At 41.3% G+C, this 118327-nt stretch overlaps 1 protein-coding gene across 4 annotated transcripts; it reads right to left on the bottom strand.

Annotated features, from left to right (window-relative positions):
* Positions 1-33565: 33565 nt before the first annotated feature.
* On the bottom strand, positions 33566-118001 carry htr1aa (5-hydroxytryptamine (serotonin) receptor 1A a). Of its 4 annotated transcripts, XM_072570940.1 has the most exons (4): positions 117881-118001; positions 58449-58793; positions 35731-35875; positions 33566-35225 (listed from the first exon to the last, which is right to left on the bottom strand). In XM_072570940.1, the coding sequence occupies exon 4, from the start codon at positions 35154-35156 to the stop codon at positions 34047-34049; it is 1110 nt and encodes a 369-aa protein (XP_072427041.1). In that variant the 5' UTR covers positions 35157-35225; positions 35731-35875; positions 58449-58793; positions 117881-118001; the 3' UTR covers positions 33566-34046. The 4 variants fall into 4 exon arrangements, with proteins under 4 accessions (XP_072427041.1, XP_072427011.1, XP_072427022.1 ...); XM_072570910.1 differs by having other exon boundaries at positions 33566-35875; XM_072570921.1 differs by lacking the exons at positions 58449-58793; positions 117881-118001 and adding exons at positions 36172-36370; positions 37560-37729 and having other exon boundaries at positions 33566-35875.
* Positions 118002-118327: the final 326 nt, after the last annotated feature.

Genomic DNA, 118327 nt, shown 5'->3' with positions numbered 1-118327 from the left:
GTTCCTGTATTTCTTTTCCATCATATTCCATAAATACAGGCGTATTCAGATCCTGTCATTTACTAGAGAGAGATCAAACTAATTCCAGTCAATAATGTCACTAACTCAGTGAATGGCAGATTATAAAGGGTTTACAAGATCCTTAGACATATTTATCTATGTCAATGCACACGTGTAATCAATTATCTATGTTTACTTTCACCACGTTACAAAAGATTGGTTTTATCATTGGTTTTGTTTTTTTTAGCATTTTAACCTGTATTGTATTCATGTAAGTTTGCAAAGTTCTCAAATAAAAAGCACAAATCACAGAAATATTTAAAGCAAAGTTTGCGTTTTTTTGTCAGAAATGTAGAACATAGCTGTATCCCCAATTAGAATTACCATTCTCACTTTCTGTGTTCTCACTGGGTTAACCAGACAGGCAAAATTATGGTAAATCTTTTGCATTTTGCTTCTGTACTACATGCTACTATGGAAACATGAGTTGAAGGGATTGAGGTGGTGAGTGAAAAGCTGCAGATCTCCATGTCAGCTTAGTACTAGATTGAAACTGATTTGGTCTGGATTTTTAAAAAATTTATTTTCTACTTAGGCATGTCTTGAGATAAAGATTGCATCCATAACCTATGTACATTATATTGGTGACAATATTTCAGCAGAATAGTTCCTTCTATATCTATGGTTTGAATTCTCAAATCTGTTAAACTGGAAGTGTTATTAACATATTTATTTCAGCAACATATTCGAATTCCCCTTTCTCAAATAATCTTTTTTAACTTTTTATCTTTTGCAATAGTTTTACTTTCAAACATGCAATTACTGTGATGATTTTCTACTTTCTATTGAAGAGCAAAAAAAACTCACTTCTCTTTGATGGTATAATTAATAAGTCTATCCATAGGAGCATTTTCAAAAAAACATCTGCATCGAAACCAGTCATGTGAATGAAACATAAAATGAAAATTGGCGCTGTATGTATTTGTGCTATTTATCAATCTTGACTGTGGGAAGTGTGCATCTGGAGATAGTTAGGCCATGTAAATACATTTACAAGCTGGTTAAAATATCACTTTACTTGCAATTTTTCAGAATAGACCATTATTTTTCCAGATTTCAGTATCTATTATTAACTGTTCTTTCAAATAATTACCCTTTAGTGAAGGATAGAATCAATCTAATTTAGAAGCCAATGAGGAGAAGACTATTCATTGCAAACAGAGAGCACTTCTACTTCACCATCAATGAAATATGTTCATTGACTGATCAAAAACCCTTGGGTTTGCTGAGAAGAATTTCGACTGATAAAACTTGCACTTCTAAGCTCAACTTACATTCTCAACCAGCAACAAGACTTAGTTGATGTCAACAGGTGAGTTTTAGCAATCCTTGAGCCACTATATACCAAACTTGTCAAAAGAGAATGTTCAATGCCATGTTAAAAGTAAATCTTTCAACAAGTCATGGAATATGACTGAGGACAAGTGGAAATATGGTCAGGATTGTATTTTCACAGGATGGGAGCATCACTGGCTATAACAACAAGCATCGTCTGTTCCTAATTATCCTGAGAAGCCAGTGGAAAGCCAGATCCTGAAGTGCGTGCAGAGGATATGATGTACACACGTGTGACTGCTGTTAAGAAGGGAGTTCCAGGATTTTGGGCTAGTGAAGTAACAGCGATACAGCTCCAACTTAGGATGGTTCGTGGCTTGGAGGGGAACTTCCAGCTGGTGGTGTTTCCATGCATTTGCAGTCCTCATTTATCTAGGTGATAGAGGTTTTTGTCTGGAAAGTGCTGCAGAAAGAGACTTGGTGAGTTGCTGCATTATATTTTATATGAAGTATACAGTGGTCTCTCTGTGTGAAGGTAGTGGAGCGAGTGAATGTAATGAGTGATAGATAATGTAACAATGAATTGGTGAATGGTGTCAAGATTCTAGTGTGTTATTGAAGCTGCATTCATCCAAGCAAATGGAGGCTATTCCATCACACCCCCGATTTGCACCTTCTGCGTAAGTTGTAATGAGTTGGGAGTTGCGTTATTCAGCTATGTTGGTCCAAGTTAAGCAATACTTCAATCTAAAATAATTGTTTTCAGGTTGCTTGGAAACATTGTGGGCTTTTGGTTGGCTATCTGACATAAACAAGAATAAGATTTGCTAGTCTGTACTTAAGTAGAAGTAAGGGTAAAATAAAAGCAAGGGTTCATATTCTTTGCGTTAAGCTCAGGTCTGTGATTTGCACATCCTGCAATATGTGGGAAAGCCTAAACATTCCTGGTGGTCTGGGTGACAGGTGTGCAGGAAGAGCCTGCAACTGGGTTAACAGGGGGATTGGAGAGTAGTTCAGAGAGAAACTATGTTGGAAATAGAAATGAAAATGCCAGTAAATATGGAAGACAAAGAAAGCATAAATAGATAAAAAAGAAGTAAATTTAACAAGGCTAATTTGAATATGTTTTAATGCAAGTAGCATGAGGAGATACAATAGATGAGCTAAGGACACAGATATTGGAGTATGGTATCGTAGTTAGGATTGAAAGATGAGGAGGATTGAAAGCTCAACAATCTTGGTATTAGAGAATATTCAGATGAGAACAAAATGGGGATAGAAAAAGAGGGAACATGCAAGATTGATTAAGAAATCAATTATGGGAATGAAGAGGTGGTGAGAGAACCTAATATTTCAGATAAATGCGAGGTGCTGCATTTTGGGAAAGCAAACCTTACCAGGACTTATACACTTAGTGGTAAGGTCCGAGGGAGTGTTGCTGAACAAAGAGACCTTGGAGTGCAGGCTCACAGCTCCTTGAAAGTGGAGTCACAGGTAGATAGGATAGTGAAGAAGGCATTTGGTATGCTTTCTTTTATTGGTCAGAGTATTGAGTACAGGAGTTGGGAGGTCATGTTGCAGCTGTACAGGACATTGATTAGGCCATTGATGGAATATTGCGTGCAATTCTGGTCTCCTTCCTATTGGAAAGATGTTGTGAAACTTGAAAGGGGTCAGAAAAGATTTACAAGGATGTTGCCAGGATTGGAGGATTTGAGCAATAGGGAGAGGCTGAACAGACTGGGGTGGTTTTCCCTGGAGTGTCAGAGGCTGAAGGGTGACCTTATAGAGGTTTACAAAATTATGAGGGGCATAGATAGGATAAATAGACAAAGTCTTTTCCCTGGGGTCAGGGAGTCCATAACCACAGGGCATAGGTTTAGGGTGAGAGGGGAAAGATATAAAAGAGACCTAAGGGGCAACTTTTTCACACAGAGAGTGGTACATATATGGAATGAGCTGCCAGAGGAAGTGGTGGATGCTGGTACAATTGCTACATTTAAGAGGCATTTGGATGTGTATATGAATAGGAAAGGTTTGGAGGGATATGGGCCGGGTGCTGGCAGGTGGCAATGGATTGGGTAGAGATATCTGGTCAGCACGGACAGGTTGAACCGAAGGGTCTGTTTCCATGCTGTACATCTCTATGACTCTATTTGAAAATAAGCCCATGGGTGGGAAAGAAGGAGCGGGTGTACTTTGGAAATAGATTCCATCATAGAATCCCTATGGGGTGGAAGCAGGCTATTCTATCCATCAAGTTCACACTGATTCACTGAAGAGCCTCCCAGACCCACCCCATCCCTATAACCCTGCATTTCCCAAGGCTGATCCACCTAGCCTGCACATTCCTGCTCACTATGGGCAATTTAGTATGGCCAATCCACCTAACTTCACATCTCTGGACTGTTTGAGGAAACCAGAGCACCCAGAGGAAGCTCACATAGACACAGGAACATGCAGACTCCATACAGGCAACCACTCGAGGTTGGAATTGAACCCAGGTCCCTGGCACTGCGCTCACCATTGAACTACTGCGCTACCCATCATAACGCAGTTAAAGTTAAGATTATTATGGAAAAAGAGAAGAATGGGCGAGAAGTAAATGTTCTAAACTGGGGAAAGACTGACTTTTACTAAAATAAGATACAAATTGGTACAAGTGAACTGGGTGCAGCCACTTGTAGATGAAACCCTGTCATGCAGATGGAGGCATTCAAAGATGCAATGTTGAGAGTACAAGAAAAAAAAGTTTCTGTTAAGACAAAGGATGGAACCAAGACTGGAGAAGCCTGGATGGGGCCTACAAATTAAAATGAAAACAACAAAAAAAATGTTAATGGCAGATACTGGGATTCAGTATGTCAGAACATCAAAGTGAGTACAAAATGTACTAGGGCAGGGTGTTGTGAGCAGGGGATCTTATAGAAAGGAAACTAGGAAAGCTAAGTCAGTGAATAAGAAAGCATTGGTTGGTAGAATAAAGCTGAAAATGTGTTGCTGGAAAAGCGTGCAGTCCTCACTTTCTCCTGGTAGAATAAAGGAAAACCAAAAGATTCTTTTTAGAAACCATATTTCTATGTAACATGAGAGTAACTATAGGGAAGGAATAGTACCCATTAGGAACTGTAGAGATAATTAGTGTGTGGACCTGATCAATGTAGGCACAGTCTTTAATGAATACTTTGCATCTGTATTCACAATTTTAAAAGATGACATATGTATAAACATTAGGGTGGAGAACTGTTGAATATTAAAAGAAATTAATATGAATAGAGATGAGTATTCTTAAATCTGTGGGCCCAGATGAAAAGTATCCCAGCTTGCTGAGAGAGGCAAAGGGAAAGATATCAGGGGCCCTTGCAATAATTTTCAAATCCTCTCAAGCTACAAATGAGCAGTCAGAGGAATAGATATTGTCCCAATAGTTAAAAAAGGGAGCAAGAGATAAAACAGGAAAATATGTCCAGTCAGTCTAACTTCAGCAGTGGGGAAGTTATTGAAAAACTTTTATTCTGAGAAATAAAATATTTCTGCACTTGGATTAATTAGGGATGGTCAGAGTGGATTTGTTAAGGGGAAAATTGTGTTTGACAAAATAAGACAATAAATTGTAGGAGCAGAAGTAGGCCATTCAGTCCATCAAGTCAGCTTTGTTATTCGATCATTGCTGATCTGATCATTCTAAACTCCACTTTCCTGCATTTTCTCCTTACTGATTATTGTTTCCTTTACTGATTACAATCTATTTACCTCAGCCTTGAATAAACATAACAACCTAATCTCTAAAGCCCTCTGCAGTAAAGAATTACACCGATTCACAACTCTCTGAGAGAAGAAATTTCTCCTCATCTCTGTCTTAAATGGGCAACCCATTATTCTAATCTTTCCAAATCTAACCTGTGAAGTCTCCTAAGAGTCTTTAGATTAGATTACAGTGTGGAAACAGGCCCTTCGGCCCAACAAGTCCACACCGACCCACCGAAGCGAAACCCACCCATATCCCTACATTTACCCCTTACATAACACTACAGGCAATTTAGCATGACCACTTCACCTGACCTGCACATCTTTGGACTGTGGGAGGAAACCAGAGCACCCGGAGGAAACCCACGCAGACACGGGGAGAACGTGCAAACTCCACACAGTTGTGTGAGGCGGGAATTGAACCTGGGTCTCCCGCGCTGCGAGGCAGTAGTGCTAACCACCATGCCGCAAATAGTGTATGTTTCAGTAAGGTCACATTTCATTCTTCTAACTCTAATGAGTGTAGACCCAACCTAGTCAGTTCCTCCTCATAAGGCAGTCCTTCTATACTCAGTATCAATCTAGTAAACCTTCTTTGGACTGTCTCCAATGCCAATATATGTTTTCATGGATAATGGGTCCCAAATTGTTCATAGTATTCTACTGTGGTCTGACTGGTGCCATGTACAGTTTTAGCAAAATCTTCCTACTTTTATATCTGATTCCTTTTGAAATAAGGACCAACATTCCATTCTCCTTCCCTATTATCCATTCAATTGGTTGTTAGCATTTTAGGATTTGTGACTGCAGACTCCCAAATCCCTCTGGTCTGTAGCTTTTTGTAATCTTTCTCAAGTTAATTAATATTCTTCCTGCCAAAATGCATAACATTACTTTTTCTCTCACATTACATAGGGTTTGTCACTCGAATAACCTGTCTATAGTTTTCTCAAATTCTTTGTATCATCTTCACCACTTGCTTTTCCATATAGTTTTGTGTCATTTGCAAACTTGGCTATAGTATATCCACTTTCCTTATTCAAGTCGTTAATATATCATAAATAATTATAGCCAAAGTATTGATCCATGTGGCACTCCAGTACCTACCAATTGCCATCCTGAAAATGGTCTCCTTATCGCAACTCTCAATCTTCTATTACTTAGCCAATCCTCTATTCATGTGCGTATGCTACCTCCAACATCATGGCTCTTACCTTATTAAGTAGCATAATGTGTGATACCTTATCAAATGCCTTCTGAAAATCTAAACATATCACATCTATTGGTTCCCCTTTACCTTACCTACTTGCAACCTCCTTAACAAGTTCTAATAAATTTTTCATGATTTGGAGATGCCGGTGTTGGACTGGGGTGTACAAAGTTAAAAATCACACAACACCAGGTTTTGGTCCCACAGGTTTAAATGGAAGCACTAGCTTTCGGAGCGACGCTCCTTCATCAAATTTTTCAGTCATGATATCCCCTTCATAAAGGCATGTTGTCTCTGCTTGATCATATTAAGCATTTCTATACATTATGCATTATATACAATAGACTTTAATTGTCTCTATTTTCCCACAACAGATATTAAGCTAACTGCCCTATAGTAACCTTTTGTTTTATTTTGTTCCTTCCTTTTCTAAATAAAGGTGTTACATTGGCAGTTTTCCAGTACTCTGGGACTTTTCCAGAATCTACGGTTTCTTGAAAGATTAGTAATAGGGCACACACCATCTCTGCAGCTACTTATTTTAATATCACAAGGTGTATCCCATCTGGTCAATGGAATTTATGAAACTATTGCCCCGTAGATTTCCATAACACTTTTCTCTTGTGTATGTTATTCCTTTCCACTTTATTCTCTAGATTATTTAGTCATTTTGGAATGCTATTTGTGTCTGCTACTGTAGAGATTAATAGAAGTTATTTATTAAACTCATCTACCATTTACTAATCCCCGTTATTATTTTCCCCAGTGTTGTCTCTAAGGGGCGTATGTTCACTTTGGCCTCTCTCCTCCATATTTAAGAAGCTCTTGCTGTCGATCTTGATAAATGTTGCTACCCTCAAAGTTTACTTTCTCCCCATTGTTATTTTGTTGGTTTTTAAAACCTTTCCAATTATCTTACTAATCTTTACCATATTGTATGTTTTCCCTTCAATTTGCTGCTATTGTTAACTACCTTGGTTAACCATGGCTGCCAGACCTCTTTCCTAGTATCCCTCTTTCCTACTAGGCTAAGGTTTTGCTGTGCTGAAAATACGTTGCTGGAAAAGCGCAGCAGGTCAGACAGCATCCAAGGAACAGGTGAATCGATGTTTCGGGCATCAGCCCTTCTTCAGGAATGAGGAAAGTGTGTCCAGCAGGCTAAGATAAAAGGTAGGGAGGAGGGACTTGGGGGAGAACTCAGCACCGCCTTCCTAACCTGCAATCTTCTTCCTGACCTCTCCGCCCCCACCCCACTCCAACCTATCACCCTCACCTTGACCTCCCTCCACCTATCGCATTCCCAACACCCCTCCCCCAAGTCCCTCCTCCCTACCTTTTATCTTAGCCTGCTGTACACACTTTCCTCATTCCTGAAGAAGGGCTAATGCCCAAAATGTCGATTCTCCTGTTCCTTGGATGCTGCCTGACCTGCTGCGCTTTTCCAGCAACACATTTTCAGCTTTGATCTCCAGCATCTGCAGTCCTCACTTTCTCCTCTAAGGTTTTGCTGTGATTGGGTTGTTTTTGAGCAGGTAATATATTTGAGGAGTACTGATGGGAGTAATGCATTTGATGTGTTCCACCTGGATTTTAGCAAGGTTTTTGATATGGTCCCTGCTGGCTGACTATTCAAGAAAGGAAAAGCCTTTGGATCCAAGGCAAAGTGGTAGGTTGAATCCAAAATTAGATTACAGGCAGGAGAGAGACGCTCTTGCTGTTCGTGATACGTTTTAATGGTTTGGATGTAAAGGTCAGAGTATGATCAAGACATTTGTAGAAGACACAAAATTGTATTGGCAAAAACTGAGGGGGGTTACTGTGAATTACAAAAGGATATCAATGGACTGCTCACCTGTGAATAGAAAATGGAATTCCATCTGGAAAAGTGTGAAGTGATGTGCTTGGGGTAGGCTAACAAGGGAAGTGATTAGACTATGAATGGTAGAACCCTGGAAAGCACTGAAGATTAGAAGGATGTTGGAATGCATATCCACAGATCCCTGAAGGTAGCTGACAGATAGATAAAATGGTGAAGAAGACAGATGGAATATTTACTCTTATTAGCTGAGGCATAGAATACAAAAGCAAAGAGGTTAGGCTTGAACTGTATAAAATGCTGATTAGGCCACAGCTAGAGTATGATATACAGTTCTGGGTCATCACATTATAAGAAGGATAAAATTGCACTAGAGACAGTGTAAGGGAGATTTACCAGAGCGTTGCCTTGGGCTGGAGGGTCTGAGTTATGAGTAAGATTAGATAGACTAGGATTGCTTTCCTTGGAGTAGTGAAGGTTGAAAGGAGACATGATAGAAGTGTATAAGATTATTAGGGGCATAGATAGGGTGGATAGGAAGGTGCTTTTTCCATTATTGAAGGAATCAATAATCATTGGGCACATATTTAAGGTAAGAGGTAGAAGGTTAACACAAGCATTGAGATGCTTTTTTTTTACTTAGATAAGGTGGGAACCTGGTACTCACTACTTGAAAGGATGGCTATGTCAAAAACTCTCATAACATTTCAGCAGTATTTGGATATTCACTTGCATTTCCATTCCTCCAAGGCTTTGAGCCAAGGAAAACTGCATTAGTGTCATCAAATAATTGACTCACAAGGACACAATGGGCCTGCTTCTGTATTGTTAGGTTCATTAGTCAGGGGTAAGTATAGGGTAGGGGAATGGGTCTGGGTGGGTTACTCTTCAGAGGATTGGTATGGACTTGTTGGGCCGAAGGGCCTGTTTCCATGGGGCAGCACGGTGACTCACAGCACCAGGGTCCTAGGTTCGATTCCAGCCTTGGGCGACTGTCTGTGTGGAGTTTGCACATTCTCCCCGTTGTCTGCATGGGATTTCTCCGGTTTCCTCCCAAATTCCAAAGATGTGCAGGTCAGGTGAATGGGCCATGCTAAATTGTCCATAGTTGTAGGTGCATTAGTCAGAGGGAGGTGGGTTACTCTTCAGAGGGTCAGTGTGGACTTGTTGGGCCGAAGGGCCTGTTTCCATACTATAGGTAATCTAATCTAATCTAATCTGTTAACCATCCGAATTTATGGTCTATGAAGTTCCTCTATGGCTTTTCTCATCTCTAATCTTTACAATTTCCTCAGTTTCACAATCCTCATATTCCTGAACTCACCTCAGTAATATTCCTGATTATAAAAGCTCCCCTTTTGTTGACCTGCCTTCAGTTGTCTAAGCTCTGGAATTCCTTCCTTCAATGTCTCCATCTTTAAACCTCTATTTCCAAATTTCAAACACTCCTCAAAACCTGTCTCCCTACAAAGCTGTTGGCCTCTGCCCTATTATACCTTAATTGAGTATTTTTGTCCAATTTTGATTTGGTTTGACTTATTTGTTGTCACGCTTATTTTGTTACAAAACACAGTGAAAACTTTTGTATAGTGTCGTCACTCTCCAACACACTCTTAAAAGAAAAGATAACCTAAACCACAGAATATAAAAGTAGAAACATGAAGAAATAAAGAAAATGTGCTCAATTTTACAATCCTCTTGTTAAGTGTTCTGGCATGAGCCATGGGCCTGTAGGCCAGGCATGAGTCCCCTTCACTTCGCTGCTGCTGCTGGTATGAAGTCACCACGCATCAGTGCCATCTCTCCTCCACTAATGCCCTCACCACTATGAGTCCTTGATAGACCTCGCCAATGCAGATGCTACCGATGCTGTTGGTTACCAAATGAGCTTAAACTTGATTCCGCCGCTGCCATGAGTCTACTTCATGTCCACTTCACCAATATAGCTGCTGGTGATGCCACTGGGTCTTGTACTAGGTCAAAACCTGCCTCTGCCACCACCACCATAGGTCAGCGCTGCTGGGCTCACTCGAGTCCATACTGCAGGACCCACTTGAGTGCATGCTGCTGGACCTACTCAAGTCCACGCTGCTGGGCCTGCACAAATCCGTGTTTCTGGGCCCTCATGAGTCCATGCTTCTGGGCCCTCATGAGTCCATGCTTCTGGGCCCTCATGAGTCCATGCTTCTGGGCCCACTCGGGTCCATGCTGCTGGGCCCAATTGAATCTATGCTGCAGTGCCCACTCAAGTCCATGCTGCAGTGCCCACCTGAGTGCATGCTGCTGGGCCCACTCAAGTCCGTGCTGCAGGGCCCACTCTAATCCACGCTGCAGGGCCACTTCAGTGTATGATGCTGGACCTAATCAGGTCCATGCTGCTGGGACCACAGGAGTCTGTGCTGCTGGGTCCACTCTAGTACATACTGCTGGACCCATTCAGGTCTGTGCTGCTGTGCCTACTCAAATTCATGCTGCTGGGTCCATTCAAGTCCACGCTGCTAGGCCCACTCAAGTCACCGCTTCTGGAGCCACTTGAGTCCATACTGCTGGGCCCACCCAAGTTCACGCTGCTGGGCCCACTCTAGTCCGTGCTCCTGGACCTATTTGCCACCACCAGTGCTGTCACCATGACTGAACTCTTCAGCAAGAGTTAAGTAAAATAAAAGAAAAAAACAAGAAAACAAAGAAAAAAGAAAATAAACAAGCCCTAGTCTCAGAAGCCCTACTCCATCATTTTGGTTCATAAAATCCCTCTGGAATGCCTTTTAAAATTTTATTACAGTGAAAGCACTATGTAAATGCATGTAGCCTTTGTTGCTGTAATTTATTGCAAGCCCAAAAGGTACTTACACCAGAAGAGACACATCCTAATTTTTTCTGAAAAGTTTATAGTGAGCCTGTCATGAAAGTGCAGCAGGATCATGCCTTTCAGTGTTTCAGTGCCATCTCTCTCAGCAAGATACCAATATAACAAAGCTTGTGGAGCAGAAGTGTAAATTGGACAGCACCTTCCCGAGTTTCTCATTTGACTGTGCAGGTGTAGATTTGGGAAGTTGTTGTCTAATTGCTCACTCCTTCCAGTGGCAAAGCTGTAAGGTCTTCTGAATTCATACTGCTAATAATGCAAGGCAGATTCAGACCACCTACAGCAATGTTGAAAAAATTGAGTTATGTAGCACTATGCTATGGAGTTATTTCACAGCAGTTTGTATCAGCCCATTTCTGACTTTCCCCTGATGTCCACTGTCCAGCAACATAAGAAGTTGCATTGTCATCCTGCACAGTAACTAAGAACTTAGGTTGCCCTTAATCAGCCTCAATCTTTATCATTGTGACTCAGAATCATTGAAGTTTGCCTGTGGAGTAAATGCCACAAAATAGTTCATAAATTTGTATGAGGAACATAGCTGTTTGCCATAATTTAGATAACAAATGAATCCCTTGCTTTGTGCTAATGATGTTAAATTTCAAGAAATTGCCCAACTTACTGTAATTTGACAATCTGAGTGCTTCACCCTCGAAGTGCAAAGTAAAAGTTTACCCTGACTTGAATACCACACGAATATTTTCTCTTGCTGGAAAATAATCTCCTGTGTCACATCAAGAGCAGCCATGTTGTGAGTAATTAGCCTGTGATTCTAATAGCTAATAGATTACTAAATTGGGTCAAACACAATTCCCTCTTCCTCTCTGTAAATTCAAGCAGCAGTGGTTTGAGAATATCTGCATTTTTCTTCCTCCTCACATACATGAAAGGTAGCAAGGGCAGCACAATTACTTAAAGAATTCAGCATGCTGCTGCTCCTTTCAAATTGCTGCACTTTGTATTTTCTTACATTTTTCAGCTTTCATTTCAAACTGGTATCAAATAAAACGTGATGTTTGATGGTTGGTGACAAATGGTTAGATAAAATAGCTTAACAATCTGCTTTAATATAGCATGTTTGCCAATTGTCTGCAAGGGCCTTGCAGAGATGAAATAATGAAAATTCCCTGAATATGAGGGCTGCCTTTTAACAATTAAGAATGCAATTCTGGTTTGGTCACAGTTGTCAGTCCATCATCAAAGCTGTGATCTATTACAAAAAATGTTGTAACAAGATTACAGAAACATAAATAGATATTAGCCCTACATACTGGAGGCACACTTAATAGAGAGGCCTAAGATATTACAGCAAACTGTTCACAATCCAGAAGTGTCATGACATTGAATGCCCTTGAACTGACTCATTTATAAATGCAAGGCATTAGAAATGATGGGGAGCCTACTTGCTTGGCTTCACTCTCTTGGCAACTTTGCTCCATTTTGAGAGGACTCAAGGTATGATAATTAAACTGCAGTTATATGATTTACACTCAGTGTTGCCATGTTAGTAACTTGGCACAATTATATATGCACCAATATTTCCATATCGGTTGCCACAAAAGAATTGTGAAAGAAGAGATATTTTCCATATGCACTTTCAGACCTTATGGGAGGGGCCATGATAAAAGTTGGGGTATCATGTGGTGCTGTTGGTCCTACCCACTACCCAGAAAGTCCAGGCAAGTGAGATGAGAGTCTGCCTTCACCAGCTCTGGAAGTCACAGTTGAATTTTACATGGTTCAAGGATGAACTTCTGAGTTCCAACAAACTCTTCGCTGAAGGCACAGATGTTCCATGTCAAGACATTTTGAGGACCAGAGTGAATGTAAATGATGTGGGTTCACCGGGGTCAGTTAGGCAAGATACTTCTAGAGGGGAGGTAGTATCAAAGTTCAGGGAGGGATTGACTAGAGGAGTTGCCCTTGCCGCTAGTACCCTCCATGCATACAGAGTGCTGGAAGGGGAGGGACACAACATCCCCCAACCTAACTTACAGGGCTGCCAGGATGTAGTTCGTGGTCTCACTACACCAAGTGGTACCCTTCCCACTGATAAAATGACAGTAGCAACAGGAAAAGGCACTTAAGTGTGATTAACTGCCCACTTAATGGCTGCAAGTAGACCATGGGCAGATGGAGTACCACCATGGAAAACGCTTTATCCCTTCATTTCTATCCATTGTATACCCTCCACTACACACTCCTGGGTGACAAGTCAAATTTTGGTCAGTGTTACAAAATACCAGATATCCCATTACACCAGTGCCCAGTTTGCTGTTTTAGATTAGATTAGATTCCCTACAGTATGGAAACAGGCCCTTCGGCCCAACAAGTTCACACCGACCCTCTGAAGAGAAACCCACCCAGAACCATTTTCCTCTGACTAAAGCACCTAACACTATGGGCAATTTAGCATGGCCGATTCACCTGACCTGCACATCTTTGGACTGTGGGTGGAAACTGGAGCACCCGGAGGAAATCCACGCAGACACGGGGAGAATGTGTAAACTCCACACAGGCAGTCACCCAACGCTGCAATCAAACCTGGGACCCTGGTGATGTGAGGCAGCAGTGCTAACCACTGAGCCACTGTGCCACCCACTATTATTATTACTATTATTAATATTATTATTATTATTATTCAATACCAGAGGCGTCCAAATGCTACTTCACTCTTTATGATTTGATAATATATTATGAATTAACTTTGAAATAACAGCCTTTAAGCCAGTCAAGCAATCGCCTGACATAGTCATACTCACCAAATCATACCTTTCTGAATCATGCTGCCATTACATATCTGGTTGTGGGATGTTACACAGGAGGGACAGAGGTGAAGGCATTGTGGTACACAATCAAGAAGGAGTTGCTCTGGGTCTTCTCAATAATAGCTCCAAACCCCATGTAGTATCATGGCATCAGGTCAAACATGCAGAAGGAAACCTCCTGCTGATGACCATTGAATACAATCCCGCACTATCCCCTTGACTGATGAACCAGTGCTCCTCCATATTGAACACTACTTGGAAGAAGCACTGAAAGTGGCTCGTACTCAAACAATGTAATCTTTGAGGTACCTCAATGTCAACCATCAAGGGTGGCTTAGGATATAACTGCTAGACATGGATCTGCAGCAGATGCTGAAGAAACTAAAAAGAGAGAGAAAAACCGACTTTAACTTATTTTCATCAATTTAACTATTGCCAATCCAACTGTCCGATTTTAATGGTAGAGTGAGCTTGTGCTGGGTCCATGACAGTATCTGTAGGACAGGTCATGCACAGCCCTTGTGGTGACAGTCCCATCTTCACATTGGGAACATCCTCCATTATGTTGCGCGAGATGGGATAGATTTTGAACATTTGCAGTAATTCAAATTTGGGTATCCATTCAACTATGTCAACAATCAGCAGGAGTAGATTGTATTTTACTACAACCTGTAATCTCAGCACAACCCCACGCTATCACTAAAGTCATACTGTGGGATTAACCCTGGTCAATAAAGGGAGCGACAGGACCTGCCAGGTCCAACACCAGGCATATATAAAAATGAGGTGCCAACGTGGTGAAGACACTATACCTTGCATGCCATACACCAGAAGCAGCAATTGACAGATGGTGCTAACTGATCCCACAACTGATAGATCAGATCTAAGACTTGAAGTCCTGTCACATTAAAGCACAAGTGCTGGTGGAGAATTGAATGACAGACAGGTATCCACAAAATATCTGCATTCTCAGTAATGGGGGAGCATGGTACAGTTCTGCAAAAGATAAGTCTGAATCAATTGTGAAATGGATGATCCATTTTGGATACTCTGGAACATCACAGATGCTTGCCTTCAACCAATTTGGTTAACTCCACGGGAAAGTAAGAAATAACTGAAATTACCGGATACAGTTGGGGTGACATGGCAGCTCAGTGGTTGGCACTGCTGTCTCACAGCACCAGGGAGCCACATTCAATCCCAACCTTCAGCAACTATCTGTCTGGAGTTTGTATATTCTTTCCATGTCTGCATGGGCTTCCTCTGAGTGCTCTGGTTTCCACCCACAGTCCAAAGATGTGCAGGTTAGGTGGATTGACCATGCTAAATTGCTCATTGCATCCAGGAATGTGCAGGGTAGGTGAATTAGCCATAGGGTTTCAGCGATAGAAACTGGCTCAAAAGTGGTGGTGGAGGGTTGTTTTTCAGACTGGAGGCCTGTGACCAGTGGAGTGCCACAAGGATTGGTGCTGGGTCCTCTACTTTTTGTCATTTACATAAATGATTTGGATGCGAGCATAAGAGGTATAGTTAGTAAGTTTGCAGATGACACCAAAATTGGAGGTGTAGTGGACATCGAAGAGGGTTACCTCAGATTACAACAGGATCTTGACCAGTTGGGCTAATGGACTGAGAAGGGGCAGATGGCGTTTAATTCAGATAAGTGCGAGGTGCTGCATTTTGGGAAAGCAAATCTTAGCAGGACTTATACACTTAATGGTGAACAAAGAGACCTTGGAGTGCAGGTTCATTTTTCCTTGAAAGTGGAGTCGCAGGTAGATAGGATAGTGAAGAAGGCATTGAGTATGCTTTCTTTTATTGGTCAGAATATTGAGTACAGGAGTTGGGAGGTCATGTTGTAGCTGTACAGGACATTGGTTAGGCCACTGTTGAAATATTGCATGCAATTTTGGTCTCCTTCCTATTGGAAAGATGTTGTGAAACTCAAAAGGGTTCAGAAAAGATTTACAAGGATGTTGCCAGGATTGGAGAATTTGAGCTATCGGGAGAGAGTGAACAGGCTGGGGCTGTTTTCCCTGGAGCATCGGAGGCTGAGGGGTGACCTTATAGAGGTTTACAAAATTATAGGATAAATAGACAAAGTCTTTTCCCTGAGGTTGGGGAGTCCAGAACTAGAGGGCGTAGGCTTAGGGTGAGAGGGGAAAGATATAAACGAGACCTAAGGGGCAGCTTTTTCACACAGAGGGTGATACGTGTATGGAATGAGCTGCTAGAGGAAGTGGTGGAGGTTGGTAAAATTGCAACATTTAAAAGGCATTTGGATGGCTATATGAATAGGAAGGGTTTGGGGGGAAATGGGCCGGGTGCTTGCAGGTGGGACTAGATTGGGTTGGGATATCTGGTCGGCATGGACAGGTTGGACCGAAGGGTCTGTTTCCATGCTATATATCTCTATGACTCTATGACTCTATGATAGGGTAGGGGAATGCATCTGGATTCGATGCTGTTCAAATGGTTAGTTCATTTGATGCTGTTCAAATGAACTTGATGGGCCGAATGGCCTGCTTCCACACTGTAGTGATTTTATGATCTCTACTGCAAAGGCAATGGGCTCTGGCAATAATCCTACCATGCTACTGAAGACTTTTGTTTTAGAACTTGGTGTGACCCTAGTCAAGCTGTTCCAACACAACATGGACAATTTCTCAGATGCTGCCTGACCTGCTGTGCTTTTCCAGCACCACACTTTCAACTCTGATCTCCAGCATCTGCAGAACTCACTGTCTCCTAATTTCTCAAGTATGTCATGTCAACACAAATCAGAATAAATTCAACCTGTTGCCTCACCAGTCTACTCTCAATCATCAGCTGAGTGGTGGAAGGTGCTCAAGTGGCACATCTTAACAATAGCCTGCACATTGATGTACGTTTTGTACTCAACCACTTATGAAGGAGATGTTGATTATGTTGGGCCTGTAATCGCTGGAAATTAGAAGAATGAGAGGTGACTGTATTGAAACATTTAAGATTCTTAGAGGAGTTGACAGTGTTGATGGGAAATGGTTCTGTTCCCTTATGGGAGACACTGGCACCAGAGGGCATAATTTCAGAATGAAGGGTTGCTCATTTAAGGCAGAAATGAGGAGAAATTTCTTCTCTCAGAGGGGAATGAATCAAAGGAACTCTTTAGCACAGAGAGCTGTTGAGGCTGGGATATTAAATATTGTCAAGGTTGAAATAGACAAATTTTTAAAGGAATTAAAGCTTATGCTGAATAGCAAGAAAGGAGAATTGGGGATATCAAACCAGGCATGATTCTCTGAATGGTGGTGCAGACTCAAGGGGCTGATTGGCTTACTTCTGCTCCTACATCTATGGCCTTATGATCTAATATGCTTTGATGCCAACATTGTCTGTGACTTGGAGGGGAACGTGCCAGTAGTGGTGTTCTATGCACCAGCTGCTTTTGCTATTTTTGGTAGAAAACTTGATGAGTCTGCAATGTGATCTTATTAGAGCCTTGGCAACTTTCTGCATTACATTTTCTGGATGATGTGCCTTGCATCCACATCCTAGTGGTGTGGGAGTGGATATTGAAGGTATTGGATGGAGTGCCAATCAAGTGTGCTGCTTTGCCCTAGATGGGGTTGAATGTTGTTGAGCTGCACTCATCCAGGCAAGTGAAGAGTATCAATGTGTGTCTCGTAAATAGTCAAATGGCTTTGGGGAGTAAGGACATGAGTTATTTGTTCTTTGTCTTATTGCTTAGAGTTAAGGAGAAGAAGTGAATAACTGATACTCTGTTAAATTAAATTCACTCCTTAAAGGGATTACAGATTACATTAAAAAGTCATGAATGTGTTGTGCACAACATACCTCATGTCTAGTTTGTCAAAGTATACTTGGATAATAGGCTGTAAGAGGTTATTTTGTGGAGTTTATGCCTGACACTGTTAAAGCATAACTAAACTTCAGGTCTAGTTTAATTGGCCATTTAATCAGTACTTAAGTTGTATGTGCAATGTTGGCAAAGAACAAACTGCAAATTTCATTCCAATGTCAAGTGTAAAAGAGCACTTTGTTGCTGGTGAGTGGATCTCAGCTTATTATTGCAAGTGTATACGTATACATCTCTCTTGTCCAGAGCTAGAAATTATGAGAGACCTCGCAAAATAATTCAGATCTGCTGATCCCATATCTCTATATCCATACGCCAATGGGTTCATAGCCTTTTTCAGAGACTGTCAGCATTTTTTCAGAACAGCTGCATTAAATGTTTTTACTACTGGAACAATCATTCACACAAAAAACTCTTAGTCTATCAGAAACAGAAATCATCCCATTTGTAGCATGGTATTTCCATAAGCTTGAGCTATGGATCTGGAATATTTTCTTTTTATATAAAGTGAAATGAATTTTAATGAACTGATTAAGATAAATGGCACATAATGACAATAACAAGACCATTGGCAACTGAAATATAATGACACTTTTAAAAGGGAGAGGTACAGGCAAAGGCAGCACATGGTCTGTGCAGGAGAGAGAGAGAGAAACCCACACTGCTCCCTGACACAGCAGTGACCCTGCACAGTTACTGCCTTTGCTGTTGAATTTATATATCATTGGACAGAGGTCACAGCACAGAGACAGATAAGTGAATAGTTTTAAGTGTGGCCTTGGGGCCTTGCTGTAAGCCTGTAGTAGTGAGTAGAGTGGTTCTTTGCTGATTAAATGTTTTATTGAGATATGTCTCTTGATTAAACTTTAAAAATATAGGCCATATGTATTAAGTTAGCCTGGAGCAGTGTTTTATTTTGTAGAGGGATATGAAGGTGCTATTTTCTGGGTCTGTAGACTAGAAAAAGCAAAAATGGCCTTTGGTAGAGTAATACGCTCTTGTTGTCAGATGTGGGAGTTTAGGGAGAGTTTACGGGTTACTGAGGATTATATCTGTAGTAAACGCCGTTGGTTGTGAATCCTATCACATTGAATGGATCAGTTGGAGTGACAGTTAGAGGCAATGAGGAATTTACAAGAGTGAGAGATGATAGTTATAGGAAGGGAGAAAAGTCGCAGATACAATCACTTAGATGGGTTAACTCCAGGAAAGACAAGAGAGGTAGGCAGCTAGTGCAGGTGTCTTCTGTGGCTATCCTCATTTCAAACAGGTATGCTGTTTTGGAAAATGTAGGGGGTGATGGCTTCTCAGGGGAATGTAACATGAACAGCCAAGTTTCTGGTATCGAGATTGGCTCTAATGTAATGAGGGGTACGTCAGGTTCTAAGAGATCAATTGTGTTAGGGCACTGTCTAGACAAAGGCACAGACAGATGTTTCTGTCATCGGCAGTGAAAAATCAGAATGGTGTTGTTTCCCTGGTGCCAGGATCAAGGATGTCTCAGAGAGGGTGCAGAATGTTCTCAAGGGGGAGAGGGCCCAGCAGGAAGTCATTGTATACATTGGAACCAACGACATAGGAAGGGAAAAGGTTGAGATTCTGAAGTAAAACTACATAGAGTTAGGCACGAACTTAAAAAGGAGGTCCTCGAGCATAGTAATATCTGGATTACTACCAGGGCCAAGAGCTAGTGAGGGTAGGGAATAGGAGGATAGAGCACATGAATGCTGAGGAGCTGGTATATAGGAGAAGGATTCACATTTTTGGATTCTTGAAAACTCCTCTGGGGTAGAAGTGACCTGTACAAGAAGGACAGATTGCACCTGAATTGGAAGGGGACTAATATACAGGCAGGGAAATTTGCTTGAGCTGCTCAGGAGGATTTAAACTAGTAAAGTGAGGGTGGGTGTGACCCAGGGAGACAGTGAGGAAAGAGATCAATCTGAGACTGGTATAGTTGGGGAAAGAAGCAAGTCAAACAGTCAGGACAGGCAGGGACAAAGCAGAGAACAAGGTAGGACTGATAAATTAAACTGCATTTATTTCAATGCAGGAGGCCTAATAGGAAAGGCAGATGAACTCAGAGCATGGTTAGGAACATGGGACTGGGATATCATAACAATTACGGAAACATGGCTCAGGTAGATACAGGACTGGCAGCTTAATGTTCCAGGATACAAATGCTACAGGAAGAACAGAAAGGGAGGCTAGAGTGGAAGAGGAATGGCGTTTTGATAAGGGATAACATTATAGCTGTACTGATGGAGGATATTCCCAGAAATACAGCCAGGAAGTTATTTGGGTGGAACTGAGAAATAAGAAAGAGATGATCACCTTATTGGGATTGTATTAGAGACCCCATAATTGTCATAGGGAAATTGAGAAACAGATTTGTAAGGAGGTGTCAGTTATCTATAAGAATAATAGGGTGATTATGGTTAGGGATTTTGACTTTCCAAACATAAACTGGGACTGCCATAGTGTTAAGGGTTTAGATGGAGAGGAATTTGTTAAGCATGTACAAGAAAATTTTCTGATTCAGTATGTGGGTGTGCAGACTAGAGAAGGTGCAAAACTTGACCTACTCTTGGGAAGTAAGGCAGGGCAGGTGACTGAGGTGTCAGTGGGGGAGCACTTTGGGGCCAGCGACCATATTTCTATTAGTTTTAAAATAGTGATGGAAAAGGATAGACCAGATCTAAAAGCTGAAGTTCTAAATTGGAGAAAGGCTAATTTTGACAGTGTTAGGTAAGAACTTTCAAAAGCTGATTGGGCGCAGATGTTTCCGGATAAAGGGACGGCTGGAAAATGGAAAGCATTCAGAAATGAGATAACAAGAATCCAGAGAAAGTATATTCCTTTCAGGGTGAGAAGAAAGGCTGGTAAGTATAGGGAATGCTGGATGACTAAAGAAATTGAGGGCTTGGTTAAGAAAAAGAAGGAAGCATATGTAAGGTATAGACAGGAAAGATCAAGTGAATCCTTAGAAGAGTATAAAGGCAGTAAGGAGTGTACATAAGAAGAAAATCAGGAGGGCAGAAAGGGGATATGAGATAGCTTTGGCAAACAGAGTTAAGGAAAATCCAAAGACTTTTTATAAATACATTAAGAACAAAAGGCTAACTAGAAAGAGAATAGGGCCCTTCAAATATCAGCAAGGCGGCCTTTGTGTGGAGCCGCAGGAGATGGGAGACATACTAAACAAGTATTTTGCATTAATGTTTACTGTGGAAAAGAACATGGAAGGTATAGAATGTAGGGAAATAGATGGTGGAATCTTGAAAAATGTCCATTTACAGACGAGGAAGTGTTGGATGTCTTGAAACGCATAAAAGTGATAAATCTCCAGGACCTGATCAGGTGTACCTTAGAACTCTGTGGGAAACTAGGGAAGTGATTGCTGGGCCTTTTGCTGAAATATTTGTATCATGAATAGTCACAGGTGAGGTGCCGGAAGACTGGAGTTTGGCAAACATGGTGCCACTGTTTAAGAAGGGTGGTAAGGACAAGCCAGGGAACTATAGACCGATGAACCTTACCGTCGGTGGTGGGCAAATTGTTGGACGGAATCCTGAGGGACAGGACGTACATGTATTTGGAAAAGCAACATAATGTTGCTTGACTTTGTCAACATGACTTTGTGTGTGGGAAATCATGTCTTACAAACTTGACTTAATTTTTTGAAGAAGTAACAAAGAGGATTGATGAGGGCAGAGGGGTGGACGTGATCTTAATGGCATTCAGTAAGGTGTTCAACAAGTTTCCCCATGGGAGACTGGTTAGCAAGGTTAGATCTCATGGAATACAGGGAGAATTAGCCATTTGGATACAGAACTGGCTCAAAGATAGAAGACAGAGGGTGTTGAAGGAAGGTTGTTTTTCAGACTGGAGGCCTGTGACCAGTGGAGTGCCACAAGGATCGGCGCTGGGTCCTCTACTTTTTGTCATTTATATAAATGATTTGGATGTGAGCATAAGAGGTGTAGTTAATAAGTTTGCAGATGACACCAAAATTGGAGGCGTAGTGGACAGCGAAGAAGGTTACCTCAGATTACAATGGGATCTTGATCAGATGGGTCAATGGGCTGAGAAGTGGCAGATGGAGTTTAATTTAGATAAATGCAAGGTGCTGCATTTTGGGAAAGCAAATCTTCGCAGGACTTATACACTTAATGGTAAAGTCCTAGGGAGTGCTGCTGAACAAAGAGACCTTGATGTGCAGGTTCATTGCTCATTGAAAGTAGAGACATAGGGAGATAAGGTAGTGATACAAGCGTTTGGTACGGTTTCCTTTATTGATCAGAGTATTGAATACAGGAGTTGGGAGGTCATGTTGTCGTTGTACAGGACATTGGTTAGGCTACAGTTGGAATACTGCGTGCAATTTTTGGTCTCCTTCCTGTCGGAAGGATGTTGTGAAGCTTGAAAGGGTTCAGAAAAGATTTACAAGGATGATGCCAGAGTTGGAGGATTTGAGCTATAGGGAGAGACTGAATAGGCTAGGACTGTTTTCCCTGGAGCATTGAACGCTGAGGGATTACCTTATAGAAGTTTACAAAATCATGAGGGGAATGGATAGGGTAAATAGACAAGATCTTTTCCCTAGGGTAGGGGAGTCCAGAACTAGAGGGCATAGGTTTAGGGTGAGAAGGGAAAGATATAAAAGAAATCTATGGGAGAACTTTTTCACGCAGAGGGTGTTGCCTGTGTGGAATGGACTACCAGAGGAAGTGGCGGTGGCTGGTACAATTGCAACATTTAAAATGCATCTGGATGGGTATATGAATAGGAAGGTTTTGGAGGGATATTGGCTGGATGCTGGCAGGTGGGTCTAGATTGGGTTGGATATCTGATCAGCGAGGACGAGTTGGACCAAAGGATCTGTTTCTGTGCTGTACATCTCTATGACTCTATGACAAAATGCTGCAAATATACATCAAGCTAATATCATGTGTAATAGAAAGCCAGTTTAACATTTCAGTTATGACTCTTCATCATAGCTGATGCAATTACTGGCATGTAAAGGAAAATATAGGGGTTATAAAGTTTTATACACTCCATTGCAGCTTATTGGTGAGAATGTATTTGTCAGAACACGGAGGTATCTGAAGCTGAATGCCATCTTCCTGTCATCTCCCCAGAACATCAAGCCCTTCTCTGTTCCACCAAATTCTCCCATTTCTATTTTAAAACTGATGCAGCTGTGACTACTCCATCTGTTAAATGTTTGTTTTTCCTCTTTTCTTTCATGCTTTTTCCTGTTATAAGGACCATCTTGGCTGTCTAGCCAGCTCCTAGTTCTCTTTCGAACAGAAAAGGGTGGAATCCTACGACATTAGTGTCAACAGCAACAGTGGCACCATTTTCTCAAAGCCAGTTTTGATCAATGGGCCTTCCTATTGCTTTTCTCTTGAGTAACAGCTAACAGCTAACCAACTGACAGCTGACCCCTGAAACCAATTTGGGAGGGTTAGTGGAATGATATGACTATGCTATGAAAGGAAGAATTACTGCTTAAAGGGATCACACCAGGTTTCACAAAAAAGGATTTCTGAGGCAGTAGCACTTGCAGGAAATGAGAGAAAGGTAGCTGCAGGAGTCTTACACCTTTACTTTGAGGTCTAGCTGAGCAAACTAAGGGCTACAGTAAGTGGAGTTCTCCCAAGGAAGGGAGGAAGAGTTGAACCACTTCAACTAAGCAGACGTGGATGGAAATGATCAAGGAAGCCAACAGCAGGAGTATGGTTCCTTCCTGGAGGTACAGTACCAAGACATTGTGCCTTTCCATCCTTTTCACATGGACCAGTGGCTACACTCAGACCTTTCTCACTGGGCAGGGCAACAGAGCAAGCAATTTGGAGAGATGCTGAATTACTGTGTGAAGAGAGGTATGGATGGGGGATGGGGAGGGTTGCTGTTGGTCTCCAATGGCAGGCACATTGTTGACCATTGTCGATTCATGCTCTTCTGATCCACTGGAGGGGATTTCTGTTCCAGGAGGCCATCAGTGGCTTGCTGTGAAAGCTTCAGCCTCAGCCTCCACCTCCGTCTCCTGAGGCACTAGCGTTCAGACATGTAAAAAAGATTGGTCCTGTTCTTGTCGGCACTGTTCTGGGGTTTAGTCTCTGTTCACTGATCTTGGTGTCCCTTCCACCCACCCAATCGAGGAGCATGGAGCTCAGGACAGGCAACAGGTACTGCTCCTGCTACATTGTAAGGCAAAGGCCATCCTACCTTTGTGTCTCACCAAGATTGAAAAATTGAATCATAGAGCTGTTCTTGTGCTGCTCAGAAGACCTGCAAGAGAGATGTGCAGTGGAAGGTGGCTGAAGCATCTTCAAGGGGAGGTGCTGGTCTTGTGGTACTATCTCTGGCCTATTATTCCTGTGACCTGGGAAATGACCTGGGTTCAAATCCCACAATGGCTTTGGTGGAATTTGAATTTAATAAAATTCTGGAATTAAGAATCTAATAAAGGTCATGAAACCATTATTGGTTGTTGGAAAACCCCATCTGGGTTCATTAATGTCCTTTAGGAAAGATAACTGCCATCCTTACTTGGTCTGGCCTGGATGTGACTCCAGACCCACAGCCAATGTGGTTGACTCTTAAATTGCCTTCTGGGCAATTAGGAGTGGACAATGAATGATGGCCGAGTCAGTGTCATCCTGTGAATGAATGAAAAAAAGCTTTCTCTGAGAAATAATTTGAATGACAGCCTCTTACCAGTCATCTGGCCATGGTTGTAGCTCCTCAGTGTAACTGACCAGAGGATTCATTGCCTGTTGATTTCACTGAAAAAGCTCTCCTCATGATGCATTCACTTTGGTAACTCTGAGTTTTAATAATTCGATTTATCTTCACATACATTTCTCACAAAATGGTGTGGCACATGGAAGGATGTTGTCGGCTGGTTAATGAGCTACTTTAAGCCATGTGAGTGCTCCTTCCTTGAACAAGATCCTGAACTTCAGAACCAGAGGCAGGAGTGTGACATACTGAACCACACAAGAGCAAGTAATCCTAGTGATTTGTTACCAGATCAGGAAACAGCCTTAAAGACAGGGAAATCCAAGATTCAGCGCTGAATAACTTCTTAAGTGTCTTTTCAATTACATCTAAATTATATCGTCACCGTACACGGGTTCCTATTCCCCTTCAATCATCCAGCTTCTCTCCACTCCTCTCTTGTGGAAAGCTGACAGAGGATGGAATAACATTGGGATCCCATTCTGATGTCACTTTCTTGAACTTCATCACCCTACCACTGTTAACGGGGACTGAAAATAATCTTTTTTTTCAAACTGGTGTTTAGTTGGAGGAAATGTCTTCTTAGCCAGTACTGAATGTTGAACAACCAATCTGACCATTCAGAATAGTGGAGGTGTCAAGAGCAATGCTACAGCAGTATAACTGAAGCTGATAGTGTACACATGGAGCCATTCTGTTTTCAGGTTATATCATTGTGGAACAGTAAATAGAAGACAAACAGACAAGGTCAAGCATATATTCTTGGGGGATTACATATATTATGATGGTGAGTGGAAAGAAAAGCCATTACCTGGCAATGACTAAATGGATAAAAAATGAACCTAGTGAGAGTAGTCTGACACAAGTAGATACAGGGTGAGGGGGCTAGAGGCAGATGTCAAAGGCTGTAGCCAGGTTGCAATGAGGAAGGATAGTTTTTTGTGGCCATAGTCACACAGGGTTCAATTTGTGATAATGATAAGGACAGTTTTAGTACTGCAGTGCAATCAGAATCCTAATTGCTGGGTTTTTAACTTGCTTTGAGGAAAGAGAAGTTTTGAGATTGAACCTTATTGAATTCTTTGAGGATGTGACAAAACACATTGATGAAGGGAGAACATTGGATGTGGTGTACATGGATTTCAGCAAGACATTTGATAGGGTTCCCCATGGTAGGCTCATTCAGAAAGTAAGGAGGTATGGGATACAGGGAAATTTGGCTGTCTGGATACAGAATTGGCTGGCCCATAGAAGACAAAGGGTGGTAGTAGATGGAAAGCATTTAAACTGGAGCTCGGTGACCAGTGGTGTTCCACAGGGATCTCTTCTGGGATCTTTGCACTTTGTCATTTTTATAAATGACTTGGATGAGGAAGTGGAAGGTTGGGTCAGCAAGTTTGCTGATGACATGAAGATTGGTGGAGTAGTGGATGGTGTGGAGGGTTGTTGGAGGTTGCTATAGGATATTGACAGGATGCAGAACTGGGCTGATAAGTAGCAGATGGAGTTCAACCTGGGAAAGTATTAAGTGATTCACTTTGGACAGTCAAATTTGAATGTAGGATACATGGTTAAAGGCAGGATTCTTGGCAGTTTGGAGGAACAGAGGGATCCTAACGTCCATTTACATAGATCCCTCAAAGTTGCCATCCAAGTTGATAGGGCTGTTAAGAAGACAAATGGTATATTGGCTTTCATTAGCAGGGGGATTGAGTTTAAGAACCACAAAGGTATACTGCAGCTCCATAGAGTCCTGGTTAGACCACATTTAGAATATTGTGTTCAGTTCTGGTCACCTCTTTATAGGAAAGGTGTGAAAGCTTTAGTGAGAATGCAGAGGAGATTTATCAGGATGTTGCCTGGACTGGAGGGCATGTCTTATGAAGAAACGTTGAGGGAGATAGGGCTTTTCTCATTGGAGTGAAGAAGGATAAGAGGTGACTTGGTAATGGTGTATAAGATGTTCCAAACTTCCAGCTCAGCACTGTCCCCATGACTTGTCCGGACTTGTCCTACCTGCCTATCTCCTTTTCCACCTATCCACTCCACCCTCTCCTCCCTGACCTATCACCTTCATCCCCTCCCCCACTCACCCATTGTACTCTATGCTACTTTCTCCCCACCCCCACCCTCTAGCTTATCTCTCCACGCTTCAGGCTCACTGCCTTTATTCCTGATGAAGGGCTTTTGCCCGAAACGTCGATTTCGAAGCTCCTTGGATGCTGCCTGAACTGCTGTGCTCTTCCAGCACCACTAATCCAGAAAGTGGTGTATAAGATGATGAGGCATAGATAGAGTGGATAGCCAGAGACATTTTCCCAGGGCAGAAATGGCTATCATGAGGGGCCATAATTTTAAGGGGACATGTCAGAGGGAGGTTCTTTACACAGAGTGTGCATAGAACATAGAACATAGAAAGGTACAGCACAGAACAGGTCCTTCGACCCACGATGTTTTGCCGAGGATTATTCCTAATCTAAAATAAAGTAACCTTACCTACACACCCCTCAATTCACTGCAGTCGCTTAAATGTCCCCAATGACTCTGCTTCCACCACCACTGCTGGCAATGCGTCCCATGCATTCACAACTCTCTGCGTAAAGAACCTTCCTCTGATGTCTCCTCTATACCTTCCTCCTAATTAAATAAAACTATGACCCCTCGTGCCAGTCAATCCTGCCCTGGGGAAAAGTCTCGGGCTATTGACTCTATCCATGCCTCTCATTACCTTGTATACCTTAATCAGGTCACCTCTCTTCCTCCTTTTTTTCCAGAGAGAGAAGTCCAAGCTTAGTCAATCTCTCTTTGTAAGACAAGCCCTCCAGTCCAGGCAGCATCCTGGTAAACCTTCTTTGCACCCTCTCCAAAGCCTCTGTATCTTTTGTATAATAGGGTGACCAGAACTAGACACAATATGCCAAGTGTGGTCTCACCAGGGACTTGTAGAGCTGCAGCAAAACCTTGTGGCTCTTAAACTCAATCCCCCTGTTAATGAAAGCCAGAACACCATATGCTTTCTTAACAACCCTATCCACTTGGGTGGCAACTTTGATGGATCTATGCACTTAAACACCAAGGTCTCTTTGTTCCTCCAAAATGCCAAGACTCCTGTCTTTAATCCTATATTCAGCATTCAAGTTCGATCTTCCAAAATGCATCGTTTTGCATTTATCCAGGTTGAACTCCATCTGCATTTCTCAGCCTAGCTCTGAATCCTGTCTATGTCGCGCTGCAGCCTGCAATGGGGAACCTTATCAAATGCCTTGTTGAAGTCCATATGCACCACATCGACTGCTCGCTCTTCGTCAACCTGTCTCATCACCTCCTCAAAGAACTCAATAAGATTTGTGAGTCATGACCTGCCCCTCACAAAGCCATGCTGATTGCCTTTAATCACATTATGCTTTTCTAAATACTCATAAATCCTATCCTTCAGAATTCTTTACAAAACCTTGCTGACCATAGGCGTAAGACTGACTGGTCAGGAATTGACAGGGATTTCCCTATTACCCTTCTTGAAAAAAGGAACAACATTTGCCTCTCCCCAGTCCTCTGGTACAAATCCTGTGGAGAGTGAGGAAGTAACTTAGCAACCTCCTTTCTCACTTCCCGGAGCAGCCCAGGATAAATCTGGTCTAGCCCTGGGGACTTATCAATCTCAATGTTTGCCAAAATTCCCAGCACATCAACGTCATCAATCTTGGTCTGTTCAAGCCTGTATCCCAGCTCCTCAATGTTCTCATTCACAACAAGGTCCCTTTCCTTAGTAAGAACTGAAGCAAAAAACTCACTTAGGGCTTCCCCTATCTGCTCAGACTTCACACACAAGGTCCCTATGCTATCCCTGACCGGCCCTACCTTCTCTCTGATCATTCTCTTATTCCTCACGTATGAGTAAAATGCCTTTGGGTTCTCCCTAATCCTTCCTGCCAAGCCCTTTTCATGCCGCTTCCTGGCTCTCCTCAGTCCATTTCTGAGCTCCTTTCTAGCAGGCCTGTAATCCTCTAAGGCTGTGCTAGATCCTTGCTTCCTCCACCTTACGTAAGCTGCCTTTTTCCTTTTGACAAGAAACTCCTCTGTTCTTGTCATCCAAGGCTCCTTAATCTTACCCCTTTTTCCTTGTCAGAGGAGCAAATTTGTGCATTACTTGTAACAACTGCTCCTTAAACAGTCTCCACATATCTGTTCTGCCCTTTCTGTGGAACAATTGCTCCCATTCTGTACTTCCCAACTCCTGTCTGATAGCGTCATAGCTTCCTTTTTCCCAGCTAAGTATCTTCCCTTGGTAACTGCTCCTTTCCCTCTCTAAGGCTATGGTAAATGTGAGGCAGTTGAGGTCACTGTTACCAAAATGTTCTCCCACCGCAAGATCTGACACCTGTCCTGGCTCATTGCCGAGCACCAAATCCAAAATGGCCTCTCCCCTCATTGGTCTGTCTACATACTGAGTAAGGAAACCCTCCTGAACACATCTGATAAAAAAACAGTTCCATCAAAACCATCTGCACTAAGGAGGCTCCAGTCAATATTGGGAAAATTGAAGTCATCCATAACAACAACCCTGCTACATCTGCATTTTGCCAAAATCTGCCAGCCTATGAGTTCTTCAATCTCCCTACTGCTATTAGGGGGTCTGTACAACACCCCCAATGAGTTGGCTGCTCTCTTGCTGTTCCTAACTTCCACCCATACTGACTCAGTAGACAAACCTTCCTCAACAACCTTTGTTTCTGTAACTGTGATGTACTCTCTGATTAGCAATGCTACATCCCCTCTTCTTTTTCCACCCTCCCTGTTCTTTTTAAACGTTCTAAACACTGGAACACCAAGCAACCATTCCTGCCCCTGTGAAACCCACGTCTCCGTTATGGCTACATCGTAGTCCCAAGTACTGATCCATGCTCTCAGTTCATCATTCTTATTTCTGACACTCCTTGTGCTAAAGTAGACACACTTTAACAGATCCATTTGTTTCATCATGTGAAAGACCTTCCTGATAGATTCACACATCCTGTCACTGCCCCATCTACAGCTACCCCCCCTCTCAGATATATGGCTCTGGTCCCCACTCCCTTGCCAAACTAGTTTAAACCCTCCCGAACCACATGAACAAAACTCCCACCGAGGACATCTGTGTCCCTCCAGTTCAGGTGCAACCCATCCTTCATGTACCGGTCCCACCTTCCCCAGAAGGCATCACAATGGTCTAAGTATTTGAAGTCCTCCCTCCTGCCCCAGCCTTGCAGCCATGTGTTAAGCTGCACTCACCGACTGTTCCTCACCGCACTGTCTCATGGCACCGGTAACAAACCTGAGACTCTACTCGTCCTGCTCTTCAGCTTCCAACCTAGCTCTCTATAGTCACTTTTCCGATCCTCAATTCCTTTCCTGGCTATATCATTTCCTGGCCAATATGTACCACGATTTCTGGCATGGAATGTACTGCCAGCGTTGGTAGTGCAGTCAGATACATTAGAGACATTTAAGTGACTCTTGGATAAGCCTATGGATAAAAGTACAATGAAGGGTATATAGGTTAATTTGATCTTAGATTAGGATAAAAAGATCGGCACAACATTGAGTGCCGACAGGCCTGTCCCGTGCTGTATTGTTTTATGTTCTATGTTCTATGAGATGGCTGGTAATTTATAAAGAGTCTGGAGTTAATGTGGTTCAAGACAAGTTTATGTACCAAGAGAATTAATAGAGAGTGTAAAGTGTTCCCATATGAAAAAGCTGAGGAGGAAAATTTTGCATTCTTTTAAACAAAAAAAAGCAGATGAAGTTCCACATCTATGAGAAGAGCAGAGTTATTGAATTGAATTGTATTTGTATTATTTGTATTATTCCAGCAAAAAACTAGAACTGGCAGCATGGACCAAAGTGCCTTCATCTGTGCTGCAAAAGTTTCTTTGAAATCAAGGCATACTACCAACAAAGGTCTAATCATCATTTTCAATTACACCTTCCCCTTCTTGGGTTAAATGGTATTCTTCAGCACTAGTGACAGTTGTGGGTTAAAAGACAACAAATTTGTTTTTCTTCATTAATATTTTACTGTGAGCAATGATACTAGATTAAGAATTTTATCACATTTTAACTATTGACAGATTTATAAATCTAATAATTGGTTGGATAGGTTAATCAATAGTCATAGTCAGTGCATGCATTGGATTTCTTATTTGACTATCAAAATAGAGAATGCTATGGGACGAGATCACTTGATTCTGATTGAACTAATCAGGAAGTCATGCAAAATGTTCCATTTCCTTCAAAACAGTTATTTTAACGTATGCCATGGCTTCTAAACTACATATATTCAAAACTGCAAAGTATAAATATGATTGTTTTTATTGTACTGTTCATCATATTATTCTAGACGTGTTTGTCCCTTAGAACTTGAAATTGATGCCCTTGAAATATAAACACAAATTGAAATTGGAAGAGCACTTCAGTATGTCTGGAATAAACAGGAAAGGAAATCATGGAGAGTTAATATGTTTGTCAGAGATTTTGAGCTCCTTCCAAAAGCTATTTCAAGGATATGTGCTCCTAAAGCTGGCACTTGGTTGTTTTATATATTTGTATATACACACATCATATGTATATTTCCAGTTAAGTACATTTTCGCTGAATCAATCATGAATGACATTCACTTCACAAGTGTCATTCAATGACCATTTCCAATGAAAGATGATCTAATCATTGTCCCCTTGACATGCAATGGGCATTGCCATCACTGAAACCCCACTATCAACATCCTAAAGGGTTACCATTGACCAAAAACTGAACTGGATTTGCCGTATAAATACAGTGGTTACAACTCATCTCCTGATTCCCCAGATTCTGTCCACCATCTACAAGGCACAAGCCAGGAATGTAATTGTACACTTGCCTGGATGGATGAAACTTGAATAACATACAAGAAGCTTGGCATCATCCTGGACAAAGTAGCCCATTTGAGTGACAAGCTAACCATAACTTTCAACATCAATTCCCTTCATCATTGATGTACAGTAGCAGCAGTGTGTACCAAGACAAACTGCAAAAACTCACCAAACCTGCTTTGGCAGCACTTTCCAAAGGCATGACTTCTAATACTGAGAACAAGGGCATTGGATGCATGGAAACACCACAAGCAGACATTCCTCCTCCAAGTCACTCCCCATCCTGTTATCACCCTCACTATTGTGAGTCAAAATGCTGGAACTGCATCCCTATAAGCACAGTGAGTGAGCCTGCAGTGGTTCCAAAATGCAGTTCAATTAGAGCCTGCCAATAAATGCCCATATCTTGGGAACAAAGCAACAAAACATATCATAGAATCCCTGCAGTGTGGAACAGGCCCTTTGGCCCAACAAATGCACACTGACCTTCCAAAGAGTAACCCACCCAGACTCATTCCCCTACTACTTTACATTTACCCCTGATTAATGCACCTAACCTACACAACCCTGAACACCATGGACAATTTAGCCTGGCCAAATCACCCTGAGCTGCACTTCTTTGTGATTGTGGGAGGAAACCCACTCAGACAAAGGGAGAATGTGCAAACTCCGCACAGGCAGGAATTGAACCCAGGTCCCTAGCGTTGGGAGCCACCTTCCACCCCAAAATATCAATGTTTTCCTGGGAAACACAAAACCGATGTTCCCTGAACAGTATTAATGTCAATGTTTTCCCAGTGCCCTGGCCCCGGAATCAGTCTACCTGTGTGATACCCACCACCCCGGTGGGGATGAAGAATAACAGAAATTATTTGAGGTACCACCATTTGCCAGCAATATGGGGTCCCTGATCCTCTGTGACTTCTCCATGCTCATTCCTGCGGGTGGTTATCTGATGCCAACATATGAATAGCTTCTCTATGTCACGATAGTCTCTGGGTTGAACCAATTTATCATTCCAAACTACACAACCACTTGCACGGACCCAGTTTGCTGTCGGTTTCCCCGCGCTATTTCTGTAGCATGGCTCCAAGGAAAACAACAGCAGGTTTACAGTAAAAGAACTGCGGGTGCTGGAAATCAGAAACAAATTGCTGGAAAAGCTCAGCAAGTCTGGCAACATCTGAGGAGAGACATCAGAATTAAAGGTTTTGGGTCCAGCGACCCTCCGAAAGGTTTTTCAATCCCTCCTGCCAACATGTGTCAGACGGACCTATACGGGCACTGACTTGGGAGCCAGAAGAATCGCAGTCTGGAGGGGTGGGCAACTTGGTGAAATCGGTGCAATCCGAATCTCCGGCTACATCCGCTCCATTACTGGAGCGATTTTCAAATCCCAAAGGGCATCTCTCCCGCAAAGGAAAGGTGCCAATGAGGAACCAGCTGGAACCAGCTTCCAGCCTCTGGGCATCTCCGGTATCCCCTCGCGGGGTAACGGGGGGGGGGGGGGGGGGGTGTAGGAGAAACTCTGGTCGCCCCGATGAACAGTGAACTGGAAAGGACGTGAGGAAGCGAATACACAAAGTTCCTGCGACTTCCTGACAAAACTTCACTCTCAGCTACCAATCCCCTGGAATAAAGCTAGGGAAAAAAAAGCTGGAGAAACTCAGCAGGTCTGGCATCATCTGTGGAGTGAAAAATAGAGTTTCCAGTCTGATATGACTGTACTTCAAGCTGAGTTTCTCCAGCGTTGTCCGCTTTAATTTCAGATTTCCAGCCTCAAACGTTTTGCTTGTACTATCAATATCCTTGAATCGGTCACTTTGTTTTTAAAGCATCAAAATATTACAGGATCGTTTTCTGTGTGGCCTGTTAAGTTGCTGACCCATGTATTGTATTTTAATGTATCATTCATAAAGATATTAACTTCAGTTCTTAGAATTACAATGAGACGAATTAGAGCCAACAAAAATGCATGTTTTGATTACAGTGTGACCCTTTTTCACTGTCGACTATCTCATATTGCATTGGGAGTTACAGGTAAAACAGCGTTGTATCTCACTGGGACACTAACACAAGCAGTTTCTGCTGCCAGAAATTCCTTCATTAGCTCAGTGGAATACATTTATTTTCTGCAAACACCAGTTTAGCATTTTATGGAAATGCAAATATGTTTCAAAGCAAAGTTGGCGGGAGACCCAGATGAACCTGTACAAAGCATCGTCCAGTTGTACCTGAACCGTGGGCCAATTCAATAAATACAAGCAGGCTTTAGTTCTTTATCAGACAACTTTTATTTTTATCTAAAATGATAGTAACTTCACCGATTGCGAACCATCACAGGGCCAAATCTGCAATTTTGCAAATTACCAAAGTAAAGACAAGCAGAAAACCTCAACACACAGTGTAGAACTGCTATATGGGTTGTGAGACTAAGCACATCTAGTGAAGCCAACACTTAGTTTCCTTGGGTAAGTGGTGCAATTATCCTCTGACGCACTGGACTTCTCTACAATGTCCAGTTTTTTTTATTAAACCGCAGAACAACGCAGTCACTTTTGAACTACAATCAGAGACAATACGGTTAGTGAAGTAAGTTAACACTGAATCGGGGTAGATTTTCTTTCCTAATGGAAAATGTTGTTCAAAGCTGCCTACAGAAAGCCTTTCTGTTACAGGATGAATCCACTTGCCCTCATGTCACAATTGCAAATTAAAGTGAATATTGAAAGTCAACACATGCTAACATTTTTTTTCACGTTAAATGTATCGCAATAATGAATTACGATAGTCAAAATAATAATTGGATCATTGTCTGCAGAACTTGCATTTGATAATTTTCTTGAAAGCAGTTTGGAAATCCTTATTGAAATAAGCATATATGATGGGGTTGAGGAGTGAATTGGAGTAGCCTTGCCAATTAATGACAGAATGGAGCCAGGTTGGCATATAGCATTGGTGTCCACAAAATGGCAACACAAGGGCTACAATGAAAAATGGCAACCAGCAGAAGATAAAAGTGCCCATAATGATACCCAGCGTTTTCACCGTCTTCCTCTCCCGGGCGAGAGCCACCTTTCTCTTCGCTTCAATGTTCTTATCATTCCGAGCTTCAAAGCAGGATGGGGATTGGCTGTTGGTGTTGTTGGGCAGTTGGAGGTGACTTTTGGAGTTCTGCTGAACTTCGATCACTTCCAGAGCCGAGCCCTGCTCTCCATGTCGGATTGCCCCGTTGGCACAGGAGGGTTTGGGCTCCACGCTCCTCTTCCAATTCTTGCTGTTCTCGCCGTTGCTTTTCTTTTGGAAAGGGGCGGGAGAGACATTCAGGCAAGTGTCTGCGACTTTTTGCTTCTCGGTTTTCTTCACGGTCTTGCGGATGCGGAACCTGGCGGCTTTGAATATTCGCCCGTACAGAACTAACATCAATATCAGGGGGATGTAAAAAGCGCCGAAGGTGGAGTAAATGGTATAGCCGGGGTCCTGGCTAATCCTACAGGCATCGGGGTCAGCTCTATCTTCGGGGGTTCTCCAGCCCAACATGGGCGGGATTGAAATTAAAAAGCCGATCAACCACGTTAGGCTGATCAGAACAGCCGCTCGTCTGGGAGTCCTCTTGTTGACATAGTCTATTGGGTCTGTAATAGCCCAGTACCTGTCCAGAGCAATAGCGCAAAGGTGCAGGATAGAGGATGTACAACACAACACATCTAAAGAGATAAAAATATCACAGGTTACCTGTCCCAGGGTCCACTTATTCAGAACTTGGTGCAAAGCGGCCATGGGCAGTACTAACACCGAGACCATCAGGTCTGTAACAGCCAGTGAGCCTATCAAATAGTTGGCCACATTTTGGAGAGAGCGCTCCAGCGCTATAGCTGCGATCACACAAGTATTTCCAATGATGGAGCACAGGATCATAGTCCCAATGAAGAATGAAGTTACCACCTGATAAGTCAGCGTCACCTCTGAGAAGTTTGTCTGGTTTTCCTGGGAGTAGGAAAAATTGCTGTTGTTAAACCTTTCCATTCCGAGAGCACGGAGGAGCGGGTTTGAGGGAGTAGGAGAGAAGTTGTGTCAATCCAATAGACTCCAAATTCCAGCAACGTTACATTATTGAGAGGAAAAATGTAGCCCTGTCGCTACATTCCTTCGTTCTGTAAATCGTTGGCTTTTCTTTCAACGCATGGTGTTTGAATGAATGAATATATACTGCCGCCGTCCAGGATACGTCAGATAGCTAATAGTTGTCTGTAAGTGTGTCTTCCCATGCTGATGATCAAGCTGATGTCTGTGTATGCAGCAACAGCTAGGACAACAGCTACACTTGCATTCTTCGCTCCCTTTTTATTTTGCTTCTTCTACTTTGAGAGACAGGTTTTCTGATTTCTCCCAGCCAAGGTGGATATGCACCCCCCCCCGCCCCACCCCCACCGCTGTGCTTGGAGCAGTTCTGACTCTCGGATCAATAACGCAGGCGGAACTGGGGCATTACCTTACGTCTCTGACCGTTTTCCCTGCGTGTCTTGCCCAACGTGATGACACTGAAAAGGAAATGTGCCCATTACTTTGTCCCAGAGGGAATGCCGAGAGTCCATTCGGTCTCCACCGTGTGGGGGCGTTCGCTTTTGCGGTATGTTCTGTACCAGAGGAAAAGACACACACAAAAAAAACACGAGAAATGAAATACTGGCTGCAAAAAGTTTAAAGCAGTTAAACAAATCTTCATGGTACAGGTGGATAAACATTTGAACAATTGTATGGTGATAAACATTGGATAGATATTTATTCAACTTAATCACCCCTAAACTATTTTCCATAACTTTTTAAAAGAGCGTTCTCCCTCAAACTGCTGCGACAGCAAAGAGGAAAAGGATGCATTGTAAAAGGAGATTGGCACAATGTCTTTCTGTGGGACAACTTTAATAATACTCACCAGGAGGCAGGATTTGGCTGTCGGAATCCAATATATAATATCATTGAAATTATTAATCCATTGCAATGCTGCTTCTCAAGGCGTTGGATTTGTGCAAGGGATTTACTTCCATTCTTGCTGAAAACAATAAGCTCTGAAAGATCACTTCAAACGCTGGATGAGTAACTCTTTTGCTTAAATGCCGAAATGGAAAAAAAACCTACAATTTTAATTTATAAGTTTTTTTTGTAATAATGATACAAATGAGAATGACATTCCCAATTGATCCTTCCCTCTCCCCCCCACCCCTCAACACACACAATCGTTTCAGCACCATGGATGGCTCCTCGTGCAAAGGAGATCTACTGCCACCTAGAGAGCACTAACTCGAACTTCCCCCATTAAACAGGACAATCAAATCAGTCCAAATGATACACAAGCAGTTTTCTCTCAAATTAAATTAGTGAATATTGTCCATTTGTTCAATGTTACTGAGGTCCGATGTGATTTTCTTAATTCAACGAATCTTGAAGTTCACTGAAACTGATCTGTAAAATGCCATTCATTTCTTCCGTTAGATTATAACAACTTTTCGGACATTATTTTCGTAATTTAAATAATCAGAAGGTACATATAATATTCTTTAGGTTGTTTCTGGTTTAATGAAATGGAATTGAGGATATTTCAACGGTTGTGAATTTTCGTTTCCACAGTTGACCTGCATGCTGTCAGCACGTCTATGGGAGTGAGCGGATTGAGTTTATTTATTTACAGTTTAGAGTTATTTTATTCAAATAATCTATTATTCAACAAAAAAACTATACATTGGAGTCGATCAATCTACGTCCATTAAATTAGTGTTTAGTAAAATATGTCCGAATATTTTGTTGCCTTGTCGAGATAGCCCGAATTGATTTTTTTCCATCAGAAACGTTTTGATAAAGCTTGATCACAAACTTCTTAATGTATCTGCTTGATAGGAAATGTATTTGCATTATTTACTTGGTTCACACCCATCCTTAGATGCTATAATTGAGTGTCATAGCTGGACACTGCCTGGTGTGTGTTTCAATTTAGTGAAAAATCAAACAAAAGAAATATTCGAATCTCCAGGCGCTTCGCCCGGAATCTCGCAGCAGAAGCGCCGATTGATTCTGGGGTAAACCCCATCCACCAGCCGGAAAGGTATTGGGGGATGGTGGGAGCTGGGAGGAGAGAGAGACGTAATGAGGTAGAAAGATAGGCTCGGGCAACAAAGGAACTAAAATCACCTCGTAATAGCTGTCATATTTTAAAAAGCTGACGAGCTCGTCTAACCACGGAGATTGTGACTGCCCTTCCACCAAAGCCGAGGATCATAACTCGAAAGAAGCAAGGAAAAAGAAGATTGCTTTTTCTGCCAACTTTACCTTATTTCCGAGCTGCAATCTCCTTTCTTCGTTTGTGGAAGTTCCTGATGCAGAACCAACCACATCCTGCTCCAGGTGTATTGTTGTGATATCCCTGCTCTTATATCCAAGGGAATGATGTTTAATGGGCAGTGCTCTTAACGTCCGGGTACTGTATATTTTATGCAGAAAGTACTTTTATACACTAAACTCAGAAATTATCACAGTTAAAGTATAATTGTCTCTGAATGTCATTATGAATTAAAACCAATTAGAAAATAAAAGTTTGCCCAGATCAAACCAGTAATCTTTCAATATGAATGCTTTATGTTCTCATTGAACACTCTCTTTAGCATCCTTAACCTGTATTTTGTCCAATTTTTGTCCCATATTCTTTCATTTCCACACCACTATCCTTTGCATTTCTGATGTCTGGTTGATTGTGTTCCTACCCACACTCCTCCCTCCGCTGTTAATTTGAATTACCTTTTATTATAAAGACCGCATCAATATCAAGCCAGGTGTCATTACGAAAGAATTACAGCAACAGAAGTGGTACGGTTTTGATCCTCTGAAAGGCTTCTTCGTGTGGCGAAAGATGAAGTGTGTGTATGGGATGGGGCAGGAACAAATGAAGATGCTCACTGGAGGACATATCAGTCCACTTTCTATTGAAATTATTCTATCGATTCTATCCTCGCTTATTCTATCTATAGATACTATTCAACTTATTTTTTTTTTCTTATTTTTCTGTCAGAACCTCGCACATTGTAAATAGCTAGTATCTCTCCAGCTGTATCTGTCTTTTTTTTATCATACAGTGTGTATTATTCACTCCCATTCATATTTACAGAAGTATATATCAATCATGCCATTGTGCTATCAAAGGGAAGAACGGGAGCTAGCTACACAGCTCAAACGTTTATTTGCAAAGAATGGAATTGCTCCGCTAGGTTTGGTAGTGTTCCTGAGTGTATTTTACTGGGTTTGACACATTATAGTAATCACCATCGTTAGTTGCACATGAATTATACAACGTAGGCAGGTGGTAGATATTAACAGACTTGGATCTCTATAAATGTGCTGATTCCTATTTGTTCTTCAAAACCTTTTTTAATTATTTAAAATTAGATTTGAAGTATGGTTTTACAATCAATCATTCCAAATGAAATATAGACACAAAATTTGACAGCAAAATTTCTGAGAACATATTGATGACAGTCCTTGCATTGTAAACAATTCAAAGTATGGCAATCTTTAGAGTTGTTGACCATGCAGATGAAATATAGCATCAAGCTATTCTTAAATATTGAACTTGCATATCTTAATTCAACTAATTATTTTGAGTTCTGTAGTTGATAGCTGTTATGAGATATGTCAAGGAGTATTGAATTTAGGAGATTATGAATAACCTTACAAAAGAATAGCAGAGTTGATTGTCCCTGTTCTCAACTGTGTCCAGACTGGAATCATGCAAGTCATCTAAATAACTGACAATTTGGTACAAGACAATTTAGCAAGCCTTTTTCCAAAAAACTTTCAACAGCTTTATATTTTTGTGATTGCACTCAACCCCACAAGTGCCTACATTCCAAATTGGTAAATAAACATAGTGAGAATGGTTATTAAATGGCTTGAGACAGAATGGTATTTCAGCTTCCAAAGTATGTCCAGATGGCTGTTAACTTTTTAACAACAAAATTGATGTGTACATCTCATTTTAGGTTCTGCCTGAATAAATACACTAAGCAGTTTGTCAGTTTAACAATGATGAATTGCAACATATTTTGAGGACAGATTTCAAGTGGCTAGTTTGTTTTGAGTGAAGATGGTTTGAAAAATTTTGCACCTTTTGGGCCTTTAGCAGCATTCAGTTCCCAGAACACCAGTTCTGAAGTTGTTCAAGAACAGTTGACCCCCAGTACAGGCTGTTACACTTTTCAATGACTGTCAGGTCATCCAACTTAATTAAATTGGTGAATGCTAGTGTTAAATTCTTTTGCAGTCAGCAGTGCTGATCACAGAAAGGAACATAATTTGTCCTATCTCCATTCTCTGGGAATCTCCACCACCTATCTATGCCCACTCAAGCACTTTATCAGTGAACTCGATGTATTCTTCACAATTTGAAGTTACTTATTCAAGAAAGTAAAAATGAATTGACTCTCATTTTCAGGAGATTTGAGATGGTGATCATGTAATCAAATGCTTTAGAGAAGTCCTTAAGCATGATCAAAGATATTGATCTTGTCAGATCAGTGTGCTCATGGAGCAAATGCAGCATATTAATCTGTGAATTGGGATTTGGTAATGTGAAGTTGATGCATTTCACTTTTTGTAAGCTGTTTAGGGTTAAGATTGTATTGTTTAACCTGCAATATTTGTCATCTTATAAGGTGTTTGTGAGTTTTGTTAGGTTTTATAACCAAGGAGGCTGTGCTAAGAGATGGCTGGTATTTTAAAAATCATAATTATTCGAGCATATTGAAAGTTGCATTTTCCTGGAGCAGAAACTACAGAAACAGACACCCGGAGCCAAGGAGTTCTGAATTAAGGGAAAACTGCTTGTCAACAAGGTTCCTAACCAGGTAATCTTGGCTGATGTGAGTCCGGTGCAGCAGAGAACTGCAAAGAGAAAGGATTAAAAAAATCTGTGTCTTTCTCTTGTGAGAAGGTGTGAGAATCTGTCCATCAACAGCGAACTCTCTTCCACTCACTTTACACTGCACATCCTCTGCTGAAGGAGGAATATAATGACTTCAGAGGATGAAAGAGCATCAATTTCCAATAAAACTTGTTTCAACAACAAAGAACCAAAATAAATTGAAAGGAAAAGAAGGAAGCAATTTATCAAAACCTGTGATCCAGATTGGTGCAATTGAATTTTATTTCTTTTTGCCACCCTTAGTATCCATATCTTGTCAATCTTCGTGTATCTGCTTGTGAAGAGGGAGGTTACGACAAGATAGACTTAAGTTGTAGCTTTAACAGTTAGCAATTCCCCTTATTTACCCTAACTGGTATTGATAAAAGATCATTTGTTTGAAAGAACCAGTTACTTTCTTGTTACATGCAAGAACCTAGTGAGGTTTTCTTTTCACCTGAGTTTGTCAATAAAACTAATTCATTCATTCATTCATCAAATTCGGGACTTTGGATAGTTTGATTAAATCTTTTCACATTTATGATGACTCCAGTAATAGCAAGGCTTGATTTACAACATACATTGGAATGTGACAACGCCAAAACTTCTGTGTTGTGCTGCAACTCACTGTTGCACATAGGATGCATTGATTACATCCATCAAATGTTCAGCAAATTCATTAGAGAACTAGTGATTGAGTCTGGTGGAGATGTTGTCAGGAAATTCTTTATGAAATTTGACTTTCAGAATCTCAATAGAGGTTCCAAGACTCAATATCGGAAGGAATGATATGACACTGGGAATAAACATAATGTCAGTTCTTGTCAATCAATAACAGATGCAAAACAGGAAAATATATTTTTTTAAATAATTCTCAGGATGTGGCTGTTGCTGGCTATTATTGCTCATCTCTAATTGCCCCCGAGAAAATGGTGTTGAAATGTTCTATAGGTACATCCTCTATGCTGACAGTGAGGGATATTCATGATTTGATCCAGTGATTCACTCAATCTCTGCTGTCTATACCGGACACATACTTCTTTTTCTTAACCAAAACCTCAATTTCTCTAGTCATTCAGTGTTCCTTACACCTACCAGTTTTTTCGTTCACCTTAACAGGAACATACTATCTCTGGAACTCTCGTTATCTCATTTTTGAAGGCTTCCCATTTTCCAGCTGTCCCTTTAACTGCAAAAAGCAATTAAAGCAGAACTTATACATTTATTGCTGGGCTCTTGGAGAGTGTTGCTGAACAAAAAGACCTTGGAGTGCAGGTTCATAGCTCCTTGAAAGTAGAGTTGCAGGAAGATAGGATATTGAAGAAGATGTTTGGTATGCTTTCCTTTATTGGTCAGAGTATTGAGTACAGGAGTTGGGAGGTCATATTGTGGCTGTATAGGACATTGGTTAGGCCGCTGTTGGAATACTGCGTGCAATTCTGGTCTCCTTCCTATCGGAAGGATATTGTGAAACTTAAAGAGTTCAGAAAAGATTTACAAGGATGTTGCCAGAGTTGGAGGATTTGAGCTATAGGGAGAGGCTGAATAGACTGGGGGCTGTTTTCCCTGGAGTGTCAGAGGCTGAGGGGTGACCTTATAGTTATTTATAAAATCATGAGGGCATAGATAGGATAAATAGACAAGATATTTTTCCCTGGAATAGGGGAGTCCAGAGATATAGGGCATAGTTTTAGGGTGAGAGGGGAAATATATACATGGAATGGATGGAAAAGGCAACCTTTTTGTGCAGAAGGTGGTGTGTGCATAGAATGAGCTGCCCGAGAAAGTAGTGGAGGCTTGTACAATTACAACATTTAAATGGCATCTGGAGGGGTACATGAATAGGAAAGGTTTAGAGTGATACAAGCTGTGTTCTGGCAAATGGGTCTAGATAAGGGCAGCATGGATGCGTTGGACCAAAGGGTCTGTTTCTGTGCTGTTCATCTCTATGACTCTCTGATAGTGAAGGAACAGCGATATATTTCCAAGTTAGGATGGGGTGTGGCTTGAAGTAGCAATTGTAGATGGTTATATTCCCATGATATATTAATTAGAATTAAAAGTAGGCTATTTAACCCTTTGTGCCTTCTCTGCAATTCAATAAGATAATGATTGATCTGTTTGTGTTCTGAATTTCACATTCTCATCTACCCAAACTAATTCTGATTCCTTTGTCTAAAAGAATATACCTACCACATCCATAAAAATATTCAATGACCTTGCTCTACCTCCTTCTGAGGCAGAGAGTTTCAAAGATGCACAACCCTCTGAGAAAAAGAACATTCTCCTCATCCAAATCCTAAAAGTGTGACTTCGAATTTTTAAACAAATCCCCTATATCTGGTTCTGGAGGACTAGTAGATAGATTGGTGTTTCACAATTAGCTTTGTTTACATATAATCACCCAATCAAAGTGTATTCATCGATGAATTGTAACAATTGTAGATTTTAGTACTTTTGTATCAAGAGATTCTACTTAGCTTAATTTGATGAAGAAATAAACCACAGCATTTTGAACAGAATAAAAGTAGCAGCACACAACTGAATTAGTATTGATGGGTTAGCCAGATTGCACAAACACTCAACCTTCGAGATCGATCAAGCTCATCCTCCCAATTCACTGAATTCTGATAAGAAAGCTCTGAATTATCAATAAAGGAAGGCAAGAAGGAGTTTTACTCTGGGAAGTAGTTAAAAAAGGAATTGTGAATAGCTGAGTTCCACATTAGCTTTGTGTTGATTCAATGCTTTGGAGGAGAAACAATTACATTAGACTAAACTAATGTTTGTATTAGTGTTAACTTTGTAACAATGTGTGTTGACATTTGTACATGCATTGTTTTGAATCATACGAACAGCTGTAGACAGAAGCTGATGTGTAGATATGAGGTACATCCATAGCAAAGAGGAAATAAGCTATGGCCTTGGTGGTGTGACATCCTTCAAGCAATAAATCAGAAGTAAAGGATTGTGCGATAAATTGGGTCAAAATTCTGGAACTCTTTCCCTAATGACATAGTGAAAACACTTACACAAAATAAACTTCAGCCATTCACGAAGACAGCTCATCACCATGTTCTTGAGGGAAACCATGATGGATAATAAATGTTGGACCAGACAGTGATGCCAAGATCTAATGAATGAGTAAAAGAAAGCCTATCAGCTAGATATTGATAGCTAGATAGCTGGAAAGAGGAATGGCCTTGACACTTCCACCCACTGAACTTGATCAAAGCGAATCACATTATTCTGGTTGTGAATAATTATTACATTATCTAAACATTCATTTCCTGAGACATACTGCTTCAAATACCTTCTCTGAAACCGAATCAATATTTTCCAGCGTTGAGAGGATATGAACTTAATCCCTCCAGAATTCAAATTATCTTGGTGTTGGATTAAAAGTACAAAAAAAGGAAATTTGTATTCTACCAAATCTTTCATGGCACTGGGACTTCTCAAAGTACTACACAGCTAATTAGAACCTTTCAAAGTATAGTCACTGTTGTGATACAGGAAACTGTTGTATAAATGTACAAAACAAACTCCCATGCCTAGTAATCAGATAATAACATGATAAACAAATCATTTGAAACTTGGCTGAATAATAAATATTAAGCAGAATATAGGACAAACTTCTCTGTTCATCTCCAAGAAGTGTGAAGGAACCTTTAACTCCATTTGAGAGGACAAACTCAATTTAACATCACCTGTGAATAACATCATCCCTCGATTCTCTAATTTGTTAAGTTTCTGGAGTGACATCTTAAAGCCACAACTTTCTGATGCAAATGAGAGCGAATTGTTGCATAGTTAGAATTAGTGAAATAGACAAAAAAAGTTTATGAAAAGATTTGTAGCTCGGGTGCTCATTAGATTACTTACAGTGTGGAAACAGGCCCTTCGGCCCAACAAGTCCACAACGCCCCGCCGAAGCGCAACCCACCCATACCCCTAACCTAACACATTGGGAAATTTAGCATGGCCAATTCACCTGACCTGTGGGAAGAAACCGGAGCAAACCCATGCAGACATGGGGAGAATGTGCAAACTCCACACAGTTAGTCACCTGAGGCAGGAATTGAACCCAGATCTCTGGCGCTGTGAGGCAGCAGTGCTAACCACTGTGCCACCGTGCCGTTGTTGTGGTTCTGTTCGCCGAGCTGGGAATTTGTGTTGCAGACATTTCGTCCCCTGTCTAGGTGACATTCTCAATGCTTGGGAGCCTCCTGTGAAGTGCTTCTGTGATCTTTCCTCTGGCATTTGTAGTGGTTTGAATCTGCCGCTTCCGGTTGTCAGTTCCAGCTGTCCGCTGCAGTGGTCGGTGTATTGGGTCCAGGTCGATGTGCTTATTGATTGAATCTGTGGATGAGTGCCATGCCTCTAGGAATTCGCTGACTTTCCCTATAATAGTAGTGTTGCCCCAGTCGAATTCATGTTGCTTGTCATCTGTGTGTGTGGCTACTAAGGATAGCTGGTCATGTCGTTTCATAGCTAATGGTGTTCATGGATGCGGATCATTAGCTGTCTTCCTGTTTGTCCGATGTAGTGTTTTGTGCAGTCCTTGCATGGGATTTTGTACACTACATTGGTTTTGCTCATGCTGGGTATCGGGTCCTTCGTTCTGGTGAGTTGTTGTCTGAGAGTGGCTGTTGGTTTGTGTGCTGTTATGAGTCCTTAGTAGCCACACACACAGATGACAAGCAACATAAATTCTACTGGGACATCACTACTATTATAGGACAAGCCAAACAGAGAACAACCAGGGAATTCCTAGAGGCATGGCACTCATCCACAAATTCAATTTATAAGCACATCGACCTGGACCCAATATACCGGCCACTGCAACGGACAGCTGGAACTGACAACTGGAAGCGGCAGATTCAAACCACTACAAATGCCGGAGGAAAGATCACAGAAGCGCTTCACAGGAGGCTCCCAAGCACTGAGGATGTTACCTGGACAGGGGACGAAATGTCTGCAACACAAATTCCCAGCTCGGCAAACAGAACCACAACAGACAAAAAAAGTATTTAAAATATGATTTGTCTCATATATCATAGCATCTTGGCTCATTTTCTGGAAAGCTCCAGGCATTTGTCTTCATCAAAGGATGGAAGTAGGTACTATGTTAATTCTGCAATAATAAATCATGTCTGAAAATCTGGATGTAATACCCAGTTTGGTCATAATTGTTGATTACCATAAGTAGAAATTATCTAAATGTGCGAATAAATTTAAGAACTGATCAGACAGAACTTTTGTTGAGCACTTTATGTGGGCTCCTTGCACCAATGCCACAACAGATATGAAGCACTCTGGACAACAACATGATGCAGAATGAATCACAATCTAAGGGACAGGATGTACAGTTTCTCAAATATGGCATTGAAAGAGGAAGAGATCCACAGAAGGTTATGCTATACTAAAGGAAGGGCAAGGATGCCACCTCACTATTGCTGTCCTTCCTTGTTGCATGTTTTGGTGCTAACACATCTGGCTTCATGTCCATGTTGTACTCCTTGTCACCCAAGAGAACTCCCTAGCAAGATGTATTGGCCAAGTAATGCCCTTTCTCCTGGTGACACCTATCGAATAAAATGATAGCAATGCACTTACACTTTCCAGTTTAAGATATTAGCTAATTTCTAGAATAGCACTAGCTTGTATTTTGGTGAAGACATGGCAATGTGCTCTAGAAAATTTCTTGACCTGTTTTAGAGGTCCTTGTCATGGATCCAGTTGCAAAGAACATGAAATTGTGAATATCCTTTTAAGTAGCATACAGTTGGTTGCTGTTATTTGAAGATGTGAGTTGATACACTTTCCCACAAATGCTGCACAGCTTCCTAAGAACGACAGTAGTCATTTCTTTCTGGGAATCATTGACTCAACAATTCTTTGGTGGCAGCTTGTGGATCCAGATTCAATTTCTTTACAAAGTTGACATCATTGGTTAAGTTGATGCTTTAGCTGATAACCCATCTTGGCCAGCTCTTTGCTTCTTTATTGCTTGATGTATGCAGTGAAAATTCCGCAGTGAAAATTGGTGACATAGAAATTGGATATAAAGTTAATTACACTATTAACTCTTCTACAACATATCTTTCCAGAATAACTTCAAAGAATCACAGAATTATTACAGTGCCGAAAGAGGTCATTCAGTCCACTGTGCCTGCACTAGCTCCGTTATTCAGTTCCAATCTCCTGGCTTTTCCCCATATCCCTTACGATCCAAACGCCCCTCAAATGCCATTTTGAATGTTTTAACTATTCCTGCCTCCACCTCATTTCCAGGCAGTGCATTTCATACAAGATCACCTCACATCGCGCGTGAATTTTCAGTTTCATAATTTGGTTTATCCATTTTCTAATCCAGTTCCAAATATGACCTTGAATTATTGCACATTTTATTTAACTAAGATGATATGAAATTTGGGAGAAACCTTTCTATAAGTGTTAATATCTAATACTGTTACTAACTACAATGTAAAGGAAATTTCTTGCTTGTCCCTTTATATTTCTCCCTTTTTTTTGTAAAGTATCACCTCACAGTATACTCAACTGGTTTCATCTTTCACTGCTTTTCTCTTCATATTTCATTCACATTCTGTTTTGCTTTTCTCTGTCTTCTTTATTATCTGTCTTCTTTCTTTACCTTGTTTTCTTTGTCCCTATTTTTCCTTTGCGCTTGTGGCATTATCTCCTCTTTGCACATAATTTGTAACAACTGTAATAATGGATGTCATGATTGAATTTGTGAACATCACTGAAAATGTTATACTGAATCAAAATATTTAGTCAATTCACTTCAATTACCCTTGGCAATTCTTGCTGATTTTATTACATACAGTTTACTTCAATTATTTGGATCCATCAAAACCTGTCTACTTACATTCCATTCCTGTTGGAAGAAAGACCAACATTTCATTTGCCTTCCCAATTATTCATTGAATGTGGATGCTAACCTTTTGCGATTCATGGACTAGGACTCCCAATTCCCTCTGTTCTAACCATGAATCACAAAAAGGTAGCATCTAAGTTCAACAGGTAATGGGGAAAGCAAATATTGGCCTTTACTTCAATGTTTTGGGCCCTTTACTTAAAGAAAGATACACTAGCTTTGCAGACAATCCAGAGAAGGTTAACTGAGTTGGTACTGGGCATGGAGGGACCGTCTTAAAAGGAGGTTAAGCAGATTGAGCCTGTGCTCATTGGAATATAGAAGAATGAGAGGCATCTTTGTTGAAACATACAAGTTTCATAGAAGACTTGACAGGATAGATATAGAAGGATTGTTTTCCCTTGTGCAAGATGGAGGACCAAAGGTATAATCTCACAGTAAGAGATTGCATACTTAAGACAGAAATGCAGACAAATTTATTTTATAATATATCAGATTCCCTACAGTGTGTAAAAAGTCCCTTTGGCTCAACAAGTCCACACCAACCCTCTGAAGAGTAACCCACCCAGACCCATTTCCTTCTGACTAATGCACCTATCACTATGGGCAAGTTAACATGGCCAATCCACCTGACCTGCATATCTTTGTAATGTGGGAGGAAACCCACACAGACATAAGGAGAATGTGCAAGCTCCACATCAACAGCTGCCCAAGGCAGAATTGAACCCAGGTTCCTGGTGCTGTGAGGCAGCAATGCTAACCACTGAGCTACCATACCACCCCATCTCATAGGGCATGGATCAGTGGAATTCTTTATCACTGAGGCTGGTTCACTAAGTATAGTCAAGGCCAAAATAGCCTGCACATCCCTGGACTCTATGGGATTTAGTATGGCCAACCCACCCAGCCTTTACATCTTTTGCCGTGAGGCAAAACCAGAGCACCTGAAGGAAACCCACACAGTCACCTGAAGCTGGAATTGAACTTGGGTCCCTAGTTCTGTGAGGCAGAGTGCTAACTGCTGTACCACCCTCATGGGGTGGAGGGAAAAGGCAGGAAGGTGGAGTTCAAGATTATCAGATGAGCCATGACCTCATTGAATGTTGGTCAGGCTCGATGGTCCGAATGGCCTACCTTTCCTCCTCTGTTTTATGAAATTACTTCCACTTGTTTACTGCAAATATAAAGCATCTTACAATAATGTTTAATCAGACAGAAAATAATTAGACAGAATACCAGGAAATAATGTAAAATAAAGTAACATTGAGAACTTGTTGTAACAAGCACATGCACACATTTACAAGCTTATTTATTAGTTGTTGTGTAACTAGAGCAACAATAATTTATTCAAATAATCATTAGTAATTCAAATAGATCAGGTAAATGAATGGAAGTTGAATTTGAAATCCCAATTAGTTTAATCAGTTCCAGCAGAATGCTTCCAGCATGTGGCACACAGGGCAGAATTAAATAGGCTCTCAGTTAATGTACTTGGAGTTTTGCTACAGAATAAGAAGCAGTCACACTGTCGTCATGTTCAAAGAGAAGACCATTCATGAACAAAACTTGCAGTAGTTTTTTAAAGTCTTGTATCACGAATGTCTGGGTGGAATTTAATGGGTCTGATGAGGGTTAGAGAACTGGTAAAGAAACCCACTCAGTTCTGTCGGAGTGATCTGATATGGCACTCTAGTCACTACCATTGGACCATTGCTGGGATTCCAGGTCCTGCAGTTGAAAATTCTACTGGCTGAGAACAGCTGGCCACTTAGAACTCGGAAGCTCCTTGTTGCCTTCAATGCCACCAAGAATGGTGACATTTGCTGGCACCCAGCAAATGCCCAAGATCAACACAGGACCCTTGACCAAAGTGAGTGTAGGCAAGATGGGAGCTGCAAGAAGGGGATTGTTGGGGACAGAAGGAATATGGTTTAGAGGCACGGGCAAGGATGGCTTTCAAACGCCCATCTCTTCCTAATATTCAATCTCTTAAACAGACACAGGGTATGCCTGACAATGATGGCAACCAGCTCCCCTACAGAAGGCTGCTTGCAAACCCAAAAGGGTTTTGTAGGAAACCTTTTTGAGATGCAGGAGAGCCTTGCAAGTTCCATTTAACCGATGAGTCATTATATGATTGCGATGCGTTTATAGAAAATTGGTGTCAATTGGTTCATTAAGGGACCTAATTGACATCACACTGATGTGGCTATGATTCCTATATTGGGCCCTTCCTGCCCCCAGAGTAACTGATGCATTTTCTTAAAGTTAGGAATCCAATTCACCCACACCACCAGTTGTCAGGCCTACTTTGTTGTCCCTACTTAATTCTTACTTCTGCTTTTTCCTTTTGTTTAGATGGAAATGTAAAACGTACTAATGTCCTTCCTGGTTTATCATGATCAAGCTACCTATACCCTGCAGCACACTCACTGCAGACAGCCATCTTACAATTCCTTTGAGATTGTAGCATAGGGCAAAACCTTAGCTTTCTTGACTAAATCTGAGTTTCATCAAGGAACTTCCACTGGAAAACCCAACACATTTTCTCACCAAATCTTACCAAGCTAGCCCCATATGGAATCCCTCATGTCCAATTCTGGCTCCATTTTACCACACACAATTCCTGCAACAATTTGCAGCTGAGTGGATATCCCAAAATTGACCAACATCCCTTCTACCATTTTGAAAAGACCCCAGCACCATCAGTATAAAGTTACCTTGCATAGTCCCTGACATTTGCCCCAGACATGGCAAGCAAAAAGAAACTGTTAAACTCTTTGCAGGCAGGGATCTGGAGGAGCTGTTGGACAGGGCAGCACAAAGGTAGGACTTCCTCTTCACCCAGAAGGCCATAACACCAGATATTGACAGCTTGGTCCAAAGTGGCCACCTAGGTCAGTGCAATTTTTACCATCTGGAGGAATGCCCAGACCTGTAGAAAGAGGGTTAATGAGCTTCTCTATTCTGTCAGTGTAGGTAGTATCATCATTTGTCTGATACCTCACACTGACTGCAGCTACTGGATGCACCTCACTTCAAGGCTTATGCTCTACCACTTGTATCATTGCCTGCAACATCTTCCTCCACTCAGGAAGGCTATTTCCCTTGACTTATGTCACAAAGCTAGCCCTTTTTTTATAAAAGCTGTTCCTTGGCTCAAAAAGACCCTGTCCTTGACTTTTTTAGGACGGGCATTAAACCAAGCAGGGCTCTGATCAGTCTGGTTTGGTACAGAGCTGAAGAGGATTTTGAGAGGCCTTTTGTTTATATGTAAACAGATGAGACTTCAGGACAAAGTGGTCATGTTTTAGAAGTGACCTGTATAAAGAAAGGGGAATGATCAGCTCTTTAGCTGGGCTGACCAGTTTTAGTTCAGTCTGAACTGACAAGTTCAACAGTGAGCTGTGTGGAAACTCTCTGTCTTTTCTGCCCTTCAATTTCAACCTGTAAGCATGTGTTCCATTTATATTGTGTTTTTAAGGGAGTTTGCTTATTGGGACTGTTGTGTATATTTGAAACAGCATAATTAAGTCCAGCTGGACAGGTTGAGTTCTGTAGGTGTTCTTTATTCTGTTCTTTGTGTTTCATTGTGCAATTTTGTGAATAACGTTTTTGTCTCTAAAATCTAGTAGCCAACCTAACTATCTTACTCCAGGTAATTTTCACTGTACACTTACCGAAACAAATTGCAAAGTTAGGTGTAGGGCTGCCTGCTTAAGATTGTTTGGAGTGGTCTGGCCTAGTCCAAACCACTTGACTGAGGTCTGCTGACAACTGTACAAGTTTCCTTGTTTTGTGTCAATACTAAACAACATGGCAAGACAGGAGTAATATGAGCCTGATATCTCTGGCTGAAGGGGCAAAGCATAAAATGGAAAGGCAAGAGAAGGTTAGGTGATATAACACAGGGATGCTGTGAGCTGGCTGTGAGCATCCGCATAAGCTCAGAGTAAGTGATTATGATAACACTAAGGGAGTGAGTCCAGAGATCTAATCTGGTTCAGTCCATAAGCTGGGTCTGTATCCATGAAAGCATAGTGTCGCTGTAATGCATTACAATGATTGGGAAATGGATGGCTGAGTGGTACTATCGCTAGACCATTAAATCCAGCAGTTCAGCTAATGTTCTTGGCACCAATGTTCAAATCCTGCCACAACAGATGGTGGAATTTGAATTTGATTAAAAAATATCTGGGATTATGAATCTACTGATGACCATGAAACCATTGTTAATTGTTAGAAGAACCCACCTAGCTTATTAATGTCTTTCAGGGAAGAAAATCTCCATCCTCACCTGGTCTGGCCTACATGTGATTCCAGACTCACAGCAATGCGGTTGACTGTCAACTGCCTTCTGAAATAGACTGCCATCATCTACAATGCACAAGTAAGGAAAGTGAAGGAATACTCCCCACTTGCCAGATGGCTGCAGCTCCAGCAGCATTCAGACAGTTAAAAGGCAACTGGGGATGGGCAATAACAATAAATGCTGGCCATTGACACCTATGTCCCACAAGTGCAGGTGTAGCCTGTGGTGCAGCTCAGACCTGACTATGAAAAGCAGTCCAGATCTTCAAAGCACGACAATGTGATGACAAACAATACATATCTACAGAAGTGTCAATGAAAGTTCTAGATTGAAGGACAAGTTGCAAATGTTTCAGAGGTCCTCATGTTTAACAAAAGAAACAATGCCCAGTGTGGGAAAAGTAATGTATTAATACCAAGAATCTGAACCTTATCGAGATTGATAGATTCTTGTTGTCTAGAGGAATTAAGGGCTACGGGGAGAACGCTGGTAAGTGGAGCTGAAATGCGCATCAGCCATGATTGAATGGCGGAGTGGACTCAATGGGCCGAATGGCCTTACTTCCACTCCTATGTCTTATGGTCTTATGGTCTTATGGTCATTTTGCAGATAAGTTTTATGTCAGGAAGAAGATACATAAACCTGGAAAATCAATAGAGGAAATAAGAGTGTTGCATAGATGTTGGACAAACAAAGCAGACAATTCAGTCTGTACCTTAGATTGGCAATCTCCAATCTAAAGTGAAAGAATAGCTTCAGCAGAACAAATCTATCAGACTAGTATGAATGCCAGATAGTCACTGGGGCTTCCTGCAATATTATGAGCTTCACAGACCTGTGTAATATTCAACAGACAGTAATCCAGAAATGAAACCCTCAAAGGTAAAGTTAAGGCTCTGTGTTGAAACAGTACTCTGTCCAAACGAACAAATTTATCTGACAGCCCTGTGCTATGGCAAGAATAAATATTTGCAATTCCAGATATTGGACATAAATCTAAAACTACTCACTTCAGTAGACACAAATCAGAACTTTCAGTTAGTAACCCTAAATGGGCCATAAAAAATTTATGGTGTTTAGCAAGCCACAGTGATTGACAAACAGATGAAAAAAAAGTGAGATAGAAACTGAAGGAAAGAAGTGTCTGAAGGCAACCTCACAAATTAGCAGAGTCAGCTGAAGAAGGTTTTGGAACAGCAACAGACAGCATATCATTCCAGGCAGCAGACATTAGAGGAATAGCCAACCTGCATTCATATTCTATGTGTAAATAGATTGATAAAAGACACACTAACTGTTGTGCTAAACAGTTAGCAAATGCATGTGAACCACTTAAACGTAATGGATAATGTAAGTAACTCACAGTATAAATGATAATACATGCAAATTTCACATTTGCTTGCATGAAAGGGGGAATGCTTGGATAAAAATGTAATCCTGGACTAATGTCCTTCCCGGTTTGTGATAATCGTGTGACCTGAGCCATGCCACCCTCACTACAGGCAGTCATTATATAACGGTTTCTAATACAAAGAATATAAACTGGATTATTCTCCTTCAAACTCACGACATACTCTATATATACAGGTGGGTGCTAATTTATAAAATGCATCTTTCCTGAACGCAAACAATTTATAATTAACTGCTGACAACTAATGGGGCTTTAGCAACTCTGTCAATTGTTATTATAACACCATTTATTTTAAAATGTTGTTACATTGTTGATGTAACAGGGTTTATAATCAATCCACAGGAACTAAAATTACAAGCTACTGCTGATCATCTCAAAAACTAATTAAAGGAATTTCAACTGCTGAGAAGATACGTAGCTTAATCCTCAATCCTCTTATTTTGTTATTATCACAACTCCAGGGAAAACATGCTGGAAATCACACCTCACTGTTTCTGCAGTTGTCACAAATGTGAAAAGATTTAATCAAACTATCCAAAGTCCCTAATTTGCCGGACTGATAAACTCAGGTTAGAAGAAAACACTCACCAGGTTTTTTGAAAATAAGGAGAATAATCCAGCTTGTTTTCTTTGTATTAGAAAGTGATAAAAAAATAAATGTTTATTACAAACAGGGATCTTTTAACAGTGCAAGTTAGGAAATAAGGGAATTTCTAATGTTTAATGGCACAACTTAAGTCTATCTCTCCTTAAATTCCCCCTTCTCAGTCAGACACACGGACAGCCAAAACATGGATACTAAGGGTGGAAAAGTGAAAGAAAATTCAAAACAGCACCATCTGGACCGCAGGATTTGAGGAGTTACTTTTTTTTTCCTTTCAATTTATTTTAGTTCTCTGCTGTTGAAAATTGATGCTCTCTTTCATTCACCAGTTGAGAATTCACCCTTTCATTGCCATTGAAGTCATTATATTCCACTGTCAGCAGAGGATGTGCAGTGTAAAGTGAGTGGAAGACAGTTGTCTACTGCTAGAAAGACTTTTGTACCTCCTCAGGAGAGAAATACACAAAGAGAATTTTTAAAATGCTTTCTCTGCAGTTCTCCGCTGTACTGGACTCATAGAACCATGATCTCCTGATCAGGAGCCAATCAAAACATTGCTGTCAAGCAGATTTTCCATAATTCAGAACTCTTTGGCTCCCAGTGTCTGTTCTGCTCTCGCTGCTCCAGGAAAATGCAACATTGGATGCAACTCACAATAAGCTCCAGTTAAAATTACAGCCATCTCTTTACTCAATTTCCTTGGTTTAATGGAGTATCATCCTTTTTTTAGTTCAAACTAAAGGAAATAAAGAGATGTGTGATTGAATTTTATATGAATTTGAGCGATTTGGCTATGGCAATAATTGTGGGAGAATTGGATGAGAGGTCCAGTGAGGCTGGTCTTGACGTCACAAGCATCTCACTCCATTTTTTATGCTGTGGTAAGTTCCTCGCTGGGCAAAGGAATGTTGCTAAACAATGGAGATTATAGCTTTGTAAATAACTTGTTAATGGCCAAACTCACCTCACTAATATTAACAGCTTCCTATCTTACCAAAGATAGAAACTAAGCTAGATGCTGAGGAAACTTGACAAGACATGGATACTAATTGTGGAAACCAGAGCAGGCACCTGTTCCAAGTGACCTTCATGTTGTACATGATGAACTAACATCTCGGGGCACAAACCATGAGCACCAGCCACATGCTCTGCTCATCTGCATACATTGGCATCCAATAATAGCCAGCCTTTCACCCATCTGATAAACTGGCAGGGCTTGCAGGGTGTATTGATAACTAGCATTGAACAGCAATCACACAGACACTATGTGCACATGGATACCAAGCTGCATTTCTAGACTGTTCACTTGCTCTCTTAATGCCTACCTTAATGCTGGCAGCATCCTTGCCTAACCTACTGCAGTGCTGAAAATGTGTTGCTGGAAAAGTGCAGCAGGTCAGGCAGCATCCAAGGAGCAGGAGAATCGACGTTTTGGGCATGAGCCCTTCTTCAGCATCTGCAGTCCTCACTTTCTCCTAACCTACCGCAGTGCCAATGTTAAATAACCAGGCAGTTTGCCTTGCTGCTGAGCAGTTTTCAGCCTGCGGGGGTGGAGGCGGGGGGGGGGGGGGGGGAGCATACATCTTGCTGTGTAGCAGTATCCTTCATCAATCTCAAACCTGCACTAGGTGCCAGCAGCTAACACACTGCAAGCTGGGAATGGCACATGGTAAGATGGAATCAGATGTGACAGCTCCCATTGGGGTGGGGTAGGTAGTTAATAATGTGAAACAAAAACAGAAAGTGCTGGAGAAGCTCAACAAGTCTGGCAGCAACTGAGAAAAACAGTTAACATTTTGAATCCAGTTTTTGACGAAATATGGACTTGAAACATGAACTATTCTTCTCTCTACAGATGCTGCTAGACCTGCTGAGTTCACCAGCACCTTCTGTTTTTGTATCAGATTTCCAGCTTCTGCAGTTCTTTAGTTTTATTTTAGTTAATGAGGTGAGTTTAATAAGATCCGGAAGAAATCTCGTTAAGCCTCCTGGCAAAAGATCCTCCAAAATTTTCAATGCAACTTGGTCTCGGGCAAAAAGTATCAACTCATGGTACTTACAGAATCAGTGAATAAATGCTTTTAAAATAGTCTATTAAAACTAATGACAATTGCAACTATGAAAAAATAATCATATGAACCATAATCTGAGAAGTCATAACTCTTTATCACAGATTTATATTCATCCTGATAGATCATAAACTATTTTTTAAACTGAATCACTTGAAAGACCACCTCCTTGATTATGATTTCAGTCATGGTGACATTGAGGAGAACTTGACTGTTATAATGCTGCAATTAACTGTATTGATGTTCACCACATGTTTGTATTTAGATTTACTCCCCCACCCCACAGTAGAGGAGATATGAGCAAGGGTGAACATAGTAGTAAAGGGTGTTAAGAAGGGACTTCAAGAAGGAGAGGAAGGTTTAATAATCAAGAAATTTAAGAAGAGGATTGCAGATCATGAGACCTAAGCAGCTGAAGGCTGGGTCATTGCCAGTGACCAAAGGGAAGGGAATACATAATTGGATCATCCCAATGTGCAAATGGATGAAATTTCAGTGTATCTGAAGCTGAGTGCCCAACCACACTGAGGCAGTGGGTGTGTCAAGAGAAGTGGGGAAGGTAAAGTTCTGCTTCATCATCATGATGTAACAGATGACACTATTCAGGATTCCATTTAAGAAAGACGATTTCAAAAACGAAATGCTGAAAATTTGAATTGTGAACTGAAAGTGTTCGAACTACTCAATAGATTTGACAGCACTTGGGGGAGAGAAACAGAGATTATCATTACACATTAATGACCTCTAATCAGAACGCAAATCGTTAACTTTGTTTCTCACTTCACTGGTGCTGCTATGCTTGCTGAGTATTTCCAGCATTTATCTGAAATTATTTAAATGTTATGCCATTTAATACATAGAAAGTATAATGCTGGAAGCAATTGATAAATTATTTAAAAATACCAGATGCTTTGCTCATTGTTGAGGTCTGGGAATAGGTTTCATTTCCAGTTTATCATCTGCATAATTTCACAGTTTGACAAGGCCAAGGCAATTAAAGAGGAAATAGGAGTTGTATTCTCATTGCACGCTTCCTTCTTATAATCTATTTCCCATGGATTTGTCTTGAACTAGGCAGATAAAAAAGACAGTTTTTCCATTCCAGCTACTATTTTGTTGATAGGTGAAGGAAGAACATTTTATACAAGAAATACATTTGAATGCTATAAAAGTGACATGTTTGACTTTCCAAATGAAGTACTAGAGTTCTGAATTGTGAAGAGATAGGCAGAGGACAGAAAAAAGAAGAATGCGAAAGAGCAGAGAGTTCGAACAAAGATGACAGTGGTGGGGAGGGAGCTAAAGCTGGAGAGTTCTGTGTTTGTGAGGAGAAGATGAGAAGTTATGAACATAATTCCCTATCCGTTTCTGACAGGTAAGGTTGCACAGTGGAGTATGGTATTTTTAAAAGCTGCAGGCTCATATTAAACCCAAATGGTCGGGTTTGCCTTGACTTTTCACTCTTGGCTTTCACTCTTGTACATTTTAGCTTATTTTCAAGATAGCTCCTTTCTGTTGGCCGTACGTTAGTAGATTTGATTTGTCTGATATCCAAGATTTTAGACGCTTTCAGGAATTGATTTTCTCCTCTTCTGAAAATAAAAAGTCTTGAAAAACAATTTGATTTAAAGTTAAATAGATCAATAGCATACGGCATTCGAAACAGTCTCTACCTGAAGCTCTCTGCATCTTTCCTCATTCAACTCCATCATTGTAACTCTCAAGCCCCTTCTCCTCCAGAGTGCCTGACCAGCTTTCCCAAGCATCTTTAATAGAATTAGAATCCCTACTGTGAGGAAACAGGCCCTTCGGCTGAACAAGTCCACTCTGTCCCTCTGAAGAGTAACCCACAAAACCCATTCCCTGTCCTATATATTTACTCCTGACTAATGCATCTAACCTACACATTGCTGAACACTATGAGCAATTTAGCATGGCCAATTCACCTAACTGCACATCTTTGGACTGTGGGAGGAAACTGGAGCACCCAGAGGAAACCCACGCAGACACGGGGAGAATGTGCAGACTCCACACAGTCACCTAAGGCTGGAATCAAACCCAAGTCCCTGACACTGTGAGGCAGCAGTGCTAGCCACTGAGCCACTGTTCCACCATTAATAGTTGTTCAGTTGTGCAGAACTTAAGTGTTGCTTTAAAGAGGACACATTTTGTAGAAGCTTTTGGCTTGAACTCGACAAACTTTCTTTGTCAACAATGCATCTATGTTATTCACTTCAATTACTCACTGCAGTAGAGAATTCCACTTCCTTCACTGATTTTTGTTTGAAGAGGTTTTTTCATAACTGACAATTCTCAAAACCACTTATCAGATAACCCTTCATTTCCTTACTGGTTAAAAGTTCCCATCCACTCCCTTCGTATCTCCTTCTCTCCCTCTCCTCTAATGGAGAGTGAAGAAGGTTATCTAAGAGAACAGCGGGATCTTGGCTAATGGGCCGAAAATTGATGGATGGAGTTTACTTCAGATAAATGTGAGGTGTTGCATTTTGGTAAAACAAACCAGAGCAGGACTTATACAGTTAATGGTCGGGCCCTGGGGAGTGTTGTCAAAAAGAGAGACCAAGGAGTGGAGGTACGTAGCTTCTTGAAAGTGGCATCACAGGGAGACAGGGTGGTGAAGAAGGCATTTCATCAGTCAGAGCAATGAGTACAGGAGTTGGGACATCATGTTACAGTTGTATAAGATATCTGTAAGACCGCATTTGGAGTACTGCATAAAATTCTGATGGAAAGTTTCAATGGATATGGGCCAAATGCAGGCAAATGTGACTAGCTCAGTTTAGGAAACCTGGTCAGTATGGATGAATTAGGCTAAAAGGCCTGTATCCATGCTGTATGGCTCTATGATTTTGTGAAAATCAAGATAGAAATGGAAAAGTTATGGATAAAATTGTTCATTTGGCACTGCGTCAAATCTCAGCTATAAAGACTGTTTCCTACATTACCTGCTCAGTCCACTCAGGTTTCTTCAAAGACATCAATGGAGGAATCTATCAGGTGATTCTTTTTTATTCATTCAGGAGATATAGGCGTCACTGGCTGGATCAGCATTTGTTGACCATCTAGTTGCCCTTAACAAGGTGGTAGTCAGATGCCTTCATGAACCACGACTGTCCATGCAATGTAGGTAGATCCACAATGCTGTTAGGGAAGACTTCCAGGAATTTGACCCAGCAACAGTGAACAAATAGCAATATATTTGGTGACACTGGATGGTTTGGAGGGGAACTTAGAGTTGGTGTTCCCATGCATCTGCTGTCGTTGTCCTTTTCGATGTTAAAAGATAGAACCTGTAACCCAATAAATAAATTAACATTGATCGTTAGAATTCAGCAGTATTCATTAAGAAATCATCATGTATTATGAACATATAAATAGATACGGTCATATAAGTTAGCAGCAAATATAGACCACTGAGTTCCTTGAGCCTACTCCAGCAATCAATGAGATAATGGCTGAACTGATTATTAATACATTTTCCTCAGTCAATTACAATAGAGAGTGGCTTAACTCAGTTGGTTTGCAATGCAGAGTGACACCATCAGTTTCGGTTCTAATCCCCCACTGGCTGAGGTTACCATGAAGACTTTCTTTCTCAACTTTTCGCCAGCTCTATGGCCCTCTGGGAGTATCTTTACCATTATAACATTTATAAAACTACTTCCATCTGACTCATTCAGTTATAAAACAATGCTAAGATTCAGACCAGACATGGCTTTAATTTAAAATTTTATTTTAAAGTTCATCTTTGGATTTTAAACTTTGAGTTCTTTATATTCATAGTCATTAATTCATAAGGTCGCACAGCGCGGAAACCGATACTTCGATCCAGCAAGTCCATGCTGACCATGCTCCCAAACTAAACTAGTCCTGTCTGCCTGCGCTTGGTCCTCCAAAATTTTCAAATTCATCAACTTTTTAAAATATCTACTGCACCTGCAGCAAAGTTGTCCCTCATGTTCTTTTTAAATCTTTCTCCTCCCACATTAAAAATATGCCCCCTAGTTTCAACTCCCCCACATTAGGGAAAATACCTTTGCTATTCACCTCACCTATGTCCCTCATGATTTTATAAACCTCCAACACTCCAGTAACAAAAGTCCTAGCCTATCCAACCTAACTATAATGCAAACTCTCCATTCCTGGCAATATTCTGGTAAATCATTTCTGAATCTTCATCAGTTTAATAATATCCTTCCTATAAGAGGGCAACCAGAACTGCATACAGCACTACAGAAGAGCCATCACCAATGTCCTGTATAACTTCAACCTGACATCCCAATTCCTAAACTCAAAGATCTGAGTAATGAAGGCAAGCGTGCTAAAGACCTTCTTAAACATCCTGTCCACCTGTGATGCAAATTTCAATGAATTATGCACCCTAGTTCCTGCTTTCCCTGGTATACACCACCTAGAGTCCCACTATTAACTGCATACGTCCTGCCTTTGTTTTATGTTACCAAAACGCAATACCTCATATTTATCCAAATTACACTTTATCTGCCACTCCTCAGCCATTGACCCAATTGATCAAGATTTCTTTGTAACTTTAGATATTCTTCTTCACTCTACCACCAATTTTGATGTCATCCATAAACTTACTAACCATTTCTCCTACATTCTCATCCAAATCATTTATATAAATGACAAATAACAGAGGACCCAGTACTGATCCCTATGGAACATTGCTGGTCACAAGCCTCCAATCTGAAAAACAACCATCCTCCATCACCAGCTCTCCATCAACCCACTTCAAAAATGAACAGAGACAAAGCTAGATTTCCATTGCTATAGCCCTTCCCAACAAATTTGTTCATTAAGAGTTATTATGGAGATTTCATCACTTCTCAAGTTCAGTAAAAATGTTTGATTAGAGAACAGTTTATAAGTGTGCGTGGAAATAATCTCTGCAAAAATGGTTTTGAGATTAATTTTTGTGTAATTGTTTTCAATCATTTGATACAGTTAATTGATTCATTGAACTTCTAATATTTTGTGATTTTTACACAGGGGAAAGAACATTTTGGGAGGGATCATATTACAACATCAACATTGCTACATAACTTACTAATGGATTTATCAAGTTTCCAGCTGGTGTCTTATTTTGCCCTCGAAGTCCAGCAGATTGGTAATGATTTCCAGTCCAGTGGAACTAATTTTTACTAATATAATTACAATGTCGTGTAAAGATTGGCTCCTGCCCTTCATTTTTCTGGTGATATGCTGAAAACTAATAAAAATAACAGTGTCTGTCATTCACTGTATCGTTTTCTATCATCTCTCTTGCATCAATTGAAATTATGCCCTGGGCAGTGCCAGGCTCCAGCTTGTTAATTCAGGGCAAATAGAATGGGATTTCTTGATTTTCGTTTTACTCAGTACATCTGGCTCCTAGATCACTGAAGAGATAAAGGTTCTTGTCTCACTGGCCCACAGATGGTCTGATACATTTCAGGCATGGAAGCTCAAGGATATTATTCACACCAAATGTAAATGTTCTAATAGGATTTTTTTGCATTGGCATTAGAAAGCAGCAGCAGCAAAGAGCTGAGTCAATTCTCATTGGAGGTACGTTACACTATGTATTTGTGAAATGATTCCTCCATTAACTTCCATCATATTGATGTAATTGCAGAATATTCCCAGCTCCAGGTCAAGCAGAATGGCACCAGCTGTAGCTCCTTCAGTAAGCAGCTGCTCTCTCGAGTACTCATCAAAACTTCAGAATTAGAAAATTTGACTAATTTTTTTTTGAAGAGATGGCAAGCAAGGAATTTATGGTCTACATTAGTGCAGCTCATCACAGTACATTTATACATTTTCTTTAGGTAGTACGAGAAGGCCTCACATAATTTGACAAACTTAAGTTCCGGCATCAAAAATGATGAAATGAAGAATGCTTCTGAAAATACACTTAAGTAATGAAAGCACTGAAGTGATTTAAAATGCATACATGCATGTTAATGGATTCACAATAATATGTCTTCTTATGCATAAATGTTAATGAAAATCATCACTGACAAACATCCATTAGTGACTCACTGGTCATGATAATCTGAAATTGATTTAACATCCAGGTTTATTATCTGCAGTAACTGCACAGTCTGACAAGAGCAAGGCAGGTTAAAGAAGAAATAAGAGCATAAAAATATGAGAACAAGGAAGTGTAGGTAACTTAACCCCTCAAGTCTGTTCCACCATTCAATACAATTGTGGTTGCTCTCAGCTCGACCTTAATTCCATTTTCCTGCCCACTCTCCATAACCCTTCAACCCATTATCAATTAAAAATCTGTCAATCTCCTCCTTAAGTTTACTTAATATCTGTGTCCAACAAACTCTAATGTAGTGAATTCCATAGACGTCATCTCCATTTTTAATTTGCTAAAGCTCTGACCTCTTGTTCTAGATTCCACCACATGAGAAAACATCCTTTTTATGTCTAATTTGTCAATCTCCTTTAGCATCTATATACCTCAATCAGATCTCTTCTCATTTTTCTAAACTCCAGCGAGTATAAACCTAACAGCTTGATCTCACTTCATAAGACAAATCCCCCATCTCTGGATCAATCGAGTGACCCTCCTCTGAACAGCCTCCCTTTTACAACTACATCCCTTCTCAAGTATTGAGGGGGAGGGTGCTAAAATTGTATGCAGTATTTCAAGTGCAGTCTCATTAATACCTTGTACAGTTGCAGCAAAACTTCCCTATTTTTATACTCTATTCCTTTAGCAAGAAATGTCATCATTCTATGCTATTGAAAGAGCAATGATGCTCTGAAAAAGTACTAGAAACAATTTGATAATTATGTCTGATTTTTTTAAGTCAAAAGTTGAAGAAGATTGCAGTATCTTAAGTTAATATGGTTGAAAAGAATCACACTAAACCCAATTGCTAATAGTCTGAGAGATCATTTCAAGTGCGCAACTTCTGTGACACAAAAAATTGAGTGCAGATCCCCTGACACAGTAATACTCTTAGTTGCTGGGCCAACATAAGATAATAGTTTCATCATGAAAATGGATTGAAATCAACTTCTGAATACCAGCAGCCAATATAATGTTCTTGACAATTACTGCATTTTGCAATATGTATGACAACCCTGTTCATGCTTATGTACAACATAGACTGTATGTTCCTCAACCTAGCTGGAAAAGACAGGAATTACTCATGCTTGTATCACGACTTTTAGAGGCAGAAACATTGGACATCTTACCTCAGCAGTGGACTGTGTAAGTGACTTTTAATTTTCAAATCTGTTAAGTATGGCAAAGTTCTACAATGAAGGAACAGCATTCTAGTGGTTAATGTATAGGTGAATTATTAGATTAATGTGTTTCATTACAATTAATAAAGAAAATTATCAATTAGCTAATATGATTGACTAACTTTAATTGCATTTAACATTATTCAATGCTATTGATGAATAAAACATACAACAGGGGTAGTGATTCATTACCTAAATTTTACTTGTAAATAAATTATTTGTACTCATAGTTACTTCGATGAATAAATAATTTGAACTAATGTTGTCTTTTCATTCTCCATTTCAATTAATTTAATTTCCAAATATCATCTGATAGTAATTTCTTTCTTAATTATGTTTCAAATGAATTAATGAAATCTATTGTCATCAAGCATTCTGTCCTTTGTGCCTTAAAACATTTAATTAATTATGTTAAGTTTCTCTGGTGGGGAAAATGCAGTGGGTTCTTTTAAAATGTTTTATTTTTATTTCCTGGAACATGTAAATTATTAATGAAACTAGAAGATTTCCGTTTACTCCAAATTGCCCAATTTCTGTTTCACTTCAACTGGTCTTCATGAGGCAGAATGAGGTTTATATCTAAATGGGTGACTCATTACCTTCTCAATAATTTATGAATTTCTGAATTTCCACCTTCTTAATATTTAATGCTTTAACTTAACAAGGAACTCGGTGCTTGCAATTAATTGAGATTGAGTATTAGCTGTTAGTGATAAAACAAACCCTATGCAGTAATTTCTATTGTATTAGCTAGAGAATTGTAGCATTCAAGGCATAAGATGTTCCAAATAAAAGCAAATTACTGCGGATGCTGGAATCTGAAACCAACAGAGAAAATGCTTTGACAAAGGGTCAATTAGACTTGAAACGTCAGCTCTTTTCTCTCCTTACAGATGCTGCCCAACCTGCTGAGACTTTCCAGCATTTTCTCTGTTGGTTATAAGATATTCCAATGTTTCCTGCTTTGTAACAAGTTCAGGACTGCCTTGAAAAGGTTTGATAGGTCACCTAGATCAGTTCAAGAGTCTGTCAGTTTGTCTGTGACAGAATTCCAGAGAAGGTAATTCCATGTTGCAAAACTGCTGCTGTTAGTTGGCTTTATGTAGGTGGGACAAAGAATGACCCATTGGCAGGGAAGCCCTGCTCAGAACTGCCAGACAGCTGGAATTGTGTCAGTCATTCGATACTGGCGTACAGCCGTGTGAACCTCAGTGGAATGCAGTCTCAGAGAGGCAGCTCAGCTGGAAGAGGGGTCCAAGAAGGGTTTTAACAAAGTGTTTGACAAGATCCCATATGAAAGACTGATAAAGAATCTAATAGTGCATTGGATCCAGGGTAACTTGGCAATGGTAGATCCAAGATCCAACATGGTAGCAGACAGAGGGTGGTGTTAGAGTGCTGTTTGTGTGACTGGTGTTCAGTGGTATTCCACAGGGGCCGCCAGTGCGGAGTCCCTTATTGTTGGTAATATGTATAAACAATGCAGAAGGAAATATGAGATGTGAGAGGGATTGTGGCGAATATGTACATCTGTAGATGACACGAAGATTGGCCAAGTGGCTGACAGTGAGGAAGGAGGTGTTAGGTTACAGAAGGATATATACAGGTTGGTCAGATAGGTAGAGCAGTGGGAGACGGAATTTAATCCCAATAAATGTGAGGTATAGCAGTTTGGAAAAAGGAACAAGACAAGAGAATGCTTAATGAATGACAGGACATTACGGGGATCTTGGACTGCGAGTCCACAAATCCTTGAAGATGGTAGGACAAGTTAAAAGGGTAGTTGAGAAAGCATATTGTCTTAATCAGTTGTAACATGGTTTATAAGAGCAGGAGGCAATGTTGAAACTTTACAGAACTTTGGTTGGACCACAGCTGGAGTACTGTGTGCAGTTCAGGTCACCACATTCGGATGTGATTGTACTGGACGAGGTGCAGAGGAGATTTATGAGAATATTGTCTGAGTTGGATGTTGTCTTAGTTATAAAGAGAGGCTAGATAAATTTGGGTGTTTTCTTTAGACCAAAGAAGACTAAGAGTGCACCTGACTGAGTTATATGAGATTTTCAGGGACAAGAATGGGGGGACAGAAATAGCTGTTTCCCTTAGTTGAAGGACAAGGGAGTTTAATTTTTAGGTGAAAAGCATGAGGTTCAAAGGGGATTTCATCCAGGGCTATGGGTCTGCTAGCTCTTCTGGCTGAACAATTGATTTGCAATGCAGAGTGATGCGAACAATGGGAGTTTAATTCCCACACTGGCTGAGTTTGCCGCAAAGGATTCTCCTTCTCAACCTCTCCTTTTGCCTAACGTGTGGTGACCCTCAGGTTAAACAGCCATCAGTCATCTCTCTTCAATGTGAAAGCAACCCTAAAGTCTGTCAAGGCTGTGGTGACTTTACCTTTACCCTAGATGTTGGTGGAGGGCTGGAATGCACTGCCTGGGAGGCTAGTTGAGATGGGAAAACCTCACAACCTTTAAAAATACATTACATACTCATTAAGTTCATTACTTCCAAGGATCTGGACCAAGTGATGGAAAGTGGGATTAGTGTAGGTTTAGAGAAGTATTTTGTTGATAGTCTTGATAGTCCAAAGGGCTTCTTCTGTACTGTATGATTCTATGATTCTAAGGTTGGGTCAGGGACTCAGAGAAATTGAGGCACAGCACAGTGAAATTAGCTGCTTGATTAAAAAGTTGAAATTGGGCTAGTTACTTACATATCACATTTCCATGAAAGGGACAGATGTCCCAAAGATTTGGTACAAGTGAATCTAGCCAACTCATTTACTAACTTGGAGTAAACACAAATGGTTTTCTCTACTATCAGAATGCTACCATCAGGCTAAAAAAGATTGTTTTTCCCTACTATCCAAAGGGTAATGTGTTGTAGGAGTTTCAGTTTCAATATTATACCAAGAGCTTGGGCTATATATATTCCAATGACTAATGGACTGAGTAAAACAACATGCTATTTGACTGTTTGCAGTGGGCAGTGTGTCAATTCTGCTGAACAGGCTTTGCTTGTAAACCTCAGGACATCATGTCCACATTCGATGTGATTCTGCTATTCAGTGATGTTTGCCAAATAATCCTGATGGTACTAATAATTACACCAGGAACAAATTTAAGATTATCAGTTGGGCTTGCAGTGTAATTTTTTGTATGTATCAAAATTGACACGTATTCATATACAGCAACCCTGTTCCATGTAGGCAAAAATACAGGCATACATTATATCTTCTTCCTTGAGAAAATGGTCACCAAGACTGCAGTATTACAAGGACAGTATCCAAATCAATGAAGATTTACCTGTCTGGTCTGAGCGTTTCAGCTAATTAATATTGACAGTTTTTATTACTTTTGACAACAATCGTACCAAACAATCAGCACCTTCCTCACATGTTGCATAAATTGATATTCCCTTTCTAAGGTATGTTCTTTGCTGCGTTAGTCCTGATGAGTGTCAGGTAAAAAACTTCAACTCTGCCCTATTTTTAGCAATATTTATAAATACTTTCTTCACTAATTTTAACCCATTATTTTATAAAAAGAAAGTTTGAATAAATTTCTTTTCTGATATTCAGTAATTCTGTAGAGAGATTATTTTGCCTCTCTCCTTCCATTGAATGAGTTCCTCTTGGCAACTAAAAGCGAACATAGAACTAAGTGTGCAATCTGACTGACACCAAATTGGAGGTGTAGTGGACAGCGAAGAGGGTTACCTCAGATTACAACAGGATCTGGACCAGATGGGCCAATGGACTGAGAAGTGGCAGATGGAGATAAATGCGAGGTGCTGCATTTTGGGAAAGCAAATCTTAGCAGGACTTATACACTTAATGGTAAGGTCCTAGGGAATGTTGCTGAACAAAGAGCCCTTGGAGTGCAGGTTCATAGCTCCTTGAAAGTGGAGTCGCAGGTAGATAGGATAGTGAAGGCGGCGTTTGATATGCTTTCCTTTATTGGTCAGAGTATTGAGTACAGGAGTTGGGAAGTCATGTTGCGGCTGTACAGGACATTGGTTAGGCCACTGTTGGAATATTGCATGCAATTCTGGTCTCCTTCCTATCGGAAAGATGTTGTGAAACTTGAAAGGGTTCAGAAAAGATTTACAAGGATGTTGCCAGGGTTGGAGGGTGTGAGCTACAGGGAGAGGCTGAACAGGCTGGGGCTGTTTTCCCTGGAGCGTCAGAGGCTGAGGGGTGACCTTATAGAGGTTTACAAAATTATGAGGGGCATGGATAGGATACATAGACAAAGTCTTTTCCCTGGGGTCGGGGAGTCCAGAACTGGAGGGCATAGGTTTAGAGTGAGAGGGGAAAGATATAAAAGAGACCTAAGGGGCAACTTTTTCACGCAGAGGGTGGTATGTGTATGGAATGAGCTGCCAGCGGATGTGGTGGAAACTGCTCCAATTGCAACATTTAAGAGGCATTTGGATGGGTATATGAATAGGAAGGGTTTGGAGGGATATGGGCTGGGTGCTGGCAGGTGAGACTAGATTGAGTTGGGATATCTGGTTGGCATGGAAAGGTTGGACCGAAGATTCTGTTTCCATGCTGTACATCTCTATGACTAGTTGGTAGAATGTATTCCATCCAACAGCAGAGTCGAGAGCTTAAAGTGGCAAGTAACATTCACGCTGTGCATGACCATCCCCAACAAGAGAAAATGTAATAATCCCCATATGATAATACTATCACTGAATCACCAATTTTCAACTTTGTGGAGGTAGTCATTGGTCAGGAACAGAATTGGAGTAGCTATATAGCTATTTTAACTATAAGAGCAGGTCAGAGACGAGGAATTCAGCAGACAGTAACTCACTAACTAGCTCCCCAATATCAATCCACTATCTACAAGGCACACGTTATAGGTGTGGTGAAATTTCCGGTTGTTTCGAGATATGCAGTTCCAAAAACATTCAAGAAGGTTGATGTCAGCCATCACAGAGCAGTCCAACAGTTATGATTATGTGGTGATCCATAAAACTATACGTTCCTTTCTGTTAACCCTATAATTGCAAAAGAAAGGCAGAAGGTGGGAGAGTGAAAGGAAAGCAAGTAGCCAATGACAAAGAAAGGACAGTTGAAAATGTCTTAAGAAGACACACTTTCCTCAGGAAAGTGGTGAAATCAAAGGACTAAGTGCTTCCATTGTCCCAAAGTGGGACACCTTCTTTCAGACTGTGGGAAACCCATGACACACATTAAGGTTCAGAACAATGAGTCTGAAAAGGGAATTTAAAAAGAAAACTTAACAGCTCAAATTATAACTTCAAGTACAATGCAAGTAAATACTCCTGGAATAAAGTAGATGAGAGATATCAGGGGTTTCTGTCAAAAGGGAAGGTAATCTTTTTTCCTTCAAATGATGTAACTAAAATATTAAGGGACACAGGGACTACTCAAACCGATTTGCTGGAGAAGGATTATAGATTTCCTTACAGAGAGTGAAATGAAAGTCAAAGTGTTAGTAAATGAAACAGGTGAAGAATATATTGTGGTTTTATTGTTTAAAGTAAAATTAGAATATGATTTATTAAACAGAACATTAGGAGTTGTTAAATTAACAGTGGATGAAATTAACTTACTCCTAGGGAATTATTTAACTAGAGTAAAGTTTATAGCTTCACCGATAATCACAGGAAGTCAGAATGAGATTAAAGAGATGGAATAGGTAGAGGGACAAGTTCCAAGTATTTCTCCATCGTGTGTAGTGACTAGAACAATAGCTGATCAAAGTCCATTACCAAAGTTCAATGCTATACCATAAGCAGATTTTGGAGTACCTGAAACTTTATGATGGGGATATTTCAAAGGAAATATTTGGCATTTCTTCATTTACTGAGGCTCAGAAACAGATTGCGAGTTTAGCACAGACAGCACACTTTGAAGCTTATGCTGAAGAAATTCTGTAGAGTGATGATATCAAATCCAAGTACCAATGAGGAAAGGTGGATACCCTTACAGATTTGCAGAAGAGGGATGAATAGTTGTTTAGACACACAGCAGGACACAGATATCATAAGGAGATATTGTGAGTAGTACCATGGAATTCCTAGAGCAAGGTCGTGTAGGAGGGTGGAAAACTCAAGCGGTTACAAGCTGGCATTTTACCTGATTAAAATTTTATAAACATGTCGTAAAACACTGTAAAATGTGTCATACAAGTGAGGTACTATGAAAAACTCAACTTGTAATCAAAGCAGCATTTTTAACGTTGTTGCCAATTTTAAGAACCATGCAATCAAGTGTTGGTAGATTGCCTAGGACCATTTATCAACATGAAATCACAACATCAGCAGACCTTTACAATCACTGCTATGACAAACAGATTTCCTTTGCCATCTCTTTAATAGTAATTGCATCTCAGGTAATAGTGGAACAATTGACTCGGGTGTTTATACTTGACAGGGTTTAAAAAATAATTTTTTACACTTTACTGACATAAGTTGACAGGTAAAGCACGGAAAGTCTAGAGTTGATGTTCAAAAGATGTTTCTATGGATGATGATGCTAGCTATACAGCAATTAATAAACAGGATAACAGGAGAATATATCCGTTCTATTGTACAAAGTACAACTAGCGTGTGATTTGTTATCCAGGACAATCAGAAAATACTTGTGAATGATTTTTAATTACTCTGGATAATGATATGGATGGAGTAGAAAGTCCAAGGGAGGTGAAAGAAACAGAACAAGGACCGAGTTTCAGCTATTTTACCATAATGTGTGGTAACCAGGACAATGGCTCGACAAAGGAGAAAGTGAGGACTGCAGATGCTGGAGATCAGAGTCGAGAGTGCGCTATTGGAAAAGTACAGCAGGTCAGGCAGCATCCGAGGAGCAGGAGAAATGATATTTCAGGTCAGAGAGGAGGGCGGCGCCGAGTTCGAGGTTTGGGACTGGGATAATATGGGGGGGAAGGGAAATGAGGAAACTGTTGAAATCCACATTGATCCCGTGTGGTTGCAGGATCCCAAGGCGGATATGAGTTGTTCTTCCTCTAGGCGTCTTGTGGTAAGAGTTTAGCGATGTAGGAGGCCTAGGGCCTGCGTGTCCTTGATGGAGTGGGAGGGGGAGCTGAGTGTTCAGCCACGGGGCAGTGGTGTTGGTTGGTGCTGGTGTCCCCGAGATCGTCTCTGAAATGATCTACAAGTAGGCGTCCTGTCTCCTTTGGCTGGAAAAAATCCATAAACAAAGGTCAAAATAATGCCACAAGTAGATGCTAGAGTAACTATAAATTTCTTTAAGGATGTGGATGATTCAAAAGAAGTGTTCTTTCTTAATTGAGGCTCAGAAAGCAATCCCAGAATTAAGTAAATTAATGCAGGCAGTTTATGCTAAAGCTGAAGCTGAAGGACTGTTAGTACATTGAAAACAGAGTTCTGAAGAGGAAGTGGAAATACCCTCATAGACCTGCAGTTGCGGACTGGGCTGTTATGCATCAGGTAGTGTTACTGCCCAAATTGTGTAAAGGGATATGTTGGGAAGTGGGAAAATCAGACGATTACCAGAAATGGAAGTGGGACACCAGTATATCTTTACAATTGTGGACTTGACAACCTGATTTCCAGCCAAAATCCAACTCCTTTAAGAAGAATTATGCTTGAAGTGGTGAGAAAAGTGACTAACATTTTCACTCATTATGGACTACCAATTAAAATTACCAAGGTTTTCTCTTTATGTCTACCATTTTTCAAGGCACAATAAGCAAATTGTGTATATAGTAGTTGAAGTCAACCCACCTAACAACTGCAAACACAGAGAGCTTTGAAGATATAATATTAGGCTCTCCAAACAATGATGAAGGCCTATCATTATGAATACCCACATGATCAGGAACAATAATTTGGTTTCTTATTATTTGTTACCAGAGATTCCCTAAATGAATCTATTGATTTTAGTCCACTAAAATTGATTTCTAGCAATGGGATAAGTGGTACATTAAAATGGATCCAGCAAACATTCTTAGAACAAAAAAAAAGAATCCTTATTTTTGGTTTACATGTCAGTGTTGCCTGAGAGACTCACAGGAGTTTGCGAGTGACACGGGAACATTTAAAAACTTCACAAGCAAAAATGAAAGAATTGTCAAACAAACATCTGCAACTAGAATTTTTCAAACAGGAGCTGAAGTGTTAAATGCTTTACAAGGTGAGCATCAGAAAGTGAGATTCAGTACTCTACACTGGTTAATAAAAGTGACTTCTTCACATTGCAGAAAGAAAAGGTTGATCACATCAACATGTTAAAACTATATCGTCGGGGAAGAAAGATAAGGAAGATAAAGTCTACTTGCTGGTAGGAGCAGCGGAAGATGAAGGAACAGTGAGAGTGAGGTAGAAGGAAAGATAGACAGTTCACAAAGGGAGCCTCCTACAATTTGACTGGTCAATTCCAAAATGCTGAGACAAATACTATACACCACAGCATAGAAACAGGCCCTTCAGCCCACCAAGCCTATGCCAATTTCTAGTCCTTATTTAGACCTGTTAGTTACTGCACGCATGCGGTTTCTATCTCTCTGTTTGCCTCTCGTTCATTTGTTTATCAAGATAGGTCTCAAACGATGATAACGTGCCTGCTTCCATACCTCTACTGGCAGTCTATTCCAGGCACCCACAGCCTTCTGTGTGAAACATTTTCCCTATACTTCTCCCCTAAACTTTCCTCCCTTACCCTGAGCCTGTGCTCTCTTGTAGTTTACTTTCGCCCCCTGAGAAAAAGCCTCAACCATCCACTTTATTTATGGCCCTAATAATTTTGGAAACTTCTATCAGGTCGCCCCCTCAGCCTCCAAATTTCCAGTGAAAACAATCTAAGTTTAGCCAACCTCTCCTCACAACTAAAACCCTTCAGACCAGGCAACATCCAGGTAAACCTTCTCTGCACCCTCTCCAAAACATCCAGGTTTTTCTGGTATGTGGCAACAAGAACTATACACAATATTCCAAATGTGGCCTAAGGTTTTGTGCAGTTGTGACATAATTTGACAACTTTTATACTTGATGCTCCAGCTGTTGAAGGCAAGTGTGCTGTATACCTTCCTGACTACCTCATCCACCCGGGTTGCTTTATTCAGGGATATGTGGGCCTGTACACACAGATCTCTCTGTGTACTAATGATCCTCAAGGTTCTGTCATTTATTGTGTAATTCACACATGAATTTGATCTTCAAAAGTGTCACCTTGCATTTTTCCGGATTAAACTCCATCTGCCATTTCTCTGCCAAAATCTGTAATCTATCTATATCAATCTTCTTGGCAACACAGTGGCCCACAGCACCAAGGACCCAGGTTCGATTCCAGTCTTGGGTGACTGTCTGTGTGGAGTTTGCACATCTCCCCGTGTCTGTGTGGGTTTCCTCCAGGTGCTCCAGTTTCCTCCCACAATCCAAAGATGTGCAAGTTAGGTGAATTGGCCATGCTAAATTGCCCAGTGTTTCAGGGACATGTAGGTTAGGTGCATTAGTCTGGGGAAATACAGAGTAATAGGGCAGGGGAATGGGTCTGGGTGGGTTACTCTTCAGAGGGTCAGTGTGGATTGATTGGGCCAAATGGCCTGTTTCCACACAGTAGGGATTCTATGATTCTATGATATCCCACTGTATCCTTTGACAATCCTCCTCAACATAGAACATAGAACAATACAGCACAGAACAGGCCCTTCGGCCCACGATGTTGTGCCGAACTTCTATCCTAGATTAAGCACCCATCCATGTACCTATCCAAATGCCGCTTAAAGGTCGCCAATGAATCTGACTCTACCACTCCCACGGGCAGCGCATTCCATGCCCCCACCACTCTCTGGGTGAAGAACCCACCCCTGACATCTCCCCTATACCTTCCACCCTTCACCTTAAATTTATGTCCCCTTGTAACACTCTGTTGTACCCGGGGAAAAAGTTTCTGACTGTCTACTCTATCTATTCCTCTGATCATCTTATAAACCTCTATCAAGTCACCCCTCATCCTTCGCCGTTCCAACGAGAAAAGGCCGAGAACTCTCAACCTATCCTCGTATGACCTACTCTCCATTCCAGGCAACATCCTGGTAAATCTTCTCTGCACCCTCTCCAAAGCTTCCACATCTTTCCTAAAGTGAGGCGACCAGAACTGCACACAGTACTCCAAATGTGGCCTAACCAAAGTCCTGTACAGCTGCAACATCACCTCACGACTCTTGAATTCAATCCCTCTGCTAATGAACGATAATACTCCATAGGCCTTCTTACAAACTCTATCCACCTGAGTGGCAACCTTCAAAGATCTATGTACATAGACCCCAAGATCCCTCTGTTCCTCCACCTGACCAAGAACCCTACCATTAACCCTGTATTCCGCATTCTTATTTGTTCTTCCAAAATGGACAACTTCACACTTGGCAGGGTTGAACTCCATCTGCCACTCCTCAGCCCAGCTCTGCATCATATCTAAGTCCCTCTGCAGCCGACAACAGCCCTCCTCACTGTCCACAACTCCACCTATCTTTGTATCATCTGCAAATTTACTGACCCACCCTTCGACTCCCTCATCTGCAATTCCAATTTTGGTGTCATCCACAAACTTACTTATCAGACCATTTACATTTTCCTCTAGATCATTTATATACATTACAAACAATAAAGGTCCCAGCACTGATCTGTGTGGAACACCACTGGTCACTGATCTCCATTCCAAAAAAGCACCTTCCACTGCTACTCTGTCTTCTATGACCAAGCCAGTTCTATATCCATCTAGCCTACTCACTCAGAACCATGAGACTCTCTCTTCTGTATGAGCCTGACGTGAGGTACCTTATGAAATGCTTTACTAAAGTTCATGTAGACAACATTCAGCGCCCTTCCCACATCAGCTATTCTTGTCACATCATCAAAAAACTCAAGCAAGTTGGTGAGACATTCCATTCCCCATATAAACCCATTCACTTCCAAATGTGAATAAATCCCATCTCTCCAGCAGTTTCCCCATCACAGACATAAGGCTCAGCGACCTGCAATTACCTGGATAAATAACATAGACAAATAGACAACATATTATTGTTGAGGAAGAACAGTGAAAAGGTCTAGCAAGGATACTTAGGGAATTCATGGAAATCTGTAGCAATATATCAGGATGCACTATATACAATAAAGTGAATGTAGAAGGACCAGTACCAATAAAACAACATTCTCATCTCGTAAGCAAACAATAAAAACAATCTCATTTGAAAACAGACATTCAATACAAAAACCCACCTAACTGAAATTAGCCACGGCAGTTGGTGGTGCTAGTTCCTGAACCAGGTGTATCAAATAGATTCTATAGAAATTATAGAGAGGTAAATACCATAAAGAAAACAAAGTTGTTCCTGTTGGAAGGGAGAATAAAATAATAAAATGTTATTTAAATAGAGAAAAACTGCAGAATATTGCAACACAAGTCGATTTGGGGATACTTGTATTCAAAATACAGAAAGCTAGCACGTAGGTGCAGCAGGTAATCAGGAAGGCTAATGGATGCTGGCCCTTATTTCTCTCTGGTTCTGCTCTCTCAGTGGTCCTGATCTCCCTGGATTCGTACTCTCTGTGTTCCTGTTATGCGCATTGACTATAGGATGAATGCAAATATACTTAACATGGTTAAAAATCACACATCACCAGGTTATAGTCCAACAGGTTTAATTGGAAGCACACTAGCTTTCAGAGCGTCGCTCTTTCATCAGGTGACTCTCACCCGATGAAGGAGCATCGCTCCGAAAGCTAGTGTACTTCCAATTAAACCTGTTGGACTATAACCCGGTGTTGTGTGATTTTTAATTTGTACACCCCAGTCCAACACCGGCATCTCCAAATCATGAATACTTAACATAGATATTCATGTGAATAAATGCTCACTCTCCACTGAGGCATTTTCTGGTGGTTATTGTCAGGAAGGTCTATTAGGTTCTGTTCATCTGAGCATAATGTTCCAGAAAGTCTATCTGCATTACTTTCTGACCTATCTGCCAAATCTTTTGCTCAATCTTATCTCAGTTCAAACTCGGTATTTAAGGTGATTCAAAACCAATCATCATAAATTCATTCTAAATTGCTTTGTTAAATTCCCAAGGGAGTTTTTATTTGTGGTTTCTTCTTCCCTAATCTACTGTGAAAATTTATATTATAATAGCTCTGCTGAAATTTCACTTTGCAGATAATAAGCAGACAATTCAGCTATTTCAGATGCTACATGACACTATAAAATTTCCCTCACATTTTGTGAATAATTTAGCATATCAACCGAACAAGTAATTAATTGTGGCAGAGAAATGAGTCTGAGGACAATTATGCTGGTTTTCTACTCCAAAATCAACCTTAACAAGTTCCTTTGCTTTGTGGTAATTTGATTCCAAAACTATCTTATTTGAACATATTATAATGAACATATTATAATGAGGGATAGTGGAACTATAATTCTGGGTTCTCTGCTTTTGCATTTGCAGAATGCTTGAGTAATTTAGATTTTCAAGTTATACATGCAGGTAAATTGCTACAAGAGATGAGTAGTCATAATGTAATATTCAAAGTTAGTGCTGTTCCCAGAAAACATTGTGAAATAATGCAACTATTACTTTTAGAGATTGAAGAGTGTATACAGTCAAGAGTGCCTCATGAAGATTTTTTTTACATACTTGGAAAGGAGGCTGCATTGTGAGCAGCAAATACAGTAGGCTGGGAGAAAGTAATTGTGCCATATCTTTCCATGTCACATCAATTAGATCTTTCTAAGGCTTGTTGCTACAGTGGTTTGTGGGGTCTTCAAGAAGCACTTGCCAGTCAGATAGCTAGATTGGGGTACACCTGTGCATCATCCTGCTGCCTCATTTATGTCTTCCACCAGTTCCTAGATTACTCATCTTTGAAAATGACACAGAGTTTTTGATAAGGCACGTGGACAAGCTAGTTAGGGATCACATGACAAGGACAAGCCCCGATCCTTCCATCTTACAATCGAAATCTTTTTCCAATGCTGCACTTTCACTTCCATGATCCACCTCTTCTGCTTCATTAGTTTTATCACACATGGCCACTCCAGATGGGTAAATTATGTTTCTTCTTCCAATTTGACCCAAAGTGAGTGGAAGCTCATGATTGGTCTTGTTCCAGTGTGTTGTCATATCTACATGGAGCTATGGCTCATTTCCGGTGAAACATTAGCTCAGTCTAAAATGTCTGCAGGAGCATTTCCACAACAACTAAAGTGGCACAGATTCGGCTACACCAAGTTGAACCAGAATGTTTGGTTTGTTGGTGCTTATTCCTGACAATGACCATAAAATGTGCTCCTCAGCTCATTTTATTTATTGCTGCATGTCCCGGAGACTCCTCGCAGTTGCCAGAGTATCTTGTCCACAAGATCAAAATGCTGACCTCTGTAAAGTGATGAATAATCTTTAGACCAGACTTCACTTCAGATGGAAAGTCAGTGAGATCTAAGTTTTTGAATAGAAGTAACAGTTCAACTTTCAGGTTTTATGAGATACTCAGAGATACTGATATATAGAGTTTTCTCAGGTTCCTAGAAATACTCCACAGACCATGAGGGATCTGTACAGTTTGTCCTGTTACGTGGTTTCTGCTTACTTTACCTATGACATACTTTGAAAGTCTTTCTTCTAATAAAAATACATAGGAAAGCAGGAGCCAACTTCAGAAGATTTGTTAGGAAACCTTCAACACATAGGCCCAATTCATTCCAAACCAATGTTGTTCAGCAGTTAAAGCCATATATTTCATCACTTATTTCTCTTAAATCAATTCCTTGTCCCCTTTTCAAATTTACTTGACATTTCAGTAATTGGCAAGTGACTCATTACCATTGAACCATTCTAAGAAATCACACATACCTTTGAAACTGTTTTTAACCTAAAATATCCAAAGAGTCAAATTTGCTTCCTTGTGGTCTCTCTCTTTAAATTATTTCTCAACATTTATATTAAATTCTGAACAAGCAACATCTTGACTTTAAAATTTTCCTTGTTTACAAATTTTGCCATGATTTCAGCCTCTCCCTTACTCTGTAATCTGCTCCAGGCTCACAACTCTCTACAATATCTGTGGGCTTCTAATTGTGGTGTCTATAGCATCATCACATTTAGTCACTCCACCATGGAGGCCATGCCTTCAGTTGACTAGGCCCTAAATTCTGGTTTTTCTCTCTACCACCTCATTATCTTGCTTTCTTCCTTAAAGACACACCTTAAAATCTATCTTGAGGAGTCTTGTCAAATGCTTTAGCAAAGTCCACGTAGGCTGCATCCACCTCCCTATTCTCATCAATCAGCTCTGTCACTTTCTCAAATAACTTTATCAACAAATATGTATTTTAATTCATGCAGAGGATGCCAATATTATTGTCCATCCCAAATTGTCCAGAAGGCTATTGAGGGTGAATCATATTGCTACGGGTTTGGATTCACAAGTGGGCCACAGCAGATAAAGGTGGCATTTTCCTTCCCTAAATGATGTTAGTCAATGAGAAGGGTTCTTCTCTAACAATCAATAATGGATTCATGGTCATTTTTAGATTCTTCATTCCAGGTTTTTATTGACTTCAAATTTTACAGTCTGCCATGGCAGGACTTGAAACCAAGTCCCCAGAACATTACCTAAGTCTCTGGATTAATAGTCCAATGATAATACCATGGGGTTAACATATCTACATAATGTGTTGGCATCCTATTTTGTTTTAAAATGCTTCCATGACTGACAGTGGCCAGGATATTTTATGTCGAGGGATGTTAAAGATGATACATGAACATATTGGTGTTGATCTATAGAAATTTGATGTAAACCTGCTGAGTCCAACTATTAACCTTTTATTTAATTATTCATGTGACATTAGTGGCATTGGCTAGGACAACATTCATCACACATCCCTAATTGCACTGAGAACATGGTGGAGATCTGCGTTCTTGCACTGTTGAAGTCCTCAGGGTGTAGGCCCAACCACTGTGCTGTTAGGAAGGGAGTTCTGACATTTTGACCCAGTGACAACAAATGAATGGAAATATAATTCCAAGTCAGAATGGTGTGTGGCTCAGTTTGGCCTAAGACACTAACTCTGAGGAACTCTTGACAGGAAATCCTGTCTAAGGGTTTGGAGGATAAGTAGATGCAGGATAGGGACTGGGTAGAATGCTCTATGGAGGGTCATCATTGCGGACTCAATGGGCTGAATGGCCTCTTTCCACACTATGATCTCTGAACATTTGTCTTGTTATCCTGTGACTGAAATGATTACAGATACCTCCTCCTACTGTCCTCTCGATCATGACCTCATCTCCCAACACCAAACCATCATCGCCCAGATCAGCCACAACCTCATCACCTCTGGGGATCTCCTATCCACAGCCTCAAACCTCATTGTCTATGAACCCCGCACTGCCCAGTTCTACCTTCTTCCTGACTGCCCCAGTTGACCCATTGTCTCAGCCTGCGCCTGTCCCACTGAACTTATCCCTTCCTACCTCGACACCGTCCTGTCCTCCTTAGGCCAGGAACCGCCCACCAACATTTGCGACACCATCCATGCCCTTCACCTTCTCCAAGATTTTCGTTTCCCCAGCCCCCAATGCCTCATCGTCACCATGGACATCCAGTCCCTGTACACATCGATCTGCCATAACGAAGGTCTCCAAGCCCTCCATTTCTTCCCTGCTCGCTGTCCCAAGCAATCTCCTTCCACTGACACCCTCATCTGCCTGGCTGAACTGGTCCTTGCCCTCAACAAATACTCCTTCCAATCCTCCCCCTTCCTCCAAACCAAACAGGTAGCCATGGGCACCCGCATGGGACCCAGCTATGCCTGCCTGTGTGTCGGATGTGTGGATCAGTCGATCTTCCTCAGTTACACCGGCACCAACCCCACACCTGTTCCTTCGATAACTGTATTGGTGCCACCTTGTGCTCCCACGAGGAGGTTGAACAGTTCATCAACTTTACCAACACCTTCCACCCCGACCTCAAAATAACCTGGACCATCTCGGAAACTGCCCTCCCCTTCCTGGACCTCTCCATCGCCATCTCTGGCAACCAACTAACCACAGACATATACTACAAGTCCACCGACTCTCACAGCTACCGAGACGACACCTCCTCTCACCCTACCTCCTGTAAAAATGCCACCCCTTGTTCCCAATTCTTCCACCTCCGGCGCATCTGTTTCCAGGATGACCAATTCCACCTCAGAAAGTCCCAGGTGGCCTCCTTCTTCCACGATCACAATTTCCCTTCCCATTTGGTTGACAATGCCCTCCAGCGCATCTCCTTCACTTCACACAGCACTGCTCTTGAACCTTCCACCCCACCAACCTGTGCATACAACATATCATCCTCCACTACTTCCATCACCTCCAAATGGACCCCACCACCAGAGATATGTTTCCATCCGTACCCCTATCAGCGTTCCGGAGAGACCATTCCCTCTGTGGCTCCCTCATCAGGTCCACAACCCCACCAACCTTGGCACCTTTTCCTGCCACCGCACGAAGTGCAAAACCTGTGCCCACACCACTTCCCTCACCTCTGTCCAAGGCTCTAAGGGATCCTTCGACATCTGTCAGAAACTTACCTGTGCCTCTACTAACATCATCTATGGCATCCATTACACCCAGTATGGTCTCCTCTACATCGGGGAGACAGGACGCTTCTTGTGGATCATTTCAGAGAACATCTCAGGGACAACGCCCTGTCACTGAACACTTCAACTCCCCCTCCCACTCTGTCAAGGGGATGCAGGTCCTGGGCCTCCTCCACTGCCAAAATGTTACCACCCGACGCCTGGAGGAGGAACACCTCATAATCCACCTTGGGGTCCTGCAACCACACAGGATAAATGCGGATTTCAACAGCTTCCTCATTTCCCCTCCTCCCACATTATCACAATCCCAAGCACTGCCCCCCGGACCTGTCCATCGCTCCCCCCTCTGAACTTTCTCAGCTACCTTCCCCCAAACCCCACCCCCTCCTATTTATCTCTCCACCTTGACCCATAAGCCTGATTCCTGATGAAGGGCTTATGTCCGAAACGTCGATGCTTCTGCTCCTTGGATGCTGCCTGACCTGCTGTGTGTGCTCTTCCAACGCTACACTCTCAACTCTGATCTCCAGCATCTGCAGTCCTCACTTCCTCTTGAAATGATTAACTGTAACAAGCTAAATCATTTTTTTCTTGGGCTCAGTATGATTCCAATCAGCATAGAATTTTCTCCCTGATTTCCATTGACAACATTTTTCTCCAGCTCCTTAATACCATATTCAGTTAAATGCTGCCTTGACATACAGGGCAGTCTCTCACATTACCTCTTCTGTCAGTTCAGTTCTTCTGTCCATGTTTGCAATGAGCTCATGAGCTCAGGATCTGAGTGAAACTGGCTGACATCAAACTGAGTGTGAGTGATCAGATAATTGTTGAGTAATGTTGCATAATAACATTGTTGATGACTCTTCCATTTGCTGCTGATGGAGACCAGATTGATGGGGCAGTAATTGGCTGGTTGAATTTGTCTGACTTTTTGAGTACAGGACATGCCAGTGCAATTTTCCACATTGCCAAGTAAATGCTAGTATTATCACTGTACTGGAACTTCTTAGAGACAAAAGAAAAAGGGGGTTGAAGAATGTGTCCAATGTCGCCCTCATCCTGGTGGTTACCTTTGTGTGTGGCTACAACAATCTGTATGTTGTTGTGCAAGCACCAAGTCTAACTATGTACTGAGGTCCTACTTGTCCCCAATATTGTAAAAGATGGGAATTGCCTCGTTGTCACGGAACACTTCAAGTCATTGGACCGTTCCATATCACCTGACATTTGTGGAGAAATTTGCAAAGAAAAGCACGTTTGATCTCAAGTCCATCAGGAAGTGGTCAGCACATAGCATACTCAAGACCCTGCGGGAAAAGGAGAGGGTGGGTGCCATTGGGTGGTTCCTGAACAGACTGTCAAAGTCATTTGACAGAACACCTCATCGCCAGAACTTTCCAACAAGCATCAAGAAATCACTTGGTTTGTGGTGAGAAGGACACTACCTGTAAGATCTTTTATGCTTGCCCAGTCTGTCTGCACCACCGCATGATGCTCTCCAAACAGCTGCATATAGCTAAAGACTGTCACACATCTCTGTTTGGAATGTGCCTTTACAAAGGAAGTCTGGAGGAAGATACAGTGGCTTTTATCAAGGTTTCTCCCAAGCAGCTCCATGACATAGGCCTCTTTTCTCAACATTCTGTTCCCTGGGATGCACACTGAGACAACATCAACTGTGTCTGGAGGAGCATCGACTTGGTGAAAGATGCTGGTCTTCCAGAGCAAGGATTTGACTTCAACCAAGTGTTGCTCACAGACACATTCCAAGGACCAGGACTACATGCCGAGGGATGCATTTCAGCCTGGGACAACTGCTGCCAAGGCCCAGTGGGGAAAGACTGAGATATTTCTGCCACATCCACAACGTGGGTCTGCTCAGTTATTGACCCTCCCCCCAAAGGACACTAACATGACACCCTCCGTCCAGTAAGAAAAATTAAGTGAGGGTCACACAGAAGGAGGAACTAGACTGAGAGGAAAGGAACGAAGCAGATAGAACAGCATAGCAATTGACTCAAACTCCACCTGAGAGTCCAGAGTCAATAGAGGAGGTAACAAAAGAGTTGGGGGAGTAGATAACAGTGGCAATAAACCAGAAAAGAAAACCACCTCAGGAGCCCAGGGACCCAGAGCAAAATAGGAAGAGGCAGCTACATAATGGACACACCAGCAGCTCCTCTGACTCGGAGAACTTGTGGAGGTACGGCCATCAGCAGAAAAAATGAAACAACACCACAGGGGAGAAGGAGAGGAGCACCCCACAACCTGAAAATGCCAGACATCCTGAGGGGTTCAGCGAAACCCAACTCTTAACTATTGGGAACCAATAGGCTCCCTCCAACACCACAGCTCCAAGCAACCGGGAGCAGCGATGCTCCAAGTAAAGAGCAGAGCCCAACATACCCACCAACAGACTCAGAACTGGACCTTCCTGGTTTTGTCCTCACCTTGATGACACTGAAATGGTGCAATGTCACCAGGGAGGAGCAGGACAGCTACCTCAGCCCTGCAAGGATCCAACAGGGACTCCTCCCGTGATGATCATCGGGTTTCTGGCAATTTCCATAAATCTTAAATGGGTTTAAAAATTGCTAGTATTAACAAGCAGAGTTAAATCAACTGTGTGAAGTGTCTCCATGTTGGCTTACCTGGTCAACATTAAAGCAGACCTTCTGTTTCTGCAGGAGTATGGAATACTATACCTCAGCACCTGCAAGAAATGGTCAAGGTTGTGGGCCCACAGGCCTTCAATTTGGTCGGGGGAAGGATTGCCATTCCTCTGGCCTGGGGAGGCAACTTCATCATCTCTGAGGTTAAGGAGATGGTAGATAGCTGTCTCCTGATAGCAGACATTACATACAGAAACACTCTGCTGAGACTAGTTAGCGTATATGACCTGGTTATAATGAGTAAGAAGTTGGACATCCTGCAGCTGCTCCCACTACTGCTGTTAATGTCCAGGCTGGTCATCCTGGCCGGAGACTTCAACTGCATCATCGATGAGGATGGATGATTAGGAGGGGCTGACAGCAAGCTGCACACCATGTCCAGATTCTGATAGAAACAGTTGAAGTTGCCAAGTTGCATGAACATCTTCAGCAACCCTGCAGAAGGACAGCAGAGTGAATACACCTGGTCGTGGTCAGATGTGTCTATCCACTCAAGGATAGATTTCCTGTTTTAACCCCATACATTCTCGGACAGATCCATCGACATCAAGCCAGTGTTATTCTCTGACCACTGCCTCCTGCTGCCGACTGTTACCTATAGGATGACCAATGAGTTGGCATGTCATCATGGAGGTTGATGTGAAACTGTTCACCACAGAAAACATTGAGGAGCTCAAATGGGATTACCCAGGTTGGAGAATCATGAAACTCCGCCTTGAGTTTCCATCGGATTGTGGGAAACAATCAAGAGAAACATCAAAAGGTTCTTTATCCTCAAAGATGTTCAGAAGGCCAGGGAGTGACTGGGAAAAATGTCAAATCTCCAGAAAAGCATGCAGAACCTGTTCCTGCTGCAGATGATGTGGCTCAACATCATGCAAAACCTTCAGAAGGTGAAGAGCCAGCAAGATTCACTCTTTGGCCCAGAGGCTTCAAGGATAATCTTCTGATCCAGGGACCACTCCATGGAGCAGAATGAGACATGCTCATGTTTCTTCTTCCAGAAAGTGCACAAGAAGAGCTCTGTGCACAGCAGCTTGAAGGAAGCAAATAGCTTTGTAAAATCATCAACATTTAAAAGGCATCTGGGTGGGTACATGAATAGGAAAGGTTTAGAAGGACATGGGCAAAATGCTGGCAAGTGAGACTAGATTTATTTATGATATCTAGTCAACATGTACATGTTGGAATGAAGGGTTTGTTTCCTTGTTGTGCATTTCTATGACTCTATCTCAGATTCACGTCCTGAGGGAAGTACTCAAGCTTGAAGCAACTGCTGCCAAAATGCAGTCGGGGAAAGACCACTATCTAAGGTCTTTTCTGACAAATACAACAGAAGTCCATTTAGTTATTGGATGGTCGCCATGCCTCAGATATATGTCATGAGTTCCTATAACCTGGCATAAATTATAAAATGCTTTTGGGTTATTCTAACCGTTGAGAAAGTTATACCGCAATGTTTGTTTTCCGCTCCGTACACAAAATCTGTATAGATCTCAACTGCTTTAGTAACTGCGAATGTGCATAAAGATTTCTTTTTTTATGAATAAGGTAAATTTTTACAAAAAGAATCTTCCTGATCGACTATCTTATTATGTATTCTTTTGTACTTAACATGATGCACGTGATGACTGAATGTGAAAACACACTCAGACCTGGAGTGGTCTCATTGCTACTCAGGACTGATAGACATTTTAAAACTCAGTCTGTAATTATAACTGACTTACATCTTATAATTAAAGTTAAATTGAAAACTTATAGTTACATATTATTTCTGATGAGTGTGAATGGGAGTGTAGTTTCAGAAGCTCAGAAGTAAAAGGCATTATTAAAACTAAAAGGAAAGTACTGCAGATGCTGAAAATTTGCAATAAAAACAAAGTTAAGAATAAAACACATCTGATCAAACAGCAAAGGAATTGAAACATTATGATTGTTTCTCCCCTCATATTTCTTAGAAATACTTTGACTGCAGAAATATTGGCATTTTGTGGAAGCAGTGGATATGAGGTTCTGTTTATCAAGTATATTCCAACAACAGTTTATATGCTTAGAAGCAGCAGATTTTTTATATGGCTGGAGAAGCTTATAGAAGTAAAGCCAATGGAAGCAATAGAAAGCAAATATGAGAATGTTAAAGCCAAGTTGTTGGTCGATCAGGATGGAATAAGTAAAGCTGAAGCACAGGATTCATAGGTGAATTGGGCTTGTTGTGAGTTAACACACTGTCAGCAGGTGGATATATGTATCTCATTAAGAATACGTGGCTGAGCTCCAAGAATACCCAATGTACTTAGATTTCAGCAAACAATGATTATACAGTTGCAAAGGGGAGGCAAAGTTTCATTCAAACAAGTCTTTTGGGTGCAGTGTGTGGATATTCCTGACAAGGTCAGCACGTGTTTCATATTGCTAACTATCTTTGAGAAGGTTGATGAGAATCACACTCTTGAACTGCTACATTTTATCTTTGTGTGGGTACACTTATAGTGCTGGGGGAAGGGAGCCCCTGAATTTTGATCCCATGACAACGAAGGAGCAGGGCTATGTTTACAGGTCAGGATGGTGTGAGGCTTGGATGGGGAACCTGCACATGGCGCTGTTCCCATGCATCTACTGCTGCTAACCTACTAGGTGGTAGAATTAATGTGTTTGGAGGGTGCTGTTGAGGGAAACCTGGTGACCTGCTATTGTGCATGTTGAACAAGATCCACATGGCTGCTACTGTGTATCAGTGCTGGAGGGATTACTTGTCTAATTTGAAAGAAGTGGTGCCATTCAAGTGGACTGCTTTGTTTTGGATTGCGTCAAGCTTCTTGATTGTTACAGGAGCTGCACTCATTCAGGCAACTGGACAATATTCTATCCCATTTATGATTTTTTATTTGTTCACAAGATGTGAGAATTTTTGAGTTGGCCAGAAGATATTGCCCATCACGAGCTGTTTTGAAGAAGGTGATGGTGAACTGCCTTCATGAATTGCTACTGTCTATGCAGCTAAGTACACTGACAGTACTGTTGGGATGAAATTTCCAGGATTTTGAACTAGTGACAGTGAAAGAATGACAATATGCTTTTTTTTTGTTTGGCTTGGAGAGAAACTTGCAGATGGCTGTGATCCCATTCATTTCCTGCTGTTGTCCTTCTAGGTGCCAGAGGTTGTGTGTTTGAAGAGTTGTTGGGATGTGTCGTCTAAAGTACATTAGTAGTGATGGGGCTGAACTTTGAAGCTGAGGAATGGGATGACCATTCTAGCAGATCGCTTTGCTCTGGATTGTGCTGAGCTCCTTGAGTGGTGTTGGAGCTGCATTCATCCATTGAAGTAGGAGTATTCCATCACACTTCTGACTTGTGCCTTGTAGATGGTGGACAGGCTTTTGAGGAGTCAGGAGGAGCATTATTTGCCTCACACTTCTTGATTCTGACCTCCTCTTGTAACCACAATACTTATATCACTGATTCAGATCACTTTTTGGTAAATAACAGCTCTAGCATATTGATAGTGATGTATTCAGTAATGATAATATCACTTAATACCAAGGAGAGATAGTTTGACTCTCTCATTGTGGAAATGGTAATTGCCTGGCTATTAATGTTTGCTTTGCTTGTCAATCATCAGATCAAACCTGGATGTTGACCAGGTCCTGCTGCATTCAGATTTGGACCACATCAGTATCTGATAAATCACAAATGGTACTGAACATTGTGTACTCATCAGCAACCATTCCCAATGACACAGTGACAGAGGCAGAAATTAGTTTATTTAGAAAGGCAATATGCAGGTTTCTTTCAGAGAGAAATGAGTCTGTAACAGCTGCAGTGCTGTTTGGCAGTATTCAGTCAGTTCAAAAGAAAGTAGCTTATAAATTAGTAATAAGTAAATTCCAGAACACAGTTACAGCTGTGTTAACTGAACAAGGAACTTTTAAGTAGAAACAGCGATCCTTCACTGAGGTTTGAATATTTGTAAGGTTAAAGCTGAGGATAAAATGATTGAATCTTTATTTCTATTAGTTGTAATAAAATCAGTTTATCTACTTCTTTATTGTGTAATATAGTTAGTCCCTTCTTTTTGTGTGTAATAAACCTTCATGTTCTTTTATTAAAGTAGACTGGTGAATGTGTTCAGTAAACAAATAGACTATTTTCTTTTTAGCTGTCAAGCCAGGTTTCACTCTGGGATCTGACTGGTTCAATGTTACCATCAGCTGGCATCATAACACAGTTTTGTTCTGATGAATGGTATTAGCAGAATGTTGGTACTGGGGATTCAGCAATGATACTACCATTGAACTTCAAGGGAAAAATCAATGTACATTCTCTTGTTGGACATGGGCATTATCTAACACTTGTATTATGTAAATGTCTTAACTGCCCACCCCTTTTCCACTCCAGAGAGGCCAAGCTGAGATGGAGTTGGCCCTACTGCTTTCTGTGATAGGCCTGAAATAGGAGCCGAATTTGGCAGATGATGATGATGGCAGGCTTGAACATCATCTTGATTTTCTGGGACATAAGCTTAATGTAAAGGTGAATGTCAGGGCTCAAATCTCTCCCACCATCCCTCTCCACACCTTTTTAAAGGAGATGAGACTGTAAGTTGGAATGTTTCCCAAATTAACTTGCTTCCCCCCCCCCAACGAATCCCATTAAAATTCCCATTTTAATTTCATGAGAGAGAAAGACGTATGTTAATTTTAGGTAGCTGATAGGAATTCATTTGTGCCTCTATTAAAAGGAAGACACTGACAGCAAATTGTTGGTTGAAAGTGCACTTGCTTGTGGTGTGTATCTTTAAATAAATGCATATATAAGTGTATAAGGATTGCCTTAATTTCGATGTTTCGCCTACTGGCTCTGGATTAGAATAAAACCCATAATGAAGATTTTTGTTGGGTGATTTTCCAGGGTATTTATCTAAATCTGAAACAGCCACCTATCACCATTCTCCAACAGATTTTGTATGATACTGTGAATATTTTGAAGTGCTGCGAACACCTTTTCAACATCAAAAACCTCTTTTCAATAAATACCCTCCGTGAATTGTGCAGCAGAAGAAGCAGCTCCTGGGTTTACAGGTTTTGGCATCTTTGTCTATTAACACTATTTGCTGTCTCTCAAATGTGCTATTATCTTATCCTCATCCTTTTTGGTTTACCAGGCTGATTGCATGAAGTGCAGCTGAGTGCCATAAGATGCTGAGATGGAAATGGGTTATTTGCATCCTGGGTTTTAGCTCTCTTGGGGTGCCCTTCGAGTGAATGGGAGGAAACATGTGCTACAATGCTGCTACATGAAGGATACCTGATGCTGTAGCATATCCAGACCTTCTGTTCCTTGCTGCTACTGTCAGTTCATTTGAGCACAAAACATGGTTTGATCCATTCTATAATGCACTTAAATCAGTTTTGTTCAAGGTTCTCCATGTTAACCTATCTCCTTTTATTTAGAAGGTAATGGCTCTGCTACGCGTTCTTTCAATTTTCTCCTTTTATGTTAATACACTCTTCTAATGATGACTGAATGTAAATATGTAATGGCTTCCAATAGCACTGTGAAGAGGGAGGAATGGAAACATTGGATAAGAGTTTTTTTTTGTTTGTGTCCTCCATTTGATGGTTAGTCCATTTATTCTAGAGAAAAGTTCAAAGGGCTTTACAAAAAGGAAAGAGTTGCATTTTATGAATTTCTGTTTAGATAATTTTAATTGGCCTAGCCTCAACAGCCTTTTTGAGCAAGAACATTCAAGTTTCATAATCTTAGGAGATCTTAAAGCTGGATATAGGTTTGCTCACTGAGCTGGAAGATTCATTTTCAGATGTTTCGTCACCATACTAGGTAACATCTTCAGTCAGCCTCTGGATAAAGCACTGCTGATGATTCCTGCTTTCTATTTATATGTTTGGGTTTGTGATGTCATTTCCTATGGTGATAGATCAAAAACACATTGACTTGGACCCCATTTATCACCCCCTGAGAAAAATAACAGGAAATTACACCACCATAAAAATGACATCACAAACCCAAACATATAAATAGAAAGCAGGAATCATCAACAGTGCTTCGTCTGGACGCTCACTGAAGATGTTACCTAGTATGGTGACAAAATGTCTGAAAATGAACCTTCCAGCTCAGCAAGCAAACCTACATCCAGAACCTTAATCTGAGCTATAAATCTTTTCAAAACCTGCTAATATCCTAATGCATTCAATAATAAATAGAGTACTTTTGAAGTATAGTCAGTTGTCATGTAGGAATCATAGCAGTCAGTTTGCAGTGCTATATGAGAAAGCCTATGTTGTGATGATGTTGATTGAGGGATAAATATTAACCAGAACACCATGGATAGTTCCTGTGCTTTGCTTCAGAATTCTCAGTAGATAAGCAGGAGCCTGGAAGCACACAACAAGCCAGGCAGCACCAAGAGGTAGAGAAGTCAACATTTCAGGTGCAACCCTTCTGCACGACTTGGGGGGTGGGAGTAAGTGCAGCTACAGATAAAAGTGGGGGGCAGGGTTTTGGGTGGGGAGAGGGGTGGAGTGGTGAGGTAGTAATAGGTGAACACTAGGAGAGGATACAGCCTGGTTGGTCAATGAGAGGAATTAATCCGGTTGGTAGCTGGAAGGAAGGTTCAGTCAGAGGAATGGAAGGGAGGAGGAAGGGCTGGAAAGGGAGTTGGGGGAAGGGAAGGGAGATTATTTGAACCTGGAGGACTTGACAGAACAAATGAGACTCAGTTTGCCACCTAATTCCTTCAGTATTGTTTTGTAGCATCAGCCTAGGTTTTTACGGCCATGGGCAAAATCTTATCAGGGTCTGAGCGAAGTGGACTATGTTGAGATTTGTGGATGAACCGGATGAGAGGCCGAAGAGGGCTTTCTCAATGCCTGAGGTATCTTACTCCTTATTGTGTAATTGACAAGTGACAAGGTGAGTTTGTCGCTAGGCAGTGGCTAGTTACCGGTTTCAGGAATATTGCTTGTTAAATGCCTTATTAACAGCCCACTCACCTCATTAATATTCAATTTCCTATCTTACCAAATGTGCCAACCAAACTGTATGTCAAGAAAACCCAACATAGAAATTAGAGCAGGTCCCTGGGGACTTCAACTCATTGTTTGCTCTGAAGAGCTTCATTGTTGCTTAGGACCAAGCAGCCCCTGAGGGCATGATCTACAGACACCAAACATATGCATCTCTCAGTCATAGACAATGGCATGTGGCACTTGCTAACTCCTCATGACCACCATTGCACCTCTCCAACAGGAAGCAGAGATTCATACTGCAGGTTGCACTGAAAACTTGTTTTGAAAAATGATTGAAAGGCTATTGCAGAGATACTTTGCAACAGTGGACAGGCATTCAGCTCACTGATTCAACCCAAGCTACATCTCAGGCTGTTCACATTCTCTCTAAGTGCTCACTTACTTAGTGCCTATCTGCAAGTTCACAGCATCCATTCCATGTTGCGCCATGCCTGTTAGCATGTTGGTATGTCAGCCAGAATCAAAGGCTAACAATACTGCCATATTGACATGCTGTTTGGCACTGACACACAGACAGACTGCTTGTCATTCTTGTCAGTAGGGATCTGTTTGGGTTAGGGGTCACCTTAATATGAGGCAAACCAAGATGTCAGTCTAACACCTAGAGTGCGTACCACTGTCAGTGTGGCAAACACTACACACTTATTGACCAAATGGTCATGTTAGAAATCAGTAGGAGTGCCAGTAAGATCAGCCTGGATTAGCTGCACTCATGCATCTGTTTGGAATGTTCAAAGTCAGGGAATTTGCCTGATTACAATCCAGGGTGTGGACAGCAGTCAGTCCTGATGGGACAGCACAAGCAGTCAGCAGAATCACATATCATCAGTCAGGGATCTGGGTAGTCATTTCTGCAGGCTGCGCATAGAAGTTGGGCTCAGGTCTGGAGCAGATAAGGACCTGGGAGTCCAGCCAAGAAGTTTCAGAATGGTGCAAGGATGACCTGTTGGGTCAGTGGGATATCATTGCCAAAAGAGGTGGGGGACTAAAGATTAGGGGGTGTGGGAACAGAAAACAAATCCATTTGCAGAGCTGGAGACCAGTTCAGTGATTGAGGAGGTCTTCAGCAGCAGGAAGAACAGTACCAGACTATGGAAGAGAGGTTAGTGTCAGTAACCACTACCATAGCCTCCACAGGGGGAGCATAGAAGAGCAGGATGGTCCATCATTAAACTCTCACAGGGTTCAAGGAGGACAGCGATAGATGAAGTTCAACGTTGAGAGTCTCTAGATAGCGGAATGGATGGTCATTGGTTGTCAGGATGGTGCAAGGTAAAAGAGGACTTGGAGGCATAATGGTATACCAATTGTTCAGGCAGAGCTTAATGCTGATAGTGTTCACAGTGAACTGTTTTCTCTGCCATTCATAGTTATTATTGCATCTCAGTCAACCCTAGGAAATAGAGTCTAGGCTGAAAATCTCTGGGCATTCTACAGATCCCAGACACCCTGAGGAACCTGAGGCTAGGTGCCTCCTGTCCTCTGCTGTGGTCTACTATTGCTCCTGTGCTTGCTGTCAGTCACTTGTCATTCTCTTGATGTGAAATGTGACTAGAAAGGGGTTGGATTAATGTTCAAGGTGGGCAGAATCAGTGTCACTTTGATTGGCAAATGCACAGGATCCATGTTTACTAGGCACTACAGTCTTGAAGGAATAACTGCATGGAGCAGCCATTTGTAAACCTTAGCTATATTTGATTTTCAATAATTTTGTCATCCATTTGCTGTACATGAAGGTAGTTAGGAGTCAGGTGCTAGGCAAAGGCGATTTATGCTATGCCATTAGTCCTTGCAAATTGAACATGTATATCTCAATGATGGTTTAGTTAATTGCAATGAAATTAAAAAGAGGCTAGTGCTAGCCAAAACTATTAATCTTGCATCTTCCAAAATGCTGTGGAAAGCTCACACAATCGTTTCTTCATCTGTAAATTCAACAATGTCCTTTACAGAATGCAGTGAGATGTTAAATGATGATGTGGGTTTGGGAGAGGAAGGTGCTCCCTTATTGATGGCTTCTCAGCCAATGTGGCATCTTTCCCAGGTTGGTGTACATGCCTTAGGGTGAAGCTGAGTGGAATATGGAGATATGGCCCTGTCATTGGTGTGCAGCACAGCTCACTGTTTGGACGAGTGTGGTTTTTCTATATGTTAGTAACATAAACCACAAATCCTGTATGCTAGTTGAGTCAGATATCTTGAAGTTATTTACAACTGGATAAATGCCTATAATATCTGTATTTTGTGCTTCCTAATGTCGCCAAACATTACATAGCTGACTTGCAGAAGACATTATACTGATTGTATTATACAGAGAGAACAACTGAAAGTGTGGCAGGTATATTTATATCAGAACAGCAACATGTTGTGTTGTCACATAACTCTCTTATAGTTACAAACTACCTGATCTGGAATTTATGCTATTATAGACTAGTTTGAGGGGCTCTTGTAGAAGAGTTGTGGTGTTGCTACCCTGAGGCAGGAGGACCAAGTTCAAGTCCTATCTGCTCTGGAAGAGTGTAATAACATCTCTGCATAGGTTGATTAGAAAATAGCTCTATCAGTTTCTGAAGCTGCTGACCCCAATACCTCGTTCTCTCTCTCTTGCTATTGATGAAGTAGCTATTGCTGCGCTCTTCCTTGTGATTTATTATGAAGCTGCTGACCCCACTCTCTCCTGTCTTGCAGTCTTTATGCAGATCACTAATCATGAATCTGCTGTCCCTGTTCTCTTGGATTTAATGAACTGCTTACATAAATAGAGAAACATCATCAGTTGCTTCACTTTAATAAAATGTTGAGACACTGAAACTTGACAGCAATCCTACTCGTGTTGAATACATCTTATTAATACACTGAAGAATAACATTATCATCATCAATATACATTTCAGTGACATTTAGGAACTTTGAAAATATCTGAAGGTCAAAATAATTTTGATTGCCATGTGCTGTTGAATTGAACTGTATGAATTATTCATATTTTTTCACTATCATTTGACCTTACAATTGAGTAATAATTTAGAATACTTAATCTGTTGCATTGGCATTTTGTGCAGCACATTCCTTTGGGTATAATCTACAGAATATTCCAGATTTCGTGAGAAATGAATGAAATCACAGAACAATTGTAATTTTCTTTGCATGAAACTGATTGTGATTGCTCCTAGGTGCTGTATAGTTCTCTGTAATGCTACTCTATAAGTGGATTGACTATGATTATGTAAATTAAATCATAATCAGGAAATTGTTCTTTTAGGTTCCTTAGATTTTCAAGATGCTTTTAATGAGGTGCCACATAAGAGGTTACTAAACAAAATTAGGGCCCATGAGAATGGGGTAATATGTTTTTGTGGATTGATGATTGGTTAATGGACTGAAACAAACAGATCATTTTCAGATTGACAGACTGTAAATAGTAGATACTCAAAGAACTTCTGTTGAGCCTTAGCTATTTACAATCAATGTCAATGACCTAGACAGAGGGAAGAATTGTAACAATCCCATGTCAGGTTGGAATATAAGGTGTAAGGATGATGCAAAAGGAAGATAGAGATAGAGAGTGGGAAAGAAAATGGAAGAAGGAAGATATTGTCACATGACAATCAAAATTACCAGAAACTGTTCATTTTGACAGTAAGAATAATGAAGAAGTATATTATATAAATGGTGAGAGATTGCAGACCTCTGAAATGTGGGGAGATCTGGTTGTCATTGCGCATGAATTTCAAAAAGTTAATATACAAGTTCAACAAGTGATTGTGAAAGCAAACAGAATGTCATCCTTTATCATGAGGGTAAGTGAATGAAAAGCAGGGAGGTTATGCTTAATCTACAGGGCAGTAGTGAGACCACATCTACAGTACTGTGTATGATATTGGTCATTTAAGGAAAGATTGAAATAGTTTAGCGGACTTATACCTGGAATGAAAGGATTGTTTTATAAGGAAATGCTGGACATGCTAGTCTCGTCTCTGTTGAAGCTCAGTAGAGTAAGAGATGACTTGATTGAAATATATTAGATCCTGAGGAGTGGAAAGGATATCCCTTTGTGGAGAATCTAGAACTAGAGAACATTGTTTTAAAGAGTCTCCTATGTAAAATAGAGAGAAGGAGTCTTTTTTCTCACAGTTAGTCATAAGCCTTTGGAGCATGTTTCCTCGAAAGGCAGTGAAAGCAGGGGGTTTGAATCTTTTTTAAGACAGAGGGAGATAGATAGGTGATAAGAAAGAGGGTGAAATGTTATCAGGGCTTATAATCTCACTCATTCCCTCTGTTGTTCATCATAGGGGAGAATGTGGGTAAGTGGAGTTGAAATGCCCATCAGCCATGATTGAATGGTGGAGTGGACTCAATGGGCCGAATGGCCTTACTTCCACTCCTATGTCTTATGGTCTTATAGATAGGGAGTCTACGAAAGTATTTGCACTCACGATAAGTATAGAATCCTGGACCTCGCAGGAAAGGACTGGGATCAATCCTGCAGGGCTGCAGAAACATCCATGCCCCATCAAATGAGTAAATACCACTTTTCACTCCTCTGTAACTCTCATTTAAATCCTGCCTGGACTCTCAGTCATTGCACACCACTTTAAACCAATGGCCGCTACACTTTCTCTCTTGTGCAGTTCAGGTTCTGTCAGCCTGCTCTCAACTTATGCAGAGAAATGCCAAGCTCCAGCAGACTCAACCTCTGAGGACAAGAGTTCCAAAGCCTCAGGGGAAGAGTCACCAAGAGTGCAGGGATTCATGTGATCGTTTGGCTGGTACGTACAGATTGGCGGATGCTGTGGAGGGCCAGGCCCAGTTTCCTCAAGACCTGCAGAAGTGTACATCCTGCACTCCATTACTCCATCTTTTGGTCTTCAGGACTGAACTCATCTAGATAAAAGCAAGGACTGCAGATGCTGGAAGCCAAAGTATAGATTAGAATGGTGCTGGAAAAGCACAGCAAGTCAGGCAGCATCCGAGGAGCAGGAAAATCAACGTTTCGGGCAAAAGCCCTTCATCAGGATTTCTGATGAAGGACTTTTGCCTGAAACTTCGATTTTCCTGCTCCTCGGATGCTGCCTGGCCTGCTGTCCTTTTCCAGCACCACTCTAATCTAGGACTGAACTCATGGCAACAGGAGTATGGGACCTTTGACCCCAGTCCATGTGCCCCACCCTCAAAAGGAGACAGGCCGGTGCCTATCAGTAGCACTTCATAGCCACAGCCAACGTTCCATAGATGGAGGTCTGCACCGATAGCCTGTTGCACCATCCAGAGGTAGAGGCAGTTTTCATTTGATAATAGCTAAAGTTTGTTATGAGTCACCAGTCCCATTTCCTTTTCTCACAGCCTACTTGCACGTTACTGCAATTGAGTGAGGCACTGAATAGCAAAGTGAGACATGCCTCCATATTTCAAATGACACTTTGCAGATCAAGCCAATGGGGACGGGCAGTAAGCACCAATTACAACTCTTTCCATAGAGATGGACAATCAGTGCAAGGGTCTTAAAAACCATGACACTCATTGTGACACTCAGTCTAGGACAGCCATCACTCCAATCTCTTTCCAATTTTCTGAAAACATGGACAGACAATTGTACATTTTCTGCAACAGCTCCAAGAACATTCGTATTCTCAAAAGACCCCCCAGGCATAGTCCAAAATATCTTTTGATAATCTCAAGATACATGTGATTAGCACCTCTTTATTTTGGATGAGTCTCTTTGTCTCTGTCCAGCGATGAGTCAATGTTTGACTTCACAAACCAGAGCCAATGTTGAGTACTCCTGGGACCAATGTCTCCTGATTGTATATCACCAGTGGGACAGGTTTTGTGATGATATTGTGTGTAAGGTATGAATCCATGAGTATGAATACATCAGGCTGCTACTTGCACCGTTGGCAAGACTACTGTCCCAGTTTTAGCACTAGCCTGCAGATGTTAGTAAAGAGGACTTTGCAGGGTCAACAGAATTGTGTTGCATTTGTCATTCCAGATGCTTTATTCAATGCCAGGTGGGTTTTTTTTGACACTTGCTATCGCTTGTATGATGTAAACTGTGTGATTTATATATATCTTTAATATAATATATTGTGATTTTTTTTGGTTGTTGAGTTATCAATGTGTGGGTTTTCTGTGTTATCTAAAATTAATAATAAACTTGACATTATTTCTGTTGCCACGGTGATTTCTCTTAAAACATCCTTTGAGTTTTAGCTTTAGAATTAATGATTTTATTTGTGTACATTGTGGGATTTTTTAAACCACACAATATTATCAATTTCAAATTTAGAAGGTGAGATGAGTTTTTTCCTTATTAAATTTTTTAAATTTTGCTTTTGTGGGATGCATTTGTCGCCTGTCCCTAGTTGCCCTTGAGAAAGTGGTGGTGAGCTGCCTTCTTGAACCGCTGCAGCCCACTTGCTGTGGGTTGACCCACAATGCCATTAGGGAGGAAATTCCAGGATTTTGACCAAGTGACAGTGAAGCAACAGCAATATATTTCCAAGTCAAGATGGTGAGTGACTTGAAAGGGAACTTGCAGGTGGTAGTATTCCCATATATTTGCTGTCCTTGTCCTTCTAGATGGAAGTGGTCATGGGTTTGGAAGGTGATGTCAGAGGATCTTTGGTGAATTTCTGCAGCACGTCTTGTAGTTAATACACACTGCTGCTATTGAGCATCGGTGGTGATGCTTATGGATGTAGTGACTATCAAGTGGGCTGCTTTGGCCTGAATAGTGTTGAGCTTCTTGATTGTTGTTGGAACTGCACTCATCCAGGCAAGTGGGGAGTATTCCATCGCATTTCTGACTTGTGCCTTGTAGATGATGAACAGGCTTTGAGGAGTCAAGAAGTGATTGACTCCTCAAAGTCTTTGACCTGCTCTTGTTGTCACTGTCTTTATGTGGTGAGTCCAAATGAGTTTCTGTCAATGATAACCCCCAGGATGTTGATAGTGGAGGATTCAATGATGCTAACACATTAAATGTCAAGAAGGGTGGTTAGATTGTGTCTTTATTGGTGATGGTCATTGCCTGGCATTTGTGTGGTACAAATGTTAATTGTCACTTGTCAGCCCAAGCCTGGATATTGTCCAGATCTTGTTGCATTTGAATAAGGCCTGCTTCAGTAACTGAGGAGTTGTGAATGATGCTGAACATTGTGGAATCATTGGATAACATCCTTACTTCACATTTTATGATGAAGGGAAGATCTTTGATGAAACAGCTGAAGATGGTTGGGCCTCAGACACTACCCTGAGGAACTCCTGCAGAGATGTCTTGCAGCTGAGATGATTGATCTCCAACAACCACAACCATCTTCTTATGTGTTAGGCATTACTCTAACCATCGGAGAGTTTGCCCCTGATGTCCATTGATTCTAGCTTTGTTGGTGTTCCTTGATGCTACAGTTGGTCGAATGCAGCCTTGATGTCAAGGGCTGTCACTCTCACCTCACCTCTGGAATTCAGCTCTTTTGTCAATGTTTGAACCTCAGCTGCAATGAGGTCTGGAGCTGAGTGGCCTTCGCTGAACCAAAACTGGACGTCACTGAGCAGGTTATTACTGAGCAGGTGCTGCTTGATAGCACTGTTGATCACACCTTCCATCACTTTACTGATGATCAAGAGTAGTCTGATGGGACAGTAACTGGTTGGATTTGTTCTGCTTGTTTAATGTGAGGGCGGGACTTAGTCTCCACAAGGACGCTGCGGTAGTCATTCTTACCGATGGCGTAATGGACAGATGTATCTGTAGCTGGCAGATTAGTAAGGATGAGGTCAAGTATGTTTTTCCCTCTTGTTGCATCCATCACCACCTACCACAGACCCATTCTAGCAGTTATTTCCTTTAGGACCCAACCAGTTCAATCAGTAGTACTGCTGCCAAGTCACTTCTGGTGGCGGACATTTGAAATCCTCCACTTAAACTATATTTTGTGCCCTAGCCATCCTCAGTGCTTCTTCTAAGTGTTGTTCAACATGGAGGAATATGATTTAATATTTAAAGGAAGCTTTCATAGCTTAGAGAATATTTTCAGTTTTTTTTAATGCAGTCCTGTGATGTACTTGTAAGTGGTACAGTAGCACAATGGTTCGCACTGCAACCTTACACTGCCAGATTCGATTCCAGCCTTGGGTAACTGTCTGTGTGGAGTTTGCATGTTCTCCTCATGTCTCCGTGGGTTTCCATTGGGTGCTCTGGTTTTCTCCCATTGTCCAAAGATGTGCGGATTACATGGAACGGCCATGCTAAATTGACCCCAATGTCCAGGGATGTGCAGGCTCGGTGGATTAGCCAAGGCATATATTGGGATATGGTAGGGGGGCTGGGTTTGGTGCTCTTCAGTGTGTCAGTGCAGACTTGATGGGCTGAATGGCTTCTTGCTATACTGTAGGAATTCTGTGATCAAATTCTATGATCAAGATGGCTGCATAGATCGAATGTTCTGAGAAAGGAAGGATAAAGTAAAAATAATTACTCCTGAGTAGAGTAAGCAATAGTCCCAGACCAGCAGTTTTGGGATATCTTTAATCTGGGATCTACAGTTTCTTCTTGGAGCTATTATCTGCGGTTCCAGGCTATAGGTTTGGTCACAAGTGACTTACACCTGCCAAAGTGTTAAGAAGTGGAATGTTATTGGGGTCTGAGTGATGTGGAAAGATATATATCATAATCAGGCCATCTTAATTCTGAGTTTATTTTGCTCCATCTTTTATGCTTGTCACAAGCAACATGGCGAGATTCTCACTGGGCAGGGCTGAGATACCAATTGGCTGTCATGAACACTTGTCAAATACCTTGATAATGACACAACAAATCTCATTAATATTCAGATCCATGTGTTATTAAACTCAAACGAAGATAGACATTGGGAAAGTTCAACAAGGAAATCAGTATGTGCCAGATAGAATCAACTCATTGACCATGCAGACAGACCTCCATACTGGACACTGGGCAACAATATCTCAGGGTGTGATGCATGTGCACCAGCCAATGCACTCCTACTCCAGGGACGTTGACAACTAGAAGCAGGCTACCCATCATGGCCATCTAACCTGCACCGATAGAGTGTATTGGAAGCACAGACATGCTTTGCAGATGGCACTGGCAAAAAGAATTGAAAGGTCAAACTAAACTAAACCACCTTCAAATGGGCTGAGAAGCAGATGGAAACAAAAGAGAAAATGCTGGAAAATCTCAGCAGGTCTGGCAGCATCTATAAGGAGAGAAAAGAGCTGACGTTCGACCCTTTGTCAAAGCTGAAGTGGCAGATGGAGTTTAATTCAGATAAATGCGAGGTGCTGCATTTTGGGAAAGCAAATCTTAGCAGGACTTATACACTTAATGGTGAGGTCCTAGGGAGTGTTGCTGAACAAAGAGAATTTGGAGTGCAGGTTCATATCTCCTTGAAATTGGAGTCGCAGGTAGATAGGATAGTGAAGAAGGCATTTGGTATGCTTTGTTTTATTGGTCAAAGTATTGAGTACAGGAGTTGGGAGGTCACGATGCAGCTGTACAGGACATTGGTTAGGCCACTGTTGGAATATTGTGTGTATCTCTGGTCTCCTTCCTATCGGAAATATGTTGTGAAACTTGAAAGAGTTCAGAAAAGATTTACAAGGATGTTGCCAGGGTTGGAGGATTTGAGCTATAGGGAGAGGCTGAACAGGCTGGAGCTGTTTTCCCTGGAGCATCAGAGGCTGAGGGGTGACCGTATAGAGGTTTACAAAATTATGAGGGGCATGGATAGGATAAATAGTCTTTTCCCTGGAGTCGGGGAGTCCAGAACTAGAGGGCATAGATTTAGGGTGAGAGGGGAAAAATATAAAAGAGACCTAAGGGGCAACTTTTTCACACAGGTATGGAATAAGCTGCCAGAGGAAGTATATGAATAGGGAGGGTTTGGAGGGATATGGGCCGGGTGCTGGCAGGTGGGACTAGATTGGGTTGGGATATCTGGTCGTCATGGACGGGTTGGACCGAAGGGTTTGTTTCCATGCTGTACATCTCTATGACTCTATGACTCTAAATATACCAAGGGGATAGCCTAGACCCTAACTTTTTCTCATTAAAAGCACATGTAAGATGCTGTGTTCCAGATGCAATTCAATTGGTTACACTACTTGGCTTTAAGCAAAACACACTTTAGTCTTATTCTACAGTTAAAGTACAACCAAATGAAAGAAGGATTGATCTAACTTTAACTCTATTGGAAAACTTAAAAGAATTATAGATTATGTAGCTATTAAACAGCAACTGACCAACATAATAAACACACCTTTGGCAAAGGCAAATTTAAAATAGATTGTTTCACATGTAATATGTCCAGTCCAGAAGGAAAGAACATCAAAAGAAAACTTTGGCAGAGAGAACTCAAACATTTTGCTGTAGTATAGAGAAATGTATGGCTGTTTCAAAACCCCAAAACTACTGAGAGCTAAACTAAAACCTTGGTTCTTTAGGACCCTGGCTTGACTTAGTCCCACTGCTTCTATTGTTCCAATTTTGAAAAAAAAAACCGAAGTCCTCACAAGCTGTTTACTTTATTGGCTTTGAACTACTCACTCCCTCTATCTCAATCTCTCATCATAAAAAAAGGACACTTTTAAAGGAATAGTACTGTCATAACAGAATTTGGCACCTCACTTACAGGCTGCAGTAAGCTGCACTTTAGGAATTTCATTTGCTGTCTTGGCAGTCATTCACTTAACACCAACCTGCATGTTTGCAGCATTGCTGTGCCAATTACACGACCAAGCAGTTTGCCTTGTTGCCAGGCAATCCTCAGTCTAAGGGGCACACATCTTGTTGTGTGGCAGTATGCTACTTTATTCTCATAGCTGCACCATGTGCCAGCAGTTTACATGTAATGTGCAGCAGGAAAGCAGACATGTATGTGGCTCTTAGAGAGCAGTCTTTACTCATGTCCATGGATAAGCTATCAATCTGTCATGGATGACGGATCCATCAATCTTTCATCGACTGTCATGGCACAGTAAGCCAAAAGCAACTTCCCATACCAGTCCAGAGAGTAAGCCATGGTCAGTCTCTTGGTTCCATAACACAACACCTAGGGGCTAGGACTAATAGTTTGGGGAGATGTATATGAATAAGTCAGAGGTCTGGGAAGTCCATTAGGTCGTGTTAGTCAAAGGGGTGTAGCACAGTCCAAAACATCAGAGGTAGAGGGAACAGGGAGTAGATGGTGTGGCTATAACTGTGCAGTCGCAGGTGGAGTCATCCAGCCAGGAACACCATGGCTTCAAGCCAGGTGAAGGAGGGGGTGATCTGTGTGTGACCACACTAGGCATGGTCACCTCATATGCCAGAATCTGGCTTGGAAGTGCAGGCAGATTTAGGCACAAGTATTCTGTGAGGACTTGGGGAAGTGGGAAGCCTATGGGGTTAACTGAATGGTCTGTTGGGAAGGATATGTGGATATTTGGGGGCTCACTAGAACATTCGGTCTAGAGTTGGAAACCACTGGAAGAAGAACACTCACTGTTGCCTTCCATCATCATGCAAATGGAAAATGTGCAATGAGGAAGAAAATGGCTGTGACCATATTTGAAGTGGGCGGGGCTAAGTGACTTGACCTGGGAGGGAAGGGGTTAAAGCATACACCTTTCAATAAGCATTTAAAGGGGAACAACATTAGTCACCAGCCCACGAAAAATAAGGCACACAGCCAAGCAGGCTGCTTAGTCAATCCTGTTACATTTTGGATTGTATAAGTTGGATATTTGTAAATCAGGGACCTTTGAATGTTTTGTGTGAGTGAGTGTCATAGCATTAAACTTCAAGGTGAGTACATAAAAAAACCATTATTTTTAAATAAACCCACAAAAGACTTGCTGCCAGTTATTCAAATTGTCCACACACTCAGGGGTTGAAAACTCACACATATCTGTCTCTGAAAAGCATTCTAATTATGATCATTTGGGAAGGGAGTAGAAAATTCAGCAATTCTGTCTTATCCTATCTATGACTTTTCGTATTCTGGTTTTATTACTGAATAGTGGAGCAATTAAGTCTGGAATTAAATTGTATTACTGAATGAGTAATCCAGAGATCCAGACGAATGATCCATCAATATAACTTTAAATTCCACCAAAAAAAAAGGGAATTTAGCTTCAACTAATTAAACAGCTGCAGAATGTAAAAGCTAGTTTCAGTAATGGTGAGCCTTGGACCACAATTTTGTAACAAAAATCATGTTTTTTCACTAATCCCTTTAGAGGAACGAATTTTACAGTCTTACCCTATATATGCTCCAAACCCTCAGAAATGGGTTACCTTTAATTGTGCTCTCAGATGACACAATAAGCTACTCAGTTGTATTCAAGAAGGTAGATCACTAATAGGCAGGTCGTCAGACTTTGCAAAGTGTCACATGCTCATTCATCCCTATGTCTGTGGCCTCCTCCAGCCCTGCAACTGTCCACGAAATCTGCATTTCTCCAATTCTGGCCTCTTGGGCATCCCAGGTTTAATTGCTCCACTATCAGCAGATGCCTTTACAGTTTGAAGCTCTGAAACTCTATCCCTAAATTTCTGAATCTCTCTGCTTCTCTTTCTGCCTTTAAACCATTGTAGCAAGTCTAATAGGAAGAATAGTCAGAGCAAGGTTAATGAATATGGTGGGATTGGCAGTTTGGAGTGTATTTACTTTAATGCAAGGAGTGTAACAGGTAAAGTAAATGAGCTTAGAGCCTGGATTGGTAAATGGGACTGTGATGTGGTAGCATCACTGAAACTTGGTGGAGAGAAGGGCAAGACTGGCAACTTAATGTTCCAGAGCTTAGATGTTTCAAGTGTGATAGGTGTAAAAGGGTTTGGGAAGTTGCATTACTGACGGGCGTAAAAGGGGTGAGGCTGTTGTATTACTGATTAAGAAGAATGTCACAACCATATTGAGGACATCTTGGAGGGCTCATCCAGTTAGGCTATTTGGGTATGAAAGATGCAATCATAATCATAAGGTTATACTATAGGCCTCCCAATAGCCAGTGGGAGATAGAGGAACAGATATGTAACCAAATCAGGAAAAGATATGAAAACACTAGGGTTGTTGTAGTGGGTAATTTTAATCTCTGCTACTTTGACTAGGACTTCCTTAGTGCCAGGGGCTAAAAAAAGAGCAGAATTTGTTAGGTACATCCCGGAAGGTTTCTTGAAACAATAGGTAGATAGTCCAATTAGGGAAAGGGTTGTACTGGAACTTGTATTGGGGAATGAGCCTGACCAGGTGATCAAGTTTCAGTGGGGGAGCATTTTAGGAACAGTGATGATAACTGAGTAAGTTTAAAGATAGTTATGGATAAGGAGAAGACTGGTCCTTGCGTGAAAGTGCAAAATTGGGAGAAGGCTAAACACAACAGTATTAAGCAGGAGCTGCAGAAATTTGATTGGGGACAGCTGCTTAAAGGTAAATCCACATCTGACATGTGGGAATCTTTGAAAGGAATTCAGAAGCAGCAGGTTCCTGTGAGAATGAAAGATCAGGATAGCAAGATTTGAGAACCTTGGATGACAAGAAAAAGAAAGCATATGTAAAGTTTAGGAAACTGAAATGAAACAAACAACTTCAGGAATATAAAAGGATCATAAAAGGACTTAAACAAGAAATTGGGTGGGCCAGAAGGGGCCACAAAATATCCTGAAAAAGGATTACACCCCAAAACATTGGCTTCTCCACCTCATGATGTTGCCTGGCCTGCTGTGTTCTTCCAGCTTCCAGCTTGTCCATGAAATGTCCTTGGCAAGTAAGATTAAGGCAAATCCCAAGATGTTTTATACATATATTGGGAGCAAGACAGAACTAGGGAAAAGGTAGGTGCACTCAAGGAGAAAAGGGAGAATTTATGCAATGAACCAGAGGATGTGGATGAGGTCCTGAATGAGTATCGGTGTTCTCTCAGGAGAAGGACATGGATAATGGTGAGATTAGGGAGGGGGATATTAATATTCTGGGGCATGTCGATATTAGGAAGGAGGTGGTACTGGGTGTCTTGAAATGTTTAAGTTAGATAGGTCCCCAGGGCTTATGGCATCAGTCTTAGGTTACTGAAGAAGGCAAGGGAGGAGATTGCTGAGGCTTTGCAAAGATCTTTATATCTTCTTTAGGCAGGAGCAAGGTCCCAGAAGACTGGAAAATAGCCAATATTGTTTCTTTGTTTAAGAAGGGCAACAGGAATACTCCAGGACATTATGAGCCTTAAATTAGTGAGGTAGGGAAATCATTGGAGAAACTTTTTTAGGGACAGGATTTACTCATGTTTGGAAAACAATGGAGTTATGAGAGATGGTCAGCATGGTTTTATGCAAGGAGAGGTCTTGTTTCGCAAACTTGATTCATGAAAGTGAAGAAAATGATTGGTAAGGGAAGGGCAGTGGATGTTATCTGCATGGACTTTAGTAAAGCATTTGATGACATTCCTCATGATAGGCTGATCCTGAAGATTAAGTCTTATGGGATCCACAGTGAGTTGGTAAGTTGGATACAAAATTGACTTAGTCATAGAAGACAGAGTATAGTTCCAGAGGAGTGTTGTTTGCCTAAAAATCTGTGACCAGTGGTGCCCCACAAAGGTCAGTATTGGGACCTCTGTTGTTTGTAATATGTATAAATGACTTAGGTGAAAATGAAGGTGATCTGATAGGTAAGTTTGCAAATGACATGAATATTGGTGGTATTGTGGATAGTAAGGAAGGTTGTTGAAGGTTGAAGCAAGATACAGATCAGTTGGAAAGTTGGGCAGAGAAATGGCAAATGGTGTTTAATCTGGACAAGTAATGGATGATGCATTTTGGGAGGTCAAACGCAAGAAGAAACTATACAGTTAATGGCAGGACCTTCAACAGCATTGACGTACAGAGGGATCTTGGGGTCCATAGCTTCTGAAAATAGCAATATAAGTGAATAAAATGGTAAAGAAGACTTGCCTTCATCATTTGGGGCATTGAACACAAAAGTTGATAAATCATGTTGCAGCTGTATAAGACTTTACTTCAGCCACATTTGGAATATCATTTTCAATTCCAGTCACCACACTGTTGGAAACATGTGAAGGCTTTGCAGAGGGTGCAAAAGAGTTTTGTCAGGATGTTTCCTGGGTCAGAGGGAATTAGCTATAAGGAGAAGTTGGTCAAACTAGAATTGTTTGCACTAGCGCATCGAAGGCTGAGGAGTGACCTAATAGAAGTATATAAAATCTATTCCAGAATATTGAGGGAAGCAAGAGAAAAAAAAATTGCTAGAGCATTGACAGATATCTTTGCATCCTCTTTGGCCCCAGGTGAAGTCCCAGAGGATTGGAGAATAGCCAATGTAGTCCCATTGTTTAAGAAGGGTATCACGGATAATCCAGGAAATTACAGGCTGGTTATCTTCACATCAGTAGTAGGGAAATTATTGGAAAAGATTCTCAGGGTCAAGACCTATATACATTTAGAAGCAAATGGATTTATTAGCAATAGACAGCAAGGTTTTGTATGGGGGTGGTCATGCCTCAGTAACTTGATCGAGTTTTTTGAGGAGGTGATGAAGATGATTGATGAAGGACAAGCGGTTGATGTTGTCTACATGGACTTCAGTAAAGACTTTGACAAGGTCTCTTGTGGCAGACTGTGAGAAAAGGTGAAGTCACATGGTATCAGGAGTGAGCTGGCAAGATGGATACAGAACTGGCTTGGTCATAGGAGATAGAGGGTAGCGGTGGAAGGATGCTTTTTGGAGTGGAGGGCTCTGACTAGTTGTTCTCCACAGGGATCAGTGCTGGGACCTCTGCTGATCATGATCTACATAAACGTTTTGGATGAAAATGTAGCTGGCGGGCGTTACAAAAACTGGTGGAGTTGGGGATAGTGAGGAGGATTGTCAGAGGATATAGCAGGGTATAGATCAGGTGGAGGCATCGGCTGAAAAATGGCAAATGGAGTTTAATTTGAGTTTAATTTAAAATGTGAGGTGATGCATTTTGGAATGTCAAGTACAAGTGGAAGTTATACAGTGAATGGCAGAACACCTCCAAGTATTAATATACAGAGGAATCTGGGTGTGGAGGTGCACAGATCATTGAAGGCTGCAGTGCAGGTAGATAAGGTAGTTTAAAAAAAGCTTGCTTTGATTGGAATGGGCATTGGGTATAAGGATAGACAAGTTATGCTGCTGCTTTAAAAACTTCAGTTAGGCTGCAGTTGGAATATTGTGTACAATTCTGGCCACCACACTACTAGAAGAATGCGGATGCTTTCGAGAGGGTACAGAAAAAGTTTACCAGGTTATTGCCTGGTATGGCAGAAATTAGCTATTAGGAAAGGTTAGATAGACAGGGTTTGTTTTCACTCGAACACAGGAGGTTGAGGGGCAACCTAATAGAAGTTTATAAGATTGTGAATGGCATGGATAGAGTGGGAATGGAAAGTATGAGGCTTTTTTCCCAGGGAGGAGGGGACATGAGCTCAAGGTGTCGGGGGTGGGGGTGAGGGGGGGTGGGGGGGAAATGTCTAAAAGAGATGTGCGAGACAAGTTTTTCACACAAAGGGTGGTGAGTGCCTGGAACATGCTGCCAGAGGAGGTGGTGGAAGGAGACACAATAGCAGCATTCAGGAAGCACCTGGACAAATACATGAATAAGAAGTCATGATTTGGAGATGCCGGTGTTGGACTGGGGTGTACAAAGTTAAAAATCACACAACACCAGGTTATAGTCCAACAGGTTTAATTGGAAGTGCACTAGCTTTCGGAGCAACGCTCCTTCATCAGACAATCACCTGATGAAGGAGCGTCGCTCCGAAAGCTAGTGTGCTTCCAATTAAACCTGTTGGATTATAACCTGGTGTTGTGTGATTTTTAAATGAATAAGAAGAGAATAGAGGAATGGATGAACAGAGGGATCTTGGTGTCGATGTACACAGATCTCTGAAAGTTGCCACCCAGGTAAATAGTGTGGTGAAGAAGGCATATGGCGTACTGGCTTTTATTGGCAGGGGAATTGAGTTCCGGAGTCCTGAGGTCAGGCTGCAGTTGTATAAGACTCTGGTGCGGCCGCATCTGGAGTATTGTGTGCAGTTTTGGTCACCATACTATAGGAAGGATGTGGAGGTACTGGAATGGGTGCAGAGGAGGTTTACCAGGATGTTGCCTGGTATGGTAGGAAGATTGTATGAGGAAAGGCTGAGGCACTTGGGGCTGTTTTCATTGGAGAAAAGAAGGTTTAGGGGTGACTTGATAGAGGTGTACAAGATGATTAGGGGTTTAGATAGAGTTGACCATGAGAACCTTTTTTCACGTATGGAGTCAGCTTTTACGAGGGGGCATAGCTTTAAATTAAGGGGTGGTAGGTATAGGACAGATGTTAGGGGTAGATTCTTTACTCAGCGAGTCGTGAGTTCATGGAATGCTCTGCCAGTAGCAGTGGTGGACTCTCCCTCTTTATGGGCATTTAAATGGGCATTGGATAGGCATATGGAGGATAGTGGGCTAGTATAGGTTAGGTGGGCTTGGATTAGCGCAACATCGAGGGCCAAAGGGCCTGTACTGCGCTGTATTTTTCTATGTTCTATGTTCTATGTTTCTATGAATCCTGTAAGTGAAGCCAGTTTTAGTTTGGAAGGGCAAAATGTATCAGCACAGGCTTAAAGGGCCGAAGGGCCTGTTCCTGTGCTGTATTGTTCCTTGTTCTTTGTTCTTCTAAGAAGTATTTAGACAGCCACTTGAACAGGGATAGAATAAAGAGTTATGGACCATGTGCAGACAGATGAGATTAGTTTAGAATGGCATCATGGTCATCACAATTGTGGTGGGCCAAAGAGCCTATTCTAGTGCTTTACTGTTCTATGTTCTGCTGCTTTAAATTTATCTCTTTGCTCAAGCTTTTAGTCACTTGATGGAACATTTCCTTATGTAATTCTGTGTCTAATTACAGGTGATAATGTTCCTGTGAAGCAATTAGGTACTTTTCACTGCATTATAGGTGTTGTAGAAATGGAAATTGTCATTGGCATCACAGAATCACAGATCTGTTATGGCACAGAAGCAGCTTATTGTAGTGCTGGAAAACCATTTTAAAATGTCATCAATGCAATTTAGCAATTAGTACTTTGATCAATATATTCAAGTTTCCCAGTGTAAAAATATTCAATGCAATGTCTGAGCTTTGCCTGAGATGAAATGAATTTATGATGTGCACTGTGATAGACAGACTACGTTAGGGAAATAATCAATTTTTAAATAATTGGGTTTTCTGCAGTGTTCTTTACTAAATTAATTGGATCTCTCAGCTACCAATTGAAAATAGCCCAGGGCTTGTCAACTCTGTCTACTTTTCTTTTGCTTTATTTTGTTTTTTCTATCTTCTCTCAATTTCTTTCTCTTCTATTTTCTTTTACTTACCTCTTACCTCTTACTGAAGACCTCGGTCACAATGATGGCATCAGTGGTAGTGAGTGGGCCCAGCAGCGCAGACTCGAGTAGGCCCAGCATTGTGGACTCATGGCAGCAGGGTCAGAGGTGAGTTTACAGGCAGCTTCTGCATCAACAAGGCAGTTCTAATGTCAACTCATTTCTGCTAATGTGGAGGCGGGTTTGAGTTCCTGGTAGCATCTGTGTCCAATGCAGATTCAAGGAAGCAGCAGCAGAGGTGAGTTTGGACCCAGTGCGAAACCTGGCAGCATCAGCAGTGGCTGCATCATTGACATGGGCCCAAAGCCAACTTCTAGTGGCAGTGGTGTTGAGTTTGAGCCAGTGTGGTACGTGGCAGCATCTGTGGCATCTGCATTGGTGAGATCCATTGAGGACTCAGAGTGGTGAGGGCATCGATGGTGGTGAGATGGTGCTGAAGACTATCATTCCAGCAGCAGTGACATGGTGAAGGGGATTCATGGACCCACGGTCCATGGCAGAGCACTCAACAACAAAGTTAGATAATTTCTTTATTTCTTCATTCTTCTGCTTTTGTATTCTATGTTTTGGTTCGTTTTCTGTGTTTTAACATAGTGCTGGAGAGTGGCAATACTGTACAACACTTCGCTATATTTTGTAACAAAATAAACGTGACAATAAATAAATTAAATCAAATCCAAATGTATAGGTATAAGTTAGAAATTTAGATACAGAGGAGGGGATAAAGTACAAAAGAGGCAACCATGAATAAATGCAATTACAGACATTTTATTTACTTTTTTCAGTTTTATAAGCAGCAAAAATTAGATTCTTGTTTTTTTTCGATAGTCAGTCAGTAGATGTAGCATGTATTATAAAATTATTCATTGGAGAAAAGCAGAGCAAAATGAACAATTAGTACATATAAAACTTGAATAATTTATTCTTGCATGTGTTGTTTAAGTGAGATGTCCTAATTATGTAGGTAAATATAAGTTACTTAAGATATGTTAAGGCTTAATATCATGTGTTAATACAATACTTTTCACAAAAAGAAGACAAGCAAGCATACGCAATCCAGTACAAAGAATCACTGGACCAGAATGTGTACAAATCCTAATAACAGGAACTGAATGGTCTAGAGGTGTTAGGTTAGCTCAGTCGAACTCAATAATCGATGAGAGTTTCAGGTGCAGAGAATCCCTGCAGTGAGGAAAGAGGCCTTTCAGCCCATTAAGTCTGCACTCTCCCTCCAAACAGCATGCCGCCCAGACCTTGCTATCCCACCTTATCCTACAATCCCACATATACCATGGCCAATCCACCTAACCCACACATCATTGGATTGTGGGAAGAAAAGGGACCACTCAATGGAAATCCACTCAGACATGGGGAGAAAGTGCAAATTCCACACAGATAGTCACCCAAGGTTGAAATTAAACCTGGGTCCCTGGTGCTGTGAACTTCCATGCCACTCCTGTTAATCAAGGTTTGTGTAAAGATTTGGGTGCTGGTTGTCGTGGTTTGGGTATGTTCGCCGAGCTGGGAAGTTGATTTGTAGATGTATTGTCCCTTGTCTAGGTGTCACCTTCGGTGCTTTGGAGCTTCCTGTGAAGCACTGCTGTACTGTCTTCTGGAATTTATTTGGTTCCGTTTCTGCTGCTTTCTTTGCCAGTTCTGGTTGTTCGTTGTAGTGGCTGGTATATTGGGGAGTGGGGGGGGGGGGGGGGGGGGGGGGTGGTCTAGGTCTATGTACTTGTTGATGGAGTCTGTGGCTGAGTGCCATGCTTCTAGAAATTCTCTGGCTGTCCTCTGTTTAGCTTGTCCTATAATTATTGTGTTGTCCCAGTTTTCCTTTTGTTACAACATTTTGCTAGCATGTTAATGCTGTTCCAAATGTATCTGCAACAATGCCACATGCTCCTTCCAGTGTGGGAGAGGGAGATAGGATGTCCCAAGTGGGTCAAGGACAGAATATATTTAGCTATAAATGGGATCTGCAAGGAATAATTGTTTGATGTAGTTTAGGGGCCACCAACCGATGGAAAAGATGTTGAGGAACAAATATTCAAAGCAATTGCAGAGGCATATAGTGACAACCAGAACTACACAAGAGTATTGCATCTGTGTAAATTTGTAACAAGACTTCCTTACTCCTATATTCTATGCTCTGGCTAATGAAGGCAAATATTCCTTCTGCCTCCTTCATCACCCTGTCTACCTGTGCTGATACCTTCAGGGATCTATGGACTGGTATGCCAAGTTCCCTTTTGTTCCTCATCATTCCCTCGGAACCTAATATTCATTGTGTAGATCCATCCCTTATTAAACCTCCCAAACTGTATCAACTCAAACTTAGCGGGATTAAATTCTACCTGCCATTGCCCTGCTCAGTTTCCCAGCTGATCGATATCAGACTGTAGCCTAAGACCATTCTCCTCACTATCAACAACACTATCCATAGCAAGTTTTGAGAAGATTTGTAGCTCAGGTTGAGGTTTTGGATGTAGGTTTGCTCACTGAGCTTGAAGGTTCATTTCCAAATGTTTTGTCACTTCAGTGGGCCTCAGGCGAAGCACTGCTGAAAATTCCTATTTTCTACTTATATGTTTGGGTTTCTTTCAGTTGGTGATGCCATTTCCTGTGGTGATGTTATTTCCTGTGGTGAAGTCACTTCCTGTTCTTTTTCTCAGAGGGTGGTAGATGGGGTCTAACTTGATGTGTTTGCTGCTAGAGTTCCAGTTGGAATGCCATGCTTATAGGAATTCTTGTATGTATCTTTGGCTTGTCCTAGGATGAATGTGTTGTCCCAGTCCAAGTGGTATCCTTCCTCATCTGTATGTGAGGATACTAGTGAGAGAGGGTCATGTCTTTTTGTGGCGAGTTGGTGTTCATGTATCCTGGTGGCTAGTTTTCTGCCTGTTTGTCCAATATAATATTTGTTACAGTCCTTGCACAGTATTTTGTAAATGACATTAGTTTTGCTTGTTGTCTATATAGGGTATTTCAAGGAAAACAACAACAAACCGCCTTTCCTAGATGTCACAGTAGAGCGAACAGCCAATGGGGAACTTCAAACCAGCGTCTTCAGAAAAACAACACATACAGACCAAAATATTGAACTATAGAAGCAATCACCCCAGCACCCACAAACAAAGCTGTATCAGAACATTATTTCAATGAGCCAACACACACTGCAGCACAGAGGAACTACGCAGAGCAGAGGAAAATCACCTATACCGTGTATTCAAAAAGAATGAGTACCCAATGAACACAGTCTGCCGATTTCTCAGCAACAAACCCAAGCAAGCAGACAAAACATGTCCAGAAACCCTAGCCACTCTCCTCTACATCAAAGACATCTCTGAAATGACTGCCAGACTACTCAGACCCCTTGGCATCAGGGTAGCCCACAAACCCACGAACACACGAAAACAGCAGCTAATGAACTTGAAAGACCCTATAAAGACAACAAGCAAAACTAATGTCATTTACAAAATACCATGCAAGGACTGTAACAAACACTACATTGGACAAACAGGCAGGAAACTAGCCACCAGGATACATGAACACCAACTAGCCACAAAAAGACATGACCCTCCCTCACAACACATCCATCCTAGGACAAGCCAAACAAAGACACGTACGAGAATTCCTAGAAGCAAGGCATTCCAACCAGAACTTGATCAAAAAACACATCGAGTTAGATCCTATCTACCACCCCCTGAGAAAAGGAACCGGAAGTGATTTCACCACATGAAATAACATCACCACAGGAAATGACATCACCAGCCCAAAGAAACCCAAACATATAAATAGAAAGCAGGAATTTTCAGCAGTGCTTTGCCTGAGGCCCACTGAAGATGTTACCAAGTAGGGTGACAAAACATTTGGAAATGAACCTTCAAGCTCAGTGAGCAAACCTACATCCAAACACTACCAATTTTCATGTCATCTGTAAACTTACTAATTATACCCTCTACATTCACATTTAAGTCATTCACATACATAGCAAACAACAGAGGTCCCAACACCAATCCCTGTGATACATCACTGGTCACAAGCTTCCAATCACAAGACAACCCTCCACCATAATCCTTTGCCTCCTATTTGTTATCTTGCCAACTTTCCTTGGATCCCATGGGCTCTTACCTTTAGGACGAGTCTTCCATATGGGATCTTGTCAAAGGCCTTAATGAAGTCCACGTAAACCACATCAACTGTACTACCCTCATCAGTATATTTAGCAATGTTTATTAAAAAAACTCAACTAAATTAGTCCGACAGGAACTTCCTCTAACAAATCCATGCTGACTATCCCTGATCAATCGTCGTCCTTCGAGTATTGACTAATCCTGTCCTTCAGAATTGTTTCCAATAATTTCCCTAGCACTGACACCAAACTAACTGGTCTGAAGTTACCTAGCCTATCCTTGCTGCCATTCTTAAACAAAGACATCACATTAATTATCCTCCAGTCATCTGACACTTCACCTGTGTCTAGCGAAGTATTAAATATCTCTGCCAGGACCCCAGCAATCCTGTTCCTTACCTCCCATAGCATCCTTGGATACATCTCATCAGGCCCTAGTTATTTATGCACCTGTATGCCTGCTAAAACATTCAATACCTCCTCCTTTTCAATCTTATTATGTTCTAGAACCTCATAATCTGAACTGAAGTCCCCAGATACAATATCTCTCTCCTCGTGAATACAGTTGAGAGATATTTGTTAAGACTTACCCACATCCACTGGCTCCACACATAGGTTGCCCCTTTGGTCTCTAATAGGTCCCACTCTTTCACTGATAATCCTCTTACACCAAATTAGACAAAGGAGTGCAAGTGAAGATGATCTCTTTGGATTTCCAGAAGGCCTTTGACGCAGGAGACTGTTAAATAATTTAAGAGTCCATGGTATTAGGGGCAAGGTACTGGCATGGATAGAGGATTGGCTGGCAGGCAGACAACAGAAAGTGGGAATAAAGGGGTCAATGCAAGATTGAGGGCTGAAATGCTTGTACTGCGCTGTAATGTTCTATGTTGCATGATCTTTTTTTAGGATGGCAGCTGATGACTAGTGGAAGTCTGCAGGAGTCTGTGTTGGGCCCACAACTATTCATGTTACACATTAATGATCTGAATGAAAGAACTGAGGGTATTGTTGCTAAGTTTGGAGATGACACAAAGGTAGTTGGAGGGGTAGGTAGTGTTGAAAAAGCAGGGAAGCTTCAGAAGGACTTGGATAGGTTAGGAGAGTGGGAATAGAAGTGGTAGATGGAATACAATGTGGGAAGATGTGAGGCTATGCACTTTGGTAGGAAGAATAGAGGTGTAGACTATTCTCTAAATAGGGAAATATGAAGCACAATGGAGCCTTAGTCCAGGATTCTCTTCAGGTTAATGGCAGATTCAGTTGGCAGTAGGAAGGCAAATGCAATGTCAGAATTCAATTCAATAGGACTAGAATAAAAGAACAGGGGTGTACTGCTGAAGGTGTGTAACAATCTGGACAGAATGCATTTGGAATAATGTGAGTAGTTTTGGGCCCCCTATCTAATGAAGGGTGTACTGGCCTTGGAGGGGATCCAGAAGATGTTTACAAGAATGATCCTGGGGATGAAAGGCTTGTCGTTATGAGGAAACTAGTTGAGGACTCTGGATCTGTATTCTGTGGAGTTGAATTGGATGAGGAAGGGTCTCACTGAAATTTAAGAATACTGAGAGGCCTCAGGAGATCGATTGGACGTGGAAAAGATGTTTCTACTAGTAGGAGGTACTAGGACTTGGATAGAGCTTCTGAGCAAAGGAATAACACTTTCGAGCTCAGAAGTGGAGGAATTTCTTCGGCCAGAGTTCTGTGGAACTCATTGCTGCAGAGGGCTGTGGAGGCCAAGTCATTTTGTGTATCTAATATAGAGAGAGATAGGTTTTTGATTGGGAAAGGGAATCAACGGTTACAGGTGAAGGCAGGAGAGAAACATATCAGCCACAACAGAATAGGGGAGCAGACATGATGGGCCAAATGACCTCATTCGGCTCCTATATCTTGAGATCTGATAGTCTCATGGTCTCTCTTGCTGACCGCATGTCTGAACTTTCTGTTTGAACTTCCAGTTCTGAGGAAGGGTCACTCGACCCAAAACATTAACTCTGATTTCACTCCTCAGATGCTGCCAGACCTGCTGAGCTTTTCCAGCAATTTCTGTTTCTGAACCTTCTGGATTTGTTTGTATAGGGTGATATGGATGGGGCATAGTGAATAAATGGGGATGAGGCTTTTTAAGGGAGTAGGGTTGGATGCACATTTTCTATTTGATAGCATTGGAATTCCCAGGCAGGCCTTTCACCCAGGTAAAAACAATAACTGCAGATGCTGAAAACCAAATACTGGATTAGTGGTGCTGGAAAAGCACAGCAGTTCAGGCAGCATCCAACCTGCCTCTGCATTTGGAAATATACTCAATTCTCCATGGACAACCCAACTACAGTCTATTTAGATCACTGGGAACTCTATTGATCGATTTCTAAAATTTGTAGTTAAAGCCCTATAGCAAGAACGGGGAAGAGATCAGAAATAAATAATCCTTTAGTTTGCTATTTCTTTTTCCCAATTGCTGTATTAAATTTTTTAAAAAGTGATTGATTTCTCTTTCTTTTTATATCCTCAAGACATATCACACTTCTGTTGAGTATTTTTGTGCCAAGTGAAGTTTTAGGTTCAAGACAGATGAATCGAGGCTTATTTTTTAAAATAGCACAACTTATTAGACTTTATATAAAATACAGTGGTACATTGCAAGCTTATGTCAGCCTGTGATTTGTAGTTACATTAAATAAGAACCAATCTATCTTCTTTGAGATTTCATGGTCGTGTACTCTCTTTGTCTTTCTGAGTCGCAAATTCCAGTGCATTTCTTCCATTGTTTGTTCTGGACTGTTCTAACTTTGCCCACACTGTGGTATTTATACCTATTTATGCATATGTACAGTTTTGTGACATTAAAGCAAGGCTGCTCCAGGGTCCTATTACCCTTGCAAAACAATACTAGTCTAGAGTCCCCATCAAAGGAAACAGTTTCTCAACATCTACCCTGCCAAAGAGTTTTGCATGCTTTAGTGATATTGCCTCTCATCCCTTCTAAATTCCAAAGAATATAGGCTCAGTTCAGTCTATGCAATTTCTACTGAGGATCTTTCGGTTCAATATGTAACACCCTTCCTTCGAAGCTAGAAACATGAGGTTCAGATCCCAGTCCAGGACTCATTGGACATAGGGGGGAAATTCATATTGTGGATTAACTGATAGATAATCAACCTTTAATGCTTCCTTGCTATTTTCTAAGGGATTAAAAATTCATGTGTGAAGAGATAAAACAAATTTAATCCCTCTTTACAGGGCAATCCCACATTTCAGTAACCAGCCTAGTGAACTTAAGCATGCACCCTGAAGGTATAATTTCTGTTTCATAACACTGTGGAAACTATATCTAATAATTTTAGGAATTTCTGTGTCTTATTGCCATAATAGACTGCAGTTTTGCATGCTACTGATCATTAAAAAGATTTGTTCTTGGGTTATCAATGTCACTGGCTAGGTCAGTATTTGTTATGCATAATTACTTGAGGGAAGGTATCAGTGATGAGATTAGAGTGGTGCTGGAAAAGCACAGCAGGTCAGGCAGCACTCGGGGAGCAGGAAAATTGGCGTTTCGGGCAAAAGCCCTTCATCAGGAATGAGTCAGAACATTGAAGAATGAGAAGCAACGTTATTGAAACGTAAAACATTCTTAAAGAATTTGACAGGATAGATGCAGAAAGCTTCTTTACCACTATGGAACAGTTTACGACCGGAGGGCATAATCTCAGAATAAGGGGTTGTACATTTAAGACAAAGATGAGGAGGAATTTCTTCTCTCAGAGGGGAATGAATCTGTGGAAATCTTTACCACAAAGGACAGTTAAGGCCAACTCATTAGTATATTCAAAGTTGGGACAGACAGATTTTTAATCAGTGAGGGAACCAACGGTTATGAGGAAACAAAAGGAAAGTGGACTTGAGGGTTATCAGCCATGATCTCACTGAATGGTGCAGCAGACATAATAGGCTGAATGGCCTGCTTCTACTCCTAAGCCTTTTTGTCTATGCCTAGAGCAAATCACACACGATCCTGTTGAATGGCAGAGCAGAATGGAGGTGTGGAATGGCCTATTTGGGCTCCTATTTCTTATGTTCTTATGACAGAGTTCCTGTGCAGCATCCATGATTGTGTAGCCAAGTTTCAAACGAACACCATCTGCAAGTTCACTGACCACATCACCATCGTAGGACACATACCTAACAACGACAAGTCAAAATACAGAAGGGAGATAGTGGGCTTGGTGAGGTGGTGCAATGAGAACAACCTCTCTCTCAACCTCAGCAAAACTAAAGAACCTGTTAATTGACTTCAGAAAGAAAGGAGGAGAACATGCCCCGTCCACATAACGGAGCTGAGGTTGAGAGGTTGGACAGTGTTAAGTTCCTCAGAGTGACAATAACCGACAACCTGTCCTGGAATTCCCATGTAAATGCAATGGCCATGCAGGCACAACAATGCCTCTTCTTCCTCAGGTGGCTCAGGAAATTTGGCATGACTGTAAGGACCCCCATCAACTTTTATAGATGCACCATTGAAAGCATACTGTCCAGGTGCATAATGGTCTGGTATGGCAACTGCTCTGCCCAGGTCCGTAAGAAACTACAGAAGGTGGTGTGCACAGCCCAGACCTTCACAGAAGCCAACTTTCCAACCATGGACTCCTTTTACATGGCTCTCTGCTGCAGAAAGGCTGCCAACATCATTAAAGACTCATCGCACCCAGTAATGATCTCCTACAACCTCTTTTGTCAGGCAGAAGATACAGAAGCTTGATTGCAGGCACAAGTAGGTTCAGGAACAACTTCTTCCCAGCCATTATTAGACTGATGAATGGACTCTCCAGCCTCAAATAATGCTGGTCTTGCTAACGTTGATCCCGTCTAGTGCATATCCTGTGCAACATACTTGTATGCTTCTGTCAAAGTCTTTTTGACCTGTACTCCTTGCTTACTACGATCTGTCTGTGCTGCTCATAAACAAAGCTTTTCACTGTGTTTTGGTACATGTGACAATAAATCAATCTATCAATCAACCAATTCAACATACGTGCAATCATTAGGCTAAGGTTCTAAGATTCAGGGGTGATCATTGATTTCTTTTATACTCTTGCAGCAGAGTTCTGGGAATTAAATTCCTGCCATTGACCTTCTCAGCAAGCGAAGGTGTTGCGCATACAGCCACATGAGGAACAGAATCTTCTGGATTCTCCAGTTGTTCTATCTGTGTCTTTTGTAAACCAACGGTGAATGACAATTCCCTGCAATTTGCAGCCAGAGTTCAGCTCCCTTTTTAAGCAGTGCTTGCTATGTACAAATAGCATCATTCAAGACTGACTTCCAACCAGCAGCCCCAACACCGTCATTACCTTTCCCACCCCATCAATAAAAAGCATGGATAGAACTCAGTCCACATTTGACTCATTACAGTGAGCTGTCAGCATTGATTTCTCAAGGTCTATAACACAGAAGGCACCCATCCCTTACAATCTTGACTTTTATTCAAGCAAAATCTTTAGACTGGTGTCTCCTATTCAGAAACATTCCTTTTGTTCATAAAACAATGGTTGTTTTCTAGCCATTGGTGGTTAGTTACCGAGAGCTCTTTGAGACAGAACTATATAAAATATCCTCCTGCTACTGACAGGAGTAAAACAATCTAAGAAAAGCCAACACACTTAATAATCAAACACAAAACTACAGGAATCTCAAAAATGCTACGTCTTAATCAAAGATGTTTATAGCTGATGTCCAGCGAAAAGCACCATTGAAACAATCAATTTACTCCTGAACACCTAGGTCAGTGCACATTTTTTCAAAAATTATCAACACAGAATAATTTAACTGTATCAAAGAGCAGACTGTAAAAGAAAATAGATCAGAAAGAAATAACATCTCTTGGTTTATGTAACAATTTTGTGACATGAATGTCGCACTTGCCAAACCTTTGGCTGCAACGGAGACATACGACATGGAGGTCTATAAAATAACCAATAGAATTTTGAAAAATAAAGACAATGTGTTATTGTTGTAACATAACAACAGAGAATTAGAAAGCCAGAACTTAACACTCTCTGACTGAAACAAAAACAAACAAATTGAGAAAATTAAGAGAGTAGTATCATTGATTTTTCTTTTTGCAAATATCCATTCATTGGCTTCAAAACTGTGTTGCATATTATAACATACAGAATTACAAACAAGCCAGTTCCCTTGTTCTATTAACAAACAAACCGTGTACTGCCTAGACAGACTTACCTGCCACTTTCTTGAAGAGGACCAACATTCATCATGAGCAGTCCACTTGAATGCACACTGATTACTTGCTGGAGTTTTGAAGACTATCAAAGAGCTGTTCAAATAAATAGAAACAAAGTGAGGCCTCCCACACACAGCAAGTGAGTGGGAGAACTGCAAATATTCTTTGTGCCATACGCAGACACGTACATTTGCAGAACAAACCATTCAGGAAAAAAGGGCACAAAAACACACAGTGAATTTACTGTTAGAGGAAGGGAATATGTCCATTAAAGCTTCAATATGATCACTGCTGAAATTTGTGTTTAAAGGTTAATATTTTACATTAGGTGGGATGTTAATTGAAATGAATCATCAAAATGATCAGGCATTGGGAAAGAAAGTCCTTTATAAGATCCTGTTACCTTTCCTAATTTGTGACTGAGGAACCACTGTGATGTCAACTAA

Source organism: Chiloscyllium punctatum, chromosome 1 (genome assembly GCF_047496795.1).
Source record: "Chiloscyllium punctatum isolate Juve2018m chromosome 1, sChiPun1.3, whole genome shotgun sequence".
Classification (NCBI taxonomy): Eukaryota; Metazoa; Chordata; class Chondrichthyes; order Orectolobiformes; family Hemiscylliidae; genus Chiloscyllium; species Chiloscyllium punctatum.
Note: the sequence above shows the minus strand (reverse complement) of the source record. Positions and strands in the feature narration are given on the sequence as shown.

Bases quoted from the DNA above. Each gene is read 5' to 3' on its own strand.
- htr1aa (XM_072570910.1), bottom strand. From the start codon at position 35,264: ATGGAAAGGTTTAACAACAGCAATTTTTCCTACTCCCAGGAAAACCAG.